This window comes from Beta vulgaris, chromosome 1, assembly GCF_026745355.1.
Source record: "Beta vulgaris subsp. vulgaris cultivar EL10 chromosome 1, EL10.2, whole genome shotgun sequence".
In the NCBI taxonomy this organism is placed as follows: domain Eukaryota; kingdom Viridiplantae; phylum Streptophyta; class Magnoliopsida; order Caryophyllales; family Amaranthaceae; genus Beta; species Beta vulgaris.
In genome coordinates this window covers 51,064,019-51,208,197 of record NC_079202.1, presented here as the reverse complement: position 1 = coordinate 51,208,197, position 144,179 = coordinate 51,064,019, and the positions used below count along the sequence as shown (strand labels likewise).

Genomic DNA, 144,179 nt, shown 5'->3' with positions numbered 1-144,179 from the left:
ACATTTATACTCAGACAAAACGAACATATGTATTTCCCGGACCTACAAAAGATCTCAAAGAGCTGGGTATAGATGTTTGTCATCATCGCATCACACTTATTTAAAACTCAAATAATTTTAAAAAATATTCGAGTCACCATTTCCCATAATTGTTCTTCAAGAGAACAAAAAAAAGATAGCTACTCCCTCCGTCACAAAATATAGTTTCCATTTTCATTTTGGGTGTCCCAAAATATAGTTCCCATTTTCATATTTAGTTCCACATTTTTCCGTAATTTGCCTAGAAAAATCGTGTCCTATCATTTATTTGTTTCTTGAATTTTGTTTTTTCCTTTGTTTATTCAACCAAAATGTTACAATTAATGCTCTTTCACCAATTATCTCCATTCTCTCTTCTAAAATCATCTTTTCCCATACAACATTTATTTAAATAAACAAAAAATCTTTATTATCCCAAACTTGCATAAATTATCGTGAAAAAATGGAAATGGAAACTATATTTTTGGGACGGAGAGAGTATTTTATTAGAGAAACCATGGAGACATACAACTTTCAAATGAGTCTTTTTTTACTTTCAAGGTGTATAGTTAGTGCAAATAGAAAGTAAAATTCAAAGCTCAGACAAAATGAACATATGTATTTTCCCGGGTCTACAAAAGACCTCAAAGAGCTGGGTTAGATGTTTGTCATCATCGCAATTAAAACATTTTAAAAACAAGTCAATAAACTTTTCGACGGTTGTTCATCCAAAGGATAGATACTTTTACACAAAAAAAACAAATGGACACATTGAGCAATTAGTAAGCTCTCGAACAATTTTTTTATTATTAAGAAATTAAGTCAGTCGAAGGACTAACCCCTACAAAACTACTCGCCTGTAGGAAACGCCAATACAGTGGCGGGTAAGACATGCATAGCATGCAAAGGAAACACTCCAGCATAATAGCTCTCGAACAATGACTAAAAGTTTATTTAATTAATTCAAATGCAATAAAAAAAAGTTGCCTCATTACAACACTTAAGAGTTCAGCAAACCATCAAATAATCACCAAAACTTAAAGTATAACGAATTTAACAATATAACTGTAGAGGGTTAAAAAAACAGAGATGATAAATTTTAAGACACACAAACCACGACGAATTATCATCGTCCGCCATTAGAGATCTTCGAAGGTTGCTCTCATAAAAACCCTAAAGTGTTTTGTCAAAGAGACAGAAAGGAGGCGAAGAAATCTTGAAATCATAATAACAAAAGTGAAGGATTATTTATAGAAGAGCAAAAAAAGCGGATATCGTTGGTATTACTCATTGGGCCTGCACCTAAGATTATTTGGGCTTTCGAAAACGGGCCTATGAATTAATTACTACGTTTTAATTCGTTTTTATAATCTTCTTTAATAAATCCAGTATGAATCAATAAATTTTGCACGAGAAAAATACTTGAAAACCAGTTTTAAATCAGAAAAGTTGATAAATAAAAAGGTACTCCCCGTCTTAAAATACTAGTTTAAGGGGTCGTTTGATTGAAGTTGGGAAGTATAGCTTCTCTTGAATTTGCATTGCCCATGAAATTTCATTTTCTAGAAAGTACATTTTTTTGTTTGGTTGAAAATGGGAAATTCTATTTCCCATGGGAATTTCTACTTATCTAGGGAGGCCCAGGTAAGTTATTTCCTCCATTTTGTAGGAAATAGAGATTCCTAGAGAGTTCTACTTCCCATGTTTTTGCCAATTGAACAACAACACATATACCTACTTGCTACAAATTCTAACTTCCCGTGTATTTGAAGGTTAACCAAACAAGCTCTAATATGCACATGATGTGTGCGTTAATTTCAAAACTTGTTATTCTATTATGTACTTCATTCGTACTATAGTTATGATTACACTTGAAGTATCAGAGATTAATAGTTAGATGAATTGAAATATATTAATTCACTAATGAAAAAAACTAATAAACGTTGTGAGTGATGTTTTAATACTAATTTTTTGTAATTGAATTATGAACAAAAAGAATACACATAAGAATTCCGTTAAGATATTGTATGAAAGTAGCATTTGTTATATTCTCAACGGAGGGTAGAAGGTTTTTGATGGTGCAAGTAAGTTAAAAAAAAAAGTATTTTCTTCATTTTTTTTCCATGAATAACTCAATCAAAATGCAATAAAAAAAGTATATGTTATGCTCAATATCATTAGTTTGATTTGTTTTAATTTATGCCCTTTACTCGATTAGTTTTTCCTGAGTTGGGGTATGTTCTCTTCGGCATAAAACAACTTAATTGAATTGAACTGAAATGAATAGTGATATGTGAGAGTAAGGGTCTGTTCTCCCCAGCTTATTTTCAGTTCAGTTCAGCTCCAATCAATTTAGCTCCAATCATTTCAGTTCAGTTAAGCTCCAATCAGTTCAGTTCAATTCAGCTCCATTGTTGGTATAATTTATTTTACTAATTACTCTTAAAATTATTATTATTATTTATTTTTATATCATAACTATTAAGTATTATTGTTGTTGTTGTTGTTTCTATATATTATTGTTGTTTATTATAGTTTTACTCATTATTTACTATTATTATTAGGAGGAACATGGTTTAGGTCAAAGCACAAATAAACCCACGTTTTTTAGCCCCTAAACCAATCAAATCGCGTCAAGACGGTTTATGATGTAATTTTCGCGGTCCAACCCAATCATTATTTTTATTACTAAATATTATTATATTATTAAATCTAATTATTAAAATAGTAATATTAATTTACTTCTTAAATATTATTGTTATTATATATATATCATAATCAAGTATTAATATATTAATACAAATAATATAAAATAATATTCCCTCTGTTTTTTTTATCTTTCTCACTTGGAATCTTGACACTATTCATGCATAGAGAGAATCTTCTCAAATGTTATCAATTTATAAGAAAAAACATAGTCATGTGGGGTCTTGTTTGATTCGTCTCAATTAGTACTTTATTAATATTCAATCGTTATAATTTTTAAGTTTAAGTTTTAAAACGTGCATTGGGAGACGCGCACATGAAAGTGAGAATGATAAAAAAACAGAGGGAGTAAATATTAATTATTATTAATAATAATTTATGATTATTAATATTATATATTTATAACTATCATTTTAAAATATTCAAACTATTATTATTATTAATCATTATCATTACTTATCATTATAATTATTATTTAATATTCATAATATTATTATTTAAATATTTATTACATTCAATTTAATTCAATTCAATTCAATTCAATTCAATTCAGTTCAGTTTAGTTTAGTTCAGTTCAGTTCAGTTCAGCTTTATCTCCAGCTTCAATCAGTTCATCTCCAATCACTTCAGTTCAGTTCAGTTTAGCTGTTTTATGCCGAAGAGAACAGGCCCTAAAAGTATTGTCTATAGTTGAGCTGAATTGAACTGAATTAAACTGAACTGAATTGAACTGAAAATAAGTTGTGGGAGAACAGCCCCTTGGTCAAATTGAATTAAGGGTCTGTTCTCCCAAGTTTATTTTCAGTTCAGCTCTGGACAATACTTTTACTCTCACATATCACTATTTAGTTCAGTTCAATTCAGTTCAGTTCAATTTAGCTCAATTCAGTTCAATTGTTTTATGACGAAGAGAACAAGTCCTAAAGAGTATCAAAGGTAGTGAGTGTTTCATATTTTCGAGGTGCACGTCATATATACCATCTTCTCTTATAAAAAGAAGTCAAGATATTTTGTGCATTTAATCTTTTGATTGAATTATTTGATGCATATACCTTTTTTAACTTTTTTAGAATGGTAAGTTGAAATGAAAAAGGGGTCTCTTTCTTTTGTATTTTTTTTATTTCATTAAATCATTATGGGTAATTTAGTATTTTCAAAGGGGGACACCATCTTCCCCCTTCCCTTATATAATGGAGATTTAATTTTTTTAATTGAATTATTTGACGCAGATACCTTTTTTAAACTTTTCTAAAATATAAGTTGAAATGAGAAAGAGATTTTAACCAACTTTTAAGCATGATTTGAAACTAACAAACCATTCACTATAGCCTATAGGATAGGGTTGTGACTTGTTCCCGTTGGAGATTACTCTTATTCCCCCTACAATATATCTCAATGGTCCAGTTCTAAATTTAGATTAGGTTGACTTATATACGAAAAATTCGATCTAATACAATGTAGTTGTAGATCTCATAAAACACCCCCCCCCTCATTTCATTTGTGTAGTGATGTAAACCAGAGTCCAGATTCTCTAGAGTTTTAGTGTATTGAACTATTAAAGGTTGCTGGCTTGGTTACATGCTACCTTATTCTACACTATCATGTAGGCTAGCATAGATAATTAATGCTCTCTCTTTTTTCTATTTTTCTGTACCTAGGCAGATTTCTTTTTGGCTGATCCCACTCACTTTTGCAGCCGTTATTTTGTCTTCTTTGTCTTTGTCTTGTTGTACAGCTCCTACAATGTTGGTAGGGTTTCTTTAGTGTACAAAGGATATATATAGGACTCTCTTGTATAGGAAGCGGTAGAACAAAAGAAATAGGTTGTAAAGTTTCATAGATAAATGAAATAGAAAATCTGGAAAGTTTTTTCCACAAAAATCAAAGCTTGAGTTTTTACTTCTTTTCATGGTATCAGAGCAAGGTTGATTGCTCCTGTTTTCTTAAAGTTGTAAAAGCTCAAGTCCTCTATCATGACTGGTGGAGATGCAGGAAAGAATGAAGGAAATAACAACAACCCTTATAAGGATCCTCTCTTTATAGCAGTGAGTGATAATGCTTCTTCATCTCTAGGAAGTATTGTTTTTGATGGAAGTAACTTCATGAGTTGGAGTAAGAGCATTAAGATTGCTCTTGGAGCTAAGAACAAACTGGGTTTCTTGAAGGAAAACACAGCAAACCAGCAACTGGTTCTGAAGAAATTCAAAAATGGATAAGATGTGACTATATGGTCAGATCTTGGATCCTGGCAACAATGAAGCCAGACATTGCTGGAAGCTTGGTTAACATGGATTCAACTAAGCAACTGTGGGAAGAGATACTAGAGAGATATGCTCAAACAAACGCTCCACAATTGTTTCCATTAAAGAAGGAACTTTGGGAGTTGCAGCAGAACAACATGAGCATCAGTGAATACTACTGCAAGCTCAAAGGTATTTGGGATCAGATAATGGATTTGGAAGGGATCCCTGAATGTAGTTGTGGAGCTATGAAGAAGTGTACATGTGAGTTAGCAAAGAAAGTCATGGACTTACAAGCCCAAGAAAGGTTGATTGAGTTTGTCATGGGTCTGAACAGTGGCTATGATCAAATGAAAACAAATTTGATAAGCAGTGACCCTCTATTACCTGTGAATAGAGCCTATAACTTGATGCTTCAAGTTGAAAGACAAAAACAACTTACAGGAGAGATCACTGCTGGTCTGGAAGCAAGTGCTTTAGCTGCTACTAAAAGATTTCAACCTAAAAGCTTGGGACCTCTACAACATTTTCAGAAGAAGGACTATTATAAGAAGTTTAAAGAAGAGAAAATGGGAAGGATCTGTGAGCACTGTGGGAAGAAGGGACATTTGAAGGTAGAATGTTTCCAAATTGTGGGATACCCTGAGTGGTACAAGAAGCCAGATGAACATTACAAACATGCTGGAAATGTCATGAGAAATGCTGAAGATGAAATGGAGGACAACCCACTGAACTACAACAGCAATGGAAAAGAAGCAAGTGTAACCAAGTTAGACAACACCTTTGTGAACAACATTGTTCAAGAAGTGCTCAAGGCAATGAATGAGAAGCAAGCAGGAACAAGCTCTCAAGCTAACTTTGCAGGTAAGATCTCTATTTCCAATGCTGTAGTTAAGAAAACTCTAAAAAAATCTCATAACTGGCTTATAGATTCTGGAGCCAGTGACCATATGACAGGTAACTTAGACTTATTAGTCAATATCAAGAAGTTAAAGGGTAAGATAAAGGTTGGACTTCCAGATGGAAGTGAAAAATATGTCACTGAAATTGGTGATGTTATCCTAAATAACATGATTACTCTAAAAAATGTGTTTTATGTTCAAGACTTTCATCACAATCTGCTCTCAGTTGCTAAGTTATTAAAGGAAGGAGATCTTAAGCTTCTTTTTGATAAAAATGGTTGTGTATTACAGGGCCTTTCCATTGAGAAGGGTATCTTGTTTGGAACAAAAGAGCAGGACCTTTATAGACTTGTGAAGAAGGAAGAGGCAGAGAAGAATGATGATCTTTATGCTTCAAAGTTTTCGAAGAGTTGTAATAGTGTAGTTAACCTGAACACTATTCATGCTAGGCTAGGACATGTTTCTTTATCTAAAATGCAACATTTGGTTTTTTGTAAGTGTGAAAACTTGAAAGATTTTTTTAGTGATACTTGTTTTGTTTCTAAACATCACAGGCTGCCATTTACTCTAAGCAAATCTATTGCTAGTAGTTGCTTTGATTTGATACATGTTGATTTATGGGGTCCCTACAGGACTAAAGCTCTAAGTGGGGCTAGTTATTTTTTAACAATTGTGGATGACCACAGTAGAGTCACTTGGACTCAGCTTTTATCTAACAAAGAACAAGTAAAAGGAACCTTGTTAAGTTTTATAAACCATGTTGAGAATCACTTCAACACCAGGGTAAAAACCTTGAGAAGTGATAATGGTACTGAGGTTTTTCAAGAGGAATGTAAGATGATGTTTGCAGAAAAAGGAATTTTTCATCAAAGAAGTGTGGCAGGAGTACCACAAAAGAACGCAAGGGTGGAAAGGAAACATAGGTTTCTACTTGAAACTGCCAGGGCACTGAAGCTTCATGCAGGTATGCCTAACTATTTGTGGGGTGAATGCATTCTTGCAGCCACACATTTAATAAACTTATTGCCTACAGCTGTTCTTAAATGGGACACTCCTTACAAAAGGCTCATGAAGAAAGAACCCACCTATGAACATCTTAGAATGATAGGTTGTCTTTGTTATGCTAGTCCTAGTCAGAAATCTAGTGACAAGTTTGCACCTAGAGGAATAAGGTGCATCATGTTAGGATATCCTTACTGTCAAAAAGGATATAAAGTGATGGATCTTGCCACTAGGAAGGTTTTCGTTAGCAGAGATGTTGTCTTTAAAGAGAACATTTTCCCTTTTCTGCTAAAAAAGAATGCTTCAGGTAATAACATCCATAATGACAGATGTTCTACTGATGAAAATGAAAATTGTGATATGCAATATGATGAACTAACTCATATTCTTCATGAAGTTAACAGACAAGAAGAAGATGAGATTAATGTGGCAGGTACAGATGAAGAGGAGATCCATGAAGAAACTGAAACTACTACAGAGGAAATGACAACTCTACATCAGCCTGTCACAAGGAAATCTTCAAGAGAAAGTGAGATTCCAGCAAAATTCAAGGATTTTATATATGCAATTCCAGGCAAAGGAAGTACAGCTGGAAATGCAAATGCTCACATAGAGACCATGAAGAATCTGGAGACAAGTGGTTTGTTTAGCCCAGACTACTTATGTTCCCTCAACAATGTATTGAGAGTTAGAGAGCCTCTTCACTACAATGAAGCAGTAAGAGATGAAGGATGGGTTCAGGCTATGCAAGAAGAGCTTGATGCCCTTGACAAAAATAACACATGGGAGATGACAACTTTACCAGCAGGGAAGAGTGTGATTGACAGCAAGTGGGTATACAAGATAAAGTTTCAACCTGATGGCAGCATTGATAGGTTGAAAGCAAGGCTAGTAGCCAGAGGAGACAAACAGGTTGAAGGAAAGGACTACAAACACACATTTTCTCCTGTGGCTAAGTTCACTTCTGTAAGGACCGTAATTGCTCTAGCAGCTAGTCAACAAAGGCATCTTCATCATCTTGATATCAACAATGCTTTCTTGCATGGATATCTAGATGAAGAAGTTTACATGAGGCCTCCTAAGGGTTACAAGCATGCTACAGGGGACTTAGTTTGCAAACTGAAGAAGAGTCTTTATGGCCTTAAACAAGCCTCAAGACAATGGAATATTGAGTTAACTAAGTTCCTCATTGAGCATGGATATGAACAATCAAAGAAGGACTACTCTCTCTTTACTAAAAGACTTCAGAGGACTCAAGTCATCATCCTTGTGTATGTGGATGATTTGCTTGTGACTGGAAATGATCTTACAGAGATCTCTCAAATCAAAATGGCCTTGGATAGTGCCTTCACTATCAAAGACCTTGGCAACATGAAGTATTTTCTGGGAATAGAAGTTGCTAGAAATGAACAAGGGTTATGTTAAACCAAAGAAAATTTATTCTTGATATCTTGAAAAGCACTGGGACTGAAACTTGTAAGCCTTGTAAATGTCCTTTCCCTAAAGGATTAAAGCTTTCTACTGATCAAGGTGAGCTTCTTCAGGATCCTGAATTCTACAGAAGTATCATAGGGAAGCTTCTCTACCTAAATCTGACGAGGCCTGATATCTCTTATTCAGTCCAACAGTTACGTCAATTCATGACTCAGCCTAGACAACCTCACCTGCAAGCTGCTATACATGTGATCAAATACTTAGCAGGCACAATCAATGTGGGGTTATTTTACTCAGCACAATCTGAACTCAAGTTACAAGCCTTCTGTGACTCAGATTGGGGAAACTGTGCTTTCAGTGCACGCTCTCTCACAGGTTATTGTGTTTTCTTGGATAAATCTCTTATCTCCTGGAAGACTAAAAAGCAAAAAACAGTGTCAAAATCATCCACAGAGGCAGAATATCGTTGTATGTCTCAAACAACTAGTGAGATTGTATGGCTAGATGGCATCCTCAATGATTTGGGCTTTCAGATTCCTACTCCTATTGATCTACACTGTGACAATAAGTCTGCTATTTATCTAGCCAACAACCCCATTTTTCATGAGAGAACAAAACACTTAAAGGTTGATTGTCACTATGTTAGAGATCATCTCACTTCTGGATTCTTGAATGTACTTCATGTCAGATCTTTTCTTCAACTTGCTGATCTTATGACAAAATGTTTGAGTGAGCAGCAGCATAACTTCCTCTCTTCCAAGTTAGGCCTGTTCACCACTAGTCCAACTTGAGGGGGGTATATTGAACTATTAAAGGTTGCTGGCTTGGTTACATGCTACCTTATTCTACACTCTCATGTAGGCTAGCATAGATAATTAATGCTCTCTCTTTTTTCTATTTTTCTGTACCTAGGCAGCTTTCTTTTTGGCTGATCCCACTCACTTTTGCAGCCGTTATTTTGTCTTCTTTGTCTTTGTCTTGTTGTACAGCTCCTACAATGTTGGTAGGGTTTCTTTAGTGTACAAAGGATATATATAGGACTCTCTTGTTTAGGAAGCGGTAGAACAAAAGAAATAGGTTGTAAAGTTTCATAGATAAATGAAATAGAAAATCTGGAAAGTTTTTTCCACAAAAATCAAAGCTTGAGTTTTTACTTCTTTTCATAGTGAAACTCTACGAGGTAAAGTTGCATTTGAGCCATATATTTTAAAATCAATGGCTTATATTGGCGAAAGGGAAAGATTTAGGAGTGGATTTTGATGAGATAAAATAGGGGGTATTTTGGAAAGAGAATATATGAGCCATTGATTTTTTATCCAATGGTTGATATTGTTGAAACTCTACCTTCTAGAGTTATAGTTATTTTACAACTCTAGAGGATCCAAACACATGTAAACCAGCTATAATTCAAATACATCAGCAATGATATTGCAAGATTTAAGATACTCCTTTTTTTTCCTTCAAAAACATAATAATAATAATAATGTATTAAAGCATTTCCTCCATTTTTTAATAAGTGATACATATTTTTTTTAGAAAATATCATGATACGTGATACATAGCTTAAAATTTCCCTTATTAATTTCACTCACCTACTTACCTAACCTACATTAATTATTTTAATTCCCTCCTAAGTTAATTTAATCAACCAACCACAACACTTAATCAACCACCCACTAGTCCAACTCAACCTCGTCTTTCTCCTCCTTACCCTATAACCACCTGCCCACCACTCGTCCAACCAGCCCCCTCTCTCCCATCCCTACCCCATAATTACCAACGGCCGCACCGTCGACTCCCACATCACTGATGTTGGCACCTTGTTCTCTTCCTTCCTCCACCACTATCACCTCATAATGCCCTTCTCTTCTTTTTCTCTCCTAAAACTCTAGAAATATCATCATTTCATGTTCTTTTCTCTACCTTCTTCTCTTACCCAAAAACTAGACCTGAAGCCCTTCTTACCCTTCTTTCTTCCTCCACCACTTTTCATAGCTTGAATCTTGAATATTGAGACGAAAATGGTTGGGTTGAGGTGGTGGTCGCACCAGATATCAAAATTTGTATGTTTAGTAGTGGTGTGACGATGAGTTATAAGGTGACAATACGAAAATTGTGTGATCTCAACCAACTTTTCGAAAATTGGAACAGATCTCGACGATGGAAAATAGTTTTCGTAGCGGTGAACGAAAATTTTGGCAGTGGTGTTACAGTGGGTTGAGGATGATGTATTCAAGCCAGTCGACGGTGGAAAATTAGTGGTGCTTGGGTTGAGGTGGCGGTGGTGCTTGGGTCCGGTGGCATATCTAGTGAGGCAAATTAGTTTAGTGTTGTGATTAAGTTATTTAATTTACTTGATTAATTGTGGTCCACAACTTTATTCTCTCTAGATTTCTTGAGATGTGTGTTCTTTCTTCTCGTGTCACTTATTAAGAAACGAAGGAAGTACATCAGAAGCTATGTCATAAGCTATATATACTCTAATCAACATAATTGTCGTCTCATCCTATAAAAAAAAAAAGCAAATGCAACATTCTTTGTCATATATAAAGCTAAGGGCCTGTTTGGTTCACTGAACTGGAATGGAATGGTATGGATGTCCATACCAGGATGGTATGGATCCAGAACCCCATACCAGTTTAAAACTGTTTGGTTCAATTCTGTAATGGATTCAATGTCCATTTCTGCTGTTTGGTTCACTTTTGGAATGAATTTTGCATCCAGTTTTTTTTTAATATAATTGTACCAGCTATATGTATATATAATATAATTATATACTTATAATATAATTTAACATAATTTAAATTGCTAGCTTACACCTTTAACCATCAACTAGGAAGGGAGAGAATTTAACGTAATTTATTTAAATTGCTAGCTTACACCTTTGACCACTATACAAATCCACATTAGGCTAACCAAACAATATATCTGCTTCATATATTTGCAAATTCCATCAAATTTAAGGTATAATATTTTGTCACGAATTCCATCAAATTCCATCTGCTTCATATTTGTCACAAAGGCCATTCAGATCCTAAAAGGTATAATATTTGCTTCATATTTTGTAAACTCTAGCAAACTTAAGGTACAATATCTGCTGTAAATATCACACCTTTGTCCTTCCGATTAGATATTCACAAAACAAACAATGAAAGAGAAAAGAAAGATGATAAAAAAATATAGCAATTTGTTGGTGAGAAATGTTACGAAATTGAATAGCAATTCGAAACTGGAATTGACAAGAAATTGGGGATGAAAAGATGACATACCTTCTGCAAATAAGGTGTTCGGCGACGGTGCTGGTCGAAAAAGGGTGGTCGGCGATGGTGCTGGTCGGAAATGGATGGTCGGCGACGGCTAGCTTATCCCTTGTCTAGGGTTTAACCCCTCTTTCTCTCTCTCCCACACAAATTAGGGTTTGAAACTTGAGGGGAATGGAGTTAGAAACTTAGGGGGGAGGGGAGATTGGGATTCTAGGGGGATGGGGTGGAGATAGAAACCCTTGGGTATGAGACTCTACCCTAAATATGTCCAACCAAACAATGGAATGGATGTCATTCCATTCCATTCCATTAAAAATAGCTCAACCAAACACCCCTAAGTGCATTGATTGTAAACGAGATTTTGTCAAAATCTTCAACTTTACTCCCCATAAGTCATAAGTGTACTATCAAAGCTAATCAACTCTAATAATCACATACATTAAGTTCATGTAAAAGTTAGAAATAGCTAATCTCTATTATATAAGTGAAGGGTGAGGAAGATGATGTCTCCTCTTAAAAAGTCTAATATATCTTTAATGAATTTAAATTGTCATATATATTAAATAATTTTTTTTCCTCCTACTTGCCATATATACTGAACAAGTTAATAACGAAATTGAATTTGAAATTTCAATTAAATATTAAATTAAGGAGAATGATTTCATCTTCTTACCTGTGTGTGAAAAAATCTATCACAAAATTAAAATGACAATATAACTTGCTTGACACAATTAGAAAAAAAAAAAATTTGAATTTCATATTAATAATTATACTCATAATATTTCAAAACATAATTGTTGATTATTCTTTAGTAATGTCTATTATGTAAATCAAACTCTTTTTGACGATTGACCCCGATACACAAATTTTTCCACTTTATTTGAGCACAAACTTTCTTCTATTGTATATTTCTTTCTCTCGATAATATATTTGAATAATGTTGAAAAAGTAACTAAAAAAACAATGAAGCATTGATTTAAGAAAAATATAGTTAAAAAATTAATAATAATTATAAATATATTTACAAATCAAATTTTCTGTAACACTAATTAATAACTAATTGAGAAAATCAAAAAAGTTAACAGAACACGGATGTATAGCGTGCAAAAAATGCTAGTATAGAGAGAAGTTAAGGCAACGAGAAATGGAGCATCACTCCATGTCAAAGACTTTGTATTATCTTCTTTATTTTTATTCTTTTTTGAGGAAAAAGACTTTGTATTATCTATTTGTCAAAGCGCAAAGTCTTATAAAAGACCGTCTTACGTTAACACTAACGTGAGACGAGTATGTTTTTCCTCTAATTCTTAGCCTCGACCTTCATTTATGATTTTATGTTGAGAATAGTGATTCTGGCTATTAGTTACTGTTTTCTGATAAATAGTTATGATATTTGGGTATTTAGTTATTATTGTTTTTACACAGAAAATGCACAAAACTCAGATTATCTCCTGCAATTTCACTACCTTGAATCTCTCCAATGGCGAAAATGTTGAAGAAATTTCAACACTTCTCAAACACAACAACTGAAAAATTTTAATGGGTTCTTCAAACATCACTAAATAGCTAAACCCATATATTATTCAATATGTTCTTCATCATAATCAGTTTATTGATCCAACAAAACTCATGGGTTTCTTCAACTGGTCTTATTTTCAATTGGGTATTCATCAATATTTGTTTTCTTTCTCAAATTTGGTTGTTCTTCTTTGATACAATGATCAACGTTTGGTTTCTTGATTGAAGCTGCTAATGTGTTTTTGTGTGTTAAAGATGGTGATTTTTGCCCTAGTTTGGTTTGTTGCAATTCTTTGTTGTCTGACTTATTGACGAAGAGCATGATGGGTTTGTTCTGGAGGGTTTATGATAGAATTAGTGCATTAGTTTTTTTTTAGAAAGACATAATTATTTATGCGTGATATTAAAGTCATAGCCAATAAAATGCATTATAATTTGATTTTATGATATAACTAATATAATTCAGCGCTTAACTAATATAATTTAGCGTTTAACTAATATACTCCAACTACTCCCTTGAAAGACAGGTCTCTCTCTCTATTCTCCCGATAGAGCGCCCTACCTTCTGGTTGCTCTCCGTTGCGGCGGCGGTCCTCCTTCGCCAATGGCTGAGGAGATCTCCGAATTTGTTTCCCAATTGCGTATAGATGATGAGGAGGACGCAATTCTAGATATTGAATCTATAAACCCTAATAATGATAATAATGTTGCGCTTCTCCTCCTGGGGCGTCTCTTAACTGTTCGATCCTATAACGTGGAGGCTTTCAAACGTACCATCACCACGGTATGGGCACCGAAGCATGGACTGGTTATTAGGGTTTTAAAACCAAATCTTTTCGCTTTTCAGTTTTTTCATTGGAGGGATATGATGAAGGTTCTTGACGGACGTCCGTGGTGTTTTGACAATACTCTCATTTTGTTAAAAGAAGCGGAGGGTGATGAACAGCCGGACCAGGTAAGCTTGAATCATTCTCCTTTTTGGATTCGTTTAAAGAATTTGCCGTTGAATCATCGTTCGAATGATGTAGTTAAAGCCCTAATTGGCAATATGGGTGAGATTCTTGATATAGAGGAGGATGTGTTAGGGTTTGGTAGATACCGTAGGGTTAAAGTGATGCTTGATGTCTCCAAGCCCTTGAGAAGATACAGGAAAATCCGAGATAAGAGAGGTAGGGAGTTACAAATTGATTTTGCATATGAAAGACTACCATTTTTCTGTTTGGCTTGTGGTGTTATGGGCCATTCGGAGAAAGATTGCCAGGTAGTGTTGGAGGAAGACAAATGTGAGAAGCTTGGTTGGCATTTGGGTTTAAAAGCTACCCCAAGGAAGGGGAGATCTAAGGAGGTTGAAGAGGAAGTCAAGTTTCGAAACTGTAAGAAGGTGCTCTTTAATGAGGGTAATAGGGGTGTGCATGGGGAGAGTGAAACCACTGGACAGGCTCTCATTAAAAGTCCTGATCTGCATGGGAAGGTTTTGTCTGCAGACCAATCATTACCAAAGCATGGTACTGCTGAGAATACTCAAGAATTGGGGGACCCGGTTTTGATTTGGTGGGTGAAATAAATGTAGAGGATGGACTTCATGCCCCCTCTGCCAAGTACAACAAGGCGGCTTTTAATATTGATGTGCAAGTCAACCCTTGCAATAATGAGGGAAAGGGTGCGAATCTTAAAGGTCAGTCTGGTGATGTTTTTGTTTTCTCGAGTTCCAAGGAGACATCAGAAGGGAAAGCTCGAGCTTGGAAAAGGCTAGCTAGAGGTAAAATGGAGGATAAAGGGGTACCACAACAAATGGATATGGATTCTCTCGAGAAATTTCTCAAACGAGCTACTGACCAGTGTGATATGGTGAATGATTCTCATGACGGTGCTACGAAGCGGTTCAAGCTAAGCCCATCCTGTGAAGTTAATCCCATTTTTTCGGCGGAGATTGGTGCTACCCAATCCCGCCAATCATTATGAATATTTTGTGTTGGAACTGCCGAGGGTTGGGCAACCCTTGGTCAGTTCGTCAGCTCCGAAGTTGGAGTAATCAATTTGCCCCCGATATTATTTTTGTATCGGAGACCATGATTAATAAAATCGAAGTTGAGGCTTTGAAAAGTAGGTTGGGGTTTTCTAATGCATTCGGTGTTGCTAGTGTTGGTCGTGCTGGTGGCTTGTGTCTATACTGGAAAGAGGAAGTTATGTTTTCTCTTGTTTCCTTTTCTCAACACCATATCTGTGGAGATGTGGAAGACGGAAATAAAAAATGGAGGTTTGTAGGTGTTTATGGGTGGGCGAAGGAGGAAGAAAAACATCTTACTTGGTCCTTATTGCGTCATCTATGCGAGGATACTTCTCTACCTATTCTTTTGGGTGAGGATTTTAATGAAATACTAAGTGCTGCAGAGAAGGAGGGAGGAGCTAATCGTGTTCGAAGAGAGATGATAAATTTTCGGGACACTCTTGATACTCTTGCACTTCGGGACTTAGGCTACGTAGGGACTTGGTACACTTGGGAGCGTGGTCGGTCCCCTTCGACCTGCATCCGAGAGCGTCTGGACCGGTATTTGTGCTCTAACTCATGGTTGGACCTTTACCCAGATTCTGTCCCTGAACACACCATCCGGTATAAATCGGATCACTCAGCTATTGTTCTTCGCTCTCAAAGAGCTGGCAGACCTAGGGGTAAAACTCGTAGACTTCATTTCGAAACTAGCTGGCTTCTTGATGATGAATGCGAAGCTGTGGTTCGCGAGTCGTGGGAGAATTCTGAGGGTGAGGTTATGACGGGACGAGTAGCAGGTATGGGCCAATGTTTGGTGCGGTGGAGTACTAAAAAATTCAAAAAATCTGAGTAAACAAATTGAAACGGCAGAGAAGGCTTTAAGTGTGGCCCAGAATAATCCCATTTCCGAATCTGCTTGTCAGGAGTGTGTGCTGTTGGAGAAAAAACTTGATGAGCTGCATGCTAAACACGAAGCGTATTGGTATTTGAGATCTCGTGTGGCCGAGGTCAAGGATGGAGACAAAAACACAAAATATTTTCATCATAAAGCTTCACAAAGGAAGAAAAGAAATTTTGTGAAAGGGTTATTTGATGGTTTGGGAACTTGGCGTGAGGAAGCTGATCACATTGAAAATATTTTCACAAGTTACTTCAGTTCGATTTTCACTTCATCGAACCCATCGGATTTGAGCTTGGAGGCTGTTATGTCTGTCATTGAGCCTGTTGTTACGGAGGAACATAATCTGAAGCTCCTTGAACCTTTTTCAAAGGATGAAATTCTTGCAGCTCTACAACAAATGCATCCTTGTAAAGCGCCTGGTCCCGATGGTATGCATGTTATTTTTTACCAGCGTTTTTGGCATATTGTTGGTGATGATGTCACAAGTTTTATTAGTAATATTTTACATGGTCATTCCTCCCCTAGCTGTGTCAATAATACTAATATTGCTTTGATCCCTAAAGTTAAAAATCCAACTAAAGCTGCAGAGTTTCGCCCCATTGCCCTCTGTAATGTACTTTATAAGTTGATGTCAAAGGCTATTGTGATGAGATTAAAAAGTTTTCTCCCTGAGATCATTTCTGAAAATCAAAGTGCCTTCGTTCCTGGTAGACTCATTACTGATAATGCTCTTATAGCTATGGAGGTTTTTCACTCTATGAAGAACAGAAATCGAAGCAGAAAAGGCACAATTGCAATGAAGCTTGATATGAGTAAAGCCTATGACAGGGTGGAGTGGGGTTTTCTTAGAAAGTTGCTTCTCACAATGGGTTTTGATGGGAGATGGGTGAATCTGATTATGGAATTTGTCTCTTCTGTTACTTATTCTTTCATTATCAATGGAAGTGTGTGTGGTTCTGTTGTTCCGGCCCGTGGTCTTCGTCAGGGAGACCCCCTTTCTCCTTATCTGTTTATTATGGTTGCTGATGCTTTTTCTAAAATGATTCAGAGGAAAGTCCAGGATAAACAGCTCCATGGTGCTAAAGCGAGTCGTAGTGGTCCAGAAATCTCTCACCTTTTCTTTGCAGATGACAGTTTACTCTTCACTAGAGCTAACCGACAGGAATGCACTATTATTGTTGATATACTCAACCAGTATGAGCTTGCATCCGGGCAGAAAATTAACTACGAGAAGTCGGAAGTCTCTTACAGTAGAGGAGTCAGTGTCTCTCAGAAGGATGAGTTGACAAACATTCTGAACATGAGGCAAGTTGATAGGCATGAGAAGTATCTTGGTATCCCCTCTATCTCTGGAAGATCAAAGAAAGCTATTTTTGATTCTTTGATTGATAGAATTTGGAAGAAACTCCAAGGTTGGAAGGAGAAACTTTTATCTCGAGCTGGTAAGGAGGTGTTACTGAAATCTGTTATTCAGGCTATTCCCACTTATCTTATGGGAGTCTATAAATTTCCTGTGTTCATAATCCAAAAGATTCAGTCGGCTATGGCAAGGTTTTGGTGGGGTAGTTCGGACACTCAAAGGAAAATTCACTGGAAGAATTGGGATTCGATGTGTAATTTGAAGTGTTTTGGCGGTATGGGTTTTAAAGACCTAACAATTTTCAATGATGCATTGTTAGGGCGACAGGCATGGAGACTTACCCGAGAGCCACAATCTCTGCTTGGTCGTGTGATGAAGGCCAAATATTTTCCCAATTGTGATTTTTTGAATGCTCCACTTGGTCATTCTAGCAGTTATTCATGGAGTAGCATTTGGAGTTCGAAAGCTCTTCTGAAGGAAGGAGTGATTTGGAGAGTTGGTAATGGGTCCCAAATAAATATGTGGTCTGATCCATGGGTGCTTGATGAAGGCGGCCGATTTCTTACTAGTACACCCCATGCAAGTATTAGATGGGTCAGCGAATTGATTGACTTTGATCGTATGGAATGGAAGACTTCTTTGCTTGAAAGTTTTTTGAATGAGAGAGATTTACGGTGCATTCTAGCTTCGCCTCTTAGTGCGACTCCGGTTCCAGATGAATTGACGTGGGCTTTTACGAAAGATGCTACCTATTCGATGAAGACCGCGTATATGATCGGTAAAGGAGGAAATCTTGATAATTTTCATCAAGCTTGGGTGGACATTTGGAGTTTGGATGTGAGTCCCAAGGTAAGACACTTCCTTTGGCGTCTTTGTACAACCTCCCTTCCTGTCCGTAGTCTTCTCAAGCATCGTCATTTGACTGATGATGATTTATGCCCATGGGGCTGTGGTGAAATTGAGACCCAACGCCATGCGATCTTTGATTGTCCGAAAATGAGGGACCTTTGGCTTGATAGTGGCTGCCAAAATTTGTGCAGCAGAGATGCTTCGATGTCCATGTGCGATCTCCTGGTTAGTTGGCGTTCATTGGATGGTAAACTGAGGATTAAAGGTGCCTACTTAGCCTGGTGTATATGGGGTGAGAGGAATGCTAAGATTTTTAATAACAAAACTACTCCCAGCTCTGTTCTTATGCAGCGTGTCTCACGCTTGGTGGAGGAGAATGGTTCGCATGCTCGTCGGATTTATCAACCTCTCGTACCTCGTCGCACAGGTAGTCCAAGACAATGGATTGCCCCCCCTGCTGATTCTATAAAGTTGAATGTTGATGCGAGCTTAGCGGTTGACGGCTGGGTTGGTCTAAGTGTAATAGCTCGACGCTCTGATGGGGGAGTTCTCTTTGCCGCTGTTCGAAGAGTGAGAGCCTACTGGGCTCCAGAGATTGCTGAGGCCAAGGCTGTCGAACTGGCAGTTAAGTTGGGGCGGAGGTATGGGCTGCAACGAGTTATTTTGGAGTCGGATTGCCAAGTTGTGATCAACCGGTTATCGAAGAATGCCATATTTCTTTCGGATTTGGATTTAGTACTTTTTAATATCTTAGCTTCTTGCACTTATTTTTCATCTGTTGTGTGGTCACATGTTAAACGTGACGGGAATTATGTAGCTCATCATTTGGCAAAGCTCATCCCTTTTGGGGTGGAACAAGTTTGGGAGAACCATTTTCCTCCGGAAGTGGCTCCCTATGTGTTGATGGACAATTTGTCCTTGGAGTAATATAGCTACTTTTCCCCCTCAAAAAAAAAAAAAAACTAATATACTCCAGCGATTAACTAATATACTCCAGCGACTAACTAATATATACTCCAGCGACTAACTAATATACTTCAACGCTTAACTAATTCATCCGGAATCAATTTAAGGCTAGGATAACTAATAGGTGCAAGCGCTTAACTAATTCTACTGATGGTTTGATGCACGCGTGTGATGTCAGCATGATATCAGCAGTCTCACGTTAACACTAACGTGAGACCGTTTCTCCAAAAACGGGATCTTGTTAAAGAACCACAACAATTATTCGCAATAAAACTACAAATAATAATGAGTTTATACAAGAACACCATATCATAAAAATTACCCAAAGAACCTCATCTCACGTGAGGTGCTGCACGTGTCAGGCTGTCTCTCGCGAAACCATCAAATTAGTTTTTTTTTTTAAAAAAAAGAGATAAACCAAAACTAGTTTTTAGAATTGGACCAACCTAAAACATCGAAACCATCAAATTAGTAGCAACTAGCAATTATTATCTGCTCATCATTATCATTTATTTGTTAGTAGTTTGGAAAATCAATAAATAAAAGTCAAGAGTTTGTCTTGTAAGAGACGGTCTACTTTTAAATCAAAATTAGACAATGATAAGCCCAATATTAAGAAGAGAATTAGCCCAAGAATAACTAGGTTAATTTCTTCTTTTTTTTGAAAGAACTATAGGTTAATTTCTTTCTGTGATTAGTTTAATCCATTTAGTTACAGACCGTCTCTTTTAATAATTTTTGAAAAGTCAAATATTGTCATCAATGTTATTATTAGTAAGTTAAAAGGACTTAAAGCAATCCACTAGAGTTCTTAGCTAATTAAATTTGGTTGCTTTCCATTTTAGTTATATATCCAAATAATTGGACCCTTAACAAGTGATGCTCGGACCCGCAGCAAGTCAGCAGCCAGTAATGTACCCAATGTCTTTTTCCACTTTGGACACATTCTTTGATTTGTAAGAGACCATTCCGTATGCATAATAAACCATATCTTGAAAGAAAAGTATATATTTCTTATAGATCATTTTGCGTAATATAGCTTATTAGCCTCATTTAGTGAATGAATGAAATCTGATAATGTAGTAAGTATATTAATATGACAGAACTAGCATTAGCTAGCAACACACTTCTATTTTTTTTATTTTTTATTTTTTGAAAAGGAAAGGAAACTAGGTTACACTCTAATGGAAGCGAAACCTAACTCATCCTTGCGGATGATAAGAGGGAGCCCTGGAGGAAACTCCGAAGAAGAAACCCAAAGTTGATGTTGATTCTTGCCCCAATTCGCTAGCAAATCCGCCGCTGGATTAGCTTCCCTATAGCAGTGTTGGGCCGAGAAGAACTCCATCCTCTTGATATCATGACCTGCATCCTCGATGATGTTAGAAATCTCCCAAGGAACACGACACTCCCTCCTAATAGAATTAATTACCACTAAGTTATCTCCTTCTACAAGTAGTTTGCTAATGCCCAGGGAAATCGCTGTCTTTATGCCAATATACATGCCCATTGCTTCCGCCATAAGGATTGACCACGAGGCTGGCAGGGCTTACCCCCAAATTGAATCGGTATACCATGGCTATCTCTAATAATGAACCCAAAGGAGCAGTGATTAGAATCTGACTTGGATCCGTCAAAATTAAGTTTGAAGCAATCACGGGGAGGGGGGGTCCAGGCGACCGAAATAAGGCAAGTTGTCTGGTGGTGGGTGAGAACTCCTTTCGAGGATGGGTTACCACTGACATCCTCATCCAAAGGATTAGACCAAGCCTCACATAAGTTGATGATGATTAAAACCACATTTTGAATGTTAATGGCTTCCTCATTGAAGCACACTTTGTTTCTAAAAAACCAAATGAACCACCATCCAATCATAACTTTTTGTAGTTCTTCCGATGTCATGGAAGCACGTAGGTTGTTTAAGACTTCTATGTAATTGCTAATTTCGAATGAATTGAAAGGAGTGTCCGAGGAGTAAAGATTCATTACATCTTAATTCTTAATATTCCACTAGAGTTAGAGAGAAAAGTGATAGATGTATTCATCTATCCGTCCATATATAATTAGCCTCTTATTTACTTAATTTGTGATAAACTATTTATATGTTTGATCAAGAGTCGAACAAAATAATTACTTGTGAATGTCGATGGAAGTAATATTTTTATTGTCATAATAGATGAAACTTATCTCTTTCGGTCTCCAAGGTTGGTCATCAAAATTCAAATATTATATTAGCTATTGCTAATTGCTAATTGCTAATTGCTAATTGGGTAAATAGGGAACATTTGTAAAGCAGACTCAACACCTTCACGCTTCATATCTAAGATTGATAGAGTAAATGATAGTAGTAAAGTATTCATACACATTTGTGCCAAACTTGCGCGCCAATACAGATAATACTGGACTGAAAGTCTGAAACTGGTCCATTTTAAGTGGAAGTCCAACACACGAGGAAACCACTACACAGTTGATGACTTGATGATGCATGATTGAATTTATATCTACCACCAAAATGATACAACTCTAACTTGAGATTTTTCATAAAATAACACGCTGTTTAATATTAATAAACTATTGAGTGTCCCGAGCGATGCTCCGGGTTGTTTTTTTTCTTAAATTTTTGTCTTGTAAGGAAAAAATTGACCACAATAGCCTATTACCATTACCATTAATGTGTTAGGTATCTATCTACTTGTATTTTTTTTTTTTTTTTGATAAGGAGAGAAGTCTAGGAGATGTCTACACAAGAGACACCCCCTAAAACACCCCTAAGGGTGATTACAATAAGCTTCAAGTACAGAAATAACAAAGAAATTAGGAGCACTAAGGAACGTGAGTAAATGCTCCGCCGCGACATCACGCCATCACCCCAGGCCCAAATCGACGTCGAACCCTTCACGGGGGGCAAGACAAGCACACCGAAAATGCATAAGCTCCCAATCTTCACAGGAGACGCACAATTACATGAGCCACAAGAACAACCAAGAACTAACCAGCTAAAAAGAAAAAGAACTAAATAAAACAGAAAAACATAAGAAACCAACTACAAGGCGAACACCATCGCGAACGAAATTCCGTTACCGCGAGCAACCGAACATTCACGATCCACCGCGAGCACCATTCCAAATTGACTGATTTTAGAAATGGCAAAAGTTGATCTAGAGGCTAGAAAAAACAAAAGTCCGACTGAGGACAGGAGAAAATTGGACTAGAAGAAAAAACTAAGCCATAACAATGGCTAGATCTAGGGGGAAGAGAAGAGGGAGAAGGCTAGGGTTTCAATTTCTAAAGAAATTGATTTGGGGGCTTGGGTTTTTAGGGTTTGCTATTAGGGAAGCTGGGGGGTTTTTCTAGAGAGAAGGAAGAGCCCCTCTCTCTAGAAACCCATAAGTGACGATTATGATTTATGTGTGTTTATCTATCTACTTGTATAGTCTAATGAGATATAATTACAAGACCTTATTATATTTTATTTTGAAATATTAATCAATGATGTTATGTTGGATCAATGGTTAAGCTATGATTTTTCCTTTCAAAGGTCATGTGTTCGATACCTTCTAACCACACAACATTATTTTTTTTATTTGAGAGGTCGTTTGACATGAAAATAGAGCATATGCATTAGAATCTTAGAGGAGAGTGCCACATGGCACATAGACGTTCTTATGAACGCCTTTTAATATATTAGTATAGATTAGTTATTAGGCTCGGGTTATGCCCGGGTAAAAAAAATTCCATTTATTAATATAATACTTTATGATAATAACACTAAATACAACTTAACCTAGTGGTTAAGACTTTAGTATATGTACTTGAGGTATCGAGATCAAACCCTATACTACGCAATTTCTATAAAAAAATTATGACATGGATTACATGAACTAAAACTCCCTAGGGAGAGTGTCACATGACACATTTTAATTTCTTGTTTATGCACGCCTTTTAATATATTTGTATAGATATTCAATAATTCTCCTTAAGAATATACACTACAATAAATTATTTTATTGACGATGGAAAATCCCGTCCCTAAAAGCCAATAGTGACAGAATTTTCCGTTGCTAACCCGTCATAGAAAGCAGCGGTCATTGATGGAAAATCCCCTAATTAGGCCGTCAGAAAAGACCTTTGTAACGGTTGTTCCCGTCTTTATTTGGTTGTTACCCCTGTCGCAAAAGGCTTTTGTGATGGAATTTTCGTCCCATCATTATTTGGTTGTCATTGATGGTCCAAGTTCTGGTAGTGATATTGTTATACTTATTACGTATAGTACGATAAATAGTAAATGAAGGCGAGGTAAATAATATTAGTGTAATTTACACTGAATTAATCACCCTTAAGCCTCAAACATTTCATAATTATTGCCATCCATTTATTCATAACCCCTTTAGAGTTGGTAGATGGTTGTGTAAATTTTACGATATAATATACATGTTTGAAGATGGAAACTAGTTATTAGGCCCGGGCTATGCCCCGGTAAGAAAATATTTCTTTTATTAATATAATACTTTATGATAATAACACTAAATGCAACTTAGCCTAGTGGTTAGAACTTTAGTATATGTACTTGAGGTCTCGGGATCAAATCCTATATTATGCAATTTCTTAATTTTTTTATTGTATGTACATGGATTACATGAACTGAAACTCCCTACGGGTAAGAAAAAATTCCGTTTATTAATATTGTACTTTAAAATGATAGCACTAAGTACAACTTGGTCTAGTAGTTAAAACTTTAGTAAATGAACTTGAGGTCACTATATCAAAACTTATACAATCCAATTTCTATTTTTTATTGTACATGAATTACATGAACTAAAACTCGCTTATAGGGAGAGCACCACGTGATACTGTTCCTTATTTAAAAACGCATTTTAATAAATTTATATAGATAGATTCATTATCATGGATAGAGACATATGACTATTGTTAGAAAATCACATTATTTAGTCCTCAAATTTATTATTGCCTATTAAATAAGTCATTAATGTGTTAACATACTTAGAATGACTATACATAATCTAAATATGATTAGTAAGAAAATTAGTGCTTACACATATATTCTCGTGCACTTTTATTTTGTGTAAAGATGAATAAGTACTCAATATAGAGCACCATAGCTAGAAGAAAGTTGCCATGTTACCCTTTTATGTTTGGAATAAAGAGTGTGACAAAAACCTCTTCAGAAGTTATCCTAGAAGTGTCCAAGGCTCCAAATTAGTAAGTATGTAACACGCGGACTTTTAAATGCGAACACAAAATATGAGCTTCTCACTTCATCATCAATTCATCAGTCATCACACCACCCAATTTGATCACCCACCCAAATGAAAAAGCAACCTACTAGTAGTAGTCTACTGCTAAATAAGTAAATAAAGTAACTACTATCACGAGATAGATAGGCCATGGGGAAATTTTGTCCAGGATCAAATTCAATACTTCCCTGTTTCAAAATATAAGACATTCACGCTTTATAAAAATTTGCTTTGACTACAAATATCTCTTAAATACGATAAATAAAAAATATAAAAAGTATACTGTTGGATTCATCTTGAAAAATACTATAATAATATTATTTTTTAAAATTTTCTATCAACATAAATTGAGAGTAATTAATGATCAAAATTCAACCTCGAACATCGTGCGTGTCTTATACGTAAAACGGAGAGAGTATTTAGTTTTTCAATTTATACCTAGTTTTTATTTTTCCAAATTATATAAGTATATACTTAAGTGCTAAGACATTAGAATTCTATTTTTTAAAACAAAAGAATGGTGTGTCTTATACATTTGACTTTGTACTTTAATTTGGAGAACATTAAACTTGAATGAATTGAAGTGGAGATTACTGGAGCAATTTGACTTTGATAGTTCTCTAAACTTTTGGGTACCTCTGAAAACACAAGAATGTAATAAATTAGTCAAAAGTACTAAAAATAGATGGACTGCATTAGTAAAATCATGGCAGTCAAACCAAATAAACGCAATAATTAGACGACGACTTATATATCTACTCTAGCTAACTCACCCCAAAATAACATTGTATGTCGTCCCTTTCAAGTTCGTATGTTTTTGAGGCTTTTTGTCAATAAGAATAATTATGTTAGAAACGAACTTTCCCATATCACATCTATCTATATACCATTATAAAAGTTATATCATATATCATTGGATTCGTCTTGAAAAATACTATAATGACTATTAAATAACATTGTATATAAAAGGATAAAATAGTCTTTAACTAGTCATAGGCCTGTATTGTAAACCTATATATATTGAATACCAGGGTTAATACATCAGGTTAACACAATTATTCTTCACACTTATACATGGTATCACAGCCTAGATTTTTCTAAAACAATTTTTCCCTCTCTCAAAATAAATTTTTAATTTCTCCTCATGGATCTGTCGCATCCCACTTCCGCCTCCCCAGCCGCCGTTTCGCAGCCACCGCCGGCGTCGACCTCCGGTCCGTCGTTGCCTCCGCCAGCGGTCACGACCGTTGCTGCCCGGCCGTTCCAGTCGTTCTTCTCGACGACCTCTGCCATAGTGGTTAACCCTGATATTCAATATATATAGGTTTACAATACAGGCCTATGACTAGTTAAAAGACTATTCTATCCTTTTATATACACTGTTATTTAATAATGACATTATTTTTTAAAAATTTCTATCAACATGTATTAAGAGCAATTAACGGTCAAAGTTCGACCTTGAACATCTTGCGAGTCTTATATTTTGAAACGAAGGGAGTATATTTATGGTAAAAAAATTCGACCTCGTAATCAAAAGTGTGTATATATATATATATATATATATATATATATATATATATATATATATATTATCATTAAACTTGGGGGACATGCAATGTAGCCCACCATATGCAAAAACGTCTAATGATTCTATAATCTAAACGGATGGGAAAATATACACTATTAATTTTTTTCTTAATTGTCGTTGGTAAACAACTTTTATTATAAATGTTTAATGAAATAATATATTTTATGATATACTCTTAAATAAATAAGTATAATCTCAAATTACAACAAACTAAATGAAATTTAAAACTATTTTAAATAAATTCAATTTTTTAAAAAATTTAAATTTGATATCGAATGACTTAGGACATGATCGGGAACAAAAACTAGTTTTTAATACAAAAGTGACAGATGTTACTTTTGTTTTTTCAGTATAATGTAAAATTGTAAATAGATTGATAGATATATGTTAATACGATAATGTACACCAGATAATATATAAATAAGAAAAAGTAATCCATAATTGATATAAAAAGTACATAATTCTCTTCGATTTAGTATTGTTATTTAATGTAAATATTATCTTATTATAATTAAATTTTCTAATATACTTAGGACTAACATTATATATATATGATCGTGTAAAACCCAAGATCACTCTCGCTCCCTTTTGATCTTCATACATAAATACATACCATAATAAATTTTTACCATATCCTCTTTCAAACATCACATTCAAATTTCCCAATTTTCTTCCATATATATACATATAAACCCCTTGAAGCTTCACCCACCCATCAAAATCCATTGATCTTTCTAATTCTCCACCATCAATGGCGCAACACCATTACTACCACCTTAAACACAAATTCTTCCTCTTCTTCAACCACAAACTAAACCTCTACTATTTACTTTCTCTTCTCTTATTATGTTCTCTTTCTTACCTTTTAGGCTCTTATCACCCTCCTTCTCCTCAATCTTCCCTCTTCCCTAAACTCTCAACTTCTTGTTTCACCCTAAAAAACTCATCAAACCCTATTCCTATACCTCTAGACTTTTCTTCCCACCATTCTATATCATCTTCATTGGCGCGTGTTAACCACTTCCCTCCATGCAGCCTTAACTTCTCAGAATACACTCCATGCCACGACGTCGATCGCTCGCTACGGTTCCCTCGAGACCGGCTTGTGTACCGTGAGCGTCATTGTCCGATGGAGTTGGGAGAGGTTGTTACGTGCCGTGTTCCGGCACCGAATGGATATACGACGCCGTTTAGGTGGCCGGAGAGTAGGGATATGGTTTGGTATGCGAATGTTCCTCATAAATGGTTGACTGTTGAAAAAGCCGGACAAAATTGGGTCCGGTTTGAAGAAGACCGGTTCACTTTCCCGGGTGGTGGGACCATGTTTCCTCGTGGAGCTGATGCTTATATTGATGAAATTGGAAGAATTATTAATCTTAAAGATGGCTCGGTTCGAACCGCCATTGATACCGGTTGTGGGGTAAGTAAATACGTAGTAATAATTTTTTTCGGTTCGGTTAGACCGGCTTGTTGATTTTATGTGGACTCGTCTTTGGATTAGTTGATGATACTTGAAAATTGGACCTCACGAAGTTAATTAAAGTTAATCAATTTCCTAATTCAAAATAGGAGTAATAAAAGAAACTGTATAGACTTATTTTCAACCAAGGTTTTGAATTCCAATTTTAACAAGCTACAAATGAACTAAATTGAACTATCCTGGCCATAAATTAGATATATAGTAATCCTTTCTTTATCTATTAATTGTGTGTTACGTGTTAGTTGATTACCCATATAAGATAAACAATTAAAAGATGTGTCTTTTTTATTGATTTGTGTGTGGATGAACAATTAAGGAGGTATTAGCATATGAGTTTATGTACTTCCTTCGTTTCATCTTAAAATATAGTTTTTGTTTTTATTTTGAGAGTCAAATTTTTGATCAAATATTCTTATTAATTTATATTAAAAAAAACATAGTCATGTGAGATATTGTTAGATTCGTCTCAATGTATATACTCATGATATCAACTTTTTATATTTTTATTTACTAATACGAACAATAAGATATTGTAACTCAAATGTACGTTTTAGAGACTGCAAAACAAAATAGGAACTAGATTTTGAGACGGAGGTTGAGTATAAAATTTTGAGTCCATATGGCTTTTGGAGTTCAAAATTTATTAATTTATAGCAACTGATCTTAATTTATAGGTTCATCCATGTATGTGTAGACTTGAAATATATTCTATTTACATATTGCATTAATCAAGTGTTAGTAACAATGTGGTGGAATCGATGAAGATTCCACCAAATAATACATTTGTCAATTTACTAGTTGAAGGGGTAATTGATTTGATCATCTCTAACTGGTACTAAATTAGAGTTAAGTTGGTACCACCATACCAAGTTAAAGTTTGGTGTTAAAGTAAGAGTCAATTTGGTACCAAATTTAAATTTGATACCAGAATACAAACTTAGTACCAAATTCTAATTGGTACCAACTTAAATCTAAATTGGTAAGAAATAGAGTTAAGTTGTTATTAGGTTAACTTCTTAGTACGTGAGATGCAACAATTAAACATTTAGACAACCTCCTTTTACCCTTACACTCTTCATCATTATGCTAGATAAAAACAGATCGAATATGTAACTAAAGATATTAATAGTTTAAGAGCTCAAGAGACAATGACTTAAGAGTGTTAATTATGGCTTGTTTCTTTCGGCATAAAGCAGCTGAACTAAACTGAGTTGATTTGAGCTCAACTGAAATGAATAGTGATATGTGAGAGTAAAAGTATTGTCCATAATTAAACTGAATTGAACCGAACTGAAAATAAGGTGAAGAGAACATGCCCGTAGAAACTAATATGGATATAACAATGCTTTCGACGTGTATTATCATTGGTGTTGTTCATGTATTTATGAAGTTTAGTTGACTTTTCAGGAAGAATAAGGAAGTTACGTGCTTGGTTAAAAAGTTGAACGGTTTAATTGAACCGAGCTAGCTAGGACCGGAGTTAGGAATTTAAAACTGCCTTTTTCTTTTAAAATTATTGTGCTTTTTGGCTTTCAGTTTTTTGGATCTTTTGTTAGGTAGGTAAAGGAAATACCAAATTTTGGTAAGTTAAGATTGAGGGTGTGAATGTGTGATTTCATGCAGAAAATAAGAGGTTTTTTTATTGTATTGTTTCCTTTTTGGTAGATCACAGTTTTAATTAGGGGAAAAGTATATAATTTATGACAGGTCATGTATTGGTAAATCTATGTAATTAATTAATTAATTAACCAAATCCAAAAACAATAAAATGGCGACATTGCCAGGAAAAGATTGTGACATTTGCTGATTTTGAGTTAGCATATCCTTTTGTTAGAGGGATGGATGCCTTTTTACTTATTAAATTATTTAGCTTTAGTATATTTCCTATATCATGGGAATGTGTCATACTCCTAGATAGCGACCAAGGACTATAAAAAATCAACAAGTTTCCGTGTAATTTAGGATAAGTTAGTATGAGATGTTAAAAATTATCTATCTACATACATAGTATGGAATAATAACCTTTAGTTGGTTTTTTTGTAAGAGATAGACAGTTTAATTTTAACTTAAAATTAGGCACGGTCCAAACCCGATATTAACAGGAGAACATGTCATCTTTTTCTAATATAGTGACTAGTTTAATCTATTTGGGGACTAAATCTATTTCGTGACCAATTTAATCTAGTCAGTAATGATATTCTTTAATCCATTCAGTGACGAGTTTAATTCATTTAGTGACTAGTTTAATCCGTTTGGTAAAACTACTGTGTTAATTTTTTTTTTTGAAATTATCTGTTGTAGTTCGATAATCAAGAAAAAAAAGGAATGATAAGATAAGGGATGACTAGGATAGTGTTAGGTTAGAGTGAAATGGAATGGGCTTGTTAGAAAAATTCATTTTTAAATTCGTCTAATTTTATGTTAAAATTAGACCGCCTATTCTAATAATTTATGAATAACCTTTAAATTTAAAAAGTTATATTGTTCGTATGATAAGTTGTCTCATATAAAAGTGTGTGAAAGAATATTATTATGACTTTTTTTTGAAGAGAATATTATTATTACTTTATTAGTAACAGAATATGGTAGTTACTTGCTAGTGAAAGTTTAGGAATATATGATTCTCATTAACAAGTGGGGAAATAGGCAAAATGAGAAGAAAAAATATTACAAAGTACGGAATTAATAAAAAAAAATCAATTAAATGAAAAGTCAAAGTAGTAAGAATGTAATCATATGCATAATATAATAAAAAATGAAAAATCTTTATGGAGCTATGAGATTACTCACTCTCGATCCAAAATTAAAAGCGATAATAACTCTGTGTGATAATTTTTTTTTAGGAAAGGGGGATTCGAACCTATTACCTATTGTTCACATAAACTCAATCTTAACCACTAGATCAAGACATTCTTGATTTCTGTGCCATAATATTTTTATGAAAAATAACAATGTGATAAAGTATATTTTGATAAAAAAAATCTAATATGATCTATTCTTTTCAGAAAGGTAATATTATATGATTTATTCTTAAAACGGAGGATTATATGGTTGTGTTTCATGACTAATCATGAATATCTTTTGATGTAGTATCACTTTTTTTATGTAAGAAAATTCAATAGAATGGGGTTTTAATGCTCTGCAAATCAGAAACAGTATTTCTCTTTCTTTTTTTTTTTTTTTGATAATTTATGTTAAAAATCAAACTACTGAAAAAGAGAGATAATTATGCTAAGAATTTGAGAGCTTTATCATATACTACTATATTATATTGGTATTGTCTCTATCTTCCAATTTCAGGCGTTAGATAGGAAGCGGGACCATAATAATTTGTCTACAAAGCAAAGATTCCAACCCTCAATTTCAACTGTTTGTGCATGTAATAGTTTACGTTGAAGCTCACGTAATTTGCCACTTCTCACAACTTAAACTTTTAGAATCTTTTCTTGAAAGAAAAAAATTTGAACTTTTTTCACAATAATTTCAATGTTGGAATATGACTGGCTGATGGATAGCTACACAAAAATTAATGGATATCAATAAACTTTAAGATAGTTACGTTGCTCGTATTATATGGTCAGGATTATTATGTACAATAATAACTATTAGTATGATGATTTTATCTTACTTACTTTTATTATATCTTTGGAATATAGTAAGAACCATTTATTAGTTAACCACTCTTCACAAGATGTGTGGACTAGTGTCGTTTCAAGAAATTGAGTTAGGGATAAGGTTAATTAAAGCACAATTTCACCAAATCGATCACGTAGGAGTTGGTAGCCTCTTTATCAATTATTTGACCACACATAATCAAGCTATTAAAGGACAATGTATGGTGTAGTGTGTAACAGTGATTAATAGAAGACGAACTTGCAGGGCAATGACCTTCGCGACTCAGTCTTTAAAGCCTTACCTGTTACCTCCACTATTTTTTTTTCTTTCTCACTTAAAATTTTGAAACTATTTATTATTCATAATTATTAAAGAGAATTTTCTAATTTTTTCTCAAATATATAAGGAAAAATATAATCATGGTGGAGTATTGTTTGGTTCGTTTCAATGATACTTTATTGATATCTAATCATTATAATTTTACTTATATGTAATGAAATATATTTAAGATACAATAAGTACATTGATAAATACGTACAATTAAAGTAGAAAATATAAAAAAAATACAAAGAGGGAGTATTTAAGTTGATTTCATCCAAAACTTAGCTTGTTCTAAGATAGGATATTGGTAGGACTAGGAATGACAATCCAATCCGGATCCGACCCTAATTTGCTCCAATCCGAAAATAAAGCCGAGCCGATTTCGAAAAAGAAATCCAAATCCAGCTCCGTTTAAAAAGTCCGTATCCGAGTCGGAGGAGGGTCGGAGTCGGATCTCATAAAATAATCCGACTCTGATTTTAAGTTAATTAATCCTCTTTTCTTAGTTGTGTTAATGCATTATTTATGTTTAACGTGACCTCGACTTTCAGCCAATTGTATTATATAAGGATTTCCCATTGAAGAAATGATTGTTAATAATAATAGTAATATTTAGATTATTTAATTTGTACGTTATAAGATTTTCATATGATTATTAGATTAATTGTATAGATTAGATTACTGTCGTATAGAAGACTTTTCTAATATAAAAAATGGGCGGAAAAATAAGTCAGATCGGTATCGGAGTCGGATGATGGGATTTTGAGTCGAGTGTGTGGATTTTTAAGTCAGATCGGAGTCGGAATCGGATGTTCGGATTTTAAGTCGGATCTAAGTATGATGTCGGACTTGGATTTAAACCGATTTCTTGTAGTGTTAGAGTCGGATTGTGCATAATCATCCGATTAGACCATGAAACTCGTCCCATACGATTTATGTGGTGCACCTCGCCTTTAATTAATTGTAATATCAATTAATAACTTTTTAAAGGTTTATTATAAAGTTGTGAGAAGATTCAAGATGGTACTGCTATGATTGTAAATTTGCATTGTTGTATATGAATAGTTTTCTACACCTTTGCTTTTCCAACTTGTCAATATATAGTGTTGGAGATATGTGAATAATTAGAAGAATATGTTTGTATCTTTTTGTTGTTTAATATGAAGGTTGCAAGTTTTGGAGCTTACCTTTTGTCACGCAACATTCTAACGGTGTCGTTTGCACCAAAAGACACACATGAAGCTCAAGTTCAGTTTGCTCTGGAAAGGGGTGTGCCGGCATTAATAGGGATCATGGCTACCACCCGCCTCCCTTACCCTTCTAGATCTTTTGACATGGCACATTGCTCGCGTTGCCTCATTCCATGGGGTCAATATGGTAACTCAACACTATATTTATTCATTTTTTTTAGTTTACTCATTTCGTTAGACAAGACGTTTAGACACACTTGTCGATGTACTAATTTGAGCCTAAAATCTCTAATTATTAATAAATAAAAATTACAAAATACACTATATATATATATATATATATATATATATATATATATATATAGTGTTTACAATACAAACCTATGACTATGAAAGTACCATTCTACCCTTTATAATATAATATTATCCCTTACATATAATATTATCCAATAATGGTTATATTTGAAAAGTATATATTGAAATGAATCTAACAAGATCTTACCTGACTATATTTTTCTTTACCAAAAGAGATAGTCAAAATCATACATGTAGATAGCGTCAAAAGTCAAAATGAATCATCTAAAAAAATGGAGAATGTAACATTCATGTTTGCTTTTGTACTAGCAATTTTCCATTGTTATTACATTTTTTCTTAGTATATGAAACATAAGATTGTGAAATTGAGCTAGATAGGTTTGAGTTCATTCATGATTGTATCGTGTCACGTTGTCATGTTCAAATTTTACTCAACGAATTTATGCCGTGTCAGAAGTTCCAAATTGTGTTATGTTTATGCAGGATTTTAACAAATAAATTTCAATTTTAAATTTTATACTTATATACATATATCAATATTATACAAAATCTTCAAAGCATACTCTTAATTTTGGAATTTTAAATGTCCATATTGTTTTCATATATCTGTAGTTTTGAGGCTTTTGTATACGTTCAGATATTTAATTAGCACTTGCTTTTGATGGGCAGATGGACTATACTTGATTGAAGTCGATAGAATATTAAGGCCTGGAGGTTACTGGATCCTTTCTGGGCCACCCATCAACTGGGAGGCCCATTGGAAAGGTTGGGAAAGAAGCAAGAAAGATTTAAATTCTGAACAATCAACCATTGAAGCTGTTGCTAAAAGCTTGTGCTGGAAAAAGCTAAGGCAAATAGGGGATATTGCAGTATGGCAGAAGCCTACTAATCATGTTCACTGCAAAAAGAATCGCAGGCTTTTTAAGAAACCGCGCTTTTGTGAGGCTCAAGATCCTGATCTTGCATGGTATATATAACTTATTCAAACATCCGAACTTATTGGCCTTAAACTTAACTTATCGATCTCAACTTATTTACGATACATTGCAATTGGCAGGTACACGAACATGGAGGCATGTTTAACCCCACTCCCTCCCGTCTCTAACATAACACAAATGGCCGGAGGAGAAGTATCGAAATGGCCACATAAGCTAACCGCGGTTCCTCCAAGGGTGTATAGTGGTAGCTTGGAGAGTATAACCCCGGATGTCTTTACAAAAGACACGATAATTTGGAAGGAGAGGTTAGCATACTACAAGTCTTTGAACAACGAGTTAAATGATGCAGGGAGGTATCGTAATATCCTTGACATGAACGCGAACTTGGGAGGCTTTGCAGCTGCCCTAGTCGATGACCCTGTTTGGGTTATGAATATTGTTCCTGTTGAGGCTAAGGTTAACACTCTTGGAGTAGTGTTCGAGCGTGGTTTGATTGGTACATACCAAAGCTGGTAAGTTCATATATGTAGTATGTACCTCATGTTTATAGTTTGTATCATAAAATTCGCAACTAAATAATGGTTATATTTTTGCTTAGGTGTGAGGCAATGTCTACTTATCCAAGAACGTACGACTTGTTACATGCTCATTCCGTGTTTAGTCTTTATGATGGCAGGTAATTTCTTTTGAGTTTTGATTACCTAATTGGGTTGCTCTATCTCTATTATATAAGAGAAGGAGGAGGGGGAGTTATGGTGTCTCCGAAGAAAGAGACTGTTTCATCCCCTCTTCTCTTTCTAAATTACAAATTCATTTACAAACGAAAGGGGGTTTCAAACAAAAATACTGGAAATAAAATTATAACAATCACTCAAAAGTCAACTAAAATCATAGAATTGCATAATTTACATCATACAAAGCACTCAAATGAGGAAACTTTACAAACCTAAAAAAATTCACTTACAAATTACAACTAATACATTACACCGTCAATACATACTCACAAAAATTTGACTTGAAATCACTATCTATGAAGTAGTGTACTTAATTCAAAAATCAACTAAAAAAATTATAATATTAGAAATCATAAATAAATTTGATAAAATTTCTATTTTGTTCATAGAATTTAACTTTGAAAAGTAAAAAAAAAAACTGGTGATATCCTTAAGTGAGAGACTAAACCAATCAAATTTTGCAACTAAAAACAATTATACTTGGTATGTCTAATGTTCAAATTTTGACTCTTATGTCGAAAAAAAAAACCGAATTCCTGTCTAAAAAAATTCGAAGTATGCATCGCATGCAAAAAATGCTAGTTTTCTTTGTTGATTTTACTTAACTACGATTATTGAAATATAAATATGTTGTAGGTGTAAGATGGAAGACATTTTATTGGAGATGGACAGAATTTTACGTCCAGAAGGTTGTGTAATATTTAGAGATGACATTGATGTGTTAGTGAAGGTGAAGAATAACATTGAAGAAATGCAATGGAATAGTGTAATTTTTGATCATGAGGAAGGACCGATGCAGAGGGAGAAGGTTATGGTTGCTGTTAAACAATATTGGACTGCTCCTGCACCGGCCCAAACTGCTTCTTAGACATTCTTTTGGGCCTATATTAAATAGAGTATATTTTAGATTTATTTTGCCTTTTTTAATCTACAATTCTTTTGTAATTTTTCTTTTTCTTTTCTCATTTTGAAATTTGGGTTCATCATTTAAGTTGGACTGTATATTTATAGAACAATTGGATACATCCAATTGAAAACCATACAGGATAATGTTCAAGTTGAGTGGATCTTAATTCTTTTAACAATTGTTGTAATTCATCGGTTTGTGGAAAATAGAAATCAAAAAAAAAAATATATTAAAGAAGAGTTCTTTGTGCTTATCTTAATTGGTTCATTTTGATGTATTTATAATATAAGTAAAGTGGTGAGATTTGAATATACAAAAATTATTAAAAGATATGGTCTAATTTTAATATAAAATTAGACCTAGTCACTAAATGGATTAAATTAATCACCCAAAGAAATTAACCTAATTACTATTGGACTAATTCTCTTTTTAATATTGGAGTTACCATTGCCTATTTAATTTAAAAGTAGCCGGTTTCTTACAAGACAAACTCTTGAATATATAGTTGCAACGATCGGAACATATATGATTAATACACTCAAGCTTTGTTATCCATTTGTACCATCAGTTTTTTTATATAAATTGTTTTGGCAAATTTAGTATATTTGTAAGCTGACACAAATCTACCACAATAATGATTAGACTTTGTACAAACCCATATTAGATGAGAGTTTAACCATATACAAGTTTGGTAAAGTTTCATCATAAAATTAATTGGTTTAATTTTACGTAGAGTTACTGAACTACTCTCAAGTTCCACCCCACATTTGAGCTACACACAATTGTACTCTTAACAATTTACAAGGATCGTCTGTCAAGTGCCTCTTCATTTGGTTTACATCACGAAGTAATTTGTTGTATAATTGACAGGAGAAATAACACAACACTTTCTTTTATAGTAGGGTGAGGACTGAGGAGTGAGGATAATGCAACAAGTTGCATAAGTTTTTCACGAGTAATATGTTTGGTTACATATAAGCCTTATAGATGTTATTTCTCATGTCATATTGCACAAACTCTCAAACAAACTGCAAACCATCTAAATTTTACCTATATGAATTAAAAATATGAATATCCTCACTATTCATCTAACCTCACATGTAAGTCATCTTGAGAGGAAATCGAAGTGGATCGAGATAAAAGCAAACAATCACGGAGTGTTTGTTTAGGGGGATTAGGGGGTAGGAATGGGATATTATATCCAAATGGGTAGATATTTCATGTTTGTTTGAGGGGATATCTAAATTCTCATGTGAAGGGCAATGGGATTAAAATCCCTCTTATCCCACCAAAATAAGACATGGGGTGGGCAGGTATTAGGGAGGGGATTATTTTTGGTTATGTTAAAAGACAAATTTACCCTTCATTAACATATACTTTGCTTGCTCTTCTTTTGCTATCCTTCATTAAAATGGGTAAATTTGTAATTTAACAATATATTCCCTACTTAATCCCACTAACATACCAAACAAGGGATTGGGATATATTTAATGAATTCCCACCTTCTAACTCCCATTCCCAATCCCATCCTCTAATCCCCAAACTCCCAATCCCTCGTACCAAACGCCCCGTCAACAAAATTCCGTCTTTTTATCGAATGATTGTTCAACGGCTATAACAAATCCTAGCCTTTTATTTATATAAACTAATCTTGCCTATTAATTTAATTGTACCTTAAAACCTAAAAAAATGGAAAAAAAAACTAATTTACATAAAAAATAATTAAAAGTTAATTGTCTCTGTTTAGTCAACTTCTTCCTTTTGGAGTATTATTCCTTTCTTTTTATAGATTTTTTGTTATCACCATTACTAAATGTTTGTCCAATATAAAGCCAAGTCAATATATACAAATAACATTAATATACAACCTTTTTATCGTTGTAAGTTTTAATTATAGTTTAATTACAAAGTTAACTTAATGAATAGTGTGGATATAAGATATAAAATAAAACTAGATTTTAGGCATATATAGGTTATGCCCCAGATAATTGTATATTTTATTTATTAATATTTCATTTTAAATTTGAAAACATCAAATATCACTTGATTTAGTGGTTTCTACTTTAGTAATATGCTTGTGACCATGATGTCAAAACTTATACAATGCATTTTCTATTACTATTATTGGTTGTTTGGTTGATATGAGAACACATGGGAAATAGGATTTCCTAGAAACTGAAAATGTGGTGAGTTGTTTGGTTGACATTAAATAGCAAAATGAAGAAATTAGAAATTTCTAGAAAATTTGAGTTCCCACAAAATGGATAAAGTTACTTACCTAGGTCGCCCTAGGTAAGTAGAAATTCCCATGATAATTTAATTTTCCCATTGCCAACCAAATAATTTACCAATTTTCCGTGAATTTAATTAAGTAATTTTTTTTCTATAAATTGCAATTTCATGGAAATTTTGACTCTTCATATAAACTAAACGACCACTTATTGCATGTGGATTATATGATATTATTAATGTATTAATCCGTAATTGAATAGGACTAATATTGAACTTTTAGCCCAGCCCAAAAGCGTGCACATGGCAGGCCCAGGCCCCAGCCTATCTTCTTCATCCCTTCAAATTCCTAAAACAAATAACATAAATCAAACGACACCGTCTGTCTCCTTCAGTAATCAGTATTGCACTCCACACTTTCAGTAAACTAGAGAGAAAGAGGAGAGAGAAGAAGAACAACACTGAAACTCAAAAACCCCCCAAAATCAAAATCAAAATCAAAATCAAAAACCCTAAAATCCAACCTAATTCATAATCAATGGAGAACGACGAAGAAACAAGTTCAGGTCAAATGATGGACGAGATCTACGCCAACGGTGACGAAAAGCAGCGTCACAGACCAATCATAAGCGGCGAACAACTTGATGTTGAAGCTTATGCTTCTTTATACTCTGGTAGAACGAAGATCATACGACTATTATTCATCGCTGATCGTTGTGATAATAACTCTACGATGCGTCTTGAAGCCCTAAGAATGGCGTATGATGAAATTAAAAAGGGGGAAGATTCTCACTTGTTTAAGGAAGCAGCACAGAGGATTGATGGTAGTTTGGGTCCCAGTTATGGTGTGGATTCTTCATGGATTGAAGCTGTTGAGCGACGTGCTGAACAGAGGAAAGAGAAACTTGAGAATGAACTTAATGCTTATAGGGTAATGCTGTGCTTCTGTCTTCAATTCTTTGTTCTTTCCGTTGTCGAATTTTTCGTGTTTTGCTGGAATTCTGTGTTCATATAGGGTATTACAATTGACATGGTCATTGGAAAAGTTATGAATTAGGAATGGAAAAGATGAAGTAATTGTGGAGGGATATTTTGATTCTATGTGGGAGGTAGAAAACATTTAGTCTTAGGTAGTTAGTGGCTGTGGACCATGCTGGTACCCGTTGTTGAGTAGGGTGGAATGCTTGTGAGTTGTGATGGTATCTATACTTTGTGGTGGGTGGGATGGTTATTGGAAATTTTATGAGTGAGGGATGGAAAACATGAAGTAATTATTGGAGGAATGTTTTGATTCTATGTGGGAGGTATGAAAAATCCAATCTAAGGTAGATAGGGCGGGGGTGGTGGATCGTGGTGGTACCATTGTTGGGTAGGGTGGAATGCTTGTGAGGGTATATACTTTATGGTGGATAGGATGTACAATGTTTAGTATCGCTGTAGGAGTCTATACTCGTCTAGGAAAATGTTTTCCGAATGATAGGAAGAAGAGGATCTAGTGAACGAAATGCTACGTGGGGTTGGTTATTTTGTGCAGCTCGGAATATAGGATTTTAGGGACGGTTGGGCAGGCGCAGTATTTTTGTCAATGGATAGTTTGTTATCTTTCACTTGGTGGTATGTGTTGTTTTGCTCGTATGTGGTTTGATGTTTTTTTTATTTCAATATTTTAGTTGCCTACACAATGTTGGTGAGTTGTTCTGTTGGTAAGAGACTGAGTAGCAGATTTGATTGATGCTATCAAGTTATAGATTACTATATTTGTGAACTTATAGTCGTGCCTTTCCTTCTAGTTGTATTGGTGTCTTGATTTTATCATGATTAGTGCTAGTAGTTGCCGATTGGATTCAAAGATACTTCCACTCTTGAGGTATTGATTACTACGGGCTGGATATTTCAGTATGTGATTTGCAATTGCAAGATCAGGTATGGCGTTCGCTCATAAATTTTAGAAGGATGAATGGATATATTATTCAAGACGTGATTTGTAGGATATAATCTGGGTGATTCAAATTGGAGAAGAGCAATTATTGTATGACTGCAATGTACGTCTAAGGTTAATTGGAAAAGTTATGAGACGACTGTTAGACCAGCTTTTATTATATGAGTTGTAGTGTTGGGCTTTTTAGCAAGGATCACATTAGGAAGATCGAGTAGCTGATATGCTTACGTCAAGATGGATGGCCAAGAACACTTTCAGATTTAGAATTTGAAATGGAGATATACGGAAGAAGATTTAAATGGGGGATATTGAGGATAATGTAAGAGAGAACCCGTTACGTTGATTCATTGGTAGTAGTGGAGAGTTGGGACCACAGAGATTTTGTAAAAAGTCGGGGATGCTAAAGATGACCTCGACTGAGGGCGTTAGCAGTGATATCATCTAATTACGTTTACGAGAGCATATAGCACTTCAAGAAATTGTTGACATATGCAATCAACTCCATCCTATTGGGATTAGAGTTTTGACATTGTTGCGACTTGCTAACTAGGGTCCTTTTGGTTGGGGGTAAGGGTGATTAGCTGATCAAATTTTTAGATTATTCTTTGCCTAAAATACTTGAATTTTTAATATTTCCATTGTTCCATATTAATTGCAACTTTTCCTTTATTTAGAAGTTTCACATTAATTGCAACATTACCTTATTCTTTATCTCTCTCCTATCATATGAGTCTCTCTTTTTATTTATCTCTATCTCATCCTCTTGACTTGTCTTCCGGAAGTTAACGGGAGTAGTGGCTTTTACCAAACTAGTCTATGTGTGTGACTTTAGTGTCTTATACGATATTCTTGTTCTTAGCATTTTTCTTTCTTCTGCACTTCTGAAATTGGGATTCCTGCTGTATGCTTTTATACAGACAGAGCAATCAAGAAATGTCCATGTGTTTTATTTTATAAATATTGATCGATTTTATCACGGGAATGGATAATAGATAGTCAATATCCTATCTGCTTAGGAAAATTGCAACTATGGACATTTGGTGACACAAAACTGGTTCGGCCCTATAGATACTTATCTTCTATTTTCTGTAGGTGTTTTAATACCTTAGGTCAAGTATACATGAAGCCAAAAAAGAATGAAGCAGAATGTACTATAGGATAGTTTGTCTAGAGCAGGAGACTTGGTATTGTTGTATGCTTTTCGTTCCCTATTTCTATGTTATTTCTAAATGTCGACTTCTATATCTTCTAAAACTTTTTGAATCAGAGGAGTTATGAATTTTTAGCTATGGATTTTTGAGATGTTGTGTATTAAATCTGGTTTGGCAGTGGGGCAGCCCGACTTAACTGATTTCAGTTATCTTGATGTATAATTTGATTGGTTATATTGTTGGCTAGCATTCAAATTTTGTTTTCTAGTTGAGAACTTATTTTTAGCTTTTCAGATGCACTTGTTATATTGCATGTTCCAGGTTTTTCATTAATCGTTTGTTTTGTATATTTCTCTTAGGGAAGCCTCTCACTTTTTCAAAGGCAGATGCTAAATCTATGGTCTTTCATTTGTGCAGACAAATTTGATTAAAGAAAGCATTAGGATGGGATACAATGATTTTGGAGATTTCTATTATGCTCATGGGCAGCTTGGAGATGCCTTCAAGAGTTATGTCCGCACGCGTGATTATTGCACCACAGGAAAGCATATTGTTACTATGTGTTTAAATGCGATTCTTGTCAGTATTGAGATGGGTCAGTTTTCACATGTTACAAGCTATATAAGCAAAGCAGAACAGACACCAGAGGCCTTAGACCCTGTCATTGTTGCAAAACTTCGCTGTGCAGCTGGATTGGCTCACTTAAAGGCTAAAAAGTACAAACTCGCAGCTCGCAAGGTGTGTTTTCTCAGTTGGGGTCTAGTTGGTGTTAAGTGTTCTTTTTCTAGCATTGCTAGTTTACTCATTTCCCTGCCTTTAATGGAGGGTTGGGCTGCTTGGGTATTGAATTTTTTAACTCTCATATTTAAGGATCTAACTTTGAATTTTTTTCACTCTCATATTTAAGGATCTAACTTTGAATTTTTTCACTCGCGCAAATGTAGGCTAATATATTCTGATTTCCTGATGTAGCTTTTGTGCATTGTTTGTGGAACTTTTGTATTTCTTAGTCAAGGCATAAAGGTATTGCAATGCTTAGGGATGGGTTCCAATATACTTATGGATAGATGCAATGTGCCTATCTTTAGCTTTTGTCATGGCAAAACCAGATGATCAATTTGAGAATTGGTGATAATTTATCCGAGAGGTTTAGTGTGATATTGCATAGTGTGCTTTGGTGTGTTCGTGGTCTTTGGTTATAACTTATTAGCCCGATGTTATGGCTTATTGGTACAACTACTACGTACTGTCACGGCCTCTAATGGGATTTCAGTGGCTGTGGTCCATTAGAACAAAATACTCATTTCCCCAAACTGGTCTGAGGGTCATTTATAGAAGAGTAGCTATTGTTGTGAGTAGTAGGTTTGAGCAATTCTTGTGTTAATGGATCTTGTTCAGCAGCTTAATAGATATATGAGGGCTTAAACAGGATCGATTATCTCATTTGTTGTCGAATGAGATGTATTCCTGATTGCCAATAACAGTGTTTTGGTTGCTTTTTAAATTATAAAGGTATTTAAAATGTTACTTAATGCCTTAATTAGTTAATGGTGCCACCTCCCTTTGCCCGTTATGAAATTAAGATGTCTGGGTTAATTGTGGTCTTTAGCTTTAAATTTATGCCAATAACGATGTTACTTTGTTGCCAATAACAATGTTTTGGTTGCTCTTTAAATTATAAAGGTTGCTCAAATGTTTCTTTACACCTTAATGGTGCCACCTCCCTTTGCCCATTATGAAATTAAGATGTCTGGGTTAATTGTTGTCTTTAGCTTTAGATTTATGCTATTTTGATTCATAACTTATGCAAGCTGTTAATCTCAAACAATTTACTTTTTCCTGTACAGTATTCATGGTGAGTGGTTGATCTCGTTTTAATTCACTTTTTTTTGCAGTGCTCACCAGGAGCAGCTCTGATTTGTTTGTGTAGCTGTAAATTGTAATAGGGTTTTTTTTTTTTTTTTTTTTTTTTTTTTGCATTTGTCATAGTCATCCTGCTAATCTGCATAAATTTAGATCTCATGTTAAGTGGCAAAACATTGTTGTCTTTTTAGCAATTCTTTTATATTGATGCTTCTGATGTTTCTGCAGCTTCTGGAAGTTGGTCCTGAGCTGGCTAACCATTATTCTGAGGTGATTGCTCCACAAGATGTTGCAACCTATGGTGGACTTTGTGCACTTGCTACGTTTGATCGAACAGAACTCAAGGCATGTATTGAACATCTGGCTTTCCTATAATCTTGTTTTGATGTGCTACTATAGAGTGTCACTTTTAAATTTTGCAGAATAAAGTTATTGACAATCTCAACTTCAGAAATTTTTTGGAACTTGTTCCAGAGATAAGGGAGCTCATCAATGATTTCTATTCAAGGTAATTTGATTTCTTTCGCTTTAGCCCTTTTGTTTTCTCTGTTTCTCGGGAAAGTTCATCTCCCCACATTCTTGCTCGGACCTATTACTGGGGATATTCCCGAAACTCACGGTGCCTCAGAATGAGAATTCCATCGAAGCGAGTCTGCTTCCTGTACAGGCATTTTGTTTTCAGCTTCTAAATCATTTTACATATAGTCTGTTGAATGGGTGTGTGCTGGTGTGCATGATGGTATATCTCTTTTGCCGGGGGTTAAAAGAGATGTACGATGTACTTATATTTTATGCAAGTGTGGAACAATGTCGTTGACATACCTGATTGACCTGACTTTTCTTTGTATTGTATGATTTTCACCGTTTCTCTCCAGTTTGAGTCTAATGGCATAGACACTGATATCTTTACCTTTCTGGTAACTTGATAATATATCTGAAATACTTGGGCGGTGAAACTGGGGGGATGTTGATGTCTAGGTTACTGATCCATTTCTTCTGGACTTCGTAAATTGTTTTCTTGGATGATTTAGGCTGTTACTTCTATTGATTGGACTTGTATGTGGGTGGAAAAGTTTATCTACTTGTTAGTGTTCTGAACTTCTGATATCTATACTCTTTTGATCCTTCTTCGAGTTCTTTATGTTGTCATCCTTTTGAAATTCTTGGTAGTTCAGTTGCTTGAGAAAATATTGATGCTTGTTTCTCTGGTTTCGTTCTAATGTTTGCACAACCACCTTTTTCTTTTGTCTTCAGCTGGTAGGGGAGGGGGTTTGGTTTTGTTTTTATAGGTTTACATATTCGTTAATTGCATGTCACTTGAAAATTGAAATGAAGTTCTGTTTATGTTAAAAAGCTCATGATTTGTAGTTCAACATGAAACTGGCTGTGCCCCTTTTACATGGTTGAACAATTTTCTTCCATCTCTTCTCCCAATGTTCTCTTGTGCTTCTATGAGTTTGATGACGTCTATTGTTTATTGTTGCAGCCATTATGCATCTTGCCTTGACTATTTGGGAAATCTTAAAGCCAATCTGTTGCTTGACATCCATCTACATGACCATGTGGAGACTTTATATAATGACATCCGTCACAAGGCACTGATCCAATATACAATCCCTTTTGTGTCGGTTGATCTGAACATGATGGCAAATGCTTTCAAAACTAGTGTGTCAGGCTTACAGAAGGAGCTTGAGGCTTTAATTACAAACAACCAAATACAGGTATTCTTTGACCAGTGTTCTCGCTTTAACCTTCACAAGTTTGTGAAACTCTAGCATTAGGAATCCAATGTCTCATAAGCTGCCATTACTAACATACATTTCTGGTGGGCCATCCTATGCAGGCCAGGATCGACTCCCATAACAAGATTTTGTATGCACGTCATGCAGACCAGCGAAACGCCACTTTCCAGCGTGTGCTACAGACAGGCAATGAATTTGATCGAGATGTGAAGTCAATGTTGGTCAGAGCAAATCTTATTAAGCATGAATTCACTCAGAAGCAGTCAAGAAAGATATGATCTATGAGCTTCTTTCTCAGCAATGATGGGATGATGATAATTTTATGGATTACAGGAGCATTCTTTTGGAGGGTCAACAATTTAAAGAATTGAAATGTTTCTGGTTTGCACAGTTCTTGTCTTTACTCATTTTGTGCACTGAAGCAGTAGATGCAGTTTAGATATTTGCTCGCACCCTTTTTGTTTTTGAAGACTTGCTGGATGTTATTATGGAAATAGAAAAGCTGATTCACGGATTTTTTTCCGCCTTTGCTCTCATTTGATCATCCTTGCAGCAATGACTGGCCATTGGATTATGAAGATCACTTGTCATACAAGAAAGTGCTTGTTTGGTAGTGTTGCATTTCTATATCAGGAATTTGAGTGTTCAATGTTAATTAGCGTTCCTCTTAGCCGGCTGGTTTCAAACTTTTGATTTGAACACTCATATGTATATTTTGTGTTCAGTTTTTCATCCACAAATAAGAAATGAATCATTAGCAGCCATCCTTGGTTCAGCTTCTTCCACTTTCTAATGGTTTGTGAGAGGGAGAAGAAACAAATTGCCTTTTTTTTGGCCTGTGAGAAATGTGGTGTCTTTGCAAAGTACTACGTACTAAAATTTTCTCTAAAGATAATGCTTTACAGGACTGTAATTCTGAAATTTCATGAAAATAATGCTATTTTGGTAATACTGACAAAGTGCCAAGGTTTGATCAATTGATGTTTCAAACCAACACATTGATTTTATTATTTTGAACTTTGAAGTGTCCAAGATTTTAGAAAATAACTATAAATGAATAATTTCGAATTATAAATTTATGACGGTTTAGACTAAAACATCACACATTGAAATGCAATTGTACATAGTCGCTGTACTTACAAAATAAACTCTTGATTCATCTTTTGATTATATACATTTTTAACTCTCTAATTACTACAAAATAAAGCGGTACAACCATTATTTAAACTCAAATTCAGACATATTATCAAAATTGAACGTCACCTACGCCCAGGAAGTTCCGGGCCAATTCTTCGACATCAGGGCAAGATCAGATATATTTGACATAAAACAGGTCATCAAGAGAACTGATTGTACTAGTAACAGAAGATAATCACACTAATACAATCAGCCACAATCCAACGTAGGTTGCCAATATAATTTAGGCAGACACTATACAAGTATCCAGCTGAGTCTTACTATTAACTGATTAGATAGGGTCTAATTAACAATCTGGTCGAATTAATCATCATCAATCACCTCCCACCTGCCTCTTCCAAGAATCTTCAACAATCAATTCATCAACCCCCCAATCTTCATAGCTGCAAAATATTAATAATGCAGTTATAAAAATTAATTCAATGCTTCCATAGCAAATATATGTGAAGATATTGCATCCAACCAGAAGAAGTACCATACCTTCCATCAGGCAAATAACGACGGATAGTAAATGGTATCTTGCGCTGACGAAGTTCCTTCATAGCGATCTGAAAGATAATCCACACAAGGAAAACAAGCGCCAAGGTCAATGAAAAAAGCTCTTTGGATTGCAGTTCAGCAAATCACCATGTTTATGCAGCAAAATGTTCAACAAATAAAGCACTCAAAATAATCCAGCTTTTTAGAGAGTAAAGAGCTTTCAAACCCAACTAATATTCAACAATTGAGAATCAACAGAACACTCAAAATAATCCTCACGTTCTTTTGAAATCAGCTAACAATTAACTATAATATTAATATATATAACCAGAAATGAAGGAGTTCAAGTTCAAAATTACCTCAAGTGGGTCAGTTTCACCTTCTAACTCAACCATGACCGGGGCATTCATACTGCATGCCATATAAATTTCATTAACTAATGTTGAGAGTCTAAAGTACATATAAATAGTCACATAATTGACAATCTAGTTCAACAAACCTGATCTGAAGTGCACGTGTCCCTAATATTCTGGCTCGTTCATACTTTGTCATGTATTTAGAAGTTTTTCTCTGTTGCTTCTCCTTGGCATCTGCTTCTCTCTCTTCACCTTCTACGACAGGATCATTCAGTTCATCATCTTGTGGTAGTGTCTCCTCTTCCTCCCCATCCTACAATCAGCGCACCATGAAGATGGACTTGCCAAAATTATATCCACAAGATAAATGAAATCATAGTATCAAACTTTCTTTACCTCAATTTCAGGCTCTGGTGGCTCATCCTCGTACCTGTAAATTCAGCACACATTTTTGTATCAGTGAATTGGCTACTAGAACAGATCCATTTCCAACAATCAAGGAATCAGGACAAGAACAACCAGCCAGATCAATCAGCAAAAAGAAAAATGATTGAGTCATCCTAGTACACACAATCATGCATTAAATAACATTTGCTATCATCAACTGCATACACAGATTTACCACAAAACAAGAAATAAAGAACATATTCAAATGAACTAAATTTTCCAGGTTGAATAGGAGGTGCAAAAAGGGTGATTACTTTATTAAACAAGCCATAATCAGACTCATTTTTTGCATACCTATCCTATTTCGGGGAGGTGTATGTGGTTTGTGCAAGATAGATACATTCCAAAAGCTCAGACAAATTGAACATACTTATTTTCCTGGATCATTGGGAGATCTCAAAGAGCTGGGTATAGTATTTTGTCATCATTGCATTGCAGACACAATTTCATAAACTCAAGAAAAAAAATGATAGATTCACAGCAACTCTTCTTTTGCAGGGAGGGTTGTAAAGTTAGTTTGAAATAAATACATTCTAAAGCTCAGACAAAATGAACTTGTGCATTTTCCTGGATCGTTGGGAGATCTCAAAGAGCTGGGTATAGTTTTTTGTCATCATTGCAATGGAAACAGAATTAAAAAACAACTCAAGAAAAAATAATGATAGGTGCAAACATTCATAAAGAGGTGAGAATAATAGACTAAGATGGAAATCACAAACAAAACACATCAACAGTGATTGGTTTTTTTATTCCCTTTCCTTGTATTCTTAAGTGGTGAGTGTCTAATAGTTCAAAGTGATATATGTTTGAGCTCAGACAAAATGAACATATGTATCTCCCTGACCTAGAAAAGATCTCAAAGAGCTGGGTATAGTCTTTTGTCATCATCACATCACAAGATCAATTTAGAAACAACTCAAGAAGCTATAAATGATTTCAAAGGTTCTCTTTACCAGTGATTGTTCTTGTTGCGCATACCAAATTGAGCAAACCCAAACAAACAAACATTTCAATAACAATTTATCCATTTGTTATGCCTTGTTTTCTCCTCTTTATGGGGAAGGGTGTATGATTTTGGTATGTGCAAACAAAAACATGTCAAAGCTCAGACAAAACGAACATATGTATTTCCCGGACCTACAAAAGATCTCAAAGAGCTGGGTATAGATGTTTGTCATCATCGCATTACAGTTATTTAAAACTCAAATAATTTTAAAAATTATTCGAGTATCCATTTCCCATGATTGTTCTTCAAGAGTCCAAAAGGAGATGGTTATTTTATTAGAGAAACCATGGAGACATACTGACTTTCAAATGAGGCTGTCCATATTTCCCCATTCTACTTTCAAGGTGTGTAGTTAGTGCAAATAGATAGTAAAATTCAAAGCTCAGACAAAATGAACATATGTATTTTCCCGGGTCTACACAAGACCTCAAAGAGCTGGGTTAGATGTTTGTCATCATCGCAATAAAAACATTGTAAAAACAAGTCAATTAACTTTTGGACGGTTGTTCATCGAAAGGATAGATACTTTTACACACACAAAAAAAAACTGGACACATTGCAGCAAGTAGTAAGCTCTCGAACAATGACTAAGAAGTTTATTTAATTAATTCAAATGCGATAATAAAAGTTGCCTCATTACAACACTTAAGAGTTATGCAAACCATCAAATAATCACCAAAAATTAAAGTATAACGAATTTAACAATATAACTGTAGAGGATTAAAAAAACACAAATTATAAAATTTAACACACACAAACCACGAGGAATTATCATCTATAATTTAGCTCCTCCAAATTCCACCCTAAAACATGCAATTTCTCAAGAATAAGGTAAGTATATTGTTAACAGATGCAATCTTCGACGATGAAATAACATGAAGCAAATAAACCCTAAACTGGGAACCTAATAGAAACTGAAATAAATTGAGAAAAGCGGCGCGAAAAAATGACGCAGAAACCCTAATTTGCGAAATTTATACAGATTAATCAAAAGAGAAAAAGCTTACCCCATATCCAAATCATTGTAATCATCGTCTGCCATTAGAGATCTTCGAAAGTTGCTCTCACAGAAACCCTAAAAACCCTAAAGTGGTTTTGTCGAAGAGAGAGAGAGAGGAGGCGAAGAGATCTGGTAATGATAATAACAAAAGTGACGGATTAATAGTGTTTATAGAGGAGCAAAAAAAGCGGATATCGTTGGTATTGCTCATTGGGCCTGCACCTAAGATTTTTTGGGCTTTCGAAAACGGGCCATTTAATTAATTACTACGTTTTAATTCGTTTTTATAACCTCAGTATGAATTTAGGGGTGATAATGAGTCTGACAAGCTCGCGATCAGTTCGGGCACGGCTCGGTCAAAGGTCAGCTCGTTGAAACTCGGTTCGAGACTTAAACGAGCCGAACCGAGCTAGGCAAAACTTAGCTCGTAAAGTTCGTGAACAGCTCGATTATTATTTTATACTAAAAAAATATTTTATATTAAAAAAATATTTTATATTAAAAAATATTTTATATATATTAAATTATATTAAGTATTTTTTTTATGATATTAACTAAGGTATATAATAGAAGAAAGATAAAAAGAAAAGGTAAAAACAATTAAAAAGAGCATGAGCCTAATCGAGCTCACGACCCGAGCTCGAGCCGCAAATTCCAATCACGAGCTCCAGCCGAGCTTGGCTCCCCCAAGCTTGACGAGCTCACGAGTCAAGCCCATGAAAAGTTAAACGAGCTTGAGCTTAACCCAGTGCTATTCGGGCCTGGCTTGCTCGATAAGCACCCCTATATGAATCAAAAAAAATTGCGCGAGAAAAATACTTAAAAAGAGTTTCAAATTAGTAAAGTTGATAAATAAGAAGGTATTCCCTCCATCTTAATATACTAGTCTAATATGCATGCGATGTGTGCGTTAATTTCAAAACTTGTTATTCTATTATGTACTTCATTTGTACTATAGTTATGATTGGACTTAAAGTATGAGAGACTAATAGTTAGGTGAATTGAAATATATTAACTTGCTAATGTAAAAAACTAACAAACATTATTGTGAGTGATTTTTTAATACTAATTTTTTGTAATTGAATTCTGAACAAAAAGAATACACATAAAGAATTCCATTAAGATATTGTATGAAAGTAGAATTTCTTCTATTATCAATGGAGGGTAGAAGGTTTTTGATTGAGCAAGTAAGTTTAAAAAAAAGTTTATTTTCTTCATTTTTTTCCATGAATAACTCAATCAAAATACAATAAAAAAAGTGTATGTTATGCTTAATATCTTTAGTTTGATCTGTCTTAATATTGCCTTTTACTCGAGTAGTTTTTCATGAGTTGGTCTAATCGAATTGAAGAGTATCAAAGGTAGTGAGCGTTTCATAATTTTTAGGTGCACGTCATATATATTATCTGCTCTTATCTAAAAAGAGATTTTGTGCATTTAATTTTTTGATTGAATTATTTGACTCATATATATACCTTCTTTAACTTTTTTAGAATGGTAAGTTAAAATGAGAAAGGGTTTTTTTGAATTATTATCTTTTGTAAAATTTTTTCATTTCATCAATATAACTCTCGCTTTTAAGATATTACATATATACAAATACCTAACTAATTACAAAGACTATATATCATGCAAATTTGTTTTTGAAATTTAGGTTAATGTGTAAGAATATAGCATATGAAATTAATTAAATAATATGGTGATGTTAAAAAGGCGGTTTTAAATTTTAAGAGCTTTTCTTAATATAAGAATACTAAAAGGTAGTTCACACTATTGTTAATTAACGAGTATTAATATATGCACTTGTATTTAATTGTTTTAAAAAGAGAAGTATTATATTGAATCTTTGAAGACAATAGGCAGCTTGATGACCTGGAAACCAACATAGACCACAAGTATCAGAAGTAGGGGTAGAGTTTACATTGCTGCTTGATGAATTACTCCTTGCTGAAGATATATCATTAGTAATAGAGTCTAGGCAAGGCATACTATAAGATGACAAGTTAGAATAATTACTCATACGATTGGAGCGTCCCCGATTAGTATTGTTGTTGCTGTTGTTACCGGAACCACGAGAAGTGATGTTGTTGTTATTTGTTACCACCATTACCCCAATTATTTTGATTTCTACCATTATTACCCCCTCGATTTCTATTATTTCTCCCTCTATTTCGGCCACCAGAATTATTCCTAGATGGAGAACTAGAAGACTGAATAACCACCAAGGCATGATGCGAAGAAGAATCAGAACCATCCTTTGAACTTTTCAGGCGTTGTTCATGAAGCAGAAGTTTAGGACGCAAATCGTCAAAACTAAAGGGGAAACGGGTAATGTAGCAAAGTAGTGACAATATGACCATACTCATAATCACGATCCAACGCAAACAACGTATGCTGAACTAAATCCTGATTAGAGACAGGACACTGAATAGCAGCTAAGGAAATCAGCAATAACCTTAATCTCATGTAAATAATCATCCATAGACTGCGAATCACTCTTCTTAATACGGGTAAGACGACCCTTCAATTCCATAGATCTTGCCATACTAGCATGCATAATCTAGTTTGCAAACAATTCCAAATTTTCATAGAAGTAGATAAATCATGAACATCAACAAAAACATCACGAGACAATGTTGCAAAAATCCAAGATTTAATATGTTGTTCCAGACGCAAATATTCATAGAATTGAGTATTAGGAATCAAAACAACACATGCATCAACAATAGTAGCAGGAGGGATGGAAACAGTGCCTTCAACCAAACCAAGCAATTGATGGGAAAGAAGCAAACAAGTAATTTGAGTTTTCCGTAACAAATAATCCTCAGGAGAAGATAGAGTAATAGTTACCAAATTACTGAAATTAGGAGTAGAGAGTTGCGGGAGAGCAAAGAACGACGAGGAAGACGTCGAAGGCGCCGAGAAGATGGTGGTGACATTCAATATATATAGTGTTTATAATACAGGCCTACGTATAGTAAACGACCATACTATCCTTTTACATACAATGTTACTCTAATAAAAATAAGTTAAACTCAACAAAATAAGTTAGTTTTAACAAAAAACAATATTATAAGTTTCAGCAAAAATAAGTTCAATAAGAATAAGTTTAGCAAAAATAAGTTGAATTCACCAAAAATAAATTCAGTAAAAATAAATTCAGCAAAAATAAGTTGAGTTCAATAAAAAACATATTAAATTCAATAAAAATAAGTTAAATTAAACAAAAATAAGCTCAAAAGAATAGAGCTTTAGGATGACGATATTATACCATATCAAAAAAGACATATATATGATTAATATAATAGATGACTCGAAATTCATAAAATATGATACTAGAACACATGACACGAAGTATTTGTATCATATTATTATGGACCATAATGTCAATATATAAAGGCAAACTATAAGATATTTTGACAAAGCAGCATATTATAAAAATATAATTTCATGTTTTATTTTATTAAAAATGCTTATTTGTAGTTACTGCCAAAAATTTCTATATACCCCCGGCAAAATTCCGAATACAAGTAGTGGACCCTTGGTAGGTGGTGGCCTGGTGCAATATAACGGTGGTGCAAGACAAGAGAGAAAGGGTGATCAGGACTGTCGAAAGCGTAAGAGAAAGTGGTTGTATGACTGACTTCCATTAGTAGTGAGAATTGTAATTTTATCTATGCCTCTTAGTGAAGATATGAGCGGAGCAAAGACTTTTAGTCAACCTTTTATTTTAAAAAGAATGGTTGGTCACATGTTCTACCATAATATATATTCCATAGCAACTAAATGCACATGTCGTAATCGAGTTTCAAGACATTCTTAATGCACAATGTGATTATAAAAACTTTAAATCACGATCAAATATTCACACCTTGTTTTTATGAGAATCATCCTAATTTTAAATTTATAAAACAAAAAATTTCAATGTGTTTTGCATGTGTCAGGAAAAAAGTGCATTAGGAAATGATATGTGATTTTTTTGGTGTAACTTTTAATAGTGCAATACAAATTATGATCTAAATATATATGACTTTACACAAGACATCATCAAACACGAAAAACAATCGTTTAATATAATTTAGTAAATTCTTTATAAAATGTAATTTAGTAAATCTTAAATAACAATTGAACTCAAACACAAAAAATCAAGTTTGGTAAGTATCCATGAATGGAAGAATAACCCTATTAGAGGGATATTCCTACTCTCAGGACGGATCCACCATGGGTTCAGCTGAACCCACATAATTTTGGAGAAAAAACAAGGAAAAATTCTGGAATTAATAAATAAATAAAAATAGGTTAAAAAAAATGAAGCGTATATGATAAGTGCGTTTCTAACGCACTTTATGACTTTCTTTTGGCTTGTTTAGCTCCCTTTTTCTCCTTTTCTTCCTTCTTTCTCCTCACTTTTCCCTTCTATTTCATTCACTTGATCATACTTGATCATAGTGACATTTTGCTAGATTTTCGATCTATTTGATCGAATTTCTAGCACATATGCTTTCACCATGTTTGTTCGTGTTTCTATTGCAGGTATTACCCTTTTCGGGACTGAGAAATGCGAGACATGGCACAAGGGAACGAGCTAGAGGCTGAGAGGTAGCCTGAGGTGCGCTTGGTATGCCCCGCACACGATGGTGCGCCCGCACAAGCTACTGGTGCGCCCGCACCATCGGCCAATTCTGGAGCACAAAACAGACGACATTGGTGCGCCCACACCTATGTCTGGTGCGCCCGCACCAACCTATGGTGCGCCCGCACATTCTGACGGAGTAATTCAGGCTGAGGCAGAAGACTTAGGTGCGCCCGCACCTTACATATGGTGCGCCCGCACCTATATTTGGTGCGCCCGCACCTGCCCATTTGTGCCCCCGCACCATTTGACGGGAGATTTTTACCATGAGACAGAAGACTCAGGTGCGCCCGCACCTTAGCATGGTGCGCCCGCACCTAATTATGGTGCGCCCGCACCGTGCGTTCCGGAATAACAATTCATATCATTAAACCCTTTTTCTCTTTTAGTTTTTGACTGACGCTTTCATTCTAGTTTTCAGAGAATATTTTAGGGTTTTGTATTAGAGAGAAAAACACTTTAGTTTCCATTGATAATTGAGATTAGTGATCATAGTTTGTGATTCGATTTACATTCAAGGTACTTTTCATTCAATTCAATTCAAAGTTTTAGTTTTTATTTCATTATTTCCGTCTTTGTTCTTGCTTTTGACTATTCTAGATCTTCATTCTCTTAGTTTAATAATTGCGATTTACATTAGTTTAGCAATTTCTTAATCATGTTTAGCCTTAGATTAGTCATAGATTCATTGTTTAATTGCTTTAACTCCATGATTAGTGAGTAGTTTCATAATCTAGGGTTAGGGTGAAAGTATGAATTAGGGTTTAAATATGATGTTGATGTGATTGTGATTATTTAGAGAAGTTTATGCATTGATCTTGGTGTTTTGAGACCTTAGGATAGATATTGATCACATTTATACTTTGGTATTTTGATTTCAAATGTTCTTAAATCGGATTTTGAACTCTTTTATCATCCCCAAGAATCAACTTAATTTCTATACCAAGATATTGGATGGAAATTAAGGGGATCCTTCATTAGGGGTTTTCCAAACTTATTGAATCTCTTAATCAATTAACTAAAGACCATTCGAGAGAGGATTTAGTTGATTGATTAAGTGATTACTCTTGAGGACCATTCGAGAGAGGACTCGAGTATTTAGAGGAGAAACTAAACCTTGCATAATCGTCTTGTTGCTTCACAATCGCATTAACAATCATCATCCGTTCTTATTCATACTAGTAACCTTAACTCTAGTGTCTTTTATTTGATATTTAAACTTGATATTTGCTTTTCTAGTTGTTAGTTAGTCTTAATTGTTACCAAACATCTTTCAAACCCCAAATACCTTTCAATTAGGTAGTCTGAACTTGATAGACTTTAATCAATCCCATTTTCCCTGTGGATCGACCCTTGACTTGCCCTTACTATTCTCTTAGTAATTGCTTGTTAGGACTATAAATATTGTTTGGAAAGCGGTTCTTAGTGCCTTAACGACACACTAAAAACCTCTTATCAGTATAACAATTAAGATACAACAAGGATAGCTCAGTGGTCTGCGTATAATGCTTAAATCTGCCCAGTGCCCATGGTCCCGTGTTCGTAGCTTGTCTCCTCTTTTTTTTTTTGGAATCTGATTTTATTTTCCCCCAATTTCTCTAATTCTCTCTCCTCTGTTCTTACTTTTCACATAACCTAGGGGGTTATTGAAGTTTACTTTGTGGAATTGAATTATTCATCATTAAAAATTAGAGATTTAGACTATAATTTAGTGATGTCAAATTCAATTTAGTGATGTTGAATTGAATATGTGAATGAAGGATGAAAGTTTGGAACATTATATTTGAAAAAAGTGTTTTGCTCAATGACTTATGTGAAAAACAAGTAGCGTAATAGCATGGGTGATCAACTATTGAATGATAGTTTAGTCACCTTTCTTGAAAGAGATTTTTTTTCTCGAGTTAGTGATGATGGTGTATTAGAATGCTTTCAAATATGAAAACTCGTAGAATGATTTTTTTTTGTTTTTCTTCTTGTAATTTAAGAAATTATTCTCGTATTTATCGATTGTAATTCCGAACTTGAATTGATGTATTTTATTTTTAAGCAATTTAAATTGGTCTTTATTTTATTTAACGTCTCGTTAATTTCGAACCCACGTCAGTAAAATCCTGAATACACAACTTCCTACTCCACATTTTGTTCTTCATTTAAGTTTGAATATTCAATTTCTAAACTAATTTAATCTTTTTCAATTTGCGTGCTTCTTAATCATGTGGTCCTTTTCTAGATATGCTCAAAAAAATTGCAAGAAGATTTATTAATGCACGATATGATCCACTACCTAATGGCTAATACTGTAAATTGTAATACACATCATGCATGCTTCACATTGCTTCCTTAATTTTCATACTTTCCCACCTCCTAATCATAAATGTCAATGGTCCACCTATTCTCCTAACTTGTACTTTAAATTCATGTCACAACTCACAACTCCGCATTTTATTTTCATCCACCTCAACCAATCACTGTGCCAAGAAAAAGGGCAAAAAAAAAACTATGGCAGTTCCAAGAGTAGAGGAGGAGAACTTAGTGTTTGACATAAAAATATCATCAGTCGTGCCTGGTAAAATCACAGGAGAAAACAAAACACATGAGCTTAAAGGTATAGACTTAGCCATGAAATTGCATTATCTTAAAGGTCTTTATTTCTTCACTAATAATGGTTTAAGTAGTAGTACTATAAGTGTGCTAAGTATCCACGAAGCAAAGAAGTCTATGTTTGATTGTCTTATTCCTTACTTCATGGCTTGTGGGAGGATTCGGATGTCCGAGACTAGTGACAGGCCAACAATCAAGCTGAACGACGCCGGAGTAAGGGTTGTCGAGGCGAAATCGAGCAAGACGGTCGATGAGTGGCTTGCTATGGAGGACTTCCTCTCTTTGCAGGATCACCTTGTGTATAACCATGTCCTTGGTCCTGACTTGCCCTTTTCTCCTCTTGTATGCCTTCAGGTAATTTCATAATTCAGCATGTTTACAAACGCTTTTAGTTTGTAACACCTAACACCTACCATACAAGGGCTAAAAGAGAATATACATGCGTATGTAGGTATGTGATGTTATTGTCTCCTAAAATTATTATAAAATAACTATTATAATATAAAGTATATATATATATATACTACATGTCATAAAAAGATATTGTGAGGAGATTTTGTAAAATAAAGACTGTATTATAATCTTATTCATAAGGAGTATATTATATATATTTGGATTTTTTGTCCCAAACTATCTTTAACTTTCAAGTTTTTGCGAGAAACTACCTTATAAAAAAATTATTGTCTCGGTTTCCGACGTTGATTTTTTGTTTTCAGTTCAAAATTGTGGGAAAAACAAAATTACCTTTGTGGAAATTGAGGGTGATTGTTTCAATTTTAGTTTAAGTAGAAAAGAAATTTAATGGTGGATTGGTTGGTACAAAGTGTCACATAGATATGAGAGAGAAAGAGCGCGCGCACACCAGAAAATGGGGAAATTAGGGTGGGGAAAATTAAAAAAAAAAAAAGGGTTTGAAGAGGTCAAGTGATATAACGTGAAATTAAAAAACCGAAAAAAACAAAAGTCAATGCCGGACTGTCAACAACAAAATGGTAAAAGTAAGGTAGTTTCTCGCAAAAACATGAAAGTTAAAGGTAGTTTGGGACAAAAAAATCCTATATATTTCTTATAACACTAATTATATTTTTATTTACCAAGAATATTGGGTCCAATGGAATGGCTTCCTATCTCCCACATGGGAGAACAAGGTTCAAATTTTAGTGGAAATAAAATTTCAATACTATTGGGGAGGGGGTTTGGGGCTTGTTGGGCCTCTGGATGAGTGACCCTGTGCGAGGGCAGCCTAGATGATATTCATCTTTCCATGGGTTCTTGAAAGGGAGCCCAAAAAAAATTATACTTTTATTTGTAATTAATCTATAGGTACTTCAAATTCTATAAAACTTAAAAGTAAAATAAAAAATAGATATAAATAAATACGATATATATAGAATTAAGGTCTTTGCAGCTTCTTATGAGTTTTTTTTTTAAAGGAGGTAAGTATTATTGTTTGGTGACTTAAATATGCTTAACCTTGAACTATTGCATACTAGAATTTTTTGCACGCGATGCGTGTTTGAATTTTTTTCGATACCGAAACTCGATTTTCTTCGGCATAAGAGTCAAAATTTAAACATTAGACATATGAAGTATAATTGTTTTTTAGTTGCAAAATTTGATTGGTTTAGTTTCTGTCACTTAAGTCTCTCACCATTCTTTTTTGTTTTTTTTAAAAAATTTCAAAGTTAAATTCTATGAACAAAATAGAAATTTTATTGAATTTATTTATGATTTCTAATATTATAATTTTTTAGTTTATTTTTGAATTAAGTACAATAATTCATAAATTGTAAAAAAAGTGGACACTTTGATTTTAAGTCAATTTTTTCATAGGTTATAGTTTGTAAGTGAATTTTTAAGTTTTTATAATTTTTTCTCATTTTAGTGATTTGCATAACGTAGATTATGCAATTTTATGATTTTAGTTGACTTGTGAGTGATTGTTATAATTATATTTTTGGTATTTTTGTTTATTTGAAGCCCCCTTTGATTTGTAAGTAAATTTCTAATTTAGAATGGGAAAGGGGGCAAAATAGGCATTTCAAAAGAGGATACCATTGCTCTCCCCTTCCCTTATATAATAGAGATAATTTGGATCTTTAGAGTTAAAACTGATGTTCAGTTTTTAAGAAGAATTTCATTTGCTTTAAAATTTTCTTATAAAAGTAAAGATTTTGCCTATTTTTCTATTTTAACTTTTTAAACGTTAATTTGTTACATATTAAAAAAGTTTCAATAACCATGGATTCACTAGATTTCATGATTAACTAGTTATTAGGCCCGGGCTATTCCCCGGATAAGAAAAATGTTCATTTATTAATATTGTACTTTGATATGATAACACTAAATAAAACTTGGTCTAGTGGTTAAAACTTTAGTACATGAACTTGAGGTCATGGGATCAAAACCTATACAGCTATACTATGCAATTTCTAATTTTTTTATTGTACATGGATTACATGAACTAGCTATCAAAAGAAACTAGTATAGATGCATTGCAAGTTTTGCAACAATAATTAGAAACTAGTCACTTTGACAATTTTTTGGTGCAACTAATTACGTACTCTAATAGCTATCAAAAGAAAAAACTACGTACTCGAATAGTGGACGTTGTCTGTACTACTCCACTCTAGAATGACGGGCTAGAATAGCTATCGCAAAAAAGCAAACGAGTAAAGAGAAGGTACTAATAAATAATAATAAGTGATGGGAGCTTGTTGTGCATTTGTCTTTTATTTTCTGATGGAAAGTTTGTTGTACGTACATTTAACATGAGCATTGAATATTGATGCATGGTAGTTAGCGGGTATTAATATTTAATAGTGGGTTAAGCAAGCTAATCAAGTCATTTTCTTTTTGAAGAAATGAGGTCCTATTAAATTATTGTACGAATACTTATAGTATAAATTTTTATGAGTTATTACAAGAATAATTTGAACTATTTTCACCCTTCTCCTAATAAATCCAAATACGTATTACTTCAAAATAATTATAACAATAAGGTGCCAACTCTCAAGGGGAGAAGAGAAATGAAAAAGATAATGTTCAAAAATTTTCAAAAAATATTAATCGTTATCCATTGGCTTTCCATAAGATTTCATCATGAGACTATTAATTAAACAATATACCATTTGTTTTTTTCAACCATATTATATTTTAAATTTTTAGGTGTTTTCAGGAGCACATAAAACTATGTGCCTCCACGCATATTTTTTGACATTTTGACAAATCTTTTGCCGATCAAATGAGCAATATGTAAAATGCACATATATAATATGCGTAAAATATTATGAGAGCGAGCATTATGAAGGTTTTAACATCATATTGTAGTATAGTATGGTCATGGAATGTTGTAGTCAAGACTTCAAGAGGTCTTTGGTCCCCTCTTCCCTCGCATACTCGTAAAATTGTAGTTTGAGTTGTCGAGATGTCATGACATTCCCAATATTTACATGCTTTAATTTCTAAAGTTCAAAACTCTTGTGTAGGACCGTTTTCAAAATTTTGAAACCCTTATTCTAACATGAAAATCAGGCACCAACATTTATAAAGATAAAAGGTTAGGGTATTATATATGGGAAGTTAAAAATTTAAAGATTGATAATTGAGAAACTTATTAAGGATGGAAAATAAGGGTTATTTCCTAAAAAATAAAGTAAAATTTTTGAAAATTACTTGCTTTCTTCTTTGGAACATGTTAAAAATAATTTAGAACATACTTGAAGTAATTTAGGACATAAGCTTGAAAATCTAAAACATGTGTGTGTGTGCGCGTGTATGCGCGTGCCTGGGCGGGCGCGCGCGTGTGTGTGCGCGCGTGCGTGCGTGCGCGTGTGTGTGTGCGCGTGCGTGCGTGTGCGTGGGTGCGTGCGTGCGTGCGTGCGTGTGCGCGTGCGTGTGTGTACGTGTGTTAGTTGATTATGTAAAAAGATGTGTTCATGTTTTAAAATCATAACATATGTTCTATAAGTTATTATTCTAACAATTTTATTGATTTCTACTTGTCTTTCGAGCTCTTGCACTTCCCTATTGAGATGCTCCACCCTTTCGCGACGACGGGTTGGATCTTAATAGCATATATGTTCTAAAAAGTATTGAATATGTTCTAGAAACAAAAATTTAAGTATGTTCTAAAAAGTGTTGGTGTATATTCTAAACATAAATTTGTTCTCACATATGATATATGTTGTCACATAAGGATCCATTCTCACCGGATCCTGACTATATATATATACCAACTTTTTGCACTTTTAGATCATATATTAAGTATGACATAATCATTCACTAATAATAATATGAAAGTTATTATGTAAGATGTTGTTGGATGTTTCTTAATTGTATTGTATAAATATCAAGTTATCAACTACTTATAACTTTTAGTAATACTCCCTCCGAGTTTTTATTAATTTATCTGTTCCTTTTGCACAAAATTTTAAGAGAAAATAATATTGTGGACTTGTGGGACATAGAAAGAAAAAGAAACTAATAGTAGTATTATTTTATCCTTAGTGGTCCCGTTTCAAAAATAGAAATGAATAAACTGATAAGGAACATAAAAAAAATAAGGGTAAACTCATGAAGATTGAAGGTAGTACATTTTTAAAGATATACATGATCAAAATTGTACACACATGAAAGTCAAAGTGTTAAAATAACTCCAATTTCCTTGCAGTTCACATGGTTCAGGTGTGGAGGAGTTTCTGTGGGACTAAGCTGGGCTCACATACTTGGTGATGCATTTTCAGCTTCAGAATTCATGAACACGTTTAGCCAATATATTCAAAATAACCATCAACAACCAAAAACAATTTCGTTACAAAATACTCACCAACCTACACACCCACATCCAAATCCAACCCGACAACCCATTTCAGTGAAACGGGTCGGCCCGGTTGGTAACCATTGGGTTTTACCCGCCAACTATAAGATAGGTATCCACTCTTTACATCTTCCATTAAAACAACTTCATCAATTGCATTCAAAGGTATATGGTTCCAAAATAAATGATAATGGTCCAACCAAATATTTTGAGGTAATTACAGCAATTATATGGAGATCCATAGCAAAAATTAGGAAAGATAAGGAGACAGATATTGTGACCATATGTAGGTCAAAAACAAGCCAAAGACAACAAATGATGCCATACAATGGACAAGTATTAAGCACAGTTGGTGCTAATTGTTCAGTATCAAGTGTTGATCCATCACTACTGGTAAAATTCATTGCTGAAAATCTAGTTGAAGAAAATGAAATGGTTGAAGAATTGGTGAATAAGGAGTTAAGTACATCTGATTTTATTGTTTATGGGAGAAATCTTACATTTGTTGATATGGAAGAAGCTGATATCTATAACTTTAAATTGAAGGGAAAATGTCCAGTATTTGCTAGTTACACTGTTGGTGGAATAGGTGATAAAGGAGTTGTTATGGTACTACCAGGGCCTAGAGATGGGAAAGATGGAGAAGATGATGGCAAAGTCATTGTGCTACTCTTACCTGAAGATGAAATTGAATGCTTGAAAAGTGAGTTAAAGAATGAATGGTGTATTTAATAATGTAATATCATTTTAAACTAGTTTATGCTGTTGTCTAGAACAAAAGGTGAAATAATCATGCTTTGCATGTGATTTGAGAATGTAATATTATTTGTATGTTATATGCTTGTTAGTAGATTACTGAATTTTATATTAAGTGTTGTTATTCATCGTTCACAATTTAGAGTTTCTAGCATGTAATACCAGTATTTACAATAATTAAATCATGTAAACATTCACTTGAATTCATTTCCTTTTGAAGTTATTATCTATTTCTCTCCCCACAAATTAACATTTGCTTATTGTTCACAAGTGTTCACCGCACATACTTATCTTTTGTCATGATGACTATTCCTAGTACCTAACACAAACTCAAAAAGTATAGAGCAATAGTGACCAAATCATCACCAACCAGCTTGTTGGCTTAGATATACACAAGTAAATTATACACGCTAGGCGTACTTGATTTTTTTTTTTTTTTTTTTTCAAATATAAATTTTGAATGTTACTCCTTCTGTCTTTTTTTATTTGCTACATTTTGCCATTTATGGGTGTTTCAATTTATTTGCTACATTTGCAAATATTTCCATATATAGTACATAGGTCCCACACTTTATTTACAAATTTGCCGTCACTCCCTTCTTGATTTTGTAAATGTTTCCATATATAATACATGTGAAAGTATTGGGTCAGACCGTCTGACCCAATAGGTTCCGTCGGACTGATGCCATACTCTCTTTCTTCAAATCCGAAAAAACCCATCATCTGCAACTTTTCTGTTGCTGCTTCTACGACCAAGAAACACCATAATTTGAGGCTGAGTAACACTAAATGTAGTGCTAATAATAACAAGTTTCAGGATCCGGGTTACAAGTCATCTGATTTCGCGAAAAAAGAGGTTTTTAAAGAGATGTTTTACGTTGATAAGTTAGAAGAAACTGCTACAAAGCTGGATGATTGTGTCAAGCAACTACAAGCACGACAACAATCGTATCATAGTTCTTTGGTAAAGGACGTGAAGAAAGAAGCATCAGAGTTTTATTACTGAATGCATTGGCAAACTCCAACATTCAATTATGAAAGTAGAGGCTCTTGGTTTACATCTGGTATGTATGGGAAGACGCAACAACTGACACCCTCGTCTTCTGCTTTTGAACTTGCATATGCTTTCCTGTTACCAAATAAACATGTGAAAAACTGATGCAATATATACAGTGGAATCTCTCATTCAATACTGGAAGAAGGGATGGCATTATGGAAAGCAAGATGAATATGGCTTGGAGGAAAACCAGGGCTTTGAATTTTTTCAGTTCTAAGAGGAATGAAGAAGAAGGAGAAAGTGAGAGAAAGCAGAGGTTAGTGTTTTTTTTTTCTTCAGTTGGTCTTTGTTTTCTTTCAGTTGGACTTTCTTTTCTTTCAGTTAGACTTTCTTTTCTTTCAGTTGGACTTTCTTTTCTTTCAGTTGGACTTTCTTTTCTTTCAGTTGGACCAACTGAAAGAAATGATGGGCCAACTGAAAGAAATAATGGACTAACTGAAACAAAATGAAGACTACCTAAAGAAAAATGTAGACTACCTGAAAAAGAATAAAGACCAACTGAAACCCAAGTAAGTCTAACTGAAGCACAAAATACTGAAAAACGAAGACTACCTGAAAAACAAAATGAAGACTACCTGAAAATAAATTGGAACCACCTGAAAAAAAATGAAGACTACCTGAAAAAAAATTGGAACCACCTGAAAGTCGTCCGACCAAGATTATGGTCGGACGAGTCCGACACAATACATTCTCATAATACATAGGTCCCACAATTTACCTATTTGCTTTTTTGTTAATTCCATTTATGTCAATGGTCCCCACTCCCTCCTTGGTCTTTGTGAAAAAGTGCTTGTAGCAAATAAAAAAAGACGGAGGGAGTACATAACTAGGGGTAAATTTTGAATGTTACATATTTTTTGCTAAATTTTGTAGATTACACTTTTATGACTTAACCATTTTTTTTACTTATTCTTTCTTTTATTAAAATTAGAGGTGATCATCGGCCGGGTTGGACCGGAAAAAAATTTCCATCGTTCGAGCCAGACCAAAATTTTGTGCCCAAAGCCAACTCTTTTGGGCCAAAATGAACGGGCTTTTCTGGTCAAAATCGGACCGGGTCAAAAAATAAACTAAAAGTCATTTTTGGCTTACCCAAAGAAAAAAATCGGGCCGGGCCGCAGGCCAAAAAATTTTGCCCAAAGTTCGCAAAAAAAATAGGGGCGAGCTTATTTGATTAGGTCTAATTAAAATTACACTTGGTGAATGATAAAAAAATCGTAAGTGGATTTATTTATGATTTCTTATGTTGTATTAACATAGTTTTTTGTGTTAAATAAATTATTTCAACTTGTTAATTGGTTGATTTTTTCGTTTTGATATAATACTCCATTGTTTTTGTAAATTGATTGATAATATAGTTGATTGGTGTAATATTCATTTTTTCTTTTTTCAGCATAAATATACTAAATCTTATAGTTAATGTTTCTTTTTTTTGTGGTTCAATTATAAGTTGATTGTGTCAAACATTTAAGTTAATTTTTTAATGCTATATTTGAGATTGACTTAGTTTTTCTTTGTTTTTGGTAGTAGTTGATTTATTAATGGGTAGTTAAATAAATTTAGGGTAATGTTATATGTAGCCCTTAGGGCTACATATAAGCATTAAATACATTTCTTTAAATGGAAACAGTTTAAAAATTCAAGACACATTTTCACATCAATTGAGGTAATAAATGCTTGATTTAATATTTTATTTCCATTTTAAGCACCTTATACATAGCCCTTTTTTCCATAAATTTATAGGGTGAACGCCATAACTTAGCTCTCCCCTTCCCTTACACTAGCCTCATATGCACGATGTGTGCGTTAATTTCAAAATTACTTGTTATTTTATTATATATTTCATCCGTACTATATTTATGATTAAACTTAAAATATATAAGATTAATAAATAGATGAAATTAGATATATTAATACGCTGATGTAAAAAATGAAGAAAAGTTGTGACTTATTTTTAATATGCTAATGTAAAAAATGAAGAAAGGTTGTGACTTATTTTTAATATTAATCTTTTGTCAATGAATTTTGAGCAAAAATAATGTGGTTTGACCGAATTAAAAGAGTATCAAAGGTAGTAAGTGTTCCAAACTTTTCAGGTGTACGTCATATATACCATCTTTTCTTTTCTTTTTTTTTTTTAAAAAAAAATATCAAGATATTTTGTCTATTTAATTTTTTGATTGAAGCATTTGATGCATATACAATTTTTAACTTGTTTAGAATGGCAAGTTGAAATGAAAAAGGGTTATTAAATTGTTTCATTTTTATATTTTTTTCATTCCATTAATTAAATCATTAAAGGTAATTTAGTACTTTCAGAAGGGAACACCATCTTCCTCCCCCCTTCCCTTATATAATAGAGATAATATAGATATACAACTCCGATTGAAATAACACAAAAATTTTGTACCATAAATTTAACAACCAACTATAACAACACACATACATGGATTACAATGATTGTTGTTTTACACACAAAAAAATTGTTAATATACATTTTGCAGTGCACAAATACTAGACGAAATATTAAATATAAATTATTGGTTGTAATTGTTACTCCGTAATATATGGTATAACAACATATATACAAATCACCATTTCTTTTGTAAAAAAACTCAAATGACATGAAATAAATGACAAATTAACATGAGATGTATGTCATTACGCATATTACACAATAAGTTATGGTGTAACTTATTACACCTAAAATCTACTCACTATTGAAAGGTGAGATAAATGTTTATGCTCTTTTTAATTAATAGAGTTATCAAACAAAAACAAAAAAAAATCTAACATAAGACTCATATATAATAATCACATATTATTAATTATTATCATGTCAACTATAATTATATTATTTAATTACGTTACATAATTGTTTCTATACTACCAAAAAAAGAACCCGAGTAGTGGTTTAGAAAAAGATTTATTATATCGTGTACTTATACAATCTCTAAAAATAAGAATATCTTCAAGAATAATATAATAATTAACTTCATATATAAGTGTTATCACTATTCACTTTCGAGTTCTATGCATATGAATAAGGCTCATTTCACACCACGTTAGAAGATTAATTGAAACAATTAATCGTATTACTTTTTCCATATTAACGATCTAACAAAATATGTAAAAGTAATTTGATTTTATAAAAAAAACTGAATTACTATTTCCTATCTAAAAAGCTTATTATTTTTTAACTTGTACAACACATGTGCTTGAAGCTTTTTTTTTATTTGTTTTTTTTACGAGGAATTTTAGGCATTCTCATTTAATGGTAGCTTTGTCCGCTAAAACAAGCGGAATTACATCCAAGAGCATTCTTCTATCCATACTAACTCCTCTCTTCGAACGAAAAAGACAACCTAGCCATAGCATGAACTACCTTATTGCAAGGTTGTTTTGCAAAATTAGCACTACAAAAATCAAAACTTCCACAAAGCTGGTTGTCCATCCAACGTAATTATTATTTCCTTTTTTTTTATTTTTTTTGAAACCTCTTTTAGAATCCCGTGATAAGAAGAATTTCCTTTATACTATTCTCATATAAAGTCAGTCATCCAGAAGTCCAATAACATGTTGCACGATAACATTTAATGTTATATGTTTAGGCCTTGTTTGGTTGTATGTGGGAAGTCATACTTCCTAGGAAGTTACTTTTTTCCACGTATTTGAAATTGCTAGGAAGTATAAAATTGTGTTTGGTTGATAATGGGAAGTAGAACTTACCTAGGGGGACTTAGGTAAGTAACTTTCTCCATTTTGGAGGAAGTAGAACTTTCCAAGAAGTGCAAATCCCCATGATTTTGCCAACCAAATAACTTCATATACTTCTATTTCCTAGAAATTTGCACGTCCCATGATTTGTTTTGTCAACCAAACAAGGCCTTACATTTATATTCGTTCAACATTATCCATAGATAGTGTAAAATCTATATATATATATCTAAAGTAGAATCCTTCAGGCCACGTGTCGTTCAGTTAGAGATTTCAATCCCACGTGGCATGCTCCATTGATCAGTATTTTTTTGAAGCTCAATTAGAGTGTCCACGTGTCAAGGCAATCAAAGAATATGAAATTTCCTTAATCACACAAATTCCTTCCCTTAATCATGCATATATAATTGATTCAGTAATCTATATAATTGACGTCAATTACGGATTTTAATTGATACGTAATCTATATAATTAAGGAAACAGTAACATTTCCATGTCCAATTTATTCCTTCCCTGAATTTATTCTTTCTAATTTTATGTACATCCGATTTTGCCTATCTAATTCATATATATGGTAATGAAATCAAAATATCAATCAAGGATGATTTTCATGTCCATGATTTCCGCTAATTATACACATTTCCACTGAATATGTATTGAAGCTTATTGCATACGTTTTGGCATGGAATTGATATAAAGAGGGTCAATTGAAATCTATGAATCATTGTAAAAACCACCACAAGACAATAGAACTGAAATAATGCTCGACCACAGTGGACGCAGAGAAGCAACAACAACAACAATCCAACTGCAACAGCTATACATTGGAAGCAAACGACGACGGTGAAAGATGAGAGATAAAATTCAGAAGCAGCAAGTCAGTAACAGTAGCAATGCAACTGCAGGTAGTCCACGAAGAAGAGGAAAGAGAAAACCCACGAGCACCACATCATGAGCAGCATAGATTAATGATAGAGTTCATCTAAACATTGGAATTTAGAAGCAAACCACGGTGGAAGAGGAAAGAGGGCATTCAAATAAACTATATTTTTATACTTGATGTAAAAGTTTTAGATTTGGAATAAATGCATAATTTACATTTATAAACTTTTATGTACCTCCTATAAAACTGATGTTGGAGGATTCATACTTCGTACATAAGACAGGACCAAATTAAAAAATTCTTCATCTAAGATATGGCGTTCAACAATCCAATAACGATGAATTAAAAAAACTACCTCAAAAAGCAAGCAAATAATGGATGAAAAGTATAACTTGGAGAAATAAAAAATGGGAGTTGAGGACTGATGAGGAGAGAGAAAGCCAAATAGAGAGACTCGCACGCAACTAACGATCACCACTGACCTCCACTTCGTCTAACACTTGCGGCAACACCAGAAAATGTCAAGTGGACAAGAGGAGTGACAAATAAACATGGGCAGCAATACATATGGTGATTTTAAATGAGATTGGGATGTTTGAGTATTCAAGCTTAAGGTGGAATTTTTCTTTATGAGGGAGAGATGATTCTAGGTTCTAGGGAACCCACAATGTAGTGTCGTAGAAATTTGGTTTTCTCTTTTTTTTTCATTCTTTTTTCTCCTGTTATTTGCTTTTCTAAATGAAGCTCATTTCCATGAAACTCTTTTCTAAATGCTATGTTATTTAACCAAGAAAACAATCAAGGTCGATTAGAGTGAGAAATAGTTCATTTGTATTCGACAAACGATTGACACATAAATGGCCTTTTTGACATTTGTTCGTTCTCGATGATGTCTATTGATTGAAAAACAAATTTTAATACTCTATTCATCTCATATTAGTATTAATACTTTCATTTCTATTTCATCCCAAATTAATTTGAACATACTTTCAATTTTGATGTGGTCTCGCTATTATTATATAAGTGATTTAACCCCTTTTGACCCACACTCTATTTCTAAAAAAATATCCAACTGTCTCTCCTTTTCATTAAAAAAATATCTTACAAACTCCTACCAATCTACTTTTTATAAAATAATATTTAATAACCATACTATATCTTATGACATTATATTACATCCCATGGTTAACGTTATTATGAGAGTAATATATAACAGGAAAACAAGGCCAAACTGAGAGAAGACCAGAGAGAACATATCCAACAAGAAATTAAATTAGGTGAAAAGTTGAAAAGCAACACATAAGGGTTCGGTCACTTCAACTTATTTTGTCTTATCTCTGACATAATAAGATCATAAAATTATAGATAAGATTAAAAAGTTAAGATAAAATAAGTTTGGCGCTCACTCTGAAAAACCGGTATTAACATGACAGGCATATACATTTGTTATCAATTTTTTTTGTAGTCAAATAATACATTCATTATTGGTAGTTTGAGGCAGAATTGTTAATAATCTACAAGCTTTATGAGTTTATGGTTCATTGTTAGAATATATTAATTAAGCAATATAATTAATCATGTTTTTTTGCAATTTCTGAGGATTACATATAAGGAATTTTTTACCACTATCGTGGTATACGATGAAGTGTTTCAAAATGTTTGAATAAGTACTCATAATAGTTCCCTACTTTATTTATGTACATTTCTTTTATGATATTGTCTGTTTTTATCTTTTGTATTTATTTTAAGGTAATCATTTGATTAGATAAGATTCATCATAATTACTTTTTTCCAACTAAGATAAGTATTAAATCTATTAATGAGTTGGTGATATATTTTTATGCATTGCAACATTGTAACTTCTATATTATAGATTATATGATTTGTTTAATAATCAAAACAAAAATTATCCACTAAAATATTCCCGTACATTCTGCACGGGTCCAAAAACTACAATTATGGGGAAAAAGAGGGAGAATTTGGCACTTGAGCAGTAAGATATATATCAATGAGAGAGAGAGAACATACAAGAGAAGGGGAGCAGGGGAGGGAGGTAAGTGCAAACCAAGCAGAGAGTGAGACAAAACTAAGCAAGTGAGAAAAGAAATTCACGAAAAATAAAGGATAAAATCATTTTAAAAAACAAATTAAGTGGCAAGACCTCAACCTTCCTCTGTTCTCCTTCACCCTCAACTTTTCGACCTAATTCTTGCTTATACCACATGGCGTTGCTAAAAATAATTTTAACAATAATCAATTAATTCCTTCGATTGTGTAACAATCAAGAAAATAATATTAATTACAATAGCTAAAGGAATCAATCAACCATTTATCAATTAAGGAAACAAATCCAATATTATCTTAACGGTCATTGTTATTATTTTCAGAAATACCAGTTATGGAATTATTTTCAAGTTAAATACCAATTTAGAGGAGAGAGAAAATACAATAAAAAAGATGAATGAGCAAGACATGAACAGATAAAGACACGAGCAGAAGCATGGCGGCGAAAGTGGTGGTGGTAGTGGCTGCAAGTAGATTTCCAAATAGTAAAGTAAAAAAAGCACCAAATTTGAATAATGAAAAAGAAAACAAAATTCTCATCGAAAACTGAAAATCTTAGCCAAAAGATGAAGATCTTGATACATTTTGGGATGAAACTAATCTCAACCGACATTTCATAATCTCACGGATGAAAATTCACTTGCAACACAATACAAATGGAAGAGGAAGATCAGAGAGCTAAAAGTCGTCGGCGATACAACATCAACTCAGGTTGGCGCAACGCATGCAATACATGCATATGTACAGTCGTGGCAGAACAAAATCGCTAGCAGCACCACCAGCTTGAGTAAGCGCATCACCACAAAATTAATTATGATCTAATGGGACGAGAGAAAAAGTAGTGGGTTTGTAGTTGCAGAGGAAGAACAGAGAGATGGTGGAAGAACAAAAGAATGCACACAATTCAAGATCTTTGATGGAATGGAGGAGAGTTGAAGGAGTAAATAAGAGAAGGTGAAATGCCACTTGAGTCTTGACTACTAAAATAAACATACTGAATGTTGTTTGGTGAAAGGAGAAGATGTTGTTTAGAGTCCATTAGAGAACTATAAAAGAAATTCGTTTTGCATCATTTTCATTTTTATTCTAATTCAATTTATCATGATAGTATGAATTATGATTTGAGTTTATAATTTGGTCTATATAATTAGAGTTAATAATTCATAAAATTCTAATTTAAATGTGTGTTATTGGATCGGGTATTTATTGTGTGTTCGTCAATGTTAAATTAATTTGGATATTAAGCTAAACATCCTTGGTCGTTTTTCCTTAGTTTTTTTTTAACATACTACATCTGGTTATAATAAATCTACTCAATCATGCTTTGTAGGAAACCAATTTAATTTATCATAATCTTTTATGCTATTTGTTCTAAGCAAAATAATGATAAAAAACAATCCTTAGAGTTTCATCTATATGAACTTCTATAGTAAGTAACCAAAATTACAACTAATATGTTCTTATAGTCCTATTCCTTAACTCTACAGGTACTAAGCAATAGCATAAACAAAACCTAATAAGGTCTGACAAACTCAAAGTGATAATTCAGCTTACATTCTAACATTTAAAACACAAAAAAAAATAGATAGTTGAAGACCTTATAAATTAAAATTTCTGCATCAAAAGTTCCAAAATAAAACCTAATAAGGTATGACAAACTCTATAAGGTTTAATAAATTTAAATAAGTTCATCTAAGTTTGAATAAAGTCTAATAAGAACTAATAAGGTCAAATAAGTTTAGATAACTTAAGATAAACTCAGATAAGCAAATTATATATGAAAGTATGAAATTTTGCAAGTTTTTGAAAATTTGATTTCTTTTATTGAAACAATAAAACTATAAAATGACGGGAGATGATACACAATAGTATGCAAACGAAAAGAGAAAGTCTGTACTATAAAAGTATACCTTATATTTCCTTTGAATCATTTATTGAAAACTTATTTTCACTTTCATTATAATTGATCACATTTATAAATATAATAGATTGTTGTGTTAACATTTCCTTTATCTACTCATAATTTTGAAAATCGTGATTTTTGGTTGAAATGGGTGTTAATAATGACTATTGAAATTTATTAAATTTGTACGCAACCATTAAATAAAGTATGTATTTAATTTTTTTTTGAATTATAATATCTCTATCTAAAACAAAATCCTTGAAGCCACATGGTATGAAGTTAGAGAATTTTTCAATGAAGCTAAAAAATTGAGTCATCAAACAAAATGGTAGATATCACTTGGTGAAGGAACACAAAAGATTATGAAGATAATTTTAGTCAAAAAACAAAAAAGATCAAAGGAAAGTTCAGTTGATAACAGCATAACATTATGGTTCAGATTTAAGGAATTCTTTAGATCTCAATGAGAAGAAAAATAGGTAGCTATTTGATAACTTTAATAAAGTTCGTAGATGATTAGGAGATTCCATTTATGCAATTATGATATATTAAAGAAGGAAGAAAGTTAGAAAACTCTTTATATCTCAATAAATATATGTTAAAATTATAACATAATTAAAATTAGTTTCATCATAAGTGAAGCATAATCACCTAGAACTAATGCATAACCAAGATCGAACTAGATTTATTCCATCACATGAAATTTTCAAATGTAAAGAAATGAGTTGGTTATTTTATTGAAACACTTATCGAATCGTATTAATCATACTATAAGTTTAAATATTGACAAATCCAAACTTGACGTGTTAAATTTCTTTAACACCTATATATTTAGATCATGATTTTTATAGTGGAACTAAATAAATGTCTATAATACCCCTTTGTTCTAAAGATGGGTGATAGGTGAATGTCAAGTATGAATTGAAGTCAATATTTTTATTCAATTTGAAGTTAATTGTATGATTAGTGGGGTGACTATGAGAATAAAATTAAAGGGATGAGGGTGGTTTATATTTAAGGTTGGTTTACATTGAGTAGGAAAAAACAATATGAAAAATAATATATGCTAAATTCTGATTTTACTAAGTTGCATAATAGAGGTGTGGTTTAGTGTGCATTTTGGTCGAGTAGGACCACTTTCATTAGTAAGTTATGATAGTTATGGTAATCATAATTCTTTATGTTATTCGCTTATAATTCTTTAAAGAAAAACCATAATTTTGTTTGAGTAAAATTAATGACTTTAAAACAATATGGATTATACAAATAATGACATCAACGTGATGTATTTATCTCATGCCGTTTGAGTTTTTTTTATTGCACGGGCTATCTCATTTTGTGCATTTTTATATTAAACGTAAATTATAAATTATTTAATTTTCTACAAAAACAAATCATATTTTGTACCAATGAGTAGCATATTTCTTCTATTAAATTTGGTTAATTGTGGTACATGGATAATCGAACATTCATCTTCGAGGTCATAGACATGTTCAAGCTAAAGGGCTCCAAATAAAAGGAGACTACACTACTAAAATGAGAATAGATGGAAAAACAACGAATCAGGCGGTGGCAAGGACACTGGGTGGCTCAAGGAGCCAGCAACAAGAAAATCAATCACGTTACTTTTTTAGCTGAGGAAAGGGAAATGATCCTATATCAACTATATATAGTAAAAAACATACATTGGTATCTCCTAGAGAATCATTTAAAGGGGGCTTAAGCATGTCAAGGAAAGGGGAGTAATATGATATTTATATCCCGTATGACACTCATTCTGTCAAATGGAATAAAATTTCCCTTGAATTGTGTTTTGCAATGACTATAAATAAAAGTCAAAGTTACCCCTATCGCATACGGGTTTGTACGTACCTCCCAAGTTCGGTTTTCAACCATAGCCAATTTCATGTGGTCATTTCTAAAGTCACGGGTAGAAAGTGTATAATAATACTGATTTGTGAGAAAGAACACGATATGTCTAATATTACAGCTAATGACATATACAAATAAGTCTTCTACAACCTAAGAGTGTCATGTATTTGCAAAACAACTTCATAATTAAAATAAAGGAGCATTTTTTGTCTTTCTCTGTAAAGTGCGTCATTGATGCTTTGTTTTTGGTTAAATATGTATAGGATTATTCTGTATTTCAATACACCGTTCAAAGTTTATTAATTTAATATGGTATAGAAGTTAAACTCATTTGAGTTTCGAATAGTACATAAGCCTATATTAAATCGAGTAGACGTAGAGAATATTTTGTATGCTTTTATTGTAGTTGGTATATAAACATGCTTATTAAACAAAAAAGTTCCCGTGCATTTTTGCACGGGTCAAAAACCTAGTTTTCCAACATTACATATATCAAGAAACGCAGTGTTTATATATTTTTCTTCTTTTCCTCTTTGGATGTATCAGGAATCAGGATCTTCAAATCCATCAATTTTTTCCGATTCCTACATTGATCCCCCGTATCTTTCTCCAAACAATGAGAAATTAGAAAAGTGAAAGCAGAAAACAAAATCAGAAAAAAACAATACCTTTTTAACACCATCCATATTCCATCCATCACTTTCTAACACACTCAAAAGTCTCATTTCCCACAAAAAATAAAATAGAAAAAAAAGGTTAGAGGTATAAATAAATGAAAGTCCACCAAAATTCAAAGTGAGAGGAGAAAATTGTGTTGAATCTCCATTCACCAATCACAATTTTTCAATCCTCTCGTAAATTTCTCTCTCTTCTCTCTCCTATCATCTTCTTCCTCCATCTCTAGGGTTTTCCTGAACCTTCGAGAAAAAATAACCAGAGGAGAGAGAAAGCTAGCGATCATCATCATCAATGGCGTCTTCGACCTCTGATTTGATCGGATCCACCGAGTCGGTTTCCGGACTATCATTGGATCCTTCTTCAGGTTCTTCTTATGCGATTTTACTTTTGTGGACTTCAATTGCGGTGATCGTAGGATTGGTGTTCGTTCTTTGGAGAAGATCGAATGATAATAGTGGAGATTCTAAGGTTGTTGTTGCTCCTAAATCTTTGAAGGTTGAACCTGAGGAAGATGAGCTTGAAATTGCGGCTGGAAAAACTAAGGTCTCTATATTTTTTGGAACGCAGACTGGAACTGCTGAGGGCTTTGCTAAGGTAATTTTAATAGCATTGTTTGAAATTCGGTTTCGATTAGTCGAATTTGGCGAGATTTTTCTTTTTTTTGTGATTGGATTGGTGATTTTGCTAAGGTAATTTGGATAGCATTGTTCGAAATTCTGTTTTGATTTGTCGAATTTGGTGAGGTTTTTTTTTTTGTTATTGAATTGGTGATTTTGCTAAGGTAATTTCAATAGCATTGTTCGAAATTCTGTTTCAATTTGTCGAATTTGGTGAGGTCTTTTTTATGTTATTGGATTGGTGATTTTGCTGAGGTAATTTGAATAGCATTGTTCGAAATCCGGTTTTGATTATTCGAATTTGGTGAGGTTTTTGTTGTGGTTGGATTGTTAATTTGTAGGAGCTGAGATGTTAATTTGGCTGTTTGGTTTCATCTGCATTTGTTTTTAATTGTTGAAACTTAATATATCGTATAAAGGACTAAAGGTTTCAAAGTCTTAGGGTGATAAGTTGTGATAAGTTCCGATAATTTTAGAGATGCTTGAAAACTAATGTTAGTATGCCATACTGGAATTCTAATGCTTAGCTATTTGATACTTGGTGACCTAAAGAGATGTTCCCTTGAAATTTTCTGGTGCATGAGATTACAATTTAGTTGGACTTTTGTTTGTTGGACTTGCATTTCTTGCAACACCATGTTAGATAACCTTCTTGATCAACTTTTCACAGAGGTCTTTGGGTTATACTCTGATGTTGGAACTTTGATGTGGGAAAATGAGGTTCTATGTTGAAGAAGGTACTCATAGTGGAACCTAGGTTCATATTACCAGGTTTAAAGGACTTGTTGTAGAAAAGAGGCAACTTCTTTCTCTGTGTGGACTGAGTAGAGGCAACTTCAAGAAAATAGAAATGGGTTAAGTTTATGGATTATTACGAAATGCCAGTATAAAGGAGGCTTTGTAGTTGGTTGAAAAGATTTACTTGAAAGTTAAGGAAAATATATTATCTTAATGTAGCATCCTGTCTCCATGGTTAAAATGAAGTTGCAAAGTGAAAGTGGTAAGGAGTGTGATGTAGCTTAACTAAATCTAGGTAGAATAGATTGATTTTAATTGTTATTAGAGTGGGAAGTGGTAGACAATTCTTGATGCAATGTATTTCAAGTTTAACCTTGAGGTGACGACTTTAGGCTGACAATCTGTTCGGACAGTGTCTGACATGTGAATTGTGTTTGAATTACTAACAACTATTTCTCACTTAGACTAGGTGAATGCACAAACGCTCAACAAATTGACTCTTACTTCATGAATGTTCGCTTTATTTTAAATTAATATAATCCTCATAGGGAAAAAGTGACTAAGGCATGATTGATGAAAAAGGCTCCTAAAACTTCCTAAACAAGTTGGAATCCCAAGGCCCCACAACTAATGAAACAACAACTAAATGGATCCCAACACGGAAGACTCACGCTCAAAAACTCTAGGAGGCTATGTGGATCCTAAGAAAGCAATCAAACATAAGTCCTACATAACAAGAATAAGTTATGTTTGTGACTCAAGGACATAAAATCTTGAATTACATTAGGAATTTGGATGGTCATGGCAGGGAATAAGAAATCGAAGATAAACTACTGTAAAATCTAGTATCTCCGAAGATGCTATGGATGAGAAGAGCTTGTAGTTTTATTGACTTAGAGAGGCAAGAACTATTTTTTTCAGATACGAACTTCATGAAAGCAGGGTTTTCAGATAAAGAAGTGGACTAAGAGTGTTTTTTATTGGGTGGGGCTTAGGTAATTGTCACCCAGATATCATGTCACCATCTGAACTAGTGAACTCTATTGCATGTCTCAGCAGAGGGTCTGATACACCTTGGATGATTTTCAACCGCAGCTGGTTTACAGACCTGGAGATCTAGAAATCATATTCTTGTGTCCCAAAATTCATGTAATTGAAGTGATTTCAGATTTAGGGTTTGACTAAAACTCAAGATTAGAAATGTTTAGTGTTGATTGATAAATGTGAAGCACATAAAATTAGGGGTTCTGGTCGTCAGAGTGGAGAGAGTTGATCTGAACTTTTGCTGAACCTGGTCATCGATTTTTGTGAGCTTCTTGGAGAAGGAGGTGGGAAGTGGGGGTGGGGAAGGAGCACAGATCGTGCGACTGAACTCTGAAATTTTCTTTTCAAGTTTCATTGAATGTTTGATTCCTAGTATCTAAAATGCACTATAAAGGTTAATACTTATTAATCATGTATTTAATGGGCCACAGGCCCATGTGTCCTTTGAAACTATTTTACTGACCAACTCGCATATGCTGATAGCTTTATGTTCTCTTTCTTCCTCCTCTCTCATTTTCTCTAGCAATTAGGACAAAACCAAAAAGCTTCAAAATTTTTTGTAAGCATGCCTGCATACCTATGTATGACCTATTGGATTATTGTACCCAATTCTTAGCAGCTAGCTCCGTGTCCCTTCTCTGATACCCCATAGTGGATTAAATCATATACCACCCAACACCTGTAGATAGCCCTTTGATCTCTATGATATACATTATGCGCTGTGTTTTTGATGTAATCGGCCAACTAGCTAGTGAGTGGTTTTGTTTTTACGGTTATATGTATCCCTTATAATCATGGGCTGAGAACCTAATGCAGAAAATGTTTAGATCTGGTTTTAGGATTGAAAACAGAAGAGGACATGTTGAAGTCTGGGAAAGAATAGTGGGAGAAAGATAAGAGGGGAAAAATAATGTTTTGACTTTCAAGTTTCAGCGCAGCAGGCTCCTTGTTTGACAGGTGCATTTTATGTAAGTATAAATAGATAAGCACATGTTAGAAAGTCCCTGAACGCTTTTCGCAGATAAAGTTGTAGGTGCTTTTCCTTGCATTAGCTCTGCAGGTGGTTCACATAAGTATGGATGAGGAGGCAACTATGCTCACCACTCAGTTTCATTATCATTTGAGCTTCCCTGCTGTTTTGTTCAGTTTTTACTTTTTACATGGGTGAAGAGACCAAATGACATGGCTGCTAACACAGACTTAAGAAAGAAGAAAAAGAGTATACTACATTAAACAATTGTTCTCATGCTTATCACTTGCCAGATTGTTTGCTTCAACTAGTAATGGCCCACTTCATGGGGAATTGGGATAAGGCAGATGATATGACATTATTCAACTATTTCTCAATTTTAGAAGTACAATGAGTGAAAAATGAAAGATGTTCTTGTAGCTTGGAAGAAGAGCTTGAAGGACAAATGGATTACAAAATTGAGGACAAATACTCTTGATGTCTATATGGTGGTGTACTTGGAAGGAAAGGAATTAGGAGATTTTTTAGGGAAAGCCTTATCACTCTAAGTGTCTAATTATATTTTTTTGGGGATCTTGTATATTGGAGACTCGAAATCGATCATTTTGTCACGAGCATTGGTTGCTCTTCCCTAATTTGCAGATAAAATCATGCAATGAGTCTATAAAAAGAGTATTTGTTATTGAGTCTCTCTCTGTATCTCTCTCTTTCTCTCTATATATATGTGTGTGTGTGTGTACTTGTCTTGGGGAGAGGGGATATGTACTTGTCTTGAGGGAGTGGCACTTGTTGGGATTAGCCTTCCTGTTTATATTGGGATGGTACCCCTTTCAAGGATCAAAAACTCGTCCGTTCCGTTACAGAACGGCCGTTCTGTAATGGATTTCAGACCCACCGTTCCGAGAAATGCCGTTATAACGCCGGGAGTTGAAATTCACACCAAACTCGCCGCGATACCGTTCCGTAACGGTGGAACGGCGTTCTGTAACGGGTTTTATATAAGAATGCCCGTTATTTCTGAAAAAAGTTAAAGGAAGAAGAAGAAGCGAAAGAGGGAGAAGGAGAAACCCTAGATCTAGAAATTGACGACAAGATCCATCACAAAAAGAAATTAATTGATGGGGCTTTTACTTGTGGGATGGAGGCGAGCCAAATGGCGTTGAATCTCCTGCCGGTTGTCTTCTCCGGCGACGGCAATCGGAGATGTAACGTGGGGCTTTTCTCTCATCTAAGAGTTGCTGACTTTTTACATGGTACCACGTGAACCAAAAACTGAAGCAATGCTTTATTTAAAAAGTGGAAGTACAACTGTACTTTTTTTATATTTAAAAAGTAGCTGTACAACTGTACCACAGCACAATTAAGAGTAGTACACCTCTTCTCTTCTCCTATCTCTCTCAAACAGTGAACAACTATATACAATAAAGTATAAACCATTGGGTTTTTTTGTTTCTTTTTACTTTTTGTTAGTACTAAACCTTTGAACTTCAAACTATATAAATGAATAAATTTAAAATATATTTGTAAATATCCCAAAGAGTGCATTTATAATACTATTAGACACAATTTAAAGAAAAAAACATAAAACAAAATTATTCCACTTATGTGAATTTTTCCAAAAAATTCACGCCGCGACGGCCGCAAAACGTTCTATTTGGCCGTTACGGGGCGTTCCCGCGAAAACGCGACCGTTACCGCGAACGCGACCGCGACCGCGTTTTTTTTCTATGAGTCCCCTTTGCCCTTTATTATTATAACTCAGATGTTACCTATCAAAAGCTAAGTACAAGATAAATGAGCGAAAAATATTCGTAATCATGGCCGTGTGATTGGAAATTTTAACGCTTCTGACATTAATATGTGCCGTACTTGGCAACTTATTAAGCGAGAACTAGGAGTACTAGAATTTGTCAAACTGTCATGGTATATATAGGAGGTTATCTCGATATCTCATTGCATCATAACGTATAATATCACTTCTTCCATTCTATAATAAGTGTCTTTTAAGATTTTGCGCATAGATTAAAAGGAGATTTCAGTTATTACATTGGTATTGTAAACTAACATTTAATATTGCATTGGTTTATATGGATTGATAAGTAATAGTGCTTTGATATATTAATTGACGGGTAATATGAAATAAGAATTGTTAGTTGAGTAACTTGAGTTGACAAAAAATAGGAATTGAGGGAGTAGTTGAAAATGTGAAAGAGCGAAGGTGGAATGGGTTAGTGGTGTTTCAACAGCATCAAATTTCTTTCTGTCTGTTGCTGTGCCCTAAGTCAACCTTTCTATCATAACCTTGTAGTTAATGATGTTTCATTGTCTTGATTTTTATTATCTTCATATATGCCTGTAGGCTTTAGCAGAGGAGATCAAGGCAAGATATGACAAAGCTTTGGTGAAGGTTCTTGACTTGGTAAGTGAGGCTGGTGATGTCTCTTTGATATGTTGTTGCAATAACTCTATAATTCTTCAGATCTATGTTTTCCCTTTAATGTCAAAAATGCTCTTTTCCGTCCATCAATCTAGGACGATTATGCTGCAGATGATGATCTATATGAAGTAAAACTTAAAAAAGAAACTTTAGCATTCTTCATGGTTGCCACGTAAGATCATCCTTTCTCTGAATATTTTTTGTTATTTTTCGACTTTTTGTAAATATTCCTTCTTTCTTTTATCATTGTTCAATGGACATGCTTGACTCTGTAGTTATGGAGATGGGGAGCCCACTGATAATGCTGCCCGGTTTTACAAATGGTTTACAGAGGTATTAGCTTCTACATTGCTTAAATTTGTTTATCCTTTCTTTTTCTTTGTTGGGGAGGGGGTAGCTATATGGGAAGTACTAGAGCTAAGTTCATTCAGAACTTATTGTTTGGATCATTTTTGTTATTTTATAGGGAAATGAGAGGGAACCTTGGCTTCAGCAGCTGACATTTGGTGTATTTGGCCTGGGTAATCGTCAGTATGAACACTTCAACAAGGTAAGATCATAAATTTAAATGCCAATTTTTTCTTCTCCCTCTTGCTAATAAGACCTCTTATGGAACAGATTGCAAAGGTGCTAGATGAACAGCTCATTGAACAAGGTACCTAGAACTCTAGAAGCAGGATCATTCTAATTGCCACTATGGTTATTGTACTTATGAAGTCTCATGCAGTTGTCAAGTTGCTGTCTTTTGATCTTACGTAGCACCTGCTATGAGGTGTGAATGCAGCACGATTGAGGGCATAGATGTCCTGAGTCCCCTTGAATACTGGACCTGGAATGTTCTGTCATGACTTTTCTATCATCAATGGCAAGGCTATTGTTATTGAACGATATAACAAGCTTTTAGTAACCAAAGTTGCAGCCTTGCAGGTCTTGATTATTGGTTGTTGTAGCATTTGTTAAAGGTAGCTGATCACCACACAGGCCCGGTCCTGATTTTTTTGGGGCCCTAGGCAAAATAGTAGATTGGGGCCCTTCCATTTAACTTTTTTTTTATATTTTTTTTTGACGGGAATGCCATTTATAATAGAACAAAATAAAAACATATGATAGAAGTTCTATTAAAAAAAACTCGTTGTTTAAAGCTAATGTAATTTTATAAATAAATTTACCAAAAAAAAGCTTTCACATCTGACTCGGGGTAGAATTGGGTTTCAAGGAAAACAAAGATCAAATTAGTGACAAAGAATAAGATATAGTATTAAATAAAAAGTTATATGGATATTTGCACACATTAATCTTAACACTAATGGCAAAAGTTATGGGCTATGTGGAACAGAACCAAAGCTCTTATAGGCAAAAGCACATCCCAATAGGGGTTCATCACGTGATACACAAAGTTGGTTACAGGTTCATCAAACATATATTAGCTTTTCGTTGAGATACAACTAATTAACAATTTAACATTAGCAGATGGTAATATTAGAATTGAGAATTGGTATAGCATAATTCTCACACATCAGTAGAAAAAATTATAGCAAAATCCACAGATCTTGAAAACAGAGAAGGAGCAGAGTAGAATTAGAGAATAGAGAATGAAAAGATAACACCTTGCTATAAATTCTCTATTCTGCTAAGATAAATTCAGCAGGCAGCAGCAATTGCAAGCAGCAAAATTGAAGAATGAACGCGCTCGAGACTCCGGCAACCATGGACCACAGTCCACCGTCCACCAGTAGAGGCAGAGCAACCCCAAATAGGCAACAAGCACATGACAACAAATTTCTTACGAGTATTGCATTACAAATCTAATTCTTCCCTATTTGAATTATAGAAAAAAAACTGAGTTGCCATATTCAAGAGAAGCTTAACAACTATTTTTTGGGAAATATGAAAAAATTTCACGAATTTAATGGAGGACTGGAGGTTAGAGAAAAATTTGGGAATTGAAAGAAGGTTTAATTTTGGATCTTGGAAATAGTGTGTGAGAGAAGAAGATGAAGAGTTAGTGTGAGATTGGTTGAAGTACAGGTTTCATTTGAAAACAGGAACGCTTTCTTCAAGCGTTATATTCCAGGCGGGCCATCAGACTTTTTTTCCCCTTATGACAATTTTAACACCTAGAGGACTGGGCCCCTTTTATGCTTGGGCCCTTGGCCTTTGCCCCTCAAAACACCCCTCAGATCCGGGCCTGTCACCACACATCATCAGACATGAAGCTTCTAGTCCCAGCACTTGGAATTGTCATGTATGGTGATTTTGCTACGTGGACGCCATCTAGCTTAGTTGGTAAAGTCTTTTGGGGTGACATCATTGCGCTTAGTTCCTCTAACACCAAAATAAAAATTTCGCCATTTTGCTACAATATTGGTTAACATGAATACATGACGGGTGAGATTGTTGAGGCCTTAAGGATAACCTCTGGTAATAGAGTTAAGTACAGGTCTGTGCGGATGAGCTGGCTCTTTGTTTCAAAAGTTTATGCTGTCAGGCGGGATGAAGGTTAAAAGGTTTTATGGAGACATTTTTACAATTACCCAGCCTTCTCTCGTGCATAAGCAACTATTAATCAACGCATTGGTTTCCTTACCTTACCTCTAATTGGAGGGCTGTCAGTTCTTTTCGTTATAATTTCCAGTTATAACGATTGGTGTTACATTTTTTATTCATATGCTTGAGGCAAGGCTTTTCAGTCCTGTCTTGCTGTCTGATTTGGTGATGTTCTCCCAGTTTCTCTAGTTTGCTCAAAGTAAGCTATATACTTGATTGCGAAAATTTAGTGCATGATATGGTTCTGGACTGGTGAACCCTTTTCTTCATGGTTTCTGTAACCAACAACAAGAAGCATATCTAGACACATGTACATTGATACAGCTGGACCCTGGATTTGGAGGTTTTCAGGTTGGAGAGGGAGAATGGGGGGCTGCGTGAGAATAATCTGGTCGAGGCGTTGAGTGTTCAATGGGACTTTTGAAACAATGGACTGATGTTTCAGTGTGCAACGCTTGTATTGAAGATTTGATGTTTGGGAATTGGGATTGTTCCTGGTACCACTAGCATGTAACCAAAGAATGAAAAATCAATATATAATGTTATATTTATGTATTATGTGGTCATAGGCTGATAGTGCCATGATTTTGGAATCAAGTATTCGTTCTATGCTACAGAGTCACATATGAGGAATTTGAGGCCTTGTGTACTTGCTGAACCCACAAATAATTGGAATTTATGTCTGGCCATAATTTCTGTTGAGATTTTAAGATATAAACAGCCTCATGTAATGACATGATTTTGAGGACTGAGTGGTTCTCCCTAATATTTAAGCCTTTCCAGCTGACAGTTTTGCCATGCATATGATGTATGGTTAGTAGGCTTTAGTTGATCCTTCTTCAGGTTCTCCTGTGCCCTCAAGTTGATGCTCAGTTTTTTTGTAGGGGTGTTGTTGGTCAGCTACATTAGATCTTGGCTGTATGGCATGGGGCTTTAATCCTTTAACCCCTGAAATTGCATATTTTTCTGGTTAGGTGTGTTTTTGGGAATCTCATGAGCACTTAGGACTAAGTGAGAAAAGGGGTTAGTAATTCACTTTTGAAAATGTTGCAGGGATTTATTGTATTTTATATAGTTTCATTTTACTTGACCTTTTGTAATTTCCCAACTCCTCATGGATGGTTGGTTTTTCCTAAAGTATTTCCTGTCCAATGGACTGGGCCTAGTATGGTTTAGTTGGGCCATATTTTTGAGCACCCCAGCCTAATTGCTCAGCCAGTTTTTATTGGGTAGGTGGGGCCCAAATAACCTACTCTGGATGATTGATTATGTAGCCCAGGCGGGCCGATCCAGATTTCGTGGGTTTTAATCAGAGAATCTGCATGTCTAGAATTCTCAATGATGTCAATCCTTCTTTGATACATAAAATAGTGTCCCAGATTCGTATGAGAGTGTTTACAGCTAAAGCATTCATACACTTGGAGTTTGTTTGGTTGACCTGAAAAAAGGGGAAGTAGAAGCTTCTAGGAATTTTCTAGTATGTGAAGTTATTTGGTTGGAAAGATGTAGGAAGTTTTTACCTAGTTCCCTAGGTAAGTATATATTGTCAGTGGAAGTTTTATTTCCCTAGATCAACCAAGCAACCAATTGTACTTTCTAGGAAATGCTAATACATGGGCTAATCATGATATTACTTCACATTGAACTAATTTAGGACTTGATCCACAAATGCTAATCAACAAACGGCCATCTCTTTTGCGAAATTGAGCTTTGTTTATATTGTATTTCATTTTTGGGTCTAGAACTTTCATTTATCAATTTGATTTTTCTATATCCTATGTATTTTCAGATTCAGCGGGTTGCTTTCTTAGACAGGATCACTGTCATGTTTTTTCTAGGTTTCTATTCTTTTGATTTTGGGGTCTAGTATAGGTGGAAATTCTTGTCTATCTGCAAATGCACATCGTCTCATTTGTTTTTTACTGGGTGGCTTAGTATAAGAATCTTTCTGTAACTCTTGTACTATTGCTGAAGATTCTAATATGTTTCAGGTGCAAAGCGTCTGGTTCCTGTTGGACTTGGCGATGATGACTATCAATGTATTGAGGATGATTTTTCTGCTTGGTATGTATTAATTGGATTGTGACTTTAATATTGATCAACTGCTGCTTTGCTTACAGATCGTGTCCTTACCATGTTGATTGGATGTATATTATCTCCTGTATAGGCGGGAAGCTTTGTGGCCAGAATTGGATAAGATACTGAGAGATGCAGATGATGCAAATACTGTGTCAACACCATATACAGCTGCTATTTTTGAATACCGTGTAGTCATTCATGGATCTGACGTCAAAACCTTTGAGAATCAGCTCAACAATATGTCAAATGGCAATGCGTCCTTTGATATTCATCATCCATGCAGGTATTGAGTACATTAAGGTCTGTTATTATGTATATTTAGAAACTGCCTGGACCTTCCAGTCTCTCTACAATTCATTCTTTTTTGTCTTCTTTATTATTGTACAGGAATAGAGTGGCATTAGTCTATATTACATGTAAATATTTAGGATACCTCTATTCTCTAGACATTGTCCTAAGTCTCTATTTTCCTTGTCCTTTTGAATTGACAGGCCTACTTTTTTCATGACTAGATGTGAATTTTATTAGGCTGTGGTGTATCTTTCTAGAAGTTAATATAGTCCAATTAAGTTTCTTACTTTCATATGTATCTAGTATTGGAACAATGAAATAGGATGAAATACATCTTTTCTAAGTGGAAAATTTTAGCTTGCCTACAGCATACATTCTTAATTTCTGTTCTTGCTGTATTGTCTGGCTTATTGAGTTCTTTTCTCTTAAATGCTGGAAGAGCTAATGTGGCGGTGCAAAGGGAGCTTCATAAACCTGATTCTGAGCGTTCTTGTATACACTTGGAGTTTGATATAGCAGGCACTGGAATCATGTAAGTTTTGAGTTCATTGATAGACATTGCTGCTCTAGATGTAATCTAAAGCTCCTTATGTTTATCTTTTCGATCACAAAATAACCACTTCTGCATTCATGATGTTCTCATTTAGTGCAAGTATTCTTTTTTGAGGACAAAAGGACTTAAAGTCTATTATTTTTGTTTCAGTTATGAAACCGGAGATCATGTTGGAGTCTATGCTGAAAATTGTGATGAAATCGTGGAAGAAGCAGGAAAGCTACTGGGTCAGTCGTTGGATCTGCTTTTTTCTATTCACTCAGATGGAGAAGATGGTATTCCTTTGGGAGGTTCCCTACCGCCACCTTTTCCTGGTCCTTGTACACTTCGCTCTGCTCTGGCACGATATGCTGATCTTTTGACATCTCCAAGAAAGGTCATAATTTCTCCTTTTCTCTTCATCTGAAAGCATACATGTACATGTTCTTGGTATTGTAGCAGGCACTTGGCATTGCGGGTCTTAATTTAGCTATTATAACAGGCTGCACTACTTGCTTTGGCTGCTCATGCATCAGAGCCTGCAGAGGCAGAGAAATTGAAGTACTTGGCATCACCTGAGGGGAAGGTCCATATATATTCTCTTCATGTGGTTTTTGCCATGAATTGTCATTTTTTTCTCTTCAGTTCCCACTGATCCTGTAAAATCTTCTTGTGTGGTAATTTCATCCGATTAGGATGAGTATTCAGCTTGGATTGTTGCTAGTCAAAGGAGTCTTCTGGAGGTCATGTTAGAGTTTCCATCAGCAAAGCCACCTCTTGGGGTATTTTTTGCTTCAGTGGCTCCTCGGTTACAACCACGTTATTATTCTATCTCATCCTCTCCAAGGTGACTCAACTATTGGCTTATATTAGTTTTAAGTGGTATTGGTTATTATGAAAATTTTCGGATATATAAAACGCCGAATGTGTTTTGCAGGCTATATGCAAACCGAGTTCATGTAACATGTGCCTTGGTGCATGGTCCTACTCCTACTGGTAGAATCCACAAAGGGGTCTGTTCAACATGGATGAAGGTGATAGAATCAAACTCATCTTACCCACCACTGAGTTAACCTCATTTTTCTTGTCAGAACGTTATATAATTTTTTTTCAAATATTGTACTGTGGATTTTGGTGTATTGATAACCTGGCATGTCAAGCCATGAATGGTATCTAATTTTCTCTCTAAATGTACAGAATGCAGTTCCTGCTGAGGAGAGCCAGAATTGTAGTTGGGCTCCAATCTTCATCAGAGCATCTAACTTCAAGTTGCCAGCAGATCCTTCTGTTCCAATAATCATGGTGGGACCTGGAACTGGGTTAGCTCCTTTTAGGGGATTTTTGCAGGTTTGTGGTCTTCATTTTGGACATACATGTATTATCTGGATGATTGGATCTTTTGTAATGCTGTCTACTCATATATCTTGCAGGAAAGATTGGCCTTGAAACAGGATGGGGTCCAACTTGGTCCTGCTATACTCTTCTTTGGATGTAGAAATCGTAGAATGGTAATTTGTGAAGTGCCTAAGTTCAGTAGAGTCTAACCTGGTAAACTAGTGCTAATATTATGCTAATTTTTGTAGGATTTTATCTATGAGGAAGAACTGCATAAGTTTGTTGAAGAGGGAGCTGTTTCAGAGCTGGTAGTCGCATTCTCAAGGGAGGGGACTCAAAAGGAATATGTTCAGCATAAGATGGTGGATAAGGTGTGTGCTTGTATAATCAAATCTGAGTGTCCCTTTGAATCTTGATGAGGCTGGGTGATGATTTACCTTAATGTTGAGCATTGCAGGCCTCTTACTTGTGGAATCTGATTTCTTCTGGCGGTTACTTATATGTCTGTGGGGATGCAAAGGGCATGGCTCGGGATGTTCATCGAACTTTGCACAATATTGTTCAGGAGCAGGTACTCTCCCCCCGCCTCTTCCCTTATCTGATGCTTTGCATAGCTTTTGGACAGAGACTTCTCAACTGACTGGCCACAACATTGTACTTCATAGAGATTTGACCATGAATTATATTTGATCTTGGCAATCAGTAGTGCTTCTTCCTGGGTTCAAGAAATATCATAAATGGCGGTTCATGTACTACTTATCATATTAGTCCTAACTAATAGTGGGGGTAATCAGTAGTGCACAATACTCCGTTTGTTCTTTTTCAATAGTTGCACTTTCGTTTCTGAGCTCTTTTCTTTTTCACTAGTTACCTTTGTTACCCGGACTCGGCAAATTTTGCCATATACCAGCGTCGGTATGACACGACACCGACACCGGTACGAACTACGTGTCGGATCCGGCAAAGTTCACTCGGACACGGCGGCTTTAAACCCTAGATTCTCAAACCCTAGAGTTCGAAGAGGAGAAGAGAAGAAAAAAGAGAGAGGAGAAGGAAAAGGCGATAATCACCTTGACTCGCCGACCGGAGCTTCAAACTCGCCGGCGAAACTTCGAACTCGCCGGTAAGTGTTTTGTCTCTTCAGTCTTCACTTCTCTTCCTTCTCTCTTCTCTTCTTCTCTCTCTTCGATCTTGTTCAGTTGTTCTGTCTCTTCATCTTTTCTTTTTCTTTTTCTTTTTCTTTTTCTTTTTCTTTTTGTCACAAAGTGCACGTGACTTGTCCTTTTCTTTTCTCTTTTCTTTTTTCTTTTTTCTTTTTTATTTTCTTTCTCTCCTTTCCTTCTTCTGTTCTACTTTCTTTTATTAAAATATTTTTTTCTTCTTAACAATACCTTAATTTTATTAATATATTATAAATAGACGATTATAAAATATAAATTAGCTAATTAATTATTAAATTTTATATTATAAAATATAATTTTCGCGTACCCGTACCCGTGTCCAAATTTCGGACAGAGTCCATGTGTCCTGTTTTTTTGGAATTGCCGTACCCGACAATCGGATCCATACCCATATCCGACACTCCTAGCCGAGTCCAGGTAACTATGCTAGTTACCCTCTTACTTTTTCCTATTTTGGTAATATGCCCCACTGATTTTACTTTCTCTCTCCCTTTATGCACTCTCTCACCTACATTTTACATATTCTCTCTTGCTTTCTCACATCCTCTCACATACTATATATTGCCTTGTTTATCCCAAAAAATGAAGTGTACCGATTAAAAGAAGAGAGGGAGTAGAATTTGGCACACTAGGTTGATGTACCATATCATCATCTGGCTATATAAATTCCAATGCAATGCATGTATAAGATTATCGCATTTTAAGAGAACAATTTGAAATGGCTTCTCGTAATCTCTATTCTCTGTTTGTCTGTGCACAGTACTACTGTGAGGACATGATAGAGCCATCTGGACTCAATGAACTTTTTTGTAGCATTATCTCTGGAGGTTTACTGACATCATTAACTTAAAAACCAGTCTCCTTTCTAGGATTACTATGTTCATAGCTTTTAAAGGGGGGGGGGGGGTGTTTTTAAGGTAATTAGGGGTGAGTGAAACCTTACTCTATGTCTTCTGCAGAAAGGATCTGACATGACCCAGACCATTTTTTGATTTCAATTTTTCAGCTTTATTATACTTGTACCCTTCTGAAGCAAGGTGTGATTTGAATGCTAAAGACCCTGGTACTGTCCCTCTATATGATTATTTTCCTTCAGCTAGTTTTGGCATGCAATTGCTTGTCCATGTCAGTCAAGCAATGCAACCCCAATCCTTATCTTCCTCCCCCTTTCTTCTAATACAAAGCGCAGAGTTACATAATGGATACTGATGGTTTCTTTCCTGCAATTAGTAGCTATTTAATGTGATTGAACGTGTTGTCTAGAAACCTCAAGAATGTAAAAGCGATCCGAATATGGAGGCGAGTTACATATATCTTTGAATTTTTCTTGAGGAATGAATTGCAATTAGTGCATTGTTGGAACTGATGGACTTTGGATCAGGAGAGTAGAATCTGTGTATGCCTTTGCGGCATTATCCTTGGATATTGGAAGACTTGGTTAATATTATAGCATGATGATAGGCTAAAGCTTCAGAGTGGATAAAACTAGAAGCTATGCTAGGCATACCTTCACCTTTAGAGTGTTTATAACTAGAAGCTCTGCTAGCGTTACCTCCACCTATGGTTTGATTGGAACTTGGAGGAGAAGCACTGAGCACTATCTGCATTCATAGAGGAGGAAACCGAAAAGTCATCCGCTTGATACTGATTTTGGGCACCCAATGACTCAAAGTCCATACTGGCAACATGATTACCTGGAGAGGAAACATTGTCTGTGATGGGGATTCTGTGTCAGATACCAGGGTGCTCTTTTGGCTATTTTTCAGGCAATTTGGTATTTTGGTTAGAGAAGAATGAGAGGATTTTCTGTGGTCAAGAATCCTCTTCGGATTCTTTATGGGAACGAGAGTAGTTTATCCAGCTTCTTCTTGGCTCGTACTCATATTTGGCTTTCCCAAATGTGTCTTCGAGGTTGGAGTTCTTTGTTTTTCTTCTGACTTAGATTATTCGTGGACTTCTAGTCCCTCTATTCTGCATCATTACTTTTTCCCTATTATGGACTCTATTTTCATATATACTTTCTTTTTCTTGGAATATATCATGGTCTTAATCAGTGTATATCAAAAAGTTTAGTGTGAAATAATGAATAGAAAGTTCATCTGTGTATCCAATGTTTATTAAATGTTGGAATACTCAGGTTGGGCACAAGTTCTAAGGAAAGGAGGATAGAGAAGGTTTCAGCCACCCCTAAGTACCCATCTCTAATAATAATTACCAGCCTGCCAGCCATCAATCCCAGCCTTCTTGGCCACCCCACCCTCACAGTCCTTAATTTCCTTCACCTCAAAGTGGCTCCCCATTTCTATTCTCTCCTTTTTTTTTTTTACACTCCATTTTCGACATTACCTCCGCTTCTCTCCATGTCAGGGTCTCTAGGATCGGGCACTCCAGTACGTGCTTGAGGTTAAAATAAGATTCTGAGTAATATATGGTGAGTATGATGGTAGTCTGCCAATGACGGGAGAGAATGGGGTTGGTGGTAGGCTGCGTGTGGTGGATTTGAAGGTGGTGGACTTGTGTTGGAGATAGGAAGGGGACACAGGTGGTATTGATGGGGTTGTTTGATTAGGTTTGCTATTTACTTTATTTGAAAGTTTAATGTCGTTGGTTATGTGGGTACATAAGAACAAAATTGTGTATGTGCAAATAGCGAGTGCTGCAAGTATTGGTAGATTTCCCAACCAGGGGAAGTGTTACAATTTTTCAGGGCTGAGGAAGTAATAACTTGTAGCCATGTGAGTAGCGGATTGTGGAATGGAGCTTTCTCTATGGTGGTGAAGTCAAGAAGATCTTAAGGTAAACCCTCATTATACTAGGGCAAGCTAGGTGTAAACTTTCATCTCCTTGATGGGACAATGGGCAATGCTATTGAGGTTGAACGATTGGGCTACTGTCATAGGCTCATAGCTAAATGACATAGTCGTCAAGTAAAAATCTTGTTTTTGGAATGGTTTTTTGAACTCCACAAGATTTTCTGAAACTTGCTATATATGGTTAGCATGGGAAGAAGATGATAGAAGTTACAAAGATGGAATGGCATACCAAGATTTTATAGTGTACAATCCTTCACTTGGTGAATTTCCCATATAGGAAATTGTCCTTTTTTAGAGGTAAGTTTTAAACGAAAATGCTGGAGAAATGCGCTTCAATCATCCAGTCTGTAGAAGATTATAAACTCCAATGTCCTAGCTTCATCAATAATTTGGTTTCCTCCATCAGTCCAGTTGTCTTTAGTGATGCATATTTTTGAACCTAAGCGAATATTCCATATTAATCCTTTGAGGAGGAAATTCCGATTACAATCTGCTTAGTTATTGATTTCAGGTATATAGTGAGGAAATAAAATGAGTTAATGTTTAAAAGCCCATTGGTTAATTTATCTCTTCTAATGTTGAGGTGTCATAAAGTTTCAGAAACCTATCATACTTGCTCTTAATTCATGTAAATTTGGACATAGAAAGCTCGAGCATGTTTATATTCTGCCTCTTTGTATGTGGCCTTTAAGTGAGCTTGATGGACTCTTTATGGTGTTATGATCTGAATGCACAAGCTTCTTAAAGGCTTCTTTGTCTTCTCTATGCCTGTTTGCACTTTTTAACCTTTTTTATTGGCTGTCATAGGGTAAGGGGTTCAGTAGAGGGGTTGGATGTGCAATGCTTTGACAAATATTGCTGCCAAATCTAATGTCCTTTTGTCGATTGTTAACATAGAAGTTAGATGAGATGCTCCTCTTTCAATTGGCTGATTCACCTTAATGGCCGTCGAATATTGCACAAACCTAGAAAAATATGGCACAATATTTATACTGTGTTGTGGCATGTTTCAGGAGAAGGTGGAGTCGTCCAAAGCAGAAGCTATTGTAAAGAAGTTGCAGATGGATGGACGATACCTTCGGGATGTGTGGTGAGCTGTATCTGTTAGTTACCTTGTTTTTCGTGTGAGCACTAACAAAAGAGCTCTTCGAACACAGCCGAACATTCTCCATCCTGAACTCCAAATTCCTGTAGCAGATAATAGCGGATGGTGGGAAATAGGCCGTTGCTTCCACCAGTCTACTGTATTTATTGTCTCCCTTTTTGGCTGACTAGAGGATAGACCAATGTCGAATCTTTTATACGTTTATTGTTTCTACAATCAAAAAAGCAGTGTGGCAGTTGAGGAAGTTAAGTATAGTTGGAAAATATTGTAGGTGGTTAGAAAATGTTCCATTGAAATGAATTGTATTTGTTCTTTGTAAGATGAATAAAGCCTATAATTTTGTGCTGTCGTAGGTGTTTGTTGTATCCTTACCGATTCTTATTTTCACCTTATAAATTTGTTATATTCCTAAGGAATTTGGGATTGGTATGTATAGTTTTATTTTCTTGCAAGTACTTGAAAGTCACACAGTTGCTCTAGCGAAAACACAAACATTTGTATTCTGTCTGTTCCGAAACTTTAATCGTTCACATTATAAGAATTATCTTTAAGATATAATATTTGGGGCAGATCAGAGATGTTATTTCAAGGTAAATAAATATTGTAGGTGAGAATTGGATGATTTAGAGTTCTTTTTGAGATTGGATATAATGAGAGATTTTTATGTCAAACACCAAAAGTAGCAAACTGGAAAAGGTTCAAACTAGCAACTTCGCGATATTAACTGGCCACTTGATGCTTCTTAATAGCTGCTTGTTTATTGGATTAGTTTATTGGCTAGCTGGTTTTGTTAGATGGTGGTATAAAAGTGGTTGGTAAATAACTTAGGAGTGATTTTATTTTAAATAGTTGCTCTATTGAACATAATAAATCCTTTTTCACCTAAAAGTTTACGAACTTGTTTGACGAAATTAGCGATTCCAATAGTTGTATTTGTTCGGAGTAGCTGTTAGCTGTCTACTAGTAGCTGTTAGCGATTAACATTGAAAGTAGTTGTTAATTAGAAGGGTTTGTCAAAAATATGTTGTAATTGTGAAAGACAATAAATGACATTTATTCAAATATAAAATGAACTACAATAATATTATTAGTTAGTTCAATAATTAAATTCAATAATTACTTTTCAAAAAACTTATACCAGAAAAGGAGTATCGATTTTTAACTATTCAAAAAGATGTATAATTTAAGATGATATTCAACCCTCAAAAAATTTATATTACCTATTTTAACTAAAATGCTTGTGCAATTTGGAGTATAATAAATTGTGAGTATGTGAGACATTACTTATATCTTCTATTTACAATAAATATTCAAATTGTATCCTTGCTATTGTAACGGAAAAACAATGAATTGCATAATATAAAGCAATTAATAAACAAAAAAAAAGAAAACGAAATTGAAAACATTGGTTAACAATTCTACCTTATAATATTATGTAGTGTGTATTCGCTGGACCGCTATCTATAAATCTCAAACGTTACTTGTAGTTACGTTCTACAACCGCTACCCAAAATCTACTGTAACCACTACCCATAATCTGCTCCAACCACTACTTGCTCCTACAACCACTACCCTTACTAAACACAAATAGTCTTCTGAAGTAGTGTTTTGACCTTGTACAGCCGCTATCCGTAACCTAAAACGCTTATGCTAAACAAGGCCTACATCATCAACCTTTTCAAAATTTGCACTTTGGATCCAAATCTACATATACTAAAATCTTAATCACTAGGCTAAGTTATATTTAGTGTTATTATCATAAAGTATTATAATAATAAATGAAATTTTTTCTTACCCGGAAAATAGTCCGGACATAATAACTAGTTACTAGTTAAATCTCGTTTTTACAAAAATTAAGAATAAAAACCATTGGTCAATCCTCTAAAATGGGTCAAAATTGTAGTTTTACATTATTACAATTAGAAAATCAAACATGGCTAGGGTATTAACCCGTTCTAAAATGTAGTTTAGCATCACTGTAATAATTATTTCACACCTTTAATTCTCACTCTGAATATTTTTTTTACTACTTAGGTTTTGTTTGATTAGATGATTTTTTTTCCAAAAACTCAATTTTTAGGGGGAAATATAATTGTAATACTTCTTCCGTTTTTCTTACATGTTACACTTTTCTTAAATGAAATGGTGCAAATTACATGTTACACTTTTTTGTTCTTCTCCAAATTGGTAAGCTTTGACCTATTAAATTACCAACTTACCGTTACTTATAACAATTAAGAAAAATAAAATCCACCTAATATATCCTATCAAAACAAAACCTAACTTAATCACATCAAAACTATTCCCACCAAATTATATAAAACCCCCCCCCCCCCACTGCCTTTCATAAAGCACATCAGAAAATGAAACCCCCAACTACATTATTCAAACCCCCCATTTATGTTCTTCAATTTCCAAAACCCTAACTCTACCATATTCATCTCCCCTCCCTTCATATGTTCATCTTCTTCTCCTCACCTTCATTTTCTCTCTTCTCACTTCCAATTTATGTATCTTGGCCTCCATTTTCTCTCTCTTGATTTCATATGTTTCTCCTGAAAGCGCCTTTAGAAACTTCAAATTATCCCTTCATCACCTGAATTCCTCACTCATCTGCAACATTCATCCTTCTACTCCCTAAAAACCCTAATTTGGAAAGAAAACGTATGTCCCAGATCTTCAACCCCCTGTTGATGCGCTCTTTCGAACCAACGATGCTGATGAGTCTGATTGCATTAGGGAGTTGATGCATGCCTTTGAAGCGAACTCCCCTTATTCCAGAAGACTTTACGACAACGGAGACGCGCAAAATTTGCTTTGCCCTTATGCCTTGAAGGCTTTGGGTGGTGTTAGTAATGAATTTTACAAAAAAAAAGCTGGTATTCCAAGGGAATTCCTTCCCTCATCTTCCCTTCCACAACCTGTAAGTCCCCCCAAACAGAGATCTTGGGCCAACAACCAATTGCAAGGAGGTTGAGGCCTAGATCCAGTAAGGTTCAGGTTGTGATTGATGTGGAGGAAGGTGGGGAATTGGGTGAGCGGAAAAAAGGTAAGGGTGTTTTTAGGTCAACTCATGAGATAGTTTGCGCACTTAGGGCTCCTAATTTTTATTGTTCTCAAATTCAAGAGGTGAAATGGAAGGAGAAAGAAGTCAAGGGGGCCTGAGAAAAAGGTGAAGGTGGCTGACGATAAGGTGCATGGGAATGGGAAAGAGGCGAAGAGGAAGTGTTATTGTTTGGGATGTAGTGCTACTTGCTTCAATGTTTATGATGATGAGGGGAACACATGTGCGATGTATGTTGAGAGTGATGGGGGTTTCAAAGTCTTTGATGTGGTTGAAAACATTATGAGTTCATATGAGGCTGAAGATGATGAGCTTGATGTCCCTATTAGCACCTGTTCTAGCTTAAAACTGGACTCAGATTCGCATTATTTCCTAATACGGCGTAAAGCCAAAAATATGAGTCCCTGAGGTTTTATTATCCTAACTCAGTTTAATTTCCTTTTAATTATAATGTTTATGTTTGTGCCTTTGCATATCAGTCCCCTTTATTCATGATTCATATGAGCCCCCCTTATATTTATTCTTTGAATTTAATTTGGTTTCCTTAATAGTTTGGTTGCCTTAATTGGGTTGGCTGCCTCATTGATTTGGTTGACTATTGTGGTTTTATTTGCGTGGTTGCTTTTTTGGTTTGGGTGCCTTTATTTGGTTGGTTGCCTCATTGGTTTTGGTAGCCTCATTGGTTTAGTTGCCTCATTGATTTGGTTGCCTATTGTGATTATATTTGTTGTGGTTGCCTCATTGGTTCTATTGCCTTGCAATTGTTTATGATATCACTGGTTTGCTATTGATTTGGATTGGAGGTTGAATTTGGATTGGAGGTTGAATATAATTGGTTTGGTGTTGATTTGGTTTGGAGGTTGGATATTGCATAGTTTCAATTTCTTTTTTGTTGCTTTTGATTTTGGTTGGAGGTTGGATGATGAATCGGATTGGTTTGCTTGCTGAGATAAATGGCTAATAATGTCATTTAGGCTTGATGAAACCTAACTGTGTGGCTTGGTTTGTTGAGTTATTTGAGTCCCTTTTTACTAAGTTAATTCAGTCCCTTTTATGAGTTACTTGAGTCCTTTTTCTATAATGTTCACATATAATTCAAGGGACTCATGCTTGTGGCTTGAGGAGTAACAGATGATTTGCTCCGTATTGGTGTAAAACCAATAAATCAGGATTTAAATCATGCAATTATCCCTGACGAGTTTAATTACAACTCCATCAACTTGTTGACATGCAAAAATTGGTTCAACCATTTTTGTTCCACCACTGCTTATACAAACCAGTACTTGACCATAACTAATTACACATCAAAAACAAAACATAAAAGCTAGGCCCAAAAAATTTTCTGGTTTTATTAGAAGTGTTGTTACATCTTGTCCATAAGCTAAACCAAAAGTGTTGAAACTTATATATCTGTGTATGTGTCTTCTTAACTTATATATATGTGTATATGTCTTCTTATATACCAAAGAGTACCCCTTTTTCTTCTCCTTCATGCAAAACAAAAAAGTATGCAAAAAAGTACCTTCATCTTCTCCCCAAACCAGTCTTCTGGTGCATCTAGGTAGTCAAAAGCTTCACCTACATTAATGAACCTTTGATTTAGATAAGCAAATGTCTCATCTATAACTGATTGCTCAACTTCAACATTGTCTAGAAGTAATTCCCGTATCTCTAGCTTTCTTTTGCCATGGTGTGTGTCCTTGTAATTATTCCATTATTTTCTTTTAAGTATTTCTATCATGACATATTGCAATTGCAACCAAGTGTACTTCAATACTTCAGGGTCAAAGAAATCATAACAGTCTTGAACTTTTAAAATCAAATCATCTAGATTCTTAGGAAAAGACTAATATTGTAGTGCTTGAATTGCTCTGAAAAATCCTAAGTTTAGCACATTCAAGTAAGGAGACTGAGGTGGTTGATAGATTAGTTGAATATTGAAGCGATTCTGAGTTGTTGTTGCCCTAAATATTGGGTCATCTGCATAAATATGAGATCTTGCATTGTGTTGCTGTATGTAAATATCCTTTGACACACGCTCTGGCCAATTCCTCATTATGGTAGGGATAATAGTGTTGATTATCATGTCCCTCATAACTGCTAGGTTCACTTTCAATTGCCTTTGTCAACCAAGTTCAAGCCCTTCTGTTCTTAGTTGAATACTTGGCCCTCCCATACTCAACAAAAGGATAGATACCAAATTTTTCATCATGTATCATATTCCCTTCACTGTCCTTAATAGGTCTAGATGTTGCATACATGAACATAACTTTAATCTTATACCTCTTAGATTGACAATAACTATAAGGGTCATATTCAACACAAAGCAAGTAGAATCACCTCGTGTGGACTCAAATTAAACTACTTTTCATCTATGTGAACAACATTATGCATGTTAACAAATTTTGATGGTCGTGTTCTTGATGCTGGCAATATGTGCTGCAACACCCACTTCATTCTTTGAAACTTGTGATTATCAGTTAGTTTTGGGTGAATGCTGCTTGTGTGACTTCTAAGCTTCCCTTGTTTCATCTGTCTATACACATTGGATGAAGAGACTTTAAGATACCCAGCAAATACCCTAATACTTGTCCTTAGATGAAGTATGACTGACTGAAGTCAATTTTCATCATAAACTCTTAGTTTCCTACCCATTTGTCAATTGTTTTTGCTTCTAACATCTATGGGTTACCCACTTTCTCTATGTTTTTTTTTTTTGCATCTTTCGATATTCTATCTAATGTCATCCTATGTATGCCATACTTTGTTGCTATTTGTCTTTTTAAACCCAATGCAACTTTACCTTTTGTTTATGAGGTCAGAAGTTCATCAACAACATTCTTTTTTTTTAAAAAAAAAAAAACTTAACATTAGTTTTTTTCCTTGTTGAACTTACATTGTTTTCTGTTTGTGTATGTAGTTGATGGTGGTCAACTTGTTGTTGCTGTTTCATGCTCTGTTTGTGTGTCTCCTTCATCATTATGTGTGTACTTGTCATCATCATTGTCATAATGCTCTACCATTTCATGGAGCAGCAAGCCATCATCCATGCTTTCAATTTGCAACAATTCTTGAAGGCCAAAGAAGCATGCATCTCCCATATCTCTTGATTCCATTTTGGTAGATTGAAAGAGAAGAAGAACGCTGAAATTTGAAGTTTTTGTGGAAAATTTCAGTTTGTAATTTTTTGAATGATTAATTTAAACATTAATGTGTAGTGTGTGCAGTGAATTAGTAGCTAAACTTAATTAACTTGTAATGATACTAAACCATGCTAGGTAGTGATGACATTTTTTCTCTCTTTATTTTGTGAAAAAAAATCGTCATTTATTGTTGGGGGTTTATATAGAAGAGAGATTTTGTAGCGCTTTTTGAAAGACAAATTTGAAAAAGCCAAAAATTTGAATTTTATGAAAATTTGATGAATTACAAATTCTGGAAGGGAATTGAACTTTGTGTCAGAAATATCTGGCTTTGTCGGATCCTCCCCCCCCCCCCCCCAATGTATGGGAAATAAGAAGGGAAATTGGGGTGTAGTCCCTCTTTTCTCTCACATCCCTTTCCTTTAACCCCCATGTGGAATAGTCCCCACTACTTTAATCCCCACCCTTACTTTTACTTAATTTTAAATTAAATTTTTTCCTAGGTAATCGCAATTTTCAAAAGTTTAACATTTAGAAAAAACGCAGGAAGTATTATTTTCCTTTATTCTATCCTAAAATTGGAGAAGAAATGAAAATAGAAATGGAAAGGGCATGATAGATAGATAGGTACAGCTATGCAAGATACATGGCAAAGAAAAATTTCCCTACCTTACAAGTTACCAATTTATCATTACTAGTATTTTTTCACCAAGTACCCATGTGGGTTTTTCAAAATTAAGGATACGTGATGCATTTTTTAAAAAGTAGGGATAACTCATAAATTTTGAAAAACTATAGAGACACCTGGTGAAAAAGTCGTATTTGTTTTTTATCATTTGAACAACTAATTCAACTCTTCATACACCATATAAAATTACAAGAAAGTTGTTACAGTAATATTTGTTCTCCACTTTGAATATTTTTATACTAGTTTTGAAGCCCGTGCGTTGCACAAGTTTTTGTTTATATTATTTTTTTGCAAATTTTTTGTTAACATTGTTGATTTTGTGTTGCTGTAGAATGAGATTTTTCAACAACATTTTATTTACATACTTCATCTGTTCTAGGTAGTTTTATCTATTTGGACCACTCCACTTTTAGTAAAAAACAAGTATAATTGACAATATTGCCTTTACTTTATGCTAATAAAATCATCATTAATTACTCATCAAATTGCCTCATAAAGTTGCGTTTACTTTATTAAGGATTTACTTATCCCTACACTTGTTAATTAATGGGGGTACTTCTATGCTAAACTACCAATATTTTCATTTCCTTAAAAATCATGCCCAAATCCATTGTTGTAGTAGAAAAAGAACGGATAAAGTATTTGTCATTATACTCTTATTTCTAGATTTTTTATTGCGATATATAACTTTATATTTTTTAATATTAAACTAAATATTGTAGCTAAGTCTATTATTAAATAGTATCCCGATAATTGGTATGACTAACATAATTAATACTCCATCCGTTTCATTTTAATCTACACACTTACACTTTTCACCGTGCCAATGCAAAACTTTGAGGACATATATCTTAAGTTTCGTATTTGTAAAAATTATAAAAAGTACGCATTAGTAAAATACATGTTATGATGAATCTAACAAGATCCCACGTGACTATATTTTCACCCGCATACAAATCACAAATGATGGTCAAAGTGAAATTTGTGAATAGTGTAAAATATCAAAGTGTAACAATTAAAATGAAACGGAGGGAGTACTATTTTATGAAGAACACCCCAATGATACTTGAAGAAATTATCATCGGTACTTATTCAATAGATGCATGACAAGAAAATTATAGAGAACATGAGTGTCAACCACAACTTCAACTTTTAATGGTACATAAACACTAAGATATATAGAATGGAAGATGGGAAAGTGAAAAAAAGATCATAATGACGATATCATAAATATAATTAATTAAATATAAAATAACCTCTAATAATAACCGAAAATACTGTGTAAGAGAAAAATATACCTCTTCATCCATCGTGACCATATCAAGACTTATCAAACTTTCTCCTTTTTTTTATGATCCGTGACCTCAAGTAGTCTAGAAACGCGAACCTTGATTTTCCAATTAGTTTAGTAGAATCAAGTTCATGGAAAAATAATAAGATCTGACACATAGATATACGTGAAAAAACAAGCATGAATAATTATGTATACAACAAATATTCTATGAACAAAATAATTAGTGAATTGTATGATACCTTTGCAATGTCGATGACAGACTTTCATTTGATTCATGTAATGCCACCATAATATGCTATAGGTTCAAAATTATAAATATGTATTTTTATCTTTATATAACTCAATGTTTAAATGTATGCTTTTCAAAGAGATAATTGATATTGTCCCACATATAATACACTATTTCTATAGTTATTTTTACATGTAATCAAAATAAAGAATAAATAATACGTTACTTATCTTCCAAATAAATAAATTTTCATAAGTTGTGAAACTATATTGTATATGAAACTTATTCTGAAACATATTTCGAACACTCTCCAATGGTAAAAAAAAAAATTATAATTGCGAATTTGTAACAAAAGTTATATTCAATTTACATAGCATAATAATTTAGGTTGTTTGATCTAAAATCAAAATATAATGTTCACTTACTCAAAACACCTTATATGTATTTATATCTATAGTGAACACTATTTTTTTAAAAAAGTTAATAATTAAAAACAATAACATGACATGCTTAGATGGAACTCTTTATAATATTCTAAGGTTGTTTTTTAAAATCAAACTCTAATTTTTTCATCATCTAACATTCTTATATATATATATATATATAATATATATATATATATATATATATATATATATATATATATATATATATATATATATATATATATATATAAGGGATATGCTATATGCAGCCCTTAGGGCTGCATATAAGACATAAATACATTGGTTAAAATGGAATTTAGCTGTAAATTTATTACAAACTTTGCATTAATCTATGTAATAAATGATCAATTAATGCTTGTTTTTTCCATTTTTAGCTTCTTATATGCAGCCCTTAGGGCTGCATTTAGCTTTTTCCAATAAATTTTGTTGCAATACTAAATTGTTTTGGTTTAGTGGAGCAATTAATTAGGCTGAGGTTTTGAAAGAGAATATGTCTAATTTTGTAAATTGGACCTATTATAAAATGCTATAATCACATGTTGTACACTGTACTTATAGCTTAATTATTATTATATTTATCAAAAAGAAAGACTAAAAAATATCTTACCATTCATCTAAAAATAAATATATTTTCATGAGTTGTAAAACTATATTGTAGATGATTCTCATTTTGAAGCATACTTCAGGCACTCTCCAATTGTAAAAAATGATAATGTTTTGAATTAGATAGCAAAAGTTATATTCAATTTACATAATATTATAATTTAGCTTGTTTATTCAAAACTAAACGTAAAATTTCTCCCTATTCAAAACTCATTTTATATATTTAAATATGTGTAGAATTCTATTCTTTATTATATTTAAAATAAAAAGTAATGACATGACAATTCTACGTGGTACTCTCTACTCATAAGTTGTAGAACTATATTGTACATAGATTTTATTTCGAAGCATATTTCGAGCACTATCCAATGGCACAAAAAATATAATATTTCAAATTACGTACCAAAAGTTATACACAAATAATATAATATAATAATTTAAGTTGTTCATTCAACACGAAACTCTATTTCGTTTATCGAAAACTCCTTATATGTAACGTAGAACTCTTTTTTTGTAAAAAGAATAAAATAAAATAAAAATTAATGACATGACAATTATACCTAGCGTGCTCTTTGTAGAACTATATTGTATATGGATCTTCTTCCGAAGCATATTTCGAGCACTATCTAATGGTACAAAAATTATAATATTCCGAATTACGTAGCAAAACTTATTTACATAATATAATAATTTAAGTTATTCATTCAATACAAAACTCTAATTTCCGCTTATCCAAAACTTGCGATATGTATTTAAATCTATGTCGAACTCTATTTTTGTAAAAATTAATAACATGACAATCGTGTGTGGCGGGCTCTATACTCTCGAAAAGTTATATATACTTCCTCCGATTTTTTAGATGTTACACTTTCCTAAAACAACATGTTTCAAAATAGATGTTACACTTTTTTTTCTTTCCTAAATTAGTAAGTTTTGCCATGTAAAATGACCAACTTACCCTTACTTATAACAATTAATCAAAATTAAACCTAATTAATTTACCCAAATTTAACCTAAATTAACAATTAACCACCATACCTCTTCCACCGACCCTAGCAATCCAACCAACTCCCCACCACTGCAGCAACCCCCCTCCCCACCAGTCCACCATTGCAGCAGCCCCCTCCCCACCACCGCACCACACCCAACCCGTCGAAACACCACAATACTCGCCAAAAACCCCACAATACTCGCCGAAAACCCTACTAGACCAGCCGAAAATACCACCCAGCCACCAAAAACCCCACCCCACCTGCCGAAATCCCCACCACCCACCCGAAAACCCCACCCAGCCACCGAAAACCCCACCCCACCAGCCAAATCCCCACACAGCCACCGAAAACCCCTCCCCACTCGTTGAAATCCCCACCCATCGAAAACCCCACCCACCCGTCGAAAACCTTACCCCAAGCGCCGAAAACCCCACCCCAGCCTCGAAAACACCACCCCTACCGCCGAAAACCCTACCCACCCCTCGAAAACCCCATCCCAACCTCAAAAACACCACCCCTACCGCCAAAAACCTTACCCACCCCTCGAAAACCCCACCCGTCGGAAACCCAGTCGCGCGACTGCAAGGGAAGGAGAAGGGGAGGGGGTTGTGCGTTCAACAGGGGAAGGAGAGGGAGAGGGTGTCGGTGGTCGATTTGGTGGCGTGCCGCGGTGGCGCATTGGTGTGGCTCATTGGTGGTAGTGACTCACTGGTGCTCCCCACTTCCTTTAATTCTCACCTTAATGTTTTCTGAATTACTCTTTCAATTTTTGCCTAGATAAACGAATTTTAAAAAAATGTAACATCTAAAAAAAACCGGAGGAAGTATACATATTGATTACCATCTTTCTCCAATATCCCCCTAATCTCTTTCGTTTCTCCTTTGATCACCTCGCGCTTTAATATTCCGTCATTGTCAATCACATACTTTCTCTCTCCTCTCAATTCTTCCTCTCTTCACAATTCTTCATAAGACAAATCTTCGAAATTTTCACAACTATTCTATCGAGAAATTCATCTCTTTTCACTTCAATCCATAAACCCTACCTCTAGGGTTTTAGCTTCAATCTGATTTCTACTCCGGAATATTTTGGTTCTTCTTCGCACATGAGGTTATACTGAGCTTCGATTTCGTCAATTCGGCAGCCATGGTTGACGCCATTGATAAGAAGCTGAAGAAAGTTGCAGTCACTGAAGAAGACGTTTGCACTCTCTTGCAGAGGTATTTTTCTCTCTCCTATTTCTTTAAATGTAATCATATTTTGAATGTGATCAAGCTTAATTTTTTTCTTTTTTTTTTGTGTGTTGTTGATTATGGTGAAAATTAGGTATTCAGCAACAACAGTGTTAGCGGTGCTGAGAGAAATTGCGCAATTTCCAAAAGTGAAGATTGATTGGCAGTTGTTAGTGAAGAAGACAAAGACGGGGATTACGAGTCCTAGAGAGTATCAAATGTTATGGCGTCATTTGGCTTATCGTCAACCCTTGATTGAGAATGTTGGTCCTGAGGATCAACCTCTGGTTAGTTTTCGTCGTATTTTTTAATTCGTTTCTTGCTTATAATTCTATATTTTGTTGTTTGCCTTCTTTTTCTTATCATTCTTGGCCTTTTTTTTTTTTTTTTTTTTTTTATTTATTTATTGGGAAATTAAGTCAGCCCAAGGGCTAACCCCTACCAAGGCTACTAGCCTTGTAGGAACTACCAGCACATTGGCTGGTAAAGCATGTAAAGCATGCTAAGGAAATACCTCAACATAATGTTGGGGGTAAGGATCGAACCCCTGACCTCAAAGATCAGAGGGGAGTGCTCTAACACATGAGCTAGCTCCTCATCCTTATTCTTGGCCTTTTCTTGTTGTGGCTATACTCTGATATTGAGAGTATTTTGTGATTCTTGTTGATACATCAATAGTTTGATGTGATTATTTTTGGAGATAAAGTGTTTCAACTCGGAATCGTGTACATTGCAAGTTTTGAGCAATTGTAACTAGCATATGGTGCTAGCCTCGGTTTTGCTTTGATTATCAAAATTGATGCATGAAAGCTCTTATGAGGGTCATATTCATGGTTCTCGAACTTGGGTACTTAGGGAAAACTTCTTTAAATGAGAGATAAGTATCTCCCCGTTTCCCTAATTTTGAAGTACTCCTCTTTGGAATATCTGTTAGTTCTGGAGCCTTCTTTATTCATATTACTGCATAGTGAATGACGCACATAATAGAACTTTGGATTTATAAGAGAAGTGATTGATTTATTGTTTCAGATGTTTTGTTGCCATGTTTTCTAATAGTTTGGAAATCGGGTTTCCTTGTTTCCCTTCATTTGTGCCTCAGTTCCTTGTTTCCATTTCCATTCAACGTACTGAGCCCGAGTTGAAATGAAAAAGGAATGAGAAAGGTGAGGAATTATTCCAACTTGGTTGGAAGTTCTCTTATCTATGGAAAGAAGCCTTTTGTCTAATTTTGTGTAAATAGTGTGCCTAGATTGTCTTTCAATATTTTTTAGTCATCTTTTCTATAAGATGAAATATGGATATTATAGAGTTGTTAGAATTATCTTTTTTTCCCCCTTTTTTCGGCAAGTAAATTTAGAGATGCATGAGAGAGACAACAACTATTAGATTCAAAATGGAATTCCCTCTGACTCTAAGGGGCACAAATATAAAAAGCGGGTAGAAGTACTGGTAAGTGGTAACAATACCCCTGGAGAATTTGCTCATGATCTTTTCTTCAGAGCAAGAAATGTGGCTTCAAGCCTTCAAGTGCATAGAACTATAATTTACTTGAAAGCTTGACAAGCACAAGTTGGGCTCTCGACATGTACCAATTTTCTTGTTTCTATATGCACCACCATTCCACCAAGGGGTCTAAGGCAATCAACTTTCGTATTTCACATTCTTTTCTAAACTGTGAAGCATCCTGGGGCTTGTCTTGCTGGATATTCTATTGGAGAAAGACCTTTGGGAGTTGTTAATGTGCTCTTTCTCCCCATTTCCCTAATTTTGAAGTACTCCTCTTTGGAATATCGGTCGTCGAATGTGATATCTACTCTTTCTCCCCTAAAGGTTTGTCCCTTTAAAGATGACTTTGTTCACCAAAACCTACCCTATTACTGTACCAAAATCCTTTCTCTAATTGACGTTCCGATTTTGAATGCTTGCTTCATCTTTAACAAGCATTGTCTTTTTTCCACCAAGAGAATGTGTGTGGCCTGTGTGTGGCCTGTGTGTGATGACTTTTGTGGCATTTCACCCCGTCACTGGTTGCTTCTTTCAGTTTTTCTATATATTTTTCTTTTTTGTAAGTGCTTCGCTGCTTGCTGGAAAAAAAAGAGAGGATTTCTCGGGATGCTTATGAGCTTCTAATGACTTGAACCTGGAATGCTCTTTTTACCAGAAGTAATATGCGTTATTCGAATACTCTAATTGTATGGATTAGTAGTTTGGTGAATCCTGAATCCTAACAAGTCCTTGTATTAATTACTAGGCCTCTAATAATTATTAAACAGAGAAAGAAGATAGGTAGTTTAAGAAGAAAGTTCAAGTTCTGGGAGCTTCGAATTGTAGGCAGCATGTGGTTGATCTTAAGTGACTTACCTTTGCATAATGTGCCCTGCATAGTACTGTAGGAATTGTATCATTTTGTCTATCTGCTTTCTTGATTTCAGACTATTATTTTCATAGCTTAACGTGGATGCAATTTGCATGCAGGATGATGATAGTGACTTGGAATGTGAATTGGAAGCTTGTCCCCCTGTAATTAACGAAGCTGCTATTGAGGCTTCTAACTGTGTAAAGGTTAGATTCAACATAAATGCTTTTGGAAGACAACTATGCTGTATCATTTTGTAACTAGGTCTTGTCTGTTCAAATACATGCTGTTAATGGGGTCTCCTGCATAAGGCTTAGCATGCATGATGGAGATGACAATTTATGTCACTTTTGTTCTGATTGTCTTTGCAGTCTGAAGGAATGAGTGTTTACACCGGCTACGTTGTGTCCTTTCTGTGCACAAGTTTGTGTCAGAACATTTTTTTTATTAAAGAAAACTCTTGAAAGGTCTCTCCAAAAGATGTGTAGCATCTCACTCTATCTGAAAGTGAGGATGTCTTTGACATTGGATTCATAGACATTTGTATTTGACTATATAGGTAGATCTGATGGGGTAAGCACTTTACCAAAAAATTGTATTTGAAGTTAAAGATTTTTTGTTGTGATGTCGATCGTCGATGGCTTAACAATTTGTCGTCTTGTGATCCAGATGTTTTTCCGAACACATGTTCAGTTGTTTCTGCTGGTGTATTTGAATGCGATTTCCTCTTTTGTGTTCCAAATGCAAGGAATAAGGACTATATAATATATCTATTGATAAGACATAGGATTACGAAAGGGAAGCATGGATCTTTATGCCATCAGTCTCGCTTTATAGTATTTTGAAAAGAGGATGTCACTGTTGAAGAAAAGCAAATTTTGTGCCCTTTGCTATTAAACACCCACTTTTCCTTACTCCTGCATAGACTACCAAATCCCCAAATGAACCTGCTTCCCCGATTTAGACCTTAGAGGTTTAAGCTTTCATTATGTTTCTTCTTTAAGTTTTTTTTTCCCTTTCATTAGACTGCTGGATTCTAAAACAAGTAATTGATTGTTTCTGATTTATGGAAAACATTAAGTTGTTTTCTTAATCGTGGACGGTATGCCTCGCGACGGGTGTTTCCTAAGGCACTCAGAAGCTCTACTTCAAGGTGCCAAATCTGAGAATACAAATGAGACATTATGAGGGGTAGACTTCGATTAAAAATTAAAACATTCGCTAAAATTAAAACATTCGCTAAAATTAAAACATTCGCTAAAATTAAAACATTCACTAAATAAATATGGGGCAACATAAAATATTCATTTTTTGATGAGACACGATTACTCAATTCTGTAAAAGCTAAGGCCTTCCTAGCTCCTACTTATGCCTTTGGTATTTCCTTGATCAAAGTCCAAATTAAGCAAATATCACTTTATCACATGAACACATTCATCGTTCATGTACACAGCTAGATTAAGATCTAATCAAAGGCCTGACCCTGACCAGGGAAAGTGATTGGCAGAATTGTAGATTATACTTTTGATGGTTATGTTTGACTTGTTCATGGATGTATACTGTGTCGCTGATTACTATATAACTTTCGTCTGTTTTATTTCTGAGTGAATTAATAATTAATTTCATCTGTTGCTTCTATATCTAGATTGACAGGAACATTGTTTCCATATTGCTTATCTTTTATTTTTTGATTGATTGGCCTGATTAGGTGCTTGCTTCTGGATCAGCCTACGAGTCTAGTTTTCCCAACAGCTCAAGTGTTGAGGGTGGGGTGCTTAATGTTAATTCACCAAAGGTTTCTTCAGAAAATTTGCAAGTTCATAAACAATCTCAAGCTGCAGGGATCTTTGGTGAAGGTTTGGATGCAAATGGTGCAACAAATAATCGGAAGAGAAGAAAACCATGGTCAGAAGAAGAGGATCTAGAACTGATTACCGCTGTTCAAAAATTTGGAGAGGGGAGTTGGGCAGCTATCATAAAAGGAGATTTTAAGGGGAATAGAAATGCTACTCAGTTGGCTCAGGTTTTACTAACTTACTCGATTTGCAAACTTGATGTCTTTTGACTGTCTATTTCTTTTTTTGTTGGTACTTGATACTGATGATTCATTAGTTATACGACACAAAACATACTTCCTCCGTTGTTTTCCTGTTGCAACATAGCTTCTTTTAATAGTTTCATATCTATAGCAACATTTCCTCTTTCAGTGATAAAAGTTATCCGAATGGACTACATTGACCTAAGTCTACCTAAATCCATCTTTAGTTACCCACCAACCAATCACATGGGTTCTTTTTGCCAACCCACAATTTTTATAATGTCTTTAAAAAGTGTGCCCAAAGCATATGTCGCGATATAAAAAGTTCAGAGGAAGTATATGTTATTATCTTATCTAGAAAAATTTCTGTCCCAAAAGAACGTCAATCGTGAAACGTTGATTTCAGTTTTCACATAACTTTTGGATGGAAGAAAAATATTCTAGATAGTATGGCTTTTTCCTTACTCAATCACAGGTATACTTCAACCAAATGCTTTTTCACACAAACCAAGAAAGAGAAAAGGGTGTTGAAACTGACATTTTCCCATCTAATTAACAAAGCCAATTCTTCACAAAAATAAATTTAGAAAGCTTATTACATGGCCAAGCCAATCCCAAAGTCGATGCCACGTAGTTTAGATGTGTATGGATTTTGGGGTGTTACAGTGCCAAGTGAGCCAAGCCACTGGACCACCACCCTACCACCAAAACCACTACCCCAACTCACAAAACCACCCTGTAAATCCAACCCCATCCGAAAAAATCTTACCCATCCGAAATTTTAAAACCCCCCTGAAACCACTACCCAACCCACCCGAAATTCCCCCTAAACCGGAAACCCTCGGTCCCCACAACCCATGAACCCATCCCCACCTCAAAAACCAAACTACTACCCCAAAAATCCACCACCGCCATCAAAAAACCCACAACCCTAGAAGATCGAGAAAATAATATCTGATGATAAGAGCTCTAATAGCGTTAATGAAATTTTCTTCATCAACAATTGATAAGAGACCACTTTCATTTATGTAATTAGATTTTGTTGATCTGGGCTTCGTTTTGGCAATTCTTTCTCTTCCCATTCCCTTTCCTTTTCTTTCCGCCATGAAACACAAGTATAAACCCTAGAGAATGCGTGTATGTGAGGAAGGAATGGTCAATTCCAGATCTGGAGCTTTCGTGGTCGAATTCCGCCATGTAGCTTGAGCAAGTTGTAGATAGATGTTGCCAGAGAAGAGAGGAAAGAAAGGGCCGGAAAAGATGAGGAGAGGGAAAGATGCCAGAGAAGGGTGGCCGAGGTCGAAGTATTGGTGGCAGTGGCAGCTGCAACAGTAGTGGTGGACTTGTGGTGCTTGGGGTTGGGATGGGGGGATGGCAGGTTTACTTTTCTTTTTTTTTTTTGCGGTGGGGGGTGGAGTGGGGTGGTTGAGTTATTTGGCTTTAGAAAAGTTTATTTTTAGGGGCTTGATTGTATATATCGTGACATTTTCTTAAAAAGAAAGTGATGCATCTAAAAAGAAATGGAGTTAGTATCACCTATACCTATGGTTTTGAGGATAAGAAAATTTTGAACAAATAAATCCTGCCTTTTCTGCCTCTAATTTTCTTCATGGCTTGAATTCTCTTGTTTCAAGTTTGCTGATACAAGACTAAAAGACACATGCGCAAATGTACATATCTAATTTAGTACTTAGAGAGGGATTGGTAGAAACCTTTTCTGTTTCTTTTTTTCGGATTTTTTTTGGGGTGGTGTTGGTAGGGGTAGAGTTGGTTTGGAGAGGAGAATTATAAGGGATGAGGAGGTGATAAAAAGGAAAGTAGGATTGAGTTATTCTTGATTCCTTGGGAGCTCACGAAGTGTTAGAGCCTCACTTTGTTAGAGGTCATTATTGCCATTTTTGGTCGATTACTTAGACTAACCATCTATCTCATGCTATGAGATATGTAACTTTTATATATATAAGCTGAAATATCTTCAGCAACTTCTTTCTGGTCCATTGGTCCGTTGTCATCTAGTCCGGCTTAGATGTCTGGTTGATCCCAGTTTTCCCGGGTTCAAATCCCGGCAACGGAAGTTTGCACCTACTGTTGTGTTTCCTGTTAATTGATGTTTTCCACCTCTTCCTAAGTGCAGATTTTTGCAAGTGATGTGTACTTGTATATCTGATTTTTCTGGCATATGCAGAGGTGGAATATTATTAGGAAGAAACAAGGGACTTCAAATGTTAGAGGGGCCAAAACAGCTACCGCACAACTCACGGAGGCTCAGCTGGCTACTCGTCATGCACTTGACATGGCTTTTAAGGATAAGTTATCAACTGGTTGTGGCACTGGTATGCTCTTTTTCTTCTGTGTTATTTTTGCTCAATCATTTGGAACTTCCAGCTTCCATTATGCTTGCAAATCTAATTTTCCCCGCTGATCTAAATGAACATGTTATGTAATTATATCACTATGCTCTTCTTGTGTTCATATGTAAAATACACCAGGGAAAAAAAACGCGGTCACGGTCACGTTGTCGCGGGAACGGATTGTAACGGGGAAATAGAACGTTTCGCGGCTGTCGTGGCGTGAATTTTTTTTAACAATTCACACAAGCTGTGTTTTAACTTTATTTTTCTTCTGTTTTATTTTTATACTATATCATGTTCAAAACAGTTTTAAATGCACTCTTTGGGGTACTTTTGCTGATATTTGAACATACAATCCTTTACAAGAGCTCATGTATAAGTAAAATGGAAGACAACCACTACCAAAAAGAATGGTGCAATTAAAAAATAGTAAATGTGTGACTGAGGGTGGGAATAAAAAGAAAAAGAGAACAAAAAGAAAAGAGAACGAAAAATAAAAAAGGGAAGAAAAGAAGACAGAGAAAGAGATATTTTATCTCAATTCTCACGCGAGATGTGACGGGCAGTCACAGAATAAAAAGAAAAAGAGAAGAAATAAGAAGAGAGAGAAAAGGAGAGGAAGAATCAGATCGACAAAGAGGGAAAGAGAGCACTAACCTGCTTCAACGACTACCGCCGTCCACCAGGGGCTATGATGCCAGAAGCAGCCGGAGGTATGTCAAAGGCATTGCTTGCCGTGACCGGTGAAGTAGGGGACATCATTTACCTCCCACACGCAATTAGGGTTTTCTTTAAAATGAGGGTTTCCATTTTAGACTGCAACCTGAAGTAATTCACTGCAATTACTTGAGGGGTTTGTGTCGAATTAGAGTTTAAAGAAGCCGGGTAAGATTTAATTTGAGAATTATAAGTCAGGTTTATGCTTTTGTTCTCATATTTCCTTGTCTCCCTCGCGTTTTTACACAATGCGGCCAAGAAAACGTTCTAGAACGCAGCGAATCCGTTATTTAATGGCAGAACGGCCGAGTTTGTGTGAATTTCCTTGCACCGTTCTAGAACGGTTTTCCTCGAAACGGCAACTCTCAAACCCGTTACAGAGCCCCCTTTCTAGAACGGAACGGGCGAGTTTTTCTTCCCTGATTGACACCACACATTTGGGATAATGTATTCAAAGTACTTTTTAGACTTATTCAGCTACTTGGTTGGTTTGTTCGGAAAGTGGGTTGTTCTGTGACCTTCGGATTTTTGCTGTTTGAAGTCTCCTTTCCCTCTTCAGTTGCTTCCAAGTATTCTCAAGGAGTTCCATATGCTTTTCATTTTACAGCATGGCAAAATGCTTTCCAGTCATTTTTGATGCAGAAGCGTTCCATCAAAGTTCTATTGGCCCATAAGCAAAATAATTCTTTCATAAAGTTTAGTGCCATCCATTTGAATGCATTCTCCTAGCTCAATCTTATCCCTTTTGCTCTTTCACTGGCCTAGGGCCTTATTAATTCTTTCGGGTCCAAATAAAGCAGGGAAAAGCAAGGCTGAAAACATCCAAGACATTTGAAACCCCTTTGTGTGACATTAAATATTAATTTGTAACAAATTTATCTGTAGCTGGTAGTCTGTTACCTCTACTGCCTTGAGTAGCTTTTTATGGCTCAATTTTAAGTCTATAATATTATAATTGGACCGTGTTCTACTGTCAGTCAGAAGGGTCATTTCATCATTTTATATTTTTACAAGGTCGAGTTGTGTGTGAAAATAAATTTTTAGTGATTCTTTTCATAGCTGCTGTTTGTGTCTTGTTAATTGTTATGTATGATCAGATTCAAGGTTCCCTTATGTTTTATGGTTGGTCCAATATATGCTTATTTTGTTAAGATATTAAGAGTGAGTTGTTTATAGTTTAATTAAAGCAGTTCCAACTATGCTGGTGCTAATTGCTAAGTATTCTAGTTTGATGGACTATTTGTGTTTACCTCATATCTATTGATATAACTGGTTTTCGCTTATAAAAGTGATTTTCACAAAGTACAACTGTTTTTGACTTACTAAATAATTTTGCTGATGGTGAAACCTGATTTTGTCCTGGATTTTGCTGATTGTCTAGTAGTTTCACAGTTAAATTTGATTTTTGCGCAAAACCATTTAGTACTGATTAAAACTGATTTTACTAATGATTTAGAGTTTAACCCGTCTGTCGCCTATTGTCTACTTGTTGTAATAAACCTCCTTTATATGGTATAATGAAGGTAAAATACTTTGTAGCTTGGGACTAATTGAACAAATGTGACAGCATGCATTCCTAATGCATCAAGTTAGGTTAATTAACTTATCTTGATTGGCCTTGGTTCATGGTTATGTAACTAATTTGTTGTTGTTGCTCTCGTTCTTGTTCGTGGAGACCTCATGGCTTAGTTTGTAATTGGTGCTGACAAGTGTACACTATCAATTCTGACTGGACATTGTTTATGGCTCGAACAGGATGATTGTAAAAGCCTTAAAGATGAGATTTTCTTTCTATGTGTATCTCTCCCGTCCCTTTCTGTTAAAGCCTTCTGTTAGTCCTTTTTTTTATTTCATGGTAGATGCATGGCTCAGCTCTTAACCTTTTTGTTGACTGCTGATAGCTTGCACACATTTTATCATTTTGTAGTTGGCAATGAATCAGCTGGTACTGAGACAGCTAAAACAAGTGCCTCTAAAACAGACTTGCCAGTTACTAATGCTGCTATCCCACCATCCCAACCTCAGCCCTCTCCAGTCACCTATGCGACATCATCTGCAAAACCAGCACCAGTGGCTTCCACGCCAAAGCCTCGTCCTCAAAAAAAGGCAGCTCAAACTAGTGTCAGTTCAGATCCTATTCAAGCTGCTGCAGTAGCTGCAGGTGCCCGTATTGCTAGTCCCTCAGATGCGGCATCTTTATTCAAGGCTGTACAATCAAATAATGCAGTGCGTTTTAGAGCAGGCAGTTCTTTGATCAACACTTCTGCAGCAGGGAGTTCGAGCCCTCTGCCTCCCAATGTACATTTTATTCGTACTGGGTTAGCTTCGTCACCAACTTCTGGGGCTTCCGAAGCCGCACCCTTTGCTGCAGATCAACAAGCTAAGGGTAGTGCAATAAGGCCCTCCGTTCCTCCAGCTACAGTCCCTCAGCTTCCAAAGGCAAGAACCACATCTGTCATAGCGACGGACCAAACTAATGCTGACCAGCAGATAGAAATTAAGATATCTAAGGCAGTAAATATTCAAGTCTCAGATACTAAACCAATGACTAGAGTCCAAGTAGATAGTGCTTCTCTTCCCCAACATTTGCCAAATGCACTGGTTGATAAGAGTCGAGCAACACCTCTTGGTGCAGATGTGAGTCCTGTTAAAGAAATTGCTGATGTTGGCAATTCTGAAGGTGCAACGAACAGAGATGTAGCTGCAAATGAAAGTAAATATGGAGTTTCTTCAGCTGTGAAGGAAGCGCATCAGAATATATTAACTGTAAGTGTTGATAGTGGAGCTGAAAAGACGGAGATTTCAAGCGAACGATTTGCTGGCGCTGAAATATCTGAACAAGCAAATTTATAGTGCCATGGTCAGGTTAACATCTTGTAAATCTCCTCAACTGTTATATAATTCGATCTAATGTGTCTCTGTCTATTAATTGTAGTCAAAGTTTGTTAGGCAACTGTTCTATGTAAATATGACTGGATGTGGAGTCGTACAATTGTGTCCATATTTGCTTTATCATTCTCTATGTGTAGCTCCTCCGTTTGAATTAACAGTTACGTATGGTTTTTTAAGAATTCCGAAATTATCACATTTCCTATTATGGTATATTGGTATATGAATAGATCTCTTTATATGCCACTGCTACATGAATGAAGTGATGGGGAGATGATACTAAGGGTATTATTTTATAGTTCTATCAAATTAAGTAAAATTTCCTATAGCACAAGTAGGGGACATAGTTATCTAGAAGTCTCTAGAGAGAACAGGAAGAGAGAAAAGCTCTCAAGATGGGGTTTACCAACCCCCGATCACCTGAAATTTGTTGTCTCCACTCCACCCTTTTCACCTCGCCTCTGCTCTACTCTAGCCTTCACTCAACCATGACTGACAATGTCAAGAAATCAAATGTTGCCACGATCTCTCTGTTACATGCGCTACTGATTTCGGCCAAAGTCAAGTGATGAAGATGATGAATCGCCTCCTCAGCCAATTACCCAACGCCGATGTTATCACCGCCACCTCAGACTCACTTCAATCCGACGCTACTGGTTTTCAGTCTAGGTAAGTACCTTATCCCATTTATTAATTTTCTTAATCTTGATTAATTATAAATTTGCTCCATTTTTTTTTTCTGACTTGCAATGAAACCCTTACTAATTAGTAATTTCCAATTGTCCTCTAATATGCTTAAATCCCTTTGTGGGCATTCTGTTTTCTGTATGTATGTGAGATTGCACTGTCGAAATTCATGGAATTTGTCGGAGTATGATAGCTTCTTATGGAGTCTTGGCAAATTTCTTCTTTGTACTTGTGTTCTTATGGCGTTCAATTTGACCCCTATGTTGTACCATTTTTCTATCCCATCTGCTATACTAGCAATCTGTTCATTTGTTACACTTATATCCATCTGTTCAGTTCAAAATGTTTGGAGGCATCTGTACCTGCTGTTACAATCTTATGTCATGTACTTTTAGGTCAAGATGTATTAACTTGGTCTGAATGTATATTAGTTGTGTGGGTTTCTAGATTGAAAAAGTATGATGCGTCTTGGTACTAGTCTGCATCTACACTTTCGATGCAACACCATGGATTTTATGGTCTACTCAAAGCTCAGAAAAATAAATAAGGCTATATTTACATGTCATATTAACAACTGGAAAGACTCTCGTATATGGGTGCCCTTTTTGATAAATTGATGTTCAGTTTTAGATCATATTCTTTGGATACCTGATAACTATACACTTCCATTTCATGGCAAGGTCATGGCCTTGGATTATTATTGTCCTCCCCTTGCTATTATATAACTTGATTGTAATTGTATTAATTGCCACAAGTGTGAGTAAATGTCAATGTGTTACTATTTTGCTCCACTTTTGAGACTGGTGCATAGCCTTGCCCAACATCTTTCGATGCCTGCTTAGACACTTGGTGTCTTTGAAACTTTATATGCTGGGCCACCATTCGAGATACTGTTGGAGGCAACGCAACATCGCTGGAAGACTCATACATTATCAGACTATATATCGACTATCAAGACTCAGCCTGTACGATGGGTATATGTATTTCGTATGAAACATAATATAACTATAACTCTATTACCATTGTGTTTATCTATGAGAACTCTCTATTCTCCTTGCATTAGTTCTACGCCATTGGCCTTCGGCCTTTCCCACCATTATGTGATGCCTATCGAGGCTTGTGTCTTATGCCGACAATTGAATAGTGATTTAAACAGAAGTAATCTATGAAAATTATTAGTTGGAATATTCAAGGTGCTAAAAAACGGAATGTCCTTAGTGAGCTGTTGTTTTTCACTCGAAAATACGAACATTTTGATCATAATTGAAACCATGAGTTGAAAAATAAATCGGCAGAAGATCCTTACTATTCTAGGTTTTGATGATATACTCATTAAAGATCCGCTTGGACATAATGGTGGAATTTGGGTCCTATGAAAAAATGAATCTTATACGATTACACCGCAAATGTCATCGTCTCGCTTAGCCCACTTCATAGTTCAAGAAAAATGCTTGTATTTTTCTTTTTGGCTCACTGGTATATATGCTCCTGCACAAAAAATGGATAAACTTCCATTTTGGAATGAGGTAACAAAAAATTTTCTCCACTCTTCACCTACCATGGTGCCTTATCGGAGATTTTAATGTCAGTGACAAAAAAAGAGGGATTCATGCTACTCCTTCCCATTGTCAGATTCTTTCGGACTTCATGCTCGTGTCAGGCACAAGATGTTTTTAGCCCTCTGAACTCCTTCTCTTGGAAAAAGAGATATAACAAGCATTACATATATGAAGAACTTGACCGTTGCCTAGTCTCTCCCATGTGGGTAGCATATTATCAGATTCATGTCTATATTATGATGCTTATACCTACTCTGATCATGCACCCATGATATTAGATACATCGCGAATAAGGCAACATAAGCCGCCCAGATCCCGATTCGAAAATGCATGGACTAATGATCCAAATACACAAAAAATTATTAACAAGCATTGGTACCAATGACATTCACGTTCGCATTTTTATAATATAATCCGAAATCTTCAATTCATTAAACAAGACCTCAAATTATGGGCTAGATTAAATTATAGTCACATCCATCAAAAACTTGACCAAAATCATTCTAGATTGGTACATGTCTAACAACAATTGCTTCAATTCCCTAACCATCCTCATATTGAACAACACTTAGATCGCCTAGTTCGGCAACAGGAATGCCTCTTAGCTTTTATCCAAAAATATTGGGGCAAGTATTCTCGAAAGCAATGGTTGACGAAAGGAGACCGTAACACTTTGTTTTTCCATTCCAAGATTACAGCTAAGATCAAACGACAACAAATTTTGCGTATTAGAAATCATTTGAATCAATGGGTTGATTCCCCGGATGATATCCACAACGCGTTTCTATTTGAATTTCAAGATCGATTAAAACCGCTCACTGGTCTCCTCGATCTATATCCACGCCTTGTATCTACCCTATTGTGTCTGATTTTGACAATTTCCAATTAACAGGTCCTATTACAGACAAAGAAATTCAAGATGCTCTCTTTAGCATCGATCCCACAAAATCTTCAGGATCTGATGGGTTTGGATCTAATTTTTCCAAAATTACCGGGATATTGTAGGTTCGGATATTTGTAAAACCATTCATGATTTTTTCAATCATGGTTTCCTCCTTCGTAGTGTTAATCATACGTTAATTTCTTTGATAACTAAAGTAGCTACACCTGAAAAGCCAAATCAGTTTAGACCTATTAGCTTGTGCACCACATTATATAAAATTATCTCGAAAATCTTGGTATAACATCTTCGACCAATTATTGTTAAAATTATCAGTTCCTTCCAAAATGCTTTCACCCCCAGAAGGCTAATCTATGTCCTCATTGTCTAAGAAATCCTAAATATTTTTAATAAATCAAAAAGTAAAAGGGGTTTGTTTGCTCTTAAAAGACATGGAAAAAGCCTATGATCGTATAAAATGAGATTTTTTAGACCATACCCCCCAAAGCTATGTTTTCATCATCAATGGATCAAATGGATTAATGTATTTCAACTGTCTCTTACTCACTCGTCATAAATCAAGATACTACTTATGTTTTCCAACCTTTCTAGAGGCCTTCGACAAGGTGACCCCTTGTCACCGTACCTTTTTTATTTTATGCATGTACATCCTTCATAGACAATTGGATTCTACAACAAAAACTTCAAGATCAGGAATCGGAATTAAACTTGCTCCATATTCTCAGATAATTCCAGAGCTTTTTTTTTTTGCTGATGACAGATTATTATTTTGTCAAGCTAACCTGGATCATACCCACTGCCTAAAATATATTCTAGATTCCTTCTGTCTTAATTCAGGCAACCAGTGAATTTTCATACATTGCCAATCATATTTTCAAATTAAACATATACCGAATTGTAGACAAAGAACCATTGTTGGTATTTTCAATATGACACCGAAGGCTTTTTTAGGAAGATATTTGGGTGTTATTCTCTCTAGTTATGAACCAATGGCTAGTTATTTCCATCACTTAGTTCAAAAAGTTGACAATAAAATAAATTCTTGGCACAATCATTTTCTTCAGAAAGTAGGAAAATCAGTGCTTATTCAGGCTCACCTAGAATCTCCTCCAGCATGTTTTATGGCCACAACTCAGGTACTTAAGAAAATATGCTCTACAATTGATAGCATCAATCGAGAGTTCTTTTGGCGCTCTTCAGGATTACCGCTAGTAGTATGGTCGAAAATTTGTTGCCCTAAAAGATATGGTGGACTCAGTTTTCGGAAAATGACTCATCTAAATGAGGCATACTTAGCTAAAATGGGTTGGAGGATCCTTTATGACCAATACTCTCTTTGGCCTACCCTTATGCGCCAAAAATATCTCCGAAATACTTATCTATCTGAATATAAAGCAAAGCCATATGACTCTTGTTTTTGGAAGTCCATCCTTCGATCTCGAGATCTTCTAATGAAATGAATACGTTAGAAAATTGGAACAGGTACAAATATTTACTTTTGGATAGATAACTGGTGTGCAAATCAAAGTATCATTGAACTATTAGAGCTCCAAATCACATCTATTGCTAATCTAGAACTCACTGTCAATAATGTTATTCTTCCTTCAAGACAATGGAATGTTGAGCTCTTAAATGTTTTGGTCCCACCACATATTTTTCACATTATCTTGAAAATTCATATCCCTTGCTATCCCATCCTTGCTATTCCTTGTTGGAGGTTGACTAGTTTGGGTGAATTTTCTGTCAAAACGGCTACCTGACTCGCTCATGAAATTACATCGTCTACAAGTATTCCTTGGCCGTTTAATTGGATAAATTGACGTAGCCCCAAAGATCCAAACATTCCTAAGGCAATGCTTGCGAAATGGTCTCCCATAATAATCTATTTTAGGACACCGACAAATCACTAATGATACTATTTGCCCTCTTTTGTAATTTTTCTGATAAAACTATTAGCTATTTATTCTTCTCTTGCTCATCAATTTGTCAATATTAGAATTCTCAATTTTATACGACAAAAAATTCATAATATAGTTCCCCAAGATCTTGCTCAAAGCCTTGCGTGTCTCTGTTCCTACCTGAAAGCCTTGCAATTATTCTGTTATAATCTATGGAGTGTTTGGAAGGAACGCAATTCAATTGTCTTCGAAAATAATATGCTTAATTTTAATCGTATTTATTATAGAGCATGACATTTGTATTTGGAACGGAATGCTCGAACTATGATAGATGTTACGTTTACTCTCTCTTCTCTTCCTTCTTGCAGGTCTCATAAATCCATGATGGTCAGTTGGCAGCCACCGCCCCCTAGATGTTTCAAGTTAAATTTTGATGGTTCAGTTACTGGCTCCTCAGCTGCTGTGGGTGTGGTCATTCGTGACACTACTAGCGAGCTTGTGGCTGCTAAAGTATATCGTCTTGGTCAAACCTCAACACTTGTTGCCGAAGCCTGGGGATTAGGAAATGGGCTTCTTCTTGCCATTCATTAGAATATCCAACATCTATATATTGAAGGAGATAACCAAGTAGTTATAAGAGTGTTACAAGGTCACCACGTTTGCCCTTAGACCACCCAAGCACTCATTGAAGACATTCGTATTTAGATAATTGACTCCAAACCATCATTTTCCTCTCTTGAAGTAGTTAGATAATTGACCATAACCTGTGGATCGACCCGTATTTGCCAGTTTATGCTAAACAGACACCATACACTTGCGGTATATTTTAAAACACATCAATTACAAGGTCACTAAGTTTACCCTTAGACCATCCAAACACTCATTGAAGACATTCGACATCTGCTTCGTCAATTTAGAGTCTACACTATTAAGATATTTTTCAGGAAGCCAATCGAGTAGAGGATCTCCTATCAAAAAAAGGTCACAATAGTTCTGCTGCCTCAATTGACATGGATGTCCGCACTGATCATGAGATACAAAAATTTCTGTTACTTAATTCGTTAGGGTTCTTCCTTGAGAAATGGGTGTCCTAACATTACCCATGTACCAAAAAGAAAGTAAAATTTCCTATAGCATATTGTTTTATACAACCTCATGGCAAAGTATAAGCATTTTACCTATATTTCCAAAAGTAGTACTAGTTTTATGGTAAAATCACACGTCTTATTAATTGATTTGTATACATTGGTTGACATTATTGTGGATATGGATGCCGCCCAAACTTATTCTGACAATTTTAACATAATTCAAGGCTTATAGGGGTATTTGAAACTTAATTGCTGTTTTGGTTTCATTGACATCTATTGGTTTCAAATATCTAAAGTTAAATTATATTGCTCTACAAGAGAAAAATGTCTAACGACATCATTGTTCAAAAGAAAATCATAAAGTAAAAACAGTAAAATAAATCACAAATAGTAATCTAATGAGACGTATTTGACGTCGGACTAAGTGGATCATCAGCTAATGTTGAGTTAACACAAGCAAACATTGATGGAGCTGCTGGTTTCTTATGCTTTCTAAGCTTCATTCCAAACAGAAAAGTATGCAGTGGAATTCTTGGCTTCATCAATGGATTCTTTACACTACCCTTTGATTCTGAGAACCCGAATTCTTTGTCTAACTTCATCAGTGCCTTCCCAATCTCAAACTTAAGTGCTTTGACACGATGAACACCAGCTTGTAGCTCCTCAGCAACCTTACTGTTCTCGTGTTTCATGTTAAGAATCTCTCCTTGGAATTTAGCTGATTGAAAATCACTTAACACATCTTCTTCTTTGGTTTTGCCGCTTGCTACTTTTGTGATATCATCTTGAATATTGTTTAAAGAAGAGAATCTACTTCTTAGTTCTTCTTGAAATACTGCACTATGCTCTAACCATAAGGTTAGTTCAGTCTGTATCTCTCTCAAATGCTTATATAAAGGTCTAGCATCTGATTTTACTTGATTTTGAGGCATGTCATTTGCTGCTCCTTTCTTCTGGCCTTGCTTTAACTTTCCTAACTCAGCTTGCAGGTCTTTGATTGAACTCTGAAACTTTTGAATCTGGTGAAACGCGGTGCTAAATCTTAACCAAAAGTCCAGATTTGCCTCGAGTAAATTATCAAGCTCTCCGCGAAACCTGCCTTCAGTTCTCGAAACTGGCCTAGTTTTAGCAACAAGGTTTATCTTTACTCTCTTTGCACTACCTTCATTAGTAAAGGAAGTTATCTTATCATTCTTATTTCCTTCTAATGTATGTATAATTATATTGTCTCGATCATACAAGTGATGGAAAAGTGGCTTCCTCTGATCCTGATCATTGCCCAAAACATTGATCTCCTTGTCAATCTGTTCATCTAGTTTCATGCCATCTTTTTCTTCGAATCCTGAATACGCAGTTTCATCTCCATTTCCTTGAAGAGCATTAAGTTTTCTCCTTAGCATTTGAATTTCCTCATCCTTGGCTAAAATTGTATCTCTCAATTCCCTCACATGATTTGCTAATTCAAATACATTGTCTCGATGCTTTTTCTCCATTTCTCGAAGTTTCATTTTCATGCCCTTGTAATCCCTAATGATCATAGTGTATTCCTCTACTAAAATCCTCTCTCGATCCTCCATATTGTTCATGTAGAGTTGCCTCCAATTGATGCCATCTTCGTCACCTAGGTGTACATCAGTTTCCATGGTGTTTTCGGTTGTCCTTGACATTTCTTGCTTCTCTTCCTCCTCTTCTTCCAACTCTTTCATCTCAATTTGTGGCTCAAAATCATTACCATCGATCTCTTTCTCTGAGTAACTTGCTCTCATCTCCTCTTTCTGTGCCTCGGTGGAGTCTTGCTCAGCTTTCGCTTCCTTTGGGTATTCAACCCCTTCATATGGCTTCACATCCTGTAGTTTCTCTTGAAGATGATCAAGGTTACAACTTGCACCTGTAATCTCTACATCAATGCTGTTCTTTTTATCTACAACTTCTTTGTTTAGGTTTCTAACTTTAATAAGTTCTTCTTCTAATTCTCTCAACCTATTTCTCATAGCAGTATCTTCTTGTAGTTGCTGCTTTTGTTCTTCCAAGCTATTAATATGCTCCAAAAGTCCATCAATCTCTTGTCTTAACCTCTTCACAAGGGCATTTTGTGAACAAACTGTAGTCTCCAAATTTACCACTTTGTCTACTAAATCATCAATCTTCTCAGCCATCTCTGGTTCAGTTAAAGTTAAGTTAGAGTTCAATTTCAACTGCTCCTTTATTTTTTCCCTTACTGCATCCGCATTTTCAGCTCCCTCCTCTCCCTCAATGCTAACAAGTGTGTCTTTAAAGTTCGATCCCAAAATCGAACTTTCTGTAGTGTTCTCTTCATCTTGCCCACAATCTTTCATTAAAGTCTCAATTCTTTCATGGGCTTCTTTGATCCTTTCATACTCTTCCTTCACCTCGTTCATCGTCCTTGCTTGATCGTCTTGCAACTTGGTTAAGGCCTCGGCACATGACCTTAGTGCAGACCCTGCCATCAACGTACGTGCCTCATGATCTTCAATGACCGCACCAAACCCAAACTCATCTTGCAAATTACAAACTTTGGTTTGTGATTCAGTGATCTTACTTTCAAGCTCTAAAAACTTTGCCAATGCACTCTCATATGCACTCTTCATAAACTCTTTCTCTGTTTGCATGCTTAGAATCTCTTTTTCACAAGTGTCAATTTCTTTCAATGCTTCATCTTTGTTTAACCCTGAATTTGGAGTGAAAACAGTGCCAGAAGTGTTGAGATTTTTCCTTAGTTGCTCTCTTTTTGAGGCCAACATAGTTTGTGCTTTGGCATTCGGCGTTCTTGGAGTAGGAAGTTTGGGAGCTTTTGGGAAGTTTTTAGACAGAGGTGATGAACTTCGATTCGATAAATGATCCGGTGAAGCTGCAGTGGAGCCTGCAAAACTGTCTTCATCGTCGCTTTCTATTGATAATTGGACTTGTTCTGGGAACACAGTGGCAATTGTTCTGTTTGCAGATTGTAGATCCTTTGATAAGTGATCAAACCTCTCTGCTAAGGCTCTATATGCTCTGTATGACTCTTCTACTGAATGTATAAGCTCTGGCCTTTTCTTGTAGTACATTTCTGCCCTTTTTGCAAATGAGTCTCCCTCTTGTTCTATGATCCTCAACATGAACTTTACTTTCTCCTCCATATCTGAAATTGGGAGCCAAGGAATATTATAAGTATATTTAGCAATACACCACATTTTATCTTAGGTCGTCCATAAAAGAATATTAAACTTTTCTTTTTTTTTTTAATAAGGAAAGAAAGAAATTAGGAGTTTAACCATCAATACACTATGACTTTGTTTAATATTAAACTTTTCTAATGCTCGTTTTCATTTTTTTCTGGGACAGACGCTAGTTTTTATTTTATCTCTATGATACCCTTTACTAAGGAATTCAAAGAAATACTCCATCCGTTTCATTTTAATCTACACACTTATACTTTTCACGCATGCCAATGCAAAATTTTGAGGACAAATATCTTTAGTTTTGTATTTGTAAAAAGGGAAAAGCTATATGCAGCAGTAAGGGCTGTATATAAGAAGCTAAAAATGGAAATAAGTTGCATTAATTGATCATTTATTATATCGGTTGATGCAAAATTTGTCCATAAACTTACAACTTATTTTTATTTTAAGTAGTGTATTTATGTCTTATATGCAACCCTAAGGCCAGGGCTACATATAGCATAACCCTTACACGATTATTTTTTCAATATTAAAATGTCACATCTTCAATTATGAAAGAAAAGATAGTTTTATATCACTATAACAATGTTGTGCTCCCTCCGTTTCATTTTAATTGTTACACTTTGATATTTTACATTATTTACAAATTTCACTTTGACCATCGTTTATGATTTATACGCAGATGAAAATACAGTTATGTGTGATCTTGTTAGATTCATCATAACATGTATTTTATTAATATATACTTTTATAACTTTTTTTACAATTAAAATGAAACGAAGGGAGCACCGCATTGTTATAATGATATAAAACTGTCTTTTCTTTCATAAGTGAAGATGTGACATTTTAATATGGAAAAAATAGTCGTGTAAAAGTTTAATATTCAAAGGTAACCGTGTTTTCTCACTTAATTTTCTTAAAAATATATCTCAAGCATGCAAGCCTCGTAATATATTTTGGAATGATGGGAGTAACTTGGTAGTATATATTTCCATGTAAATACAAAATTAAGTTAATGAGACTCTGCATGAATTTCAATTAAGAACATCAGTTTATTGCCACATCTCTAGCATAATTTGAAAGAAATGAATGCATATTTCAATTGGTGTAAATTGTATCTCAAAAAAACCAGGGAAAAAAAAATATAGATGATATTCATGCTTATTTGATTGGAGGATTACAATGCATAGGTAGTATAGAAATTGGGGAAGAGGAATATCTGAAAATTAAAGATGGAGAAATCTGTTTTTGTCGTTATCTTCAATTTCGTCCTCAAAGATCCATGAGATTTTTTTTGAAAGTATAAGTCAATTACCAGATTCTTGAAGTCATATTTAAATAAAAGCTTATTATACTCTTTTTGTCTCAAAATAATATGACATCATTGATATTTGCGTTAAATTTTCAAAATCATAACGTAACATTGTACCAAAAAATAGTGTTTTATGGGAGCACACTAAAATTTCATGCAACTCAAAGATGTTTTGTTATCGAAGATGATGAAGCTTACCTTGGAGGTTTTGTTCTAGCCATTTTGATTGTTTGGTTCTGATATGGCTTGCCCACCACCATGAATATGCACTTGTTGCTGCCCTATGCAGCATCTTTGCTCTCCCTTATTTCCTTTTATGTATTCTGATGCTTGTATGAATCAATGATGAATGTAATTTATTCATGAAAGATTGACGAAGATATATATGTTTATAACTTTGTTCAGAAGAACTTTATTTTGTGTGTTTGATTGTTTATCCTTTTACATGAAGTAAGGACATATTACGTACAAATTAAAGACAAATTTTCTTGAGTTTTGTAGGGAAAATAGAACCAAAAAATTTCCAACGTATTCAAAGGAAATAAAAACCTGCAAAAATGGATTCAAAAGACCTGTTGATGAGAGATGCACAAAGTTTTTCTCTTTGTGGATTTTACATTAAACTTGGAAGAGAGGACATATCGGCTGGTTTTTAGGAAGTTCATTTTGTTACTGCCACAAGATTTTTTTACTTTTTCTGGAAGACAATTGTTACTGCCACATGTTTATATATATATATATATATATATTCATAGCTTATATGGATAAAAAAAAGGTTTATATATATATATAAGGAGGGGGAAAATTAAGAGTCCCTCTTACAAAGGGGTAATACTTGATCCTATGACCCTAAGATTAGAGGTGATGTTAATATATCACTATGCTATCACTTGCGGCTCAAACCACAAGATGACAAGATTGTATTAGTGAACAAGAATTTTTTGTTTGGAAAAACGTCTAAGCCAAAAGATAAATTGACGAGCTTAAGCAAAAACGACTAACTAGTAATTACTATGCCTAACAAATGAACTTGTATTTTACTAAATCTATGAACATTTTACTTAATAATTCATCTGTTCTTATCCTGTTCAAACAATTATCATTTTGGGTAATCTCACATCTATTACAACAATTCCATTTTTGGTATAAGAAGTAACTTTAGTTGACATTATTATCCTTACTGTATCATACTATTAGTTACTCCCTCCGATCTTTATTAGTTTAGTTTACCGGTATTTCTTTTTCGGATGTCCCTTATTAGTTTACCCCTTTCTTTTGTTTCTATTTTTGGAATGAGACCACTATCTTTTCATCACACATACATTCAACTTTAATATAAAATAGTAGCTTCTCTTTCTTTCTATGACCCACAACATCATTTCTCCTAAAACTCTATGCAAAAGAAAGGGGTAAATTAATAAAAACCGGAGGGAGTATTCACCAACCCACCTTTTATTGTTAAAAGGTTACTTTTACTTTATTAAGTAATCTTTTCTCCCTCCTACTCTAGTAAATTACAGAGTACATTAGACTTAATTACCTACATTTTTCATTTTCTTAAAAATTGTGCCCAAATCCATTATCAAAATCTTATTTTTGTATCCTATTGTTATTAGATTTTGATAAAGTAGTCGCTATGATTTGTTTATGAGAGATTTGTACTCAACCCAAAGTAGTATTGCAATAAAATATTACAACCCATACATTCAAAAGTTTCCAAATTGCAATTAAATACAATTTTTTTTGCCACATGTAAAACCTAATCCTTAAAGGGACTAGTAAAACCATGTAACTTTCCTAAAATCTACTAGAATTGTTAATTAAATTATACGTCCCTTGTAAGTTGGGCTCACATTTATTTACTAAAAATAATCAAAATATTAAAATCCCAAAATAGCCTTGATATCCATATCAATGAAGCAAAAGCACCTTAAAACCTTAGCAGCTGCAAATTATAATAAGAATATCGTCAGCTCAACATTGTAAGACAAACTAGTCAGAGCAACATAAAGAGGGCATTAGAGTTTAGGGTAAGTCAGCAATAATACGTACCTTGAAAACAGAAGGTAGCATGTTTTAATATTATTGAATGTTAATATTGCGAATCCGTGAGATTTTGGGCCATTCAGATCCTTCACCTTCTGCGCATCTTGCTTTCAAAAGTGGACAAAGAAAAGTAGAGAGGCTCTCTAATTTGGAGAGATGTTGCATGGCTTCTTGGGAAGGTAGAAACTCCAAATTGTCACAACATATTAATTGCAATTCCTCAAGAGATGTGAAGTTGCCTATCCACTCCGGAAGTCTCTTCAGTTGTACAAAACCAATAATTATCAGGATTCGAAGACCAGGGAAGGAACATTGAGCTAGTTGTGGAGGCAGATACTCGTGTTCTCGAGAACCCGCCCTCAAGTGTAGACGGGTAAGAGATTTGTGTGATACCAGGGTTAGTGGCAGTGGGGTAGTCATATCAATGCCATTATCTTCAACACCACTAATTTCTAAGTATGAAAGGCGATGAAGTTGTTGAATCCACTGAGGCCAGGAAGACGTCATCTTTCCTGAATTCACTAAACCCAAATACCTTAGACCATGCAATTTTCCTATATCTGAGACGGAACCCTGTATTAATGGGCAATGATATATATACAGATCCTCTAAAGAAGTGCAATCTTCCAGATTTAGTGGTATCCTTTCTAAAACTTCGCAGTTGCGAATCTCTAAGTGGCGTAGGGAAGAGAAGCCATCTGGAATGTAAATCAAGGAGGGGCAATTATATATACTCAATTTCTGAAGAAATATCAGGGCACTACTGGATATAGACTTCATATGCTGACAATTAGTTATATTCAGAAGCTCGAGGTTCGGACAATTTGGCAGTTCTATCTCTTGCATTCCTTCCACTGTAAGACTAATGAGACCATGACTATTATGTTTAATGATATCAAAGGGCTGAGTGCCACCAAGATATTCAAGTTCTAGATGTTTTAGGGATCGAAAGTGTTGGGTTGGTACTGTTTTAAGGTTATCACAGTTCCTAATTTCCAGAGTTTCAAGGCAAGGAAAAGCATGTGATGTTGATAGTGGCGGTGGCATCCAAGCTTTTAACTTCTTGAAATCTTCTATATAGAACTCTGTTAGAACTGGAAATAATACCTCTTCTTTTGCACTCGCGTGAAACTCACTACCATTATTTTCGTCACTGCTCCTTTGATAAAACTCAGCCCCTATACACTCCACATCATCGAAAGCCTGTAACTTTAAAATCCTCAAACTCTGTAGTTTCCCGAGCGTGGGAAGTTGTTGGCATCTCCTGCATTCTCTTAGTTTAATCTCTGTTAGATTGCTAAGCGGTATTGAATTTCCTCCTCCTTGTTTCACAGCCATCATCATTATCCAACAAGGGAACGTGAGGCCATTGAATCCTTTTATAGTTAATGATTTCACATTTGAGTGAGGTTCAAGACCACCCAGAACATCATTATCAATACCCAGCAAAACATCATCATCTTTTGAATCCCATCGCAAATCTAATTTCAACATCTGGTTCTTGCTTCCTAGGCTCGCTTTTGTTGCGTCTTCCTTGTTCTTTACATGTTGAAGGCCACTGATGTATATCTCACCTTCAACTTCATTCAAAAGTTCCAGTTCATCAATGGTCCATCCTTGATCTCCATCATGTAACTCAAGATGAGGCAAGGTTTGCAGCCTAGTTAATTGACGTATTCCTCTTGATGCACAAATTGGGTATGTTGTCGGGATGTGTATTAAGTTGACCAACCTACACAATTGTGTGGGCAGATCCTTCAGCTTATGACAGTACAACAGTCTCAGTGTTTGTAATTGATAAAGTTTGCAGATTGACTCCGGCAGTGCCGCAAAAGCATTATTAGATAGGTCAAGATACCGTAGATGCACAAGTTTCCCAATAACAGAAGGAACCAATGTTATCTTAATATCGGCTATGATCAATGTATTTAGGTATCGTGCACAAAGCAATGACTCCCACCTTGGTACACCACCCCAGAACATTATTGTTTTCAACCTTTGCATTGCAGGAATTTCAGGTGCCATCTCATCCCTTTCTAAATTAAATATCAAATATCGAATATAAGAGGTAGAGGCACCCTCTGGTATGGCTTCTACCTTGCACACCAACAAATCCCGTTTTAAAACGTAGTTTGCAAGATCATGCACTAAATCGTGCATTTGGTAGTACTCGATTCGATAACGTTCTTCTGGTGCTTGTAAGAAGGAATAATTCACCAACATAGCAAAATAGTTATCAGCATTGTTTGTTGAAGTCGAGCTGCTTGTTTCAGATGTCTCTTGAAGGAAGCCCTGGGCCAGCCAAAGAGCCTTCAACTCACTCTTCTGCATCACTTTATCTTTAGGAAAGATTGCACAGTATGCGAAACATAGCTTAACAGACGCATTAGGTAAATGATTGTAGCTCAACAGTAACGAAGGCATGATATAGTTTTCATCCTCAAATTGCAATTCCCACAACTCACTTTTTGCTATTTCTTCCCATTCAGACACTGTCTTCTTTGATTGCAGCAAGCCTCCGATCGATTTAATTGCCAAAGGAACACACTTACACTTTCTAACAATTCTTTTACCAATATCTTCAAAAGAATGAAAATATGGAAATATCTCAGAGAAAACCTTATGTTTCAAGAGAGCCCATCCATCGTCTTCTGATAATCCTTCCAGCTCGTATGAACAAGAAGCACGTGATTTCTCCAAAACATCAATTTCACGGGTGGTAATTAAAATCACACTTCCTTCAAAAGCACTAATTTTGAGCAATACATTTTTTAGGGAATCCCACAATTCTTGATTCTTGTTCCATACATCATCAAGTACAAGAAGATATTTCTCCCCTTTCAACTCTTCTTGTAGTTTCTTTACAATCGCATCTCTGTTGGCTAAGTCACATTTGGTTGATGTAAGCGATTCAACCATCTCCTTCAAAAGTCTTTCCACGTTGAAATCCTCTGAAACACATATCCACATTTTTTTCTTACGAAATTTCTCGTCAACTTTCTCATTTTCATATAGACGCCGTGCTAATGTTGTCTTGCCAACACCTGTTTAAATAATTTGAAAGAGGATAATTAATTAGTCATGCATGTTGAGACTCTCAAAACATGAATGAATCGAAAGTAATTTGGTGAACACCTATTGTCAAATGTTAACAAAAAAGAAATGCTTGCAAATTCAATAGTCATGTAAGTCTTATGGGTTCGAGTTAGTATTCTCACTCTCTTTTATTGGGTCAATGCATGAGTTAGAGACTTGGCTAGCTTAGAAAAAGGTTACAGGTTGTGCACCAATACTTGCAGAACATGATATAATTTTGCAAGATATACATCCTCCCTTCTTGTTCTATTGCACGTTGCAATAATTAGGTTTTTACACTACTCACTTACCAACATCCTTTCACTATCTATTGTGATATTTACGCAATGATAAATATATTCATGTGCTGTCTTGTTAGATTCCCCTCGATATATACTTTAAAACATTATTATTTATTTTTTTATAATTTTTACTAAAAGGTAACTAAAGATATTAATAGTTAAAGTTGTGCATTGATAAGTGTGAAAATTCAATTGTTGCAATAGAAAAGGAACGGAGGAAGTATTTATAAATACAACAAATATTGGCCAAGACCATCTCAATAATGTACTTCCTCTGCTCCAAAATTATTGTAACACTTACTTTTTTTTTAATAGTTATGTAATTTATAGAACACTTCTATATCTATGGAAAAAGATATATCCACATGACATATGGGACCACCTACACTAACAAATTTTCTCTCTCTATAATCTTTCCATGTTTTATGAGAACAATATTCTGTAAGTTCTATTGACTATCAATCTAAGAATAATATCAAACAATAATAGAATATCACAAAAGAAAGCAGGAAAGAACACACCAGAACTTTTTACGTGGAAACCCAAGAACTGGGAGAAAAACCACGAATCTGCACTAGGAATCGATGAATATTCAAGAAATATTACAAAAGCACTCAAGAACTCTCTCTACAGCTTTTTCTCTCTCAAATATGTGTTTAGAGATGATGAATCTAATAATCATAATTATGGCACCTATTTATACCCTCATTAAACAAAAGAAAAAAAAAACCCGAAAAACGTAACCCGCAGGGTCCTATCCCGCGGGCGGACAGAACACTGAAGAAACTCGTCAGTTTCGTCAGTTCTTCGTAAAACCGTCATAACTTTCTAGTTTCTCACCGGAATTGGACATATGACCTATCATTGGAAAGCTCTCGGAACAAGCTATCACCTCCACTTTGAATCACCTCAAAATCATTTATAGATTGAAAGATATGCCCATTCAAAGTTAGCCTTATGTCCCAAATGACGTTTTCCTTCTACGCAACCTCATCTCCACACCCATACATACACCTCCATGAGCTTCATATACTACCATATACCCAACATATTCGACAAATATTATCATAATAGGCGGTCTAATCTTAACATAAAATTACACAAACCTAAGTCTACATTCTCCTAACAAGCTTATTCCATCTCACAACCCACTATCCCTAAACATCTCGCATCGACCTAATTGTCTTTTCTCCTCTCTTTCCTATGTTTTCCATCTCTAACTACAACAAACAATTTTAAATTAACCAAACAGTCTTAACGAATGAATTGAATTAACTAGTCGTTAAATAGAAAAAAAAAAATTGTGATAGTTGAATGGATTATAAGTTGCTCATTGAATATATTATTGATAAGTGCATATTCTAACATTATTTAGATGCATATGAGGGTATTTTTCATGTATTATTAGAGCATTTACATAGCAATTATGCATATGTAGTTCCTTTTTTATAAGCTATGGTGCTTGATAAGTCTCTATATTATACATAATTTTTGCCCGTTATATATTACTTTCTGGTATAAGTTTTGAGACTTGTAATAGATTTTCTTCTAATATTATAACCTTATAAGAGTTATATTACTTAGGTAATAAAGTTGATCTAAAATATGAAAAATGTTAATTTGGTTTATTTAATATTTATAATAGTAGTATGTTTTTACTATACAAAAAATAGTTTGCTTAGTAAGTATTAGAGCCTAACGTATCACGTGCTGGTATCTCAAATTTATCAATTAGTTTTATATTAAGATATATTTTCCAGACAAGAAGAAATTAGGGGGTGTTACAACCAAAATGTTCAAGTCTTACTGGGAATACCAAAACAAATAGTTATTTTCTTTTCATCTTATTTTCATTCTTATAAGAAAATATAAATTCTAATAAGTTCAAATAAGCAAAATTAAGTTAAAAAAAGAACCATATGTGTATTTTAATAAAATTTGTCTTATAATTTTTTTTCCTTTATAAAAAAGTATATAAGCTGATGTTTCGCAAAATTGTAACATACTCTCTATGTTTTTATTAGTTCGTCATGATCTGTTTATATTTTCAAGCTAAAGCTCATAGACTTTGACTATGTTTACTGACATCAGCTAGTATATAACACTATACATTATCACATAAGATCCTGATGGATTCAATTGATCATTTTAATATGCGAATTCAAAATATCAACTTTTTACTTAAAGATATAGAAAATGACATCTCGAAAACCGTCCAAAAATAAACTAATAAACCAATAAAAAGGGGTAGATGCTCTATTTTCACATATGTTCTTAATGCTTTTCTTAAAGGAATATTTTTCTTAATGTTATTACTCCTACAGTTTCTTTTTGCTATTCATATTTAAAATCTTGATACTATTCACAGTTGAAGAGAATATTCTAAATTATTTTCACAATTGACATAGTTTTATATATTTTTTGTTTGTCCATATAATAACCCTATTTTGACGAGCATAGTTTAGAGGTCGATAATGTGCATACTTCAAAAAGGAAGCCAATGAAGAACACTTATTAAAAAGTAGTGTTTTTTTTTTAATTTCTCAATAACTGTTGTCATGTTGGATAATAAATTTATTCCGTTATTTCGCTGCATTACTTATTAAAGTTTACTTAGTAGTTAGTATTAGAGCCTAACGTATCAAGTGGTGGTGAACTGATAATACTCTCAAGTTGATCAAGTAGTTTTATACTAAGATATGTTTTCCAAAAAAGAAGAAATTAGGGGCTGTTGCAACCAAAATGTTGACTTTTTGGTCGGAATCCAAAAACAAATGTTTATGTTCTTTTCATCTTATTTTCAATCTTATAAAAAAATTAAATCCTAATAAGTTCAAATAAACGAAGATAAGTTGAAAAGAACGAATCCTATAAATACATTTTAATAAATTTGTCCTATAAAATGTTTTCTTTCTAAAAAAAATCATAAGCCAATAATATTTTTCAAAATGATAACATATTCACTGTGTTTTTTTTATTAATTTGGTGTGATCTCTGTACTTTTTCAAAAGCTCATAAACGTTGACTATGTTTACTCACACTAGCTAGCTAAACATTATCAAATAAGATCTTGATAGATTCATTTGATCATTTTGATATGCGGATTCAAAGCAAGTTATCAACTTTATATATATATATATATATATATATATATATATATATATATATATATATATATATATATATATATATATATATATATATATATATATATATATATATATATATATATATATACTAGCTTTTCACCCGTGCAAAAATGCACGGGAGGCCATATTTGTATGTGATATTATAAATTTTTTATCAGACAAAAAGAGACATGTTATTATTGTCAGCAACATTTTTGTTTAATGAGATTAATTGAAATCAAACTGAATTGACAACACATTGTGATAAAAAAAAAAACAATTACACTATCTAAATTGATACATAAAAAATTGGGTCAATTACAACTCATACACGATTCAAACATTTTGAGAAACTTCCTCATAAACCACATTGGTTGTAAAAGATGAGTTGCCACAATCTTTATCACATATTAAGATTTTCATACCCTTTTTGCTTGTAACTCTTGAAATAGTAACATATAATCGTCCGTGGTTAAATACATCATCCAGCTTAAAAAAATGAGTAACTTTATTCCCTAAATGGGTCAATTGACTTATACTAAGCTGGCTTGTTTAACATTAAAAGTGACCCATTCTGAATTAAAAAGTAACCCATCTGGACTTCAAAGTGACTTGTTTTGACCAAAAGTGAAATAATATGACATAAACTTATTATACTCCTAATACACATAATAGTAATTGAATATAAACCCTACTAACCCTAACACTCTAATCATCCACCACTTCGTTATACACCCTTGTTCATTGGTCATCTTCCTCTTCCTTCATTCTCTATCTTTCCCTTCGAAATTGCCAGAATTCAATTTTTTTCGTACCGAAATTGCCAAAAATTACAACCTTAAATTTGTTGATCTATTTTATGACAAATGATATTTCGATTTTTTGCACCTAAAAAAATACTTAATTTTTATCAATTCTATTTCAGCTTGTTTGATATTTGAGATTAGATATTATTTATATCATTTACATACATGTTGTGATGGTTACTTGTGTTCAATCGGATCGAAAAGTTGATTAATATTTTACCTCAAATTTTATTTTTTATTATTTTACAATATGTTCCTTGAAATTTTGTGTAAATAACTAAATATTTAGTAAGATATTTATGACCTAAAAGTCGTGACATTCTAATTTATCCTATGCACTAAATATAAATTAACAAAAATTAAAGTGAAAAGACATTTTTCAATTCAATTTATTAAAAAAATAAGTTTGACTTATTACATGCATAAACAATATATTTCATTATTTATATCTCACATTGACTGCTCCTTACAAAAGTAAGATCAAGAATTCGAGCATCAACTCAGTGACTTTGACAATTGTAAAACATGTAGTTTGCTTAAAGAAACAAAAACTTCATAATTTGTATTAAATAAATGAATAGAGCAACATGAGCAACGTAGAAGTTATAGGTTTTTTGTTACTATGTTCCAATAAACTTGTTCTCGTGAATTTTATAAGTTGTAGTACCTATGTTTGATTTTGATATATTAAGTTAGTGTTAAATTATAAATTAAAATTGCAAAAAAGGACCACGATGTGAAAAGTCTATGGATATTATGCCAATGTTGCATGGTTTCATCAATATAACTCATGTATATATGTTATTTCGTTAGCAAGTGTATATTCTTGGAGAAAAATAAATTGAGTATTTATGGCTGCACCCACGCACTACGACCGGCCCCAGTAAACCCACTTGCAACAATGCATGGGAGGATTTATATAGATATGATTTGGACTCGTGCATAATGCATGGGAATTCTTTTATTCATTAAGTAGTTGTTTTTGTTTCAAATTTATTGAATCAATAAATATTATTAGAATCCGTGCCTTTAAGATGGAAATAATGTAAAATTATATTTCATGATATATAAAAATCCTTTGTTACAACATTTTTAAACTTTAAAAATCTTGTAATCGTAATATATACATATATAAATACATAGATGAAACAAAATACACATTAAAGTGTGCGGGAATATTTGTTTTGTAAATTTAGGATTTTAGGATGTTTCTCCTAATCATGGTTTGAATATTAGCTCGTGATTTAAAGTTTTTATAATCATATCGTGAAATAAAAAAATATATTTTAAAACAGACTTATGACCCGTGCGTTCAATGACTGATGTAGCTAATGTCATGATAAAATACACGGGAGATTTTTTGTTGATTAGATATACTGAAAAATATTGATGCTATTTTATTTATACAAATTCTTTAGTAACACATATATACAAATATACAATAAATTAATGTGGGACAGGGGTAACTTTTTGCCTTAAATACGTCAATTTTATTAATCTAGAAGTGATCCATTAAAATTAAAAGTTACACTTTGCTTAAAAGGTACCTCTTTTAAGTTATGAAATCACCCATTTGATTTTTTTTCTTAATTATATTTTTGAAGATTATTTGTAGAATATAATTATTTTCTCCTTTTCTAGATTCTTTGTTATTCTTTGATCTTTGATTATCTTACTATTAGATATATCCATTAAAAGGCTCCTACACTTCGAAATCACTATTTTGTTGTGATGGTAATTGACAATGGTATATCAAATCTTCTTGAGCTCCAATTATTTAGAATAATATGGTTGTTGTATAATAATTACGTACATAAGGTAATTCATTTTACACGAATTTTTTCAATCTTCGTCATCCATAGCCCGACTTATAATAATATGGTGTTGTATAATAATATGGTTTTTTGTCATTCCATTTAATTTCAATTATATAAACCAAACTCCTATTTTGAAAAAACTCCATCAATGTCGCTTGTTTCCTCTTAATCCAGTGCAAATCTAAGTGAGACTGTGAGAGTGGAATCATAGATTGTCAACTTTCTAACGTGGTAGTTTTTTTTTTTATATCACACTTCATCGTTTTTTGTTTATACTTCAAATCGGTGAATATGCACTTAATGTTTTTGTTTAATTAAAAGCTGTACCAATTCTCTTTGCTTTAACCCCACAAAATCCTAATAAGTAGGTGGTCATTGAATTTTTGAGTTGATGATTTAAGCATTAATTTTTAACATATTTTTTAAAAAGTATCTTGTTTTACCGAGAATTAAAATATGGTGTTTGACAGTATGTATCTACTTCCGTGTATGATATAATGATTTTTTTTGTTAGATGTGGAAAGTGGAGAGAAAATGCCAAAAAAATCGCTAATAATATATATTAAATAGGAAAATAGTTAGAAATTAATCTACATAAATATACAAACTTACTAAAGTTACAAAGATTGTAATTGATGCATTCCATTAGTCAGAATTACACGTGGCAGAAGGTAGTGAGAGGGCTTTTGCAAATGACATGTGGACAGATTCTTTTAATGAATGACACATAAGCCAATTGAACCTTGTTTTATATATATATATATATATATATATATATATATATATATATATATATATAGAAAAGGATGTTTTGAAAACCGTAAAAAAAATGGATAAACCAACACAAAGAATTAGAATAGGCGGTCTAATTTTAACATAAAATTAGACTAATTTCATTTCACTCTAACCTAACACTGTTCTAGGTATCCCTTCTCTTCTCCTTTCTTTGTTTTCTTGATTCTCGAACTACAACATACAATTTCAAATAATAACTCGGTAGTCTTACGAAACGGATTAAACTAGTAACTAAATCGATTAAACTAATCAATGAATGGGTTAAAGTATATCAATATTGAATCGATTAAACTAGTGATAAATAGATTACATTGGTCCCTAAATAGATTAAACTAGTCACAATATTAAAAAAAGTTGACATATTCTCTTCTTAATATTAGGACTAGGCCTTGCCTAATTGTAAATTAAAAGTATGTAGTCTCTTACAAGACCAACAGATAAACCAATGAAAAAGGAGTAGATCATCTATTTTCACATATCTTCCTTAATGCTATTTGTTAATTATGACTTGAAATCTTGTGAATGGCATAAAACTAACTTTGAATGCACATATCTCTCAATCAGTAAATGATTTTGATGTGATTCAAGTTGGAGGTGATAGCGTGTTCAAAGAGATTTCCAACGATAGGTCATATGCCCAATTTCGATGAGAAAAGAGAAAGTTATGACTGTTTTACGAAGAACTGACGAAACTGTTTCGACCCAGGCCCGACCGGGCGGATTTCGCCCGACCCAGTCGGGCGGTGCGCGGTTTTGAGCGTTGAACGCGTTTTTCGATATTTTTTCGTTTTAAAGTTATCTTTTAGGGTTTGTACGGGGTTCCTTTGTTATGAGAGGGATTCCTAGTAGGGGTGAAAGTTCGGTGTGCGGTTTGGATTAGGGCCTAATCCAATCCGATCTGAATAAAATTTGGATTTCAATTTTTCAATCCGAATCCAAACCAATTAGGGTTTGAATCCGATCCAATCCAATCCGAAATTTCATACTCTAGATTGGATCCGATCCGAAAATCCGATTTTTTTTTAAAACTTTAATTTTTCGAAGAAATAAATTAAGCACAACAACAGCCTAGTAGATTTAGGAAATGAGGAATTAAGTGCAGTTAGTGCTTTAGGGGAAGGATTGAAGTTCTATGTGTATTGGACTATGGAGTAGGTTTTTTTATAATAAAAAATCAGTTAAGCACTTAAGCCCAATCCACATATATAATACAAGGAATATTACTATTCGGTTATATTGGATTTTTGGATCCAATTACCCTCAATCCAATCCGATCCGAAAATCCAATTTCCAAAAATTCTCAATCCGAATCCAATCCGAACACAGTCCGAATCCGATCCGAATTACTAATTTGGATTGGATTGGATTGGATTGGATTTTGGATTTTATCCGAATAACTTTCACTCCTAATTCCTAGTGTTCATTATTATTAACACAACTTATGAACTTTTAGCCTCTAGATTTAGGACTCCTTGTATTATTCTATCTGATTTTCTCCATTATAGTGAAGAAGCTCTAATCCCCACCTGTGGATTGTTCATCTTTAATTATAGTTTTCTCACCTTTATTATTTCATTGATTTTCTGTTCCGCATTAATCAAACTACAACACCGATTTCCTAACACTATTACTTAGAATTAAGAATATAAGACAAACATTAAAAATTCACCTCCAATTCCAATGATGGCAACGATGGAGAGAAGACCTTCTTTGGCGGTGGGATTGAGAAGCATTGGTAGTAACTTCTCCTCATCAAGCTTCCTCCCAATAAATTCAGAACCTATTGCATCAGCATGTTCCCGAACTTGATCCAACTTATCATTCCTTTGGTAACTAGAACCGGGTGCAACCGCTTCTCTAGCTAGCTGAACCGGCTGGAGACCAATGATCTTTGCATCTTTGTCCAAATCATCGAACTCCGAGAGGATCTTGCTGACCCGGCAACTGATATGGCACCGGAATAAAACGGGGTTAGTCGAAGGAGTAAAAAACTTGCGGAACTTATTCTTAGGCTCAGCTTTCCTACGCAACATCTCATAAGCGTAGTCATTCATAACATCATCAGCAGAGTAAGCCACATCCACCAATTTTTGTAGCCAACGATTCACAAGTTGGCTCTTCTCAGCTTGTTTTGCACTTCCCGTATCCTCCAGAAATGCCTGAATGTACAACACTCTTTCTTTGAGCTTTTCAAGGTGATCCTTAAATCCCCAACTAGCAAGCCTTATCTCCTCCACGGCCCTAGCTATGATCGCCGTTGTCACCGCCTTCGCTCCATCAACCGCTAATCCTATTGCTATTGCTTCTGCCATTGAACTCGAAAAGTGTTTGATGAATGATTGTTTGGATGCAATCAAAGGAAGAGATAAGATCATAAGATGGTGAAATATCTTAGTGAAAATGATAAAGCCCAAAAAATGTGTGGCCTCCTCTCCAAGTAGGACTGTCGGAGAGGACCCCAAACAAAATGTTGACCTGTAATTGCTAGTCTTCTTGACAATATCATTTCACCTACTCAGTGGTCCCTTCAATTACTCCATTAGTGGTTGCTTTTGAGTTTTGATGTGTGGCACTCATTCATGACGATCAGATCATACAATTAATGCAATGAAATCCAACCAATTATTTTTTTCGCCGAAAAAAAGACTGATTCTAAATATCGAACCTGACTAGAAACGACACTAATATATATAGTCTTTAATACTTGTATTTTCCTCCGTCTCAACATATAGTTCTCAATTTTTTTTTCACGTAGAATATAAGAGCGATAGTAAAAAAATTATTTATTTAAATAAATGTTATATGGGAAAAGATGATTTTAGGAGAGATAATGAAGAATAATTGGTGAAATAGCAATAATCGTAACACTTGGGTTGAATAAACAAAACAAAATTCAACAAGCAAATAAATGATGGGGGCACGTTTTTATAGACAAATTACGCAAAAATGTGGAACTAAATATAGAAACGACAACTATATTTTGGGACACCCAAAATGAAAGTATTTTTTTTAAGTTCCTCCACGAAATAATTGTCAAAGTTACAAATTTTATTATTATAAAACCACCCCCTTCCTATTCCTAAAAAAAATCATTTTTCCGAGTTCACAAAATATCATATGCTCCCATAATGCGTTGTATAAGTCACGTGATAAAACTAATAATAAATTAAATATAATCAAAAAAAATTTAGAATTTTTTTTCCTACGAAAATCCACCTATTTTTATTGGGTTGTGAGAGTAGTGTATTGTTAAGATGGTGCAATTGCTGCATTTTTGCATTACAATGACACATAAAACACACAAACTAACTTGTATTATACCCCCGATCTCAAAATAGTCTGAACACTTTTCTTTTCTATTTGTCTCAAATTAATTTGAATAGTTTCATTTTTGGTATGGTCCAACTATAACTATATTATTTGTTTTACACTCTTTTGGTTCACACTCTACCTTTATCAACAAAAAGTTGTTCTCTCCGTCCTAAAGAAAATCCGAACACTTGTTGGAAAATATAATTTAAGCTGATAAGTTATAGTCCGATAATCAAATGTTATTTTATTAAAAAAATTAAATATAATAGGAGTTAGTGGAGTAACCAACTCCTATCAAATAAGTTTCACTAATTGATATGATGTAACATCCCCAAAATTCATACATACGTCTAAACTACGTCGCATTAACTTTTGGAATGTTGCCACCATAGTGAAATGCAAGGCTTATTGAAATGAAACATTAACTAATTAAATCATCATTATGAAAACTAAACTGCAGCGGAAATAAAAGGTTAACTACAACTCGAGAATCATCATTGACCCCTTTTTATTCAAACCACAAACTAAGTAAATTATAATGATTCTAAAATGTTCAACCAAAACATTTCAAAGTTTAGGAACTACAAAATATCCCCCTTGTGCTCATTTTCATGCAGCAACACTAGCATACCTAGTATGCTCCCCATTGAAGCATTAATGGTTCATCACAGGTCAACAAACAAACATAAATAACAAACAATCAGCTATGCAGAGTACGTACTAAGACATTGAGATAATATACTAAGCATAATCGAAACAATAAGAATCATTCCTAGACATGATACTACGGTAGTATTACATTTATTACTTTTATAATTTAGTTCGCAGCGAATGGGCACCATCTTCTTACTAGAATCATACGGGCTACTTAATCCTTAATAGAAAATTTGGTCTATTAGATGAAATGCAAATACGGTTTCGTTCCGTCCCACATCCAACACATTAGTATGCATACTCCCAAGATCGTACTACTTGAGTTATCGAAATTCATAAGGACACTAATGTCGTTACAGTAGGCCTATGTAGGAGTGTAGAACAAGTCCCACACTCCCTCAATTGTTCATTACTTGTAGGGACTCCAACTACAAGTTTATTGCCAAAATCTTTTCTTAGTATTATCTATTCATATAACATTAAACATGTAATCATTTAATGTTCTTTCTTAGATACATTACTCATTTCTTTAATTCTTGTAACATCCTTGCTACACCATAAATCAAAGGATACTAATCCAATACTTTTCATGCTTGTGATACGATAGAATTACGCATTCCAATAATAATGCAATCCAATTCACAACTCATACAATCAGGAAATACATACAAATTTCTAATCCATTTCATGCTACCAAACAATCTCATCAACTATAATCATACAATTGTTCCCTATTATGATTCTAGGTTCCAAAGAAAGAATTCATAACCTAACATGATGCTAACTTATGCAACTGAACTAGTACGCGTACGTACCTTGTAACGAAGAACCTTCGCTGACTATTTGAACGCTCTGATTATGAAATTGGGACCTAATCGAATAATGAAATTAATAATTCAGTGATACGTCCTTGATATTATTAAAATAAAAACAATGTGACTTACTATATAAAACTTAGTGTCTCGGAATATAAAAATAACCAATCTTGTTGTTTAATTCCTTTTTTCATAAACTTTATTGACATTAACGTCTTTGGGAACTAATAATATGTCTTCAAATTTGATTTTAGTTAGCTTATATCATACTTATTCATGATAACCAAAACTTAACCCACTATACATAGGTATAATGCAAACCAGAATTGAGAATTAAAATCGTCCTAAGAACTAATAGTACAATCAAGAATCTGATTTCTTTAACTTTTACTATACTTCTTTTCAAACTCAATTTAAACAATTATACCCAAGTATTACCAAAAATCCGATTTGAATAACAGGATTATTATAAGAATTACAACAATAACTAATAATCTGATTTCTTTTACTTATTTTATACTTAACTTGCTTATACTTACAAAACTTAATCAAATTTACAAACTTAAATCAACTTACAAACTTAATCAATTTACAACTTACTCAAATTACAAGTTAATCAAATTACAACTTAAAATTACAAAATTAGATTATACAATAATAATTAATTAAAAGAGAAGTTTATATTATTATTATTATTATTTTATACCGAACAGTCTTGTCGGTGTCAATCACCGGCAACGAAATTCCGACAGCTATGCACAACCTACAACTTTGCACAACCCGTCGCCTACCTCGCGCGACCACAACGCACGCACTCGCACACAACGCACGACACTCGCCTTCGAGCGTTCAAACCCACAGCAGCCGTGACAACTCGTCGTACGTTGCACACACATAACACACACACCCATAGTGTTGCACCCTCAACGCTCGCACACACACATAGCACGTACAACCACAACGTAACACCCTCGACGCTCACACTCAACTGCTCACCCTCGATCGCACAGACCACGTCGCACCGAAACAAGGATTTACGTGTTTCAGTCAAATTAGACCTACGTCCACAGGTGGAGGGATTTGAGAGCTTCTTCACTATAATGGAGAAAAGCAGAGAAAATATACAAGGAGCCCTAAAATTTTAATGGCTTAAAGTGTGTGTTAAACAATGATCAACAAGAGGATCCTTTTATAACGTAAGAAAACACTAATAAACCCCATAATAATCTCTTGGTATAACTCTAATGATGTCTTAATGAACTTAGGGTTAAGAACAATATAAAAACCCATGAAAAGCACGTCACCTGGTTGCACTAGTACAAAATTTACGATTTGCGTCTGCTTATTTGCGTCGCATGCCTGAGCTACTGACGCAAATGGTCATGAGCCAACTATTTGCATTGTACTTTAATCAAAGTCCGACGTAAATACTCAAAGCAAATGAATGGCAAGAAGATTTGCGTCGGAGGGTCCACGAAATCTGATGCACATGACTTAAGCATATATGTACGGGATTCAAAGATTTGCGTCGAACGTGCCTTTGGTGCGATGCAAATTCTTGTATGAAACGATGTGCGTCGGACGCGTAAGTTGATAAAGATTTGCGTCGGAGCTCATGGCCCATCCGACGAATCCTCGGCCCACCAAATGCATTCAACCTAAGTAAATTAAAATTGGCCTCTCAAAACTGATCTTCAGTGCAGCCCCACTCTCTAATCTCTCTCAAGCGCCATTTCCATTCTCCTCTCCCTCACTCTCAGTCTTCCATTTCCCATTCTCGATTCTCCTGTCCCTCACTCTAAATCCGTCGTGCCCCTTCTCACAGTGTCTACCGGCGATTTTGTTTTCCCTTTTCCTTTTCTCAAAACCCCCCAAAAAAATTTACGACAGAAACCCTAATTTTTCGAAAAAGCTTCAATTTTTAATCATCAACAATGGCGGTGAAACCAACTAAGGCAGAGAAGAAGATTGCGTACGTGGGTTCGAATTATCAAGTGCTTATTGCTTTAGATATGTTTTGTTTGGGGATCGTGTATGAGACAGGTTTGAAGAAGAAGATCGCGTACGAGACAAGTTTAATTTGTTTTCAGTTTTTAAATCTGTTTTGTTTTCGTTTTTCATTTTTAGATCTGATTTTCTATATTAGTTTTTAGATTTGAAAATTCTTTTTTTCATTTTCAGATCTGAAAAATAAAAAATTTCCTTTTCTTTTTGATAAGTTTGGATTTTATTTCACTGGGAATCAAAAAGAAAACCTTACAGAATACTTCGAATAATCAAGAAATCCATCCGCACACCTAAAAAACAAAAGGCCAAACAAAGAATCTCATTTTTAGAACAAAAAAACATCAATGGACGACCCCTCTTCACAAGCCTTGTTTGGCCTTTCATTTTTATTTTTATTTTTTGTATCTGATTTTTTTGTTTACTTTTTTGGCATTTATCCTAGTCTAGGGTTTATTTTCAGACTTAGGATTTTCTTTTTAAATTTCAGTTCTGAAATTCTTATTTTCATTTTCAGATCCAGAATTGGTTCTTCTCGAGGTGTTCGTCCTCGAGCTCATCGGAAAACGTTCGCTGTAATGTTCCATTATTGCTCTAGCTTTAGTTTTAGTTTTACTTTTTTTTTACATATTTGTAATGTAGTTTGTTTGTATCTATTATACAATTTATTTGTATCGATTATAGCGGTTTGTAATACATATTTTACATTATCAATGAAGATTTATTGTTCATTGAGTTTTTTTATTATTATTAACAAAACTGAAGGATTTGCGTTGGACGTGACATTCAATCCGACACAAATCCCATTTTTTTTAATAATAGTGAATTATATGTGTCACATGTTGGTTGGTGTTCGACGCAATCCTATCTTCTGCCGAGTCCGACACATATGACTGATGTATGCTGGCTTGACGAGGCGTCATGTGCATCGGACATGGAGTTCTGTCCGACACAAATAGCTCTGCATCTGCGTCGTTTCCTTATCCGATGCATATTATGTCTCTAGAATTTGCGTCGAGACCTGTGGCACCGGACCGATGTCCGATGCAAATGGTGCTTTCAGGTCCGACGCAAATCGATGATTCTTTACTAGTGTCGATCGGGCCAAACCACCCGGTCTGACGCTACTGCCTGGTCGGGCCAACATCCATCCAGCTGGACGAAATACCCATTTTGATAAT

General features: G+C 34.5%; 9 protein-coding genes and 8 pseudogenes across 10 annotated transcripts; 7 read left to right on the top strand and 10 right to left on the bottom strand.

The window, feature by feature from the left end:
- LOC104905586 (uncharacterized) overlaps window positions 1-615 on the top strand; it is a 2,599-nt pseudogene extending 1,984 nt beyond the window's left edge.
- Window positions 3-96, bottom strand: LOC125494566 (small nucleolar RNA snoR69Y; annotated as a pseudogene).
- On the bottom strand, window positions 610-703 carry LOC125494562 (small nucleolar RNA snoR69Y; annotated as a pseudogene).
- A 14,449-nt stretch (window positions 704-15,152) lies between these two features.
- On the top strand, window positions 15,153-19,110 carry LOC104905588 (uncharacterized). The gene is made up of 3 exons (XM_048634293.1): window positions 15,153-15,870; window positions 15,944-16,055; window positions 16,230-19,110. Exons 1-3 carry the CDS (start codon window positions 15,153-15,155, stop codon window positions 19,108-19,110), a joined length of 3,711 nt encoding a protein of 1,236 aa, XP_048490250.1.
- A 7,451-nt stretch (window positions 19,111-26,561) lies between these two features.
- LOC104905505 (probable methyltransferase PMT15) lies at window positions 26,562-35,745 on the top strand. The gene is made up of 6 exons (XM_010694078.3): window positions 26,562-27,412; window positions 32,575-32,785; window positions 33,583-33,880; window positions 33,971-34,363; window positions 34,450-34,527; window positions 35,222-35,745. Exons 1-6 carry the CDS (start codon window positions 26,744-26,746, stop codon window positions 35,451-35,453), a joined length of 1,881 nt encoding a protein of 626 aa, XP_010692380.2. The 5' UTR covers window positions 26,562-26,743; the 3' UTR covers window positions 35,454-35,745.
- Window positions 35,746-38,101: 2,356 nt separating this feature from the next.
- LOC104905506 (COP9 signalosome complex subunit 1) lies at window positions 38,102-45,180 on the top strand. Its single transcript, XM_010694079.4, has 6 exons — window positions 38,102-38,652; window positions 41,229-41,549; window positions 42,903-43,019; window positions 43,097-43,182; window positions 44,161-44,395; window positions 44,518-45,180. The coding sequence occupies exons 1-6, from the start codon at window positions 38,260-38,262 to the stop codon at window positions 44,692-44,694; spliced, it is 1,329 nt and encodes a 442-aa protein (XP_010692381.1). The 5' UTR covers window positions 38,102-38,259; the 3' UTR covers window positions 44,695-45,180.
- A 372-nt stretch (window positions 45,181-45,552) lies between these two features.
- On the bottom strand, window positions 45,553-49,064 carry LOC104905507 (DNA-directed RNA polymerases II, IV and V subunit 6A). The gene is made up of 6 exons (XM_010694080.4): window positions 48,910-49,064; window positions 46,846-46,879; window positions 46,593-46,762; window positions 46,453-46,504; window positions 46,094-46,161; window positions 45,553-45,996 (listed from the first exon to the last, which is right to left on the bottom strand). The coding sequence occupies exons 1-6, from the start codon at window positions 48,942-48,944 to the stop codon at window positions 45,927-45,929; spliced, it is 429 nt and encodes a 142-aa protein (XP_010692382.1). The 5' UTR covers window positions 48,945-49,064; the 3' UTR covers window positions 45,553-45,926.
- On the bottom strand, window positions 47,240-47,334 carry LOC125494563 (small nucleolar RNA snoR69Y; annotated as a pseudogene).
- Window positions 47,429-47,523, bottom strand: LOC125494567 (small nucleolar RNA snoR69Y; annotated as a pseudogene).
- On the bottom strand, window positions 47,701-47,794 carry LOC125494564 (small nucleolar RNA snoR69Y; annotated as a pseudogene).
- LOC125494568 (small nucleolar RNA snoR69Y) lies at window positions 47,993-48,086 on the bottom strand (annotated as a pseudogene).
- On the bottom strand, window positions 48,277-48,370 carry LOC125494565 (small nucleolar RNA snoR69Y; annotated as a pseudogene).
- Window positions 49,065-55,996: 6,932 nt separating the features above from the next.
- LOC104905508 (protein ECERIFERUM 2) lies at window positions 55,997-61,939 on the top strand. The gene is made up of 2 exons (XM_010694082.4): window positions 55,997-56,490; window positions 60,809-61,939. The coding sequence occupies exons 1-2, from the start codon at window positions 56,035-56,037 to the stop codon at window positions 61,685-61,687; spliced, it is 1,335 nt and encodes a 444-aa protein (XP_010692384.2). The 5' UTR covers window positions 55,997-56,034; the 3' UTR covers window positions 61,688-61,939.
- Window positions 61,940-73,960: 12,021 nt separating this feature from the next.
- On the top strand, window positions 73,961-91,986 carry LOC104905509 (NADPH--cytochrome P450 reductase). Its single transcript, XM_010694083.4, has 18 exons — window positions 73,961-74,479; window positions 79,614-79,673; window positions 79,787-79,863; window positions 79,967-80,024; window positions 80,158-80,241; window positions 80,310-80,346; window positions 84,230-84,302; window positions 84,406-84,600; window positions 85,048-85,140; window positions 85,312-85,537; window positions 85,643-85,726; window positions 85,836-85,987; window positions 86,078-86,174; window positions 86,338-86,487; window positions 86,571-86,648; window positions 86,724-86,846; window positions 86,933-87,046; window positions 91,483-91,986. The coding sequence occupies exons 1-18, from the start codon at window positions 74,177-74,179 to the stop codon at window positions 91,561-91,563; spliced, it is 2,085 nt and encodes a 694-aa protein (XP_010692385.3). The 5' UTR covers window positions 73,961-74,176; the 3' UTR covers window positions 91,564-91,986.
- A 10,883-nt stretch (window positions 91,987-102,869) lies between these two features.
- On the top strand, window positions 102,870-113,815 carry LOC104905510 (hypothetical protein). Of its 2 annotated transcripts, none has more exons than XM_010694084.3 (6): window positions 102,870-103,254; window positions 103,361-103,553; window positions 105,742-105,828; window positions 107,331-107,645; window positions 109,846-109,993; window positions 112,656-113,815. In XM_010694084.3, the coding sequence occupies exons 1-6, from the start codon at window positions 103,181-103,183 to the stop codon at window positions 113,579-113,581; spliced, it is 1,743 nt and encodes a 580-aa protein (XP_010692386.2). In that variant the 5' UTR covers window positions 102,870-103,180; the 3' UTR covers window positions 113,582-113,815. The 2 variants fall into 2 exon arrangements, with proteins under 2 accessions (XP_010692386.2, XP_048497303.1); XM_048641346.1 differs by lacking the exon at window positions 102,870-103,254 and adding an exon at window positions 104,366-104,429 and having other exon boundaries at window positions 103,417-103,553.
- A 6,330-nt stretch (window positions 113,816-120,145) lies between these two features.
- LOC104905589 (protein NETWORKED 2A) lies at window positions 120,146-124,536 on the bottom strand. The gene is made up of 2 exons (XM_010694176.4): window positions 124,443-124,536; window positions 120,146-122,892 (listed from the first exon to the last, which is right to left on the bottom strand). Exons 1-2 carry the CDS (start codon window positions 124,534-124,536, stop codon window positions 120,146-120,148), a joined length of 2,841 nt encoding a protein of 946 aa, XP_010692478.2.
- Window positions 124,537-125,899: 1,363 nt separating this feature from the next.
- Window positions 125,900-138,788, bottom strand: LOC104905512 (putative disease resistance protein RGA1). Its single transcript, XM_010694086.4, has 3 exons — window positions 137,883-138,788; window positions 126,297-129,334; window positions 125,900-126,189 (listed from the first exon to the last, which is right to left on the bottom strand). Exons 1-2 carry the CDS (start codon window positions 138,586-138,588, stop codon window positions 126,327-126,329), a joined length of 3,714 nt encoding a protein of 1,237 aa, XP_010692388.2. The 5' UTR covers window positions 138,589-138,788; the 3' UTR covers window positions 125,900-126,189; window positions 126,297-126,326.
- Window positions 138,789-144,179: the final 5,391 nt, after the last annotated feature.

Coding starts and splice junctions, on each gene's coding strand:
- LOC104905588 (XM_048634293.1), top strand. CDS start 15,153: ATGATTAATAAAATCGAAGTTGAGGCTTTGAAAAGTAGGTTGGGGTTT. Junction 15,871..15,943: donor TATGACGGGACGAGTAGCAG/GTATGGGCCAAT, acceptor TTGAAACGGCAG/AGAAGGCTTTAAGTGTGGCC. Junction 16,056..16,229: donor GCTAAACACGAAGCGTATTG/GTATTTGAGATC, acceptor AAGTTACTTCAG/TTCGATTTTCACTTCATCGA.
- LOC104905505 (XM_010694078.3), top strand. CDS start 26,744: ATGGCGCAACACCATTACTACCACCTTAAACACAAATTCTTCCTCTTC. Junction 27,413..32,574: donor CCATTGATACCGGTTGTGGG/GTAAGTAAATAC, acceptor TTTAATATGAAG/GTTGCAAGTTTTGGAGCTTA. Junction 32,786..33,582: donor CATTCCATGGGGTCAATATG/GTAACTCAACAC, acceptor TTTGATGGGCAG/ATGGACTATACTTGATTGAA.
- LOC104905506 (XM_010694079.4), top strand. CDS start 38,260: ATGGAGAACGACGAAGAAACAAGTTCAGGTCAAATGATGGACGAGATC. Junction 41,550..42,902: donor ACAAACTCGCAGCTCGCAAG/GTGTGTTTTCTC, acceptor ATGTTTCTGCAG/CTTCTGGAAGTTGGTCCTGA. Junction 43,020..43,096: donor TTGATCGAACAGAACTCAAG/GCATGTATTGAA, acceptor TAAATTTTGCAG/AATAAAGTTATTGACAATCT.
- LOC104905507 (XM_010694080.4), bottom strand. CDS start 48,944: ATGGCAGACGATGATTACAATGATTTGGATATGGG. Junction 46,162..46,452: donor GTGAAACTGACCCACTTGAG/GTAATTTTGAAC, acceptor ATTATCTTTCAG/ATCGCTATGAAGGAACTTCG. Junction 45,997..46,093: donor CGTTATTTGCCTGATGGAAG/GTATGGTACTTC, acceptor AATATTTTGCAG/CTATGAAGATTGGGGGGTTG.
- LOC104905508 (XM_010694082.4), top strand. CDS start 56,035: ATGGCAGTTCCAAGAGTAGAGGAGGAGAACTTAGTGTTTGACATAAAA. Junction 56,491..60,808: donor CTCCTCTTGTATGCCTTCAG/GTAATTTCATAA, acceptor ATTTCCTTGCAG/TTCACATGGTTCAGGTGTGG.
- LOC104905509 (XM_010694083.4), top strand. CDS start 74,177: ATGGCGTCTTCGACCTCTGATTTGATCGGATCCACCGAGTCGGTTTCC. Junction 79,864..79,966: donor GCATTCTTCATGGTTGCCAC/GTAAGATCATCC, acceptor TTGACTCTGTAG/TTATGGAGATGGGGAGCCCA. Junction 84,601..85,047: donor GATATTCATCATCCATGCAG/GTATTGAGTACA, acceptor AAATGCTGGAAG/AGCTAATGTGGCGGTGCAAA.
- LOC104905510 (XM_010694084.3), top strand. CDS start 103,181: ATGGTTGACGCCATTGATAAGAAGCTGAAGAAAGTTGCAGTCACTGAA. Junction 103,554..105,741: donor GTCCTGAGGATCAACCTCTG/GTTAGTTTTCGT, acceptor ATTTGCATGCAG/GATGATGATAGTGACTTGGA. Junction 107,646..109,845: donor ATGCTACTCAGTTGGCTCAG/GTTTTACTAACT, acceptor TGGCATATGCAG/AGGTGGAATATTATTAGGAA.
- LOC104905589 (XM_010694176.4), bottom strand. CDS start 124,536: ATGCTGCATAGGGCAGCAACAAGTGCATATTCATGGTGGTGGGCAAGC. Junction 122,893..124,442: donor GCTAGAACAAAACCTCCAAG/GTAAGCTTCATC, acceptor TCCCAATTTCAG/ATATGGAGGAGAAAGTAAAG.
- LOC104905512 (XM_010694086.4), bottom strand. CDS start 138,588: ATGATCTTATCTCTTCCTTTGATTGCATCCAAACAATCATTCATCAAA. Junction 129,335..137,882: donor TGCCATCATTGGAATTGGAG/GTGAATTTTTAA, acceptor TTATTTAAACAG/GTGTTGGCAAGACAACATTA.